Source organism: Panthera onca, chromosome A1, assembly GCF_046562875.1.
Source record: "Panthera onca isolate mPanOnc1 chromosome A1, mPanOnc1 haplotype 2, whole genome shotgun sequence".
NCBI lineage: Eukaryota > Metazoa > Chordata > Mammalia > Carnivora > Felidae > Panthera > Panthera onca.
This window is the reverse complement of record NC_138339.1, coordinates 158,537,340-158,675,158: the sequence shown is the minus strand read 5'-3', so window position 1 is coordinate 158,675,158 and position 137,819 is coordinate 158,537,340. Positions and strand designations below refer to the sequence as shown.

General features: G+C 56.6%; 5 protein-coding genes and 2 long non-coding RNA genes across 13 annotated transcripts in view; 4 read left to right on the top strand and 3 right to left on the bottom strand.

Moving 5' to 3' along the window:
- TFDP1 (transcription factor Dp-1) overlaps positions 1-15,249 on the top strand; it is a 40,261-nt gene extending 25,012 nt beyond the window's left edge. For all 5 annotated transcript variants that reach the window (XM_078452710.2, XM_078452704.2, XM_078452716.2 and 2 more), the window contains 9 exons: positions 2,615-2,721; positions 5,458-5,579; positions 6,754-6,919; positions 7,255-7,398; positions 7,956-8,024; positions 9,664-9,815; positions 10,507-10,673; positions 11,339-11,414; positions 14,134-15,249. In XM_078452710.2, the coding sequence (XP_078308836.1) occupies positions 2,615-2,721; positions 5,458-5,579; positions 6,754-6,919; positions 7,255-7,398; positions 7,956-8,024; positions 9,664-9,815; positions 10,507-10,673; positions 11,339-11,414; positions 14,134-14,281 (1,151 nt within the window). In that variant the 3' untranslated portion in view covers positions 14,282-15,249. The remainder of the gene's footprint in view (positions 1-2,614; positions 2,722-5,457; positions 5,580-6,753; positions 6,920-7,254; positions 7,399-7,955; positions 8,025-9,663; positions 9,816-10,506; positions 10,674-11,338; positions 11,415-14,133) is intronic.
- A 1,142-nt stretch (positions 15,250-16,391) lies between these two features.
- ATP4B (ATPase H+/K+ transporting subunit beta) lies at positions 16,392-22,589 on the bottom strand. The gene is made up of 7 exons (XM_060636617.3): positions 22,408-22,589; positions 21,587-21,715; positions 19,674-19,787; positions 19,363-19,562; positions 18,433-18,489; positions 17,105-17,203; positions 16,392-16,553 (listed from the first exon to the last, which is right to left on the bottom strand). Exons 1-7 carry the CDS (start codon positions 22,517-22,519, stop codon positions 16,392-16,394), a joined length of 873 nt encoding a protein of 290 aa, XP_060492600.2. The 5' UTR covers positions 22,520-22,589.
- Positions 22,590-30,102: 7,513 nt separating this feature from the next.
- GRK1 (G protein-coupled receptor kinase 1) lies at positions 30,103-46,573 on the top strand. 3 transcript variants are annotated; one of them, XR_009611245.3, is made up of 8 exons: positions 30,103-30,941; positions 32,240-32,367; positions 35,147-35,304; positions 36,017-36,100; positions 38,851-38,975; positions 40,865-41,066; positions 42,118-44,788; positions 44,875-46,573. XR_009611245.3 is itself a non-coding variant. In XM_060636609.3 (7 exons), the coding sequence occupies exons 1-7, from the start codon at positions 30,243-30,245 to the stop codon at positions 42,414-42,416; spliced, it is 1,695 nt and encodes a 564-aa protein (XP_060492592.2). In that variant the 5' UTR covers positions 30,103-30,242; the 3' UTR covers positions 42,417-46,573. The 3 variants fall into 3 exon arrangements, 1 of the variants encoding a protein (XP_060492592.2); XR_009611246.3 differs by having other exon boundaries at positions 42,118-45,112; positions 45,692-46,573; XM_060636609.3 differs by having other exon boundaries at positions 42,118-46,573.
- On the bottom strand, positions 32,385-40,853 carry LOC132681791 (uncharacterized). Its single transcript, XR_009611247.3, has 4 exons — positions 39,472-40,853; positions 37,520-37,580; positions 32,941-33,089; positions 32,385-32,866 (listed from the first exon to the last, which is right to left on the bottom strand). It is a non-coding gene; the product is annotated as an uncharacterized LOC132681791 (long non-coding RNA).
- A 9,970-nt stretch (positions 46,574-56,543) lies between the features above and the next one.
- On the top strand, positions 56,544-96,334 carry TMEM255B (transmembrane protein 255B). Its single transcript, XM_078452675.2, has 9 exons — positions 56,544-56,674; positions 61,125-61,261; positions 63,860-63,922; positions 76,125-76,214; positions 84,531-84,611; positions 86,867-86,952; positions 88,068-88,227; positions 90,839-90,982; positions 95,308-96,334. Exons 1-9 carry the CDS (start codon positions 56,629-56,631, stop codon positions 95,440-95,442), a joined length of 942 nt encoding a protein of 313 aa, XP_078308801.1. The 5' UTR covers positions 56,544-56,628; the 3' UTR covers positions 95,443-96,334.
- Positions 96,335-102,749: 6,415 nt separating this feature from the next.
- GAS6 (growth arrest specific 6) lies at positions 102,750-135,846 on the bottom strand. The gene is made up of 15 exons (XM_060636608.3): positions 135,543-135,846; positions 135,131-135,297; positions 124,458-124,482; positions 123,042-123,104; positions 117,240-117,362; positions 116,547-116,669; positions 113,582-113,704; positions 112,932-113,053; positions 112,422-112,540; positions 112,025-112,214; positions 110,173-110,337; positions 108,842-109,010; positions 106,024-106,196; positions 104,247-104,475; positions 102,750-103,215 (listed from the first exon to the last, which is right to left on the bottom strand). The coding sequence occupies exons 1-15, from the start codon at positions 135,619-135,621 to the stop codon at positions 103,061-103,063; spliced, it is 2,025 nt and encodes a 674-aa protein (XP_060492591.1). The 5' UTR covers positions 135,622-135,846; the 3' UTR covers positions 102,750-103,060.
- LOC132681789 (uncharacterized) lies at positions 106,160-107,586 on the top strand. Its single transcript, XR_013557800.2, has 2 exons — positions 106,160-106,246; positions 106,429-107,586. It is a non-coding gene; the product is annotated as an uncharacterized LOC132681789 (long non-coding RNA).
- Positions 135,847-137,819: the final 1,973 nt, after the last annotated feature.

Sequence of the window (137,819 nt, the reverse complement as noted above, 5' to 3'; positions counted from 1 at the left end):
GTAACGGAACAGCACAGGTTCAAGGAATCAACTAGACCTTTCTGTGGACAAGTCTCAGCGACAGTGTGAGCAAAGTTATGTGAGATGTAGATAATTTTCTGGGTTTCAAAGGCCCACATGAGCAATACTTCTGCTTTCTTGGATTTATGGATGTGCATGGAAAAGTACGAAAAATGGACAGAGCACACCCATTAAGCCCTGATGTTTGCAGGCAGGGCCAGGTGGGGGCGCAGCTGGGGCAGGTCTCTGGACTGGACGGTGAGCTTTGCTGTTTCAGCCTCTTGAGCAAATAGGATAAAAGGAAAGTAGTTAATTCTAGGTCATACTGGAGAAAGATTGTGTGGTAGTTCTTAGTGTTGAAAAGTGTCTCAGAGAACAGGGAGACCCTGGTGAGAACCAGAGGGGGCCTGGCCCCGATCCACTCTGCCTCTCAGCTCTGCCGTTGCCCTGGTGGGTGAGCACGTGGTTTTGTAGGTGGACGTTCCTGTGGTTCTGAGCGCTCAGTGTTGTCCTCTGTGGCCGCACCCGCAGCTCTGGCCCAGATGTGGCCGTGTTCTGACCTCGTTTATTTTACTTTATTTTAATATCTTAACAGCTGCTGGGGCTGCTGATGTTGACGGGGTCATTTGTAAAATAAAGGAAAAAAAAAACCCTAAGTTTTATCGTTTTATGAATCAATTCAGTATTCCTAAAAACCTATTAATAACCTGATAATCTCATGTGTGACTTTGAAATGACTAACACGTTTGTGTTTTAAATCTCTCTGTGCAAAACAGAATAACTTTATTTTTGTCTTTTAAACTGTCTTTTATATATCTAAAACAATCATTAAAAATTTGCTTTTGGGGGTGCCTGGGTGGCTCATTCGGTTGAGCGTCTGACTTCGGCTCAGTTCATGATCTCACGGCTTGTGAATTCGAGCCCCGTGTTGGGCTCTGTGCTGACAGTTCAGAGCCTGCTTTGGATCCTCTGTCCCCCCTACCTCTCTCTCTGCTCCTTCGCTGCTCATGCTCTGTCTCTCAAAAATAAACATTTAAAATAATGTTTGCTTTTGTTAAGATACAGGTCTCTGTGTTTAGAGAAAAATAAAACTTGAAGCAAACAAACATTTACAGAAAACAAATATCTGCTGATGTCAGTGAAAACGCTAACATTCAGTCAGTTGGTTTGATGGACGAATGTCTTGATGACTTAGGTTATCAAGAGAAATTATTCAGTATTTGTATGTGGCAGTAAGATTCATTGTGTATTGAAATCTGAAGTCTGTTCTTCTTTTTTTTTTAATGTTTATTTTTGAGAGCGAGCGAGTGAGCAAGCATGAGCTGGGTAGGGGCAGAGAGAGAGGGAGACAAAATCCAAAGCAGCTCCAGGCCCCAAGCTGTCAGTACAGAGCCCGACACGGGGCTCGAACCCACGGGCCGTGAGGTTATCACCTGGGCTAAGGTCAGACGCTGAACCGACTGAGCCCCCCGGGCGCTCCTGGAGTCTATTCTTTAAAGCGTGTGGACTGTTAAAAGGTTCAAAAATGAAACTTAGACCAGGCTGGATTGAAGACTGTGTCTTACTGTTATTTGGAGGCGGTCATGAGGCAGAGCCTGTGAAATGAAGGAACGCCATCCGAGTCTGCCTTGTGCGAGACCTGCCCTCGGTGGCCACAGGAGGCAGTTCTGCTTCAGGGGCCAGGGATGCGGGGCATGACCAGCGCAGAGCTCTCCTCTCCCCGTGTGGCAGGGACTGGGGTCTGGGCGGCTCTTCCCCCGGTAGGCTCAGGCCCTTGTCTGTAAGGACTGCGCTCACCCTGCCCTCAACCACCACCCCCCCGCCCCCGGCCCCGGGGTTCCTTTAGGGCCACTGCTTCCTGTTCGTGTTCTCTCTGCCTTCGATGCCAGCACCACAGGGCTTTATTTTTTACATTTTGAGTTTTTATATTTCTGCTTTATTTGATTTTTTTATTTAATATGTAAAATGAAATGTTTTACCATTTTTATTCTCTGTTGTGTCTTCAGCACCGAGGACAGAGCAGGCACACAGAACTCTTTGCAAACACCTGTTGAAGGAGGGGATTTGTCTCCTCATGTACCCTCCCCCTCCTTTGTGAGGAGACTGACTGTGTCTTCAGAGAGGCAGCAGCATCCTCATGGGGAATTTTTCTTCCTAGAAACAGACACTTGACTCTACTGCTCCAGGAAAAAGAATGTTAGATTTCTAAACTAGTTTTGCAAACATATAGTGAAATGCTGGAATATAGTGGCTTCTAATTTGAAGACTATAATTGTCGCAGAATTGTAGGCTTTCAGAGCTGCTCTCCCAGGCCCTCTAGTCCCCCTGGAACATTCTGTAGGTGAGCAGGCAGCCCCCTAGGGCTCAGGGCAGGTTGGTGATGTGCCTGGGGCTGAGCCCCATCCCAGGGACATGAGAGCACCCAGGAGGGCCTGGTGGTCACGTCCACACGGACAAGGGTTCAACTTAGTAGCAGGATCTGCAACTGACCCACAGATGGGAAATGATAAAAGTAGGGAAGGTAAGAATCTGATTGGAAGCGTCATCATCCTGAAGCTGTCCCCTGCAGCCTTAATCCAGAAGGGCCCTCACCTGTTACCTCCTTGTCTTGTAGGCGTGGTGTCCTTGGTCGCCGTCCACCCCTCTACGGTGAGCACGCTGGGGAAGCAGCTCCTGCCAAAAACGTTCGGACAGTCCAATGTCAACATTGCACAGCAAGTGGTAAGGGGCCCTGGGCTGGCGGGCTGGAGGGTTCTGGATGGAGATGCGCTCCCTCTCAAGTGCCCACAGCGCTGGGATGGCCACCTGCCTCACGCTTCAGGAGCATGTACCTGTGGAGTGTGTTGCTTTCCTGGCTCGGGCCCTGCGTCTGCCCCACAAGCTCAGAGGGTACATCACTCCCTTGCTTAGGAAATGAGGGTGGTGTCCTTGTGGAGCCTGCAGTGGTTTCAGGGCTCTGTGGGCCGTCAGGTGCCAGGACAGGTGTGTCCCTGCTCTGGGGACCATGCTGGGTGCCTCCCACGGATTGATCCCCTGTGGGACTCGGCCCTTGCTCACGGGGCTCTGGTCACACTGAAGCAGCCCCAACTCTGGGCGTGAGCAGCATGGAGAGCAGGATGTTCGCTGCCCTCCTGAGTGCCCGCTTCTGGGTGAGCGTCCCCTGCAGCTGAGGACGTGCCCTGTCACTTACCCTGTCAGTGAAGCGTGACTGCTTTTCTAGCAGAGTTGCTGTGGGTTTTTCAAAGCAATAGTATGTCGAAGTCCTAGACCATTTTTGGCTCATCACACCCTTTTAATAAATGTCTTTCTGATATAAGTTAAATATTCTACTCTATGTTTTATTCTGTAACTCATTTTATTTTTAGGTGTTAACGTATTCTAGCAGCTTCAGCTTGTGAAACCTTCTTAATTATAGGATCAGTTCTGCTTTCACGGCCAGGGTGCATAGTATGGAGGAGAGTTAACGAGGATTTTTCTAACGGTGCCTCACCCTTGGTCAGTCTGGGAGTTAAGTCCCAGTCTGGGTCAGGCTGTTTCCAGGTGGAGCTAATGATGGTAACTCCTCCTTGGCAGATCCAGCGCTAAGAGCTACAGCTCACACGCTGTAAGGCGTCCCTCAGCCTTCATCTGCCAGCGGGTTGATGGTGAAAGGGTTGGCACATTGTGACCCGAGAGCCCAGGCTTTGTCTTCATGTGATGTGAATGTGCTCAGGCTCTCGAGGAGCTCTGCCCTGGCCCCGCCTGAGGCAGTGCCCATGGGCACGGCTTCCGGGAGAGTGGATAAGACGAGCGGGGCAGAGCGAGGACAGTTTCCTTTTCCCCCAGTGAGGCCATGCTCACAGTGAGCAGCTCAGCGCGCCTGCTGTGTTCTCATTGTAGAATAGATGCACCGAGAGGTCCAGCTGAGGGAGGGGAAAGGGCGAGGGTGCCAGCTGCGGGGCCCAGGCCAGATGTCAGGAGCCCTCTTGTGACTCTCCTGCCTGTCCACGTGGGCGCTGGTGTCCTAAATCTGCTCTCCTGAGAGTGTACCCAACCAAGTCCTTGTAAAACGTGTCCAGTAATAGCCATGAGTGACGGGTGTCCGTGTTTCCCAAACTGTTGACCCTGAGCCATGGCTAAAGCACGTTCTCCACAGTGACCTAGGGCCCCGTGAACATACGCATTCATTTAACAGAAACAGAAGGTTCACAAGGCACATCTCCTGTCTGGGGATTTGTTCTGTCTTGTTCTCTTTTTTTTCAGAAAGCTTGCTATTTGATTTCATGGCTTTTGAACAAGGGTGGTCTCCAGTTTGGAAAGCACTGTGATGAAACTTTGATTATTGGAAATGAGAATTAAAATAGAAAGAAATTGAGTTGAGCATTTTTCTTTCTATGGTTGATAAGTCTTTAGCTCTGACAGGAGACCTGTCCCATGGCCACAGCACATTCATCCCGCTAAGAAGGGGTGCAGGAAGCATCCCCCTGGCCTGAACGGTGGGCCTGGTGAGTCCCTAAGGCTGCACCCGTCCCCACAAAGGGCTGCCCTGGCACCTGGTGCCCCAGCACCTGGTGCCTGACCTTGACTCGTTCGACAGTGTCCTCGTGTCGCTAAGCTCTTGGCTGTGCAGAAACTGGGAGGTACTGTTCTGACCGTTCTTGGTGTGGGTGGAGTCTCGTACAAGATCCTGGAAAATGGACATATTTACTGGGCTCTACGCAGCAATGACTGTGTCCCCCATGTGAATATTTGCGTATTAATGGATGGGGCCAAATTCTAAGTCCTTGTCAAAGACAAACCAGGCTTCCCCTTCCTTTGGTGCGGAGATGGCGTGGGGCGCTCAGACTCAGCCGCCCTGCGTGCAGGGTGGGTCACACTTGCTCCCAGTGCTAATTGCCTCCCTCCTCCCTGCCCTGCACTATTTGGGGTGCCGGGCCCCCACAAGCTGCCGCCGGGATGAGGCTCCCACATGTGGATGGGCTGGTGGGGCACTGCGAGCCCTGCCCTGTGACCCCTCTGTTCTGAGAGTTTTTCTATTTGCGTTTTGGCCTGACTTCCCGCCTGGAAGACAGAATTTCACCCTTGTCCATGTCATGAAAAGGATGGGGAAAGTAAACTAGGGCAAGCGGAATGGGGGGCGTTCCCTGAGGCTTGCGTGGCACGCCCCACTGTTAACCACGTCAACCACCATTAAGCACGGCCTCCTCGGGTGGGGCGTTTTCTGCTGCTCTTGTTGGACGGGGAGGACGCCTGAGGTGGCTGAGGGAAGCGACGGTTCAGAACCTGAGAACTGACACCTGAGATAATGGCGCCCGTGGCTACAGCATTAGCCGTTGGGTGTTGCTCACACACCGTGTTCTCCCCAATCTTCGTGGCTCGAGAGACTCAGCAGTGGCTGGAGATGATGGGGAGTAAGAATGGCAGGGTCACGTGTGGGAGATTTCTGATTGTGCTCTGAATTGTCTCTTTTGACTGTAGGTAATTGGTACGCCTCAGAGACCTGCAGCGCCCAACACTATCGTGGTAGGAAGCCCACACACCCCTAACACTCACTTTGTCTCACAGAACCAGCCTTCAGACCCCTCACCTTGGTCTGCCGGGTGAGCACATTGCCTAGACTTGTACCCCCAGCTCTCTGGGCCACGCGGGCCGGCCGCCACAGCCAAAGTCAGGGCACGCTTTTCCTCAAAAAGGAGAAGTCTGGCTGCAGGGGAGCGCCCCCACGGTTCGGGGGGGCCACACTGTAAAGGGTGGGGAGTCGCCCCTGCCCCACGGTTCGGGGGTCCACACTGTAAAGGGTGGGGAGTCGCCCCTGCCCCCATGGTTCGGGGGTCCACACTATAAAGGGTGGGAGTTGCCCCTGCTCCATGGTTTGGGGGGGGCCACACTGTAAAGGGTGGGGAGTCGCCCCTGCCCCCATGGTTCGGGGGTCCACACTGTAAAGGGTGGGGAGTCGCCCCTGCCCCCATGGTTCGGGGGGTGCTGCACTGTAAAGGGTGGGGAGCTCTTGGCAGAAGAAGAGGAGGAAGCTGGCTTCTCCACGCTGCAGTAACTTTGACGCTTTTTCCGTTGTCTGCACCGCAAAGTAGCGTCTAGGGAGCACGGATCTCAAAGCAGCCTCACCCGCTGCAACGCTGTAACTCGGCTGTTCCACGGGTGACACCCCATTGGATGGTCCCACCACACTGTCACTTTGACCCTTTCCTCCAGTAAAGGCAGCCAGTGAGAAAACGATTGTACTCGAAGGTCAGCTCTGTGACTTTCCTTAAAAACAAAGACTTTTGGAATTATGTCTGTATTGGTCCTAAAGCAAAAACCATCATTCCCTGAATCATCCATTGAGAAACTCAGAGCCACCCTTTCCTTGCTGTGGTGACTTAAGTTGAGATGCTGGGTTCCCCCCAGTCTGAAGTGCCCTCCAGCCTTCAGTGTCGGTGGCTGAAAGCTCACATCCTCCCCCAGAATTCTTAAATTTGCAGTGAAACGCCCACCATCCCTGTGTCAGTTGATGTGCTCTTAAGCAGCGGTGTCAGTGCGTCTGTGCACATCCGGCGTCCGCCCGTCCCGGGGGCCGACGCATGTGTGAGGCCTGGCCCTTAGAGGAGGGAGCCTCGGCCCCATCACCGTGCGCAGCAGTCTGCAGATGAGCCAGGTCCCTGGGTGTGTGCGTGGGGGCTCGGCCTCGCCCCGCTTGCCGGGCCTGTGGGTGAGCGTGTTGCTGCGACACGGATGCTGAGGGTGCTGAGGGCGCTGCCATTCCTCTGTGTTTTGAAGGAAGCGGCACCGGAAAGGGGAGAAGAACGGGAAGGGCCTGCGACACTTCTCCATGAAAGTCTGTGAGAAGGTGCAGAGGAAGGGGACCACGTCCTACAACGAGGTGGCTGATGAGCTGGTTGCCGAGTTCAGTGCCGCCGACAACCACATCCTACCGAATGAATCTGTGAGTGTGCGCTGCGTGGCGGGGAGGCCCGATGTCTCGGCGCCCGCTGGTGTTTTCTGAAGCAATTTGAGACACACACACACACACACGAGTCAGAGAACCACACTGAAGAGTGTTCCTGACCTACCTGGGGTGCGGTGCCCTCTCGCCCCAGATCCAGTCGTGCGCGGGCTCTGACTCTCCCTTCACATTCCGTGGGGACGCGAGGAGTGAGTGACTCACCACCGCTGGTGGGTTGCTGGGTACCATCTTGAGTGTGTCCGGGTCTGCTGTTGAGGTGTTTCCCTGGGAACTGTTCTGGATGGTCTGGAAAACTCCTGCTCTGCCCTCCCCAGGCTTATGACCAGAAGAACATAAGACGACGAGTCTATGACGCCTTAAATGTGTTGATGGCCATGAACATCATCTCTAAGGAGAAAAAGGAGATCAAATGGATTGGTCTGCCCACCAACTCGGCTCAGGAATGTCAGAATCTAGAGGTATGTGGCTGACCCGTTATTTTCCATGGTGCCCTGTAGGTGTACCCCAGAGCAGCGTGTTTGGTGCGGACGTTTGTGTGGGCGCCCCGTGGGTGCCCGCTTGGGGTCTGGTGCTGTGGGTGCCCCGTGGGTGCCCGCTCGGGGTCTGGTGTTGTGGGTGCCCCGGGGGTGCCCGCTCGGGGTGTGGTGCTGTGTGTGCCTTGCCTGGACCAGGGGTCCGCCTCTTCCCCGTGCCCCCCGCTTGCCCGCCAGATGTTGGTGTGTGGTCCATCCAGCTCGTCTGTGCTCTGTGGGCCCCAGCCCAGTCGAGGGCGGTGCACCCAGCGGAGGTAAATTCTGAGTCCTGGCTTGTGGGATTTGAGTTTTATATCAACCGTGTCCAGAAAACGAGAGAAGACAGAGAAGGGTGTGTTGTTCTGAGACTGAAGAAACGCCCCCGTGTCCCATCCCACGGGCCACGTCCCTTCTAGACTGTTTCCCCGCCAGGAGATTCCTGGCAGGCCTGTCCTGCGGGACACTGTCAGATGCGTTGTGACGGTGTGGTCTTTGTCTTGAAGGTGGAGCGGCAGAGGAGGCTGGAAAGGATAAAGCAGAAGCAGTCTCAGCTTCAGGAGCTCATCCTGCAGGTAACGGCCCTGCTCGCAGCAAGCGCCCCTGCGCCCACATAGTGTCCTGGCCAGCTCACGTGCAGGATGGAGGGCGGGAGGGCGCGTTCACACGGCTCACCAGTGTTGTCCTGAGTGCTGTGTGTCATGCACCTCGCTTAACGGACTCTGTCACAGGCGCACGAATAGGAGACGTAGTGCAAGCAGGGTCGTACTGCCCGCAGCCTCGGAGCGGGTCCTCAGTGGGTAAGAAGGGATCCGATCGTTCATGAAATCTCTGCTTTGAGAGTTTGAATGCACCCGCTGGGCTCCTGCACAGGCGTCGCAGACGTGAACTCTAGACGTGGGCCTTGTTCCCAGAGAGAGTGCGTGTGAGCAAACGTGTAGTGTGTGTGCTGGTTGTTACAGAGTCTAAGTGGCAGGAGGGATGCACTTTGGAGGGTAGCACGTGAGCCTTCCCTAGGACAGGTACGAAGCACGTTCTGGGGTGTGATGGCGAGTGTGGGTCGGAGGTCAGCACCCGTGGTCGGTGGGTGGCACCGTCCCCTGCTCCTGCAGAGATGTCCACAGGTAGGGCCCTCGTCCCTGTATGGTCCTGGAGATGTCTGTTCTGGGTTGGAAGGAGAAACGGAGCTTGCTGGAGGGGTGGCCAGTCCCTGGATTGAGGCTGTGGTGTTGGGACCGTCTGGCTGGGCCCTGGGAGCGGGTGGGGGGGGGGGAAGTCCAGTGCAGGGAGGTCAGCTGCCACAGAAGTGCTGGGTGGTCAGGAAAGGGAAGATAACTTAGTGATTTATTGAGGTGCCCTGTACCCCAAAGGCAGTGAGACCACAGGCCCTGTGGTCAGGTTGGAGGGTGTGGGGGAGCCCTGGGACCCTGGGGGGAAGTGTAGGGAGGTCTCAGGACAGACAGGCCCAGCAGCTGAGGTTGGGAGATCTCTGAACAGGGAAAAGTCCAGGAGGGGCCAGCAGGGAGGTTGGGATGCCTGCTGGCCCCGCACCTGCAGACCAGGCGGAGGCTGAACGTCTTGTCCCGCTGGGCGGTCTGGGTGTGGGGGCACCCTACCTGAGCCTCAGTGTCTCCTTCGCCCCAGAGGAGGTCTCCTGTGGTGGGAATGCTTTGCTGGGCAGGAAGGCGGGAAAGCAGCACCCCCCGCCCCCATCCTTCTGCTCGGTGAGCACCGAGGCACCAGGCCAGCTGGGGAGGGAGGGGCGCTTTCTGCCACAGCAGCGGGAGGGTCATCCTGAAGGTGCTGTCATTTTGGGGCTGAGCACCTGTGTCCCCAGAGAGCCCTGCCCCGGCGGTGTGCTGGCATTTGCTCCTCTGGGAGGTTCTGGGTGTGTGGCTGCATGTCTGCCTTCTGGGGTGGGGTGCATACAGGGGACAGGCCGGTCTTGGGGATGTTTCTGTCTTAGAGGTGTGAGCACCTGCATCCGTTCTCCTCGGGGTGTGTGCTTTTCTTCAGGGTGTGCTTTCTCTGCTGGGCCCTGATGCCCTCTCCGCCCCCCCCCCTCCCTGCCCACTGTCCTCTCTGACCTCTCAAAGGGCCGACCCCTGTTTCTGTGCTGTGCGGCCGGGGGTGGGGTCGTCGGGGACTCCTGTGGACAAGGCCTTAGATCGAGGCAGCTGGTGTGAGCGGCTGGCGGTGGCTCCTCTTTTGTAGCAAATTGCCTTCAAGAACCTGGTGCAGAGGAACCGCCAGGCAGAGCAGCAGGCCAGCCGGCCGCCCCCCCCAAACTCGGTCATCCACCTGCCTTTCATCATCGTCAACACCAGCAAGAAGACTGTCATCGACTGCAGCATTTCCAATGACAAGTAGGTAGTCCCCAGAGGGCCCTCCCACCCCCCCCCAGGTCCCAGCTGAGGCTCAGGTCGGAGTGGAGGATGCCACTCTCACAGTTAGGAAAGACAGAGTGCGTCTGCTTGCTCGTTTGTACAAGTACTGACTCTGATTATTAAGTACAGTCTTTTAGCATAATTAAGTTACAGACTCATTTCTCACGTCCCTGGTTATAAACATTTGTCTTTTAAAAGGAAAACAGGGGCCCCTGGGGGGCTTAGTAGGGTGAGCATCTGACTCTAGGTCTCGGCTCAGGTCATGATCTTGGGGTTCACGAGTTTGAGCCCCTGCATCAGGCTCTGCTGACAGCAGGGAGCCTGCTTGGAACTTTCTCTCCCTCTCTTTCTGCCCCTCCCCATTCACACTCACTCTCCCTCTCTCAAAATAAATGGATAAACGTTTAAAAAATACATAAAAGGGAAACAGATAAAGTCTGAGGTGTTGTTACTAGCACACCTGTTTAAACATCCAGAGAGCTTGTTCACTGGGGGGGGTGCTGCGGGCAGCGCAGGGTGGAGCCCGTGGGTTTGGCAGGACAGCAGATAAAAAGGGGCCCAAGTGAGGTTGGGGTGAGGGGCGTTCCCGCTGAGGGGACTGGAGCCACTCCTGCCCCTCCCTGTCTTGAAGATGGCAGGTGACTCCCTTTCTGGGGGTGACTGTCCCCAGGTTCGAGTACCTGTTCAACTTCGACAACACGTTTGAGATCCACGACGACGTTGAGGTGCTGAAGCGCATGGGAATGGCCTGCGGCCTGGAATCTGGCACCTGCTCTGCCCAGGACCTGAAGACAGCGAGGAGCCTGGTGCCCAAGGCACTGGAGCCCTACGTGACAGGTCAGTCATGTCCGCGAGCCACGGGGGCCCCACCCTAGCCTGGGACGTCTGGCGAGAGCCTGGGCGGGAGGGCTGGGGCTGTGGGGGTAGGGGGAGTGTGGCATGGGGAGGCCACAGCGGTGTGCTGTGGCTTTGCCGGTGTAGTTGACGCGATGAAGGTGCTAAGTGAGGGTTTCACCTTCTGGGTGCAAGTGGGGTGGGGCTGGAGGTCTCGCAGGCAGGACGGCCCCCCCGACCCCCAGAGGGCCGTCGGTGCCCCCTGCCAGGTGACCCAGCGTGGCCTCCTCCTGACTCAGGGGCGAGGAGCTGTGTGCCTGGTGAGCTGAGAGCTGGTCCTCTCACTGCCTTCCCTTCTGGGGACTTCTCTGCTGAGCACCAAGGCCGTGGCCACAGAGGGAAGGGGCTTTGTGGTGAGAGAGCTGTGGCGGGGGCTGTCCCCCAGAGGTGCTGGGCTGGATTGGACCCCCGGGCGCCTGCCACCCCCCAGGGCCCTGGACAAGTCCCTGGCACTGGCTACACTCTGGCACACCCACTCAAGCCGGCAGTCACGGTTGGTCCCTCTTGGGGAGGAAGGTGCTCGGGGGTCCGGCCGTCCGGCCCGTGGCCGCCTGGTTGCAGCGCGAGCCTCCACCTGTGACCTTTGCTGCGTTTTCTTCTCTTCTCAGAGATGGCTCAGGGATCGATCGGAGGGGTGTTCGTCACATCGGTGTCCACCTCCAATGGCACGAGGCTTTCTGCCAGGTGACCGCGGCTCTGGATGGGGTGGGACCCCACACGCAGGCCAGGCACAGCTCACAACACAACCCTGTTGTTGCCTCTTAACACACTTGGGGCCACAACGTGCACAGAATTTTGTTCCCTGCTCTCTTCAATTTGCCATTTACTGTAGTAGTTTTTGTGTATCACTAAAGGAGCTTTATTATTTAAACCATTGGGTGTTAGTCTTTGGTCCAGCCGTCCCACGGAACAGAATTATGTTGTTCCTGGGTATTTATCTTAGGTTTTTAAAGATTAATATAATTTTTTCTCTATTGACAAAACAGGGTTTTATTAACTTTCACGGTATATTAGGTTACACGTTACCCATATTACCTTCTGTCAGTCCTACATAATGATAAATGTTAAATTTTTTAAAATATAAGGTAGACAGGCAGTCTGTAGGTTCAACAAAGTGGGATGGATCTGATCTGATAAAGGACAGTGTAGCTTTCTGTGGCCATCACGCGACTCCTGGGTTCTGTGGCACCTGCACTGAAGTCTTTGGTGAGGTGTCTGGCCCCGGTCAGGGTTAGGTGGAGGTCAGCTCCCTCCCTCTGCCTGTGTGCCTGTGCATGCGTGCATGTGTGTGCGTGTGTGCAGTAGTCTGTGTGATGCTGATAACCAGTTATTGCAAGAGGCAGAATTTGGGTATTTTTTAGCTTTTCATGTTCATGAAATTGTTTTTACTGATTAAAGTTTCAGAGACGCACATCAGCTTTTACATGAGGGAAGCAAAGCCATTACCATTTCAGAAGAAAAACCAACTTAAACACCAGCCTGACGTTTACAAAAGCGCAGTAATTTGCTGGGCAGTTGGGTGGTTCCCACTTAGAAAAGAGGCTGCAGTTTGAAGCAGCCTTAGGGCTAAATTTTTGGCCTTTTCTGATGTTTGCGAGGCTGGGTTTCCCAGTTGTGGGGTTCCTTTGTCAAAGAGCATAATGATGAATGGTCCTCATCGCACCGTGCGAACAAATCCTAACTAGCGAGGGGCATGTCTGCTTGCGGGTTAGAGAAAAGCATCGCCGTGCCCCAGCTCTGGCCTGGGGCAGAGGTGGGGGCAGTGCCCTCAGGGCCCCATCCATGCTGGCCCGCCAGAGCCGTCCACGCTGGCCCACCAGAGCCGCCCTCGGCAGTCGTTCTGCGCCTAAAACGCGTGTCCTGCACAGCTCTGCCCCCACGTTCTGTGCTCTCAAAGCAGCTGCAGGCCTTCTAGGCTGGTGGTGGAGGGGTACCCGAGTCCTGCACGCTTGCAGGAGGTGACCGGCCAGAATCTGGGGGATCTCTGTGCAGCTCTGCGTTGCAGGCTGGAATCCCTTTAGTGTCTGATGTCTCTTAGGGTACTTTTCTTGTTGCTAGACCCAAATACCAAGGAATCACAGTGACTTTTGACAACAAGTGTCTGAACAGGTCACACGGGTGTGTGCACCTCTTAGTGGGTGTGGGCAGTCACCTTTCGGGGCCCCAGGACTGTGTCTGCTGCCTTGTGTCTGACCCACTCTGTGCCAGGGGCCGCCTGAACCCAGAGGTGTTTCCTCAGGACCCCAGTTTTTAAAATCTCTCTGTTCTAGGCCAGGGTCTTGCCTTGAGGCACTGGTGCCATTTGGGGCTAGATGACTGTCCTGCATGCTGCCCGGTGCCTTGTTGATGTGTTTGGTGGCACCCTTGGGCCCAGGTGCCAGTAGTCACCCCCCTCACACCCCATGTGACAGCCAGAGATGATTACGTGTCCCCTGCTGAGACTCTCAGGGCCCAGTGCCAACATAGATGGGTTCCAGACGCACGTCTGAGCAGCCCTGCTTCCCTCCAGCACCCAGCCCTGCGACTCCACCTCTCTGGGCCCCTGCTCCCTGCCCTGCCGACCCCACTGGCCTTCAGAAAGTGCCATTTCATGAAATGGTAGAATGTGTGGGGTCCTGGGGGCTGTTCCTGGAAGTTCAGGTTGCAGAGTGTGTGAGACTCATGTGTTACAGCTCTGCTCCCAGGGCTCCGCACGGTACAGGGCAGGGGGTGGTGGTGGTGGTGGTGGTGGAGTGTGGGCCTGGGGTGTCCTTTACACACGCACGCACACACAAGTGCATATATATACCATCGCAAGGCAGTACACATGCACGCATGCAACCACACGTGCACATGACTACACACGTGCATATACAACCACATATGTGTATACACGTGCACACAACCACATGCATGCATGCATACACACATGTGCATATACAACCACACACAACCACATACGTGCATACATGTGCACACACAACTATGCACCTGCATATACAACCACATACAGTCACACACGTGCATACATGTGCACACACATACATAGCCATGCACATAACACGTGCACACACAACTCGCTGGGCACCCCCGTGCGCTGCCATCTGGAATGCCTTGCTTTGGAGGGCTCCATGTCCTTTTTGGGGCCCCTTTTTCCTCACCTGTTGTCCCCTCTCTCCTGGAGATCCAGGAGGTCACAAGTACGAGGCCTGGAAGAAGGACCTGTGGTTTCCAGTTTGAGCCCGTCGGGGCTTGGTTTGTGATGTCATGACAGATATTGTGGCCCTGCCGGCGTTGCCTCGTGTGTGGTGATCTTTGTCTTGAGGAGGGGCTTGGGGTGAAGCGCCAGCTCGGCGGGAGCGGACGTGGGGGCGCCCCACTCGGGCTGCGTGCTGCTGACCGCCTTGTCTCCTCGTTCCCGCAGCGACCTGACCAATGGTGCGGATGGCGTGCTGGCCACGAGCTCCAGCGGGTCCCAGTACAGCGGCTCCCGGGTGGAGACCCCCGTGTCGTACGTCGGGGAGGACGAGGAGGAGGACGACGACTTCAATGAGAATGAGGAGGAGGACTGACACCCGCGGCCGGCCCTCACAGTCCGCGTCGGGAGAGACTGCTTTTGGTGTGGGCTGGGTTCCTCCTTGGCCCCTCCCGAGGAGACGCCAGAGCGGGCGAGGGCTGCGTTCCACGGGGGCTTGGGGCGCACTGGGGCGCCGGCCACGACGCAGGGCCTCTCTCCGCTGTCCAGGATCTTGTTTGCGTTGTCTGTCTGTAGCTCAGAGTTCACTTTGCCCCTTGGTTCTTGCTGAGTGTGCCTCCTCCCACAGCCCGCCGGCAGCCGCGGACGGTGCCGGCCGAGCCCTGCTCTTCAGCCTTGGGCCACGAATTGTATTAGGACTTTATTTTCCCTTAAATTATATTGACTGTGTGACTCCATCAAGTTTGTTCATTTTTTTTTTTTCCTCTATGTTGCAGCAAATTGCGAAGTTCTTTATTTGTTTTTGTTTTGTTTGGTAAAAGTTCACTGCCGTGCTGGTGCAGCTACGAAAACTGGAGGGCTTGGAGCGGCGTGTGGCTTGCGGTGAGGCCTGCCTGATTTCTCACAGGCAGCGTCTGCAGACTTTACTATATAGTTGTTTACACACCTACACGTCTGTCGTCTAAAGACGCAAACGGAAACAAACGTCGTATTTGTTTCGTGAGCATCTTCCTATAATCTACGATAAAGTTGACATTAAATATAGAGAATGTTCTAACAGTTTTTTAACTCAAAATTTGTCAATCATTTTTAATAGTTCTTTTTTTATAAAAAGAAACGGAATTTCAGGACAGGCAGTAGTCCCTTTTAAAATTTATTCACAAAGAACCATTAACCGCACAGTTGCTGTTAGCTGCCTGTTCTACAACAATAGTCTTTTTATTGAAACACAAATAAACTTTTCTGTAATATTTTATGGAATATAAAGAGACTTTAATTGTTTGACTTGTTTAACTCGGCACTGTTAGTTTTTATTAATAAAACGCGCATGGGCATTTTAAACCAGCTCCGTGTTCCTCTAATTCACGATTATTGTGCGGAAGCTGCAGCGTGTGTCTTCTCGCTGAGCGAGGACAGTCACCGGGCTGCACACAGAGCGCCCCTCACCCTCCTCCTGCGTCCTCAGAGCTGGGACAGGTTCTGGGCTGTTGAGTCTCAGAAAGAATAAGATCGTCAGAGAAGAAAGGACAGTTCACCATCTTAACTTGAACCAGCTGAGAAAACCCACCAGTGTTTTGAAGCCACAGGCCTTGCAAGGGAGCCCACAGTCCCGTGGGTGGATGTGGCCACCTGCCTGCTCTGGCCGGTCATGACTTCCCTCAACTGCCCTGAGGGCCAGGGGGCCACTGAGTTCTGGCGCCCTTTGCCTGCTGTGTGCGGGCGGGACCCCCAGACAACGTGTGGGGTGCTTGCTTGCATGGGAGTAAGACACCAGGCCGCATGCGATACTAGGGTGGGAGGCGGGGTTGCTCTGGGACAGGGGGCTTGTTTGGCCACAATGCTCCAGGTTTTTCTAGAGCAGCTGGCGGAGGCGGAGGTGTGCACCTTGGCAACCGCAGTGCCCTGACTTCCTCTGGGGTTTGCTATGCCCCACCCGCCACCTGATCGCCACCCGCTCGCCACCCCTCCTTACCAGCCAGAGCTCTGGCTCCTCAGCGTAGTCTGATTTCCCTGACTTGGGATTGAAACTTTAATAAGAGAGTTCTTAAAGAAAAAGTGACTTTTTTGTTATTTTTCCCCTTATCAGGAAAGACGTGACTATTGTATGTAGAGCAAAGTGTGACTTTAATGTGCTTTATTTGTACAGGGTAGGAATTGTGTCTTTAAAAGCAAGCCTTCCGATCGTCCGTCCTCGTGAGGCGTGTTTCTTGCTGACATGGGTCCCAGAAATTGCAGAGGTCAGGGAAGCTGAGGCACAGTAAGGAGAGAGAAGTTCGCTTGGGGCGAGTATCTGGGCATCGTTAGTGGGTAACCACTGCCTCGGGGTCACCGTGTTGGCCCAGCGTTTTGATCCTCACTACGAATTCTGTGTCAAGGAGCAGAGAAGACTTAGCGAGAAGCCGTCGACTCCAGTGCTAAGTGCTTACAGGTCACAGCCTGTGGCTCTGGGCTGGCTTCCAGTGCTTGGCGGCCGGGCGCCCTGCTCTCTACTGCTGGATTTTGAGCTTGAACTCCACCTTCCCCTCGTAGGGATCGTGGGGGTTGTCAAATGTTACATGATCGGCCAGGATCTTGCACACGATGAGGACCTCCGTGTTTCTGGGGACGTTGAGAAGTTTTACAGCGACCAGAGGGTTGCTGTAGTGGGGCTGGAACAATGTGGGAAGACGGGAGGAAGCGAGAGTTAGAAACTGTGGCAGACATCCGGGCGGGCTGCTCGGAGGCGGTGCCCGCCTGCCCTATCTGAGCATGGCTGCCCTCACACCCTCTGCTGTGTGCCAGAACTCACGGACAGAGGGGTCTCTCTCCATGTAGGAACGAGGAGAGTTGGTCTGGGGGGTGAGACAGCACCAGTGACAAAGTTGGCCTCAAATTGTGCTTGATGAAAATTAGTTTAAAAATAAAACAGGAAAAATTAAGAGACTTGGAGGAAGTGCTTCAAAATGGATATGTGGTGTCACAACAGGATTTGGGAAGTGCTCGGAAGGTTAGAAGAATTAGGCTTGATATTTATGTTTTGTGTGAGAGCCTTGTGCTTTCCGGTAGTTACAGGCGGTGGGTTTGGGAAGTGCCCAGGGAGCTGTGTGGTCAGGATGGGCTGAGGCAGCCTGGTTTGCGGTGCAGGTGAATGTTGATGGCTGTCCTCACACCGAGCACGTTGCTAACTTTGAGACGGTTCTGCGGCTGGTGGCAGGCCTACCTGTGCTTTGCTCCCGTAGTAAGGGAAGTAGTGGAGGCTGAAGGTGCCGTTGGGTGGGAAGTACTCCACCTGCAGGGGCTGGGCGTCCTTTTGCTGGTCCTGGGGGCAGAGAGGCCACCACCTGGGTGAGGCAGGAGCTGGGTACATGTGCGTGCAGCTTGTGTGTGTCCTGCCTGGTTGTCTGTGTGTGTGTGCACGCAAACAGTTCATGTGCAGTTACCAGAGACCAGATCTGGTCTTTAGGATCAGTACTGAGATCCCATCGGGCACATAACCTATTATTTTGCCAAACTAAGGTCACTTTGGTGACCTATCAGAGTGAAGAATGTGCTGGTCTGTCCGTATACGGCAGTGAAAGCCGTGAGGCTGGGTGGGCCGGTTTTGCCAAAACTGGCCAAAAGTTTGTGTGACATTCTGGGGTAAGCACTGCTTTCTCGTTTCTCGTCATTGTCAGAGTCTGCGAACTGCCTGGCGGGTGGCTGGATTTCGTCAGAACACAGATGGAGAACACTTTGGTGTCTGTTAAAGCTCAGGTTGGCCTACATGTGTGGTCGAGTGACTACAGGAGGGCCCAGAGCGAGCCAGGGACTTGCCCACAAGAGACAGGCCCTGGAGGTAGGCGCTGCCCTAAGGGAGCCTCCTGTCGCAGCCGCCAGGGAAACAAGCTTTAGAAAATGATGAACGGAAGCAGTCTGTTTTTTTGTGCTTGAAAACTGGTTTTGCAGCGGGGCGGGGGTGGGGGGGGCTCAGCCAGTTAAGCGTCTGACTCTTGATTTTGGCTCAGGTCGTGGTCTCATAGTTTGTGACATGGAACCCTGCTTCGGGCTCTGTGCTGACAGTGTGGAGCCTGCTTGGGATTCTCCCTCTCTCTCTGCCCCTCCCCTGTGTGCGTGCTCTCTCTCTCTCTCTTTCTCTCAAAATAGGTAAATGAAAAAATTTTTTAAAAGCTGGTTTTTAGAAAAACTGGAGTGAATTCATGCCAACTCTTAGGAGCCCGAACACGTATGCTGTTAAACATCCATGGCTGTTGGTCACCTGGCATACGTGTAAGTAAATAAGAGAAAAAAAATGTAAAAAGGTACCTCGGTTTTTTCTAAACTGCCACCAAATACTTTGAAGCGTGTTAGTAACGTACTGTTCCAGACGCTTCTGGAAGCAGAACAGTAACAATGATACACTGTTTTTCTTACTCGGTTTTTGTGCCCTTAATGAAGCTGCTCTAAGTGATGGTTTGTGACGGTTGGTGCGACTGTGGATCCGGACGGTTGGGCTGGCGGCTGAGAGGAGCTTGGGGAGAAGTGGCTCCACCGCCACGGCCGCGCACTCACCAGGAAGGCGCAGTCCACCCTGGGCGCCGTGCTGTTGCTGGGGAGGAACTTGACGATCTGGAAGGGAAGGGCGTCCTTGTAGCTCTCCCGCCGGCTGTGTGTGTGAGGGGCCTGTCTGGCCTGGGGCTCCGTTGTCACCGCCCGCAGAGCCACTCCCTGGTGCTCCTCGGGGCCCTGGAGCGGGCACGGCAGCTGCCCCCGCCGCCCGCAGCTCACCTGTGCTGCTCCCACGTCACGCTCTTTCAGCCTCCTGGGGTCTCGGCCTTCGGATGTACTTCCTTGTGCCTGGTGCCCAGGGCAGTACTGCCCTCCCCGCACGCCCTTCCCCTGCCAGGCGGTGACGAGACCCAGCAGGGACCCAGGAGCGTGTGTAGGGCACACACTCGTGGCCTCCCCGTCTCTTGGGAAGGGAGATAAATAGCGCTGGGCAGGTGTGGGGAGTCCCCAGACCGCACCTGTCGCCCAGTATGGAGCAGACACCCCTGGCCCTTCTGCCGTCATCAGCCTCTGGTGGGATGTCCCCATCCCCTACACCGAGGCTGCATGGGCTGTGCTCTCCTGCGGCTCTCGCACTGGCCTGTCCAGCCTCCCTCATGCCTGGCAGAGGGTCCCTGGCCCATATTGAAAACCTCTGCTCTGGATTGTGTCCGGGTGCCCTCCCAGCACCTGTATGTGGCCCGGCTGCTGTCGAGCTGTTGTGCACACGAGCTGGACTCTGCTGCCCAGTGTCGAGGTGCTGCTGCTGTGTGAGCTGTTTTCAGGTCGTATCGGGGGGAAGCTCAGGGCACGCTGAGCATAGGAACAGAGCGGGAGGGAAGAGCGGTGCGTGTCCCAGCCCCGCCACCGTGGACAGGGGCATGTGGGTCACGTGAGGGCCAGACCCCCGGCCTCCATGCCACGGCCGTCTCCACAGGCACCCTCAGGACTCACCCTGTTCATTTTAATCACAAAGCACGGCCTTCCTTCTGCGAAGCCGAAGTTGGGGTCCACCAGCCCTGAGCAATTTTGCAGCATGTCTGCTGTGAACTTGCAGGAGAACTTGGTGTGGTTGGGGGCCATGAACTTTTCCTGGAAGAAGTACTTCTCGGAGGTGCAGTTGATGCTGTCCTGCTGGGACTCTGGCGAGTAGCCTGTGGGGACACGTGCACTGGGGCTGGCTGGAGGGGGGCACAGCCCAGGCCCCTCCACGAAATTGTCTTGGAAGCGGGAAAAGCAGAGGCTGGAAGCTTGTTAAACTTCACCTGCCAGGAAGGTGTGGAGGGTGTGCACGAGGTCCACCCAGGTCCTGTTGTCGGAGACATTGTAGGAAATGTCCAGGCCCTTGTCCCCGTAGACATCTGGCCTCAAGGTCACCCCTGGGAAGAGAGCAGGATGCGTGTGACTCAGTTCCCCCCAAGGTGTTGGTTACACCCAGCCACGTGCTGCAGACTCCCACACACCGCTGTCTGGCCCGGCGGCCAAGCATGGGTTGCTGCGGTCCTCAGGGGCCCCCGTGTGAGGGGACAGTGTCTGTGTGTCCTCCGCAACAGTGGCTCCGCAGGGGCCCTGCCCGACTTGTCGGAACCATGCTAGGCGGAGTTGTATTTGAATACACATTTGAAAAATCTTCACTGGTTTTGATTAAAAGCAATTGACAACATGTTAATCGTACAAAAAGTCAGGATGCACACGTGTAGGGAGCGGCAGTGGTTGCCTGTGTGCGGGGGGCGTCCTCGCTTCTGTGAGCGTCAGATGCGCGACCCCGTGTGTGCCATAAATTGGATAAATGGGGTCCCACCACCCAGATTCCACTCTCCTCCTTCCGTGTCCTGATGCTGTCGTGTGTCGTCATCGAACTGTCCACAGATACCACGTGCTGTTTCCCTGTGTGAATGAAGCTGGCCCCTTTGACGTGGGGACTTTTTAGATACGTCAGCCGGTGTTCTGTCCTTTTGTGGATGCTGTGGGCGCAACGTCTGTGTGCAGATTCAGGTCAAACCCTGGCGAGGATCTGACCCAGGGGAGCGTGGGCACGCTGCACAGGGTCCTCTCTGCTGGCACTCTCAGCCTGTTCGTGCGTGTCAGTGGTGGCTGCTCCCCCCCACCCCCCGGGCTCCGGGCGAAGCACGTGTGTCACGCATCACACTCTGTTCTGCGGCCACCGTGAGCTTACCTGTTGCCTGGCTCTAAAAACGACGCCCAGTAGAGCACTGTGGTGTTGTGATGCCGGGTGAAGGGATTTCCCGAAGACCCCTGGGGTGGAGGGGCCTGCCTGGGGGAACACACGCCCCCCGGCTCTCACTGCTGGGTTTTCCTTTCCTCCCACAGGAAGCGGTGTGGCCGCTGGGCGTTTCTCGGGCTATTGCTTCCGTGGGAAGTGTAGGGACGCCACCCACGAGTGGTGAGAGTCTCCATAGTTGTGCCGGAAAGTGCGTTTTCCTCCTTCACTTCTTCCCCCTTCTCCCCCTGCCCTTTCTCGTTTGGTCTGTGCAGGCAGCTGGGCTAGGTCCAGAGGTGACTCCGGACACGGGGCTCGGCCTTTGTTCCAAGCGTCCTTCCCCACACGGGACGGCAGACCAGCTGCTCTTAGAGAACAGTGTGTTCTAAACCGAGCTCGTGTTTGTGGACGTGGTAACAGGAGAGGCCTCGGTGCAGACGTGCGTCCAGTGCAAGACAAAAGCCCTTTCCTCCCACCAAGCCCTCTCCTCTGGCTCCAGCCTCCCTGCTCGGTGCCTTCTCCCAGACGGGCCCTGTGCACCTTTGTCGGCATCTAAAGTGAGCGATGTGAACATGGTCCCTGTAACAAATCTGTTTTAACAATTAAAACAACAGCCAAAGTCTGACCATAACCTGGGGCCACTGTCCTCAAAAGAAGCTGAGGGGCTGTCCATGCCTGGGGGGCCCCTTTAGAGTCCTGGGGCCCAGGGTGGGGCAGGAGGGTGTCCCCTTTAGAGTCCCGGGGCCCTGGTGGGAGGGTGTCCCCCTTCCGAGCCCTGAGGCCCCAGCGGGGATGGGAGGGTGTCCCCCTCAGAGCCCTGGGCCGTGGCATGAGTGGCCCCTCCTGATTGCCTCTCTGGGCTTTGTTCCTGAGGGTCTGTGTTCTGAGCCCGGGGCTCCCAGACTGCATGTGGCCTGACGCACTGGGTCCTGGGGTCCAGGCATGAGCCCCCCTTACCTGGTGACTTTAGCTGGTCTTGGTAGTCAGGTGTGTACGGGTCGAGTGTGCACATGAGTGTGTAAATGCACAGAGCAAAGATTGCGGTCATCACCACGTAGAAGGCCACATAGTAGAGGCTGATCCATACTGCAGGGAGGGGGGTGTGCAGTGTAAAGCTGCAGGTTTAACCACCTCAGTGCGCAAGGCAGTGGTGTTCACAGTGCATTCACACACAGTGCTGTGCAACCATCACGTCTGTCAGGTTCTAGAACGTTCTCCTCACCCAAGAGGTGCTCCGTACCCCTTAACAGTCTAAAAATCATAAGTTTGGGGCGCTTGGGTGGCTCAGTCAGTTAAGCATCTGGCTTAGTTTCATCTCAGGTCATGATCTCACGGTTCGTGGGTTCGAACTGTGCGTCAGGCTCTGTGCTGGCAGCTCAGAGCCCAGAGCCTGTTTGGATTCTGTGTCTCCCTCTCTCTGCCCCTCCCCCGCTTGTGCTATGTCTCACTCTCAGAATAAATAAATAAACATGAAAAAAATTTTTTAAATAAAAAAATAAAAATCGTAAGTTTTAGGAGCATAGCTTTAAAAATGCTGTTCTCAAGTCTGTGGCTGAACCTTTGCGGCCAGCTCTCAGATGATCCCACTTTGTCAGGGGGGCGTTGGAGCCAAAATGGGCCTTGGGTTATCTGGTTGGAGACAGGCAGCCTCCTGGGTCCTGGGTGCCTGGACAGCACAGCGTCCCCGTCCCCGCGGGCACACCCCCCACCCCACCACGTCCCCATCCCCGCGGGCACACCCCCCACCCCACCACGTCCCCGTCCCCGCGGGCACACACCCCACCGCGACAGCGTCCGGCCCAGCATCTGCCCGGTGTCCGGGTTCCAGCAGTAGCGCTGAAACTCCTCCATCCGCTGGCTGCATGACTTCTTCTCCTGCAGCGCCGCCATCGCCCCTGCGGATCAGGGAGCTCCCCACACCTGGCCTGAGGGGAGAAAGGTGGCCTGTGGGTTTTATAGTCTCCTCCCCTGAAGGTCAAGTCTCCGGGGAAAGAACCAGGGCGGTGATCACGCCTTGCTATCCAAACACAGTGGCTATCAGATGCCTCCTCGCCTCGCCACCCCTCCTCTCCGGATGCCCTTGGCCAAGTCCTTGTCTGCTCTGGCCCCTGGCACCTTGTTGAAATGCAGATTCTGACCCAGCGGGGGCTCCTGGTGGACTGTGCCTGTGGCTTTAGGACCCCAGTGATGCCCGGGGCACGCGTGGGCTGACAGCATGTCGGAATCACCGGGCCATAGGTATGCCTGCCGCCTGTCCCAGGGCCGAGTTTCTGAATGAGCTGACCTGCCAAGGTGGCCTGACCGCCCAGAGGGCTGCAGGCCCCCTGACCACCCTGACACAGGACCAGAAGCAGGAGACCTTGGCGGTTTATGTAGCTGGGGCCGTGACATCTGCTCACCGGGGTACCTACCGCTGCCATGAGACAAATGTACCACAGAAGTCTTTTCACAAATATCCAAGTCAAAGCCTGATTAAAATAACAGGTATTGTACCCAAGGACCTAGGATTTCATTTGCTGTCCCCTCTAGGTTTTCCCTCTGAGGGGACATTTGTAGCCAAATTTGACGGTTTCATTTGGAAGAAGAATAATGAAAAGTGCTCTTTTCAGTTGTTCTGACTTATTTTCTTTAACATGATTTCATTTGTTAGCAAAATGAGCCCCCAGAGATTCAGATGGAGTAGCACCATTTTAGCTTGGACTCGTAATTTTTTAATGGACCAAATCTGTGTGTCTTTCGTACGCTGTTCTCATTCACAACTTGGGGATTTCAGGTCAGTAAGACACAGTGACGTTAGGTTGCTAATTGCCCACGGCCCATGGGCCTGGGACCCCAGCCGCCGGGGCCTGAAGACAGAGAAGCGACCATCCCCACAGAATAAATGCCACCCTCACCTGGGAAGTATAGACATGTCCTTGAAATGAGCAAGAAGTGAATCGTTTCCAGAAGTCGTTGAAAGAAACCATCCACATTTAGTCTCTGGAGTCCCAGATGTGAGAAAGTGTGGGCTGAACTGCACACACATGATCACAGTGCCCTCCGGATGTGTGCCTGCAGGGAGGAGAGGCAGGGGAGGGAGGCTCCCACACAGCATGCTCTGAGAACGTGCGACAGATGCCCCACAAAGAGCGGGCTCCAGACGATGTGGGGAGCCCAGACTTCTCCCCCACCTGGCAGAAAAGAGGTGGGGCCCACCCCCTTACGCTGCTGGGGTGGAATAAAAAAAAAAAGCCAGCTAAAACTGAAGGATTAAATGATAGGAAAATATCCAGGTTTCAACTGATAATCATGCATTTTAGTCAAGAACCAGGAAGATTTCAAAATGAATTAAAACAAGGCAATCAAAAGGTGCCAATATCAAAGTGATAAGGCTGTTGGAATCAGAGATTTTAAGGCAGTTGTGATAAAAATGCTTGAGGGAGGAATCATAAACTTGTGAAACAAAGAAAAAAATAGTCTCAACAAAAAGTTTAAGGAAAGAAACAGAAGATACAAAGAAGAACCAACGGAAATATTATAAAAAATACAATAATGAACATAAAAAGCTCAATGAATGGATTCAGCTGCATAAAGGAGGGGACAGAGGAAAGAAATCAGTGACATGGAAGAAAAAATAATAGAAATTACGTGATCTGAACAGTAGGAAAAAGATGTTCAGTGCCTCAGGGACCTGGGGACTAATGGAGATGTAACATCTGTGCGATCAGAGTTCTGGAAGGAGAGAAGAAAGAGGACCGGGCTGAAAACTCCCAAACACAGCAAAAGATATAAACCTGTGTGTTCACAAAGCCAAGTGAAATCCGAATAGGGTAACTCCCCAGATCCACAGTGCATCATGATTAAACTTCTGAAAATTGAAAACATACACACACAAAAATCAAGAAAGCAGCCAGAGAAAAAAACATTTGAATTACAGATTACTCTTCAGAAAGCAGAGTCAGAAGGAAGCTGCAAAATATATTTAGATGCTGAAAGAAGAGATCTGTTACCCAGATCCTGAACCCAGCACAAATAGCAGGGATGAAGGGACCCCAACATTCTCAAATGAAGGAAAAGGAAAGGAAGATAATTTTCCAGCAGTAGACTTATCCTAAAAGTATGGCTAAAGGAAGTTCTCGAAACAGAAAGACGGTGTTGAAAGAATATGGGAGCATTAGGAAGGATGAAATAACATGGTAAGCGAAACATGGGCAAATACTATAAGCTCTCCTTTTCTTCTTGAATTTCCTTTTCTCTTTTTTAATAATTTATTCATTTTGAGAGAGAGCATATGCATGCTTGAGTGGGAGAGGGGCAGAGAGAGAAGGAGAGAGAGAGTCCCAAGCAAGCCCCGCACTGTCGGCACAGAACCCAAAGCGGGGCTTGAACTCACAAACCGTGAAATCATGACCTGAGCTAAAACCAAGTGTCAGACACTTAACCATCTGAGTCCCTCTTCTTGAATTTTCTAAATTATGTTTGATGGTTGAAACAAAAACCATAACATTGCCTGATATTGTTCTAAATGTATGTAGATGAAATAATTAAGGTAATTATAAACAGGAAAGGATAAAGGGATGTGATATTTCTGCACTTCACTTGAACTGCTAAAGTGACAGCAATAGAATGTGATAAATTATGTACATATGATACCAACAGCAACCAATAAAAATATGCATAAAGAGATACACATAAAAATACTATAGATAAATCAAAATTGAATCCTAAAAATTTTTCAAAGTAACCCACAGGAAAAATGCCAGACCTCATCAACAATTACATTAAATGTAAATGCTATAAATACATCAGTCAAAAACAAAACAAAACAAAACAGAGACTGACAGAGTAGATTTAAAAACAGACCCATGGGGCGCCTGGGTGGCTCAGTCGGTTGAGTGGCCGACTTCAGCTCAGGTCATGATCTCGCGGTCCGTGAGTTCGAGCCCCGCGTCGGGCTCTGGGCTGATGGCTTGGAGCCTGGAGCCTGCTTCCGATTCTGTGTCTCCCTCTCTCTCTGCCCCTCCCCCGTTCATGCTCTGTCTCTCTCTGTCTCAAAAATAAATAAAACGTTAAAAAAAAAAAGAATGCTTTGTTTCTAAAAAAAAAAAAAAAAAAAAAAAAAAGACCCAAATATAGGCTGTCTACTAGAAGCTTATCTCAAATAGAATGATATAGGCAGGTTGAACACAAAAGGATGAAAAAAGATACATCATGCAAATAAATACTAATCAAATGAAGCAGGTGTGGTTATATTAATATCATATAACTTCAGAGCAGAGAAAATTCCAGGAGACATTACGTAATGATAAAGGGTCAATCATCAAGAAGATATAGCAATCCTAAATGTGTATGCGCCAAATAAGAGAGATGCAAAATGTGCAAAGCAAACTAATAAAACTGGCTTCAACAGTTCTCTCTCGATAATTGATAGAATAGCTAAATAGAAAATCAGCACGGATATAGAAGAATTCAACAATATTGTCAATTAACAGGACGCCATTGACATTTGTAGGCTAGCCCACCCAAGCACAACAGAATACACTTTCTTTTTAAGTGATCTTGGAACATATACCAGAATAGAGCATATCCTGAGCCATTAAACAAAGCTCCACAAATGTCCTCCAATCATGATACAATCAAACTAGAAACAAATAACACAAAGATAACAGGAGAATCCTCAAACATGTGAAAACTAAATCACATTTCAAAGAATTCCTAAGTCAAAAGGAAGTCTTGAGGGAAATTTAAAAAACATAGGACTGATGAAGACAAAAATAGAACATCAAAATTCATGGGATGCAACTAATGCAGTGTTAAAAGAAAAATTTAGGGGCTCCTGGGTGTCTCAGTCGGTTAAGCATCTGACTCTTGCTTTCAGCTCAGGTCATGATCTCGTGGTTTCATGGGTTTGAGCACCATGTTGAGCTCCATGCTGACAGCACAGAGCCTTCTGGAGAGTCTCTTCCTTTCTCTCTGCCCCTCCCCCACTCAAGCTGTCTCTGTCTCTCTCAAAAATAAATAAACTTAAAAAAAAAGAATTTATAGTTCCAAATGCATGTATCAGAAAAGAGAGAGAGTCTTAATAATCTCAGTTTCCACTTGGAAAATTTAGAAAAAGAGGCAGGGAAAGCAAGCAGAAGGAAGAAATAAAAGCTAAGATCAGAAATCGATGAAATTAAAAACAAAAGCAAAAGGGAAAATCAGTGAAAGAGCTGGTTCTTTGAAAAGTCAATAAAATTGACAAATCTATAGCAAGAGAATAGACATAAATAACCAAATTAAGGATAAAATGAGATATTACTACAGACCCTTCAGACATAAAGAGGAAATGCCACACACAACTTTATGCACGTAAACTCAACAACTTAGATGAAATTGGCCACTTCCTCAAAAAACACACCTTGTCCCATTTGAAATAGAGAATTTGAATCGCCCTATAACTATTAAGGAAACTGAATTTATAATGTAAGGTCTCCCAACAACAAAAAAACCCTTCAGGCCCTGATGGTTTCACTGGAGAATTCTACCAAACAGGTAATGAAGTAGCACAAATTGTGTACTGTATCATTTGGAAAATAGAAGGGGACTTCCCCACCTGATTTATGAGACCAGCATGCCCTTCACCGAAACCAAAGCCAGCGCAAGAAACACAAACAACTACAGACCAAATCCCTCACAAATATAGACACAAAATTCCTTAACCAAGTATTGATAAATTGAACCCAACAATGTATAAAAAGCATTAAACACCATGACCAAGGGGGATATATTCTAGAGATGCGGAGCTGGTTCAATATTAAAAAATCAATCCGTGTAAAGCCCCACATTAACAAGCCAAAGAAGAAAAATCCTGTGATCATACCAGCTGATGCAGAAAAAACACTTGACAAAATTCAACATTCATTTATGACTGTTGACTAGGAATAGACAGAAATTTCATTAAAAGCATTGACAGAATCTTTACAGCCAACATCCTCTCTAGCGGTGAAGGACTGGTGTCTACCCCAAGATCAATAATGAGGCATGGACTTCTGCGCTCACTTCTCTGTGTCAGCCTTGTGCTGGGCGGGCGTTCCAGCTAGTGGAATAAACAAGAAAAGAAAAGGCAACAGACTAGAAAGGAAGAAATGAAGGTCCTTATTTTCAGACAACAGGATTGTTATGTGTAGAAAATTCCAAAGACTCTGCAAAAAATCTAGAGTACATGAGTTCAGCAAGGCAAAGTCTACGAGGTTAACGCCCCCAAATCAACTGTGTTTCATTTACTAGCAACAAGCACATGGGTCCCAAACGACACTATGATTGACATTTGCTCAAAACAAACAGGAATATTTAGGTGTTAATCCAATACAACACGTACAGAACTTGTGTGCTCAAATATTCACTATGGTGAGGGAAGACAGGTTACAGATTACATTCATAGGTTGGAAGATTCAGCGTAGTAAAGATGTCAGTTCTCCCCAGATTGACATATAGGTTTAATTCCTATCAAGGTCCGAGCTAGATTTTTTTGTGTAGATACAGAGAAGACTACTGTAAGACTTCTATAGAAAGGCAAAGGAAGTGGAATATTTTCTTCCATGTTTTGAATACTTAGTTTTAAAAATTGTTTTTTGAAAAATATTTTGGAAAAAGAATAAAGTCGAGGCTCCATTTACTCAGTTCCAAGCCTATCATCTGTTCTGTGTCTCACGTACAGTGACGGAGAGGAGGGTGCCAGAGCAGAGCGGACCGCGCTGACGTGCCCACTGCACCCCCGAGCAGCTTAGAAGAGGCGCACAGTCGCAGCCCCACCCCCAGGCCGCTGAAGCGGAGTCTGTTTTGGCAAGGTCTCCAGGCGATTGGTGTGCCTGGCATGATTGGGAAGTGTGGTAGGCAGTGCGACCCCTGTCCTTTGAACCCTGCCGGGTAGGCAGGGAGGAGTTAAAGGCAGGGGACTCTGCTCATACACAAATCCTCACTTCTGCCTCCCCTGCCTTTCACCCACACCCCTCTCCCAAACATCCTCTTCTCCCCAGAGGAACAGGGGGTGGGCTGGGCAACCTGGCCCCTGGGCTCAGGCATTCCTGTTTCTGCAACCCCTCACTTCCTCCCCTCTTTAAACTATAACCAACCCCCATTGGTTCCTTTTCTTCCCCACACGTTTACTGAGTACCTGCTGTGTACTAGATAGACAAGGCCATGCCTTTGCAAATCTGACACTTCTGTTGGGCCTGGCATCCCCAGATGTGCCCCAGGTGTCTCCTAGATGTCCCTGTGTCCCCCAGGTGTGTCCTCCAGTTGTGTCCCAGATGTCCCCCAGGTGTGTGCCCCAGGTGTGTCCCCTAGGTGTGTACCAGCTGTGTTCCCCAGGTGTGTCCTCCAGATGTGTGCCCCAGGTGTGCCCAGGTGTGTGGGACACCTCCAGGTGTGTACCAGATGTCCCCTAGATGCCCCCCAGTTGTCCCCCAGTTGTGTCTCCCAGGTGTGTCCCCTAGGTGTGTCCCACATGTCCCCCAGGTGTGTGCCCAGATGTGTGCCCCAAGTGTGTCCCAGGTGTGTCCTCAAGGTATGTCTCAGATGTCCCCCACGTATGTGCCCCAGGGTCCCCTAGGTGTGTCCCCCTGGTGTGTGTCCCAGGTGTGTGGGACATCTCCAGGTGTGTCCTGATGCCCCCCAGATGTGTCCCCCAGGTGTGTCCTCCAGGTGTGTTCCAGACGTCCCCTAGGTATGTGGCCCAGGTGTGTCCCCCCAGGTATGTCTCTAGGTGTGTCCCAGATGTCCCCCAGGTATGTGCCCCAGGGTCCCCCAGGTGTGCTGCTGGCCTCTGCACCCCTCTCTCACTCCTGTTTCTGTGTGGGGCCTCAGCCCTGGGTGTAGCTGGGGTCTCCTGCTTCGGTCCTCACCTCACCTGAAGCTTCTACAGGCATTCTGCTTTGCTGGCACAGCCCAGGAGAGGGGAGGGAGCGGACGTGGAGCTGATCCCTGGGCAGGTGCCGGGGTTACCTTAGGTCTCAGAGCTGGCAGGTGACCTGGGGGCAGGCTTCTGTCCGTGTCAGGCCCGGTCCCCACACAGCCACAGTTGCCCTGCCAGCGGGGAACCATGGACACCCCAGGAGGCTGTTCTCCTGTGAGCTCTCACTGCCTTTTCTATGTGAATTTCTATGATCACCTGTTTTTCTTCCCACTTGCTTTTTTTTTTTGAGACAAAAATGAAATATAGTGGGAAAACCACCAGCCATCTTTACTAAATCAGGGTTTCTCCTGGGCCCCTCTGCCTTCTGTTTGGTCTCCTGTTGTCTAGAGAAAACAAACGTGTCCCCGCCTGCCTAGGCTGAGGGCAGCTTCAGCCAGATGCAACGGGGCCCGGGTTTGTCCTTTCTGTCGGGCCCTCAGGAGGAGGGAGCCCCGAGGACGGACCGTCTAATCCAACTAGAAGCCGCTTAGGGGATTGTCTTTTTCTGGCACCTGCTCTGTGACCCCGGGCTGGGATTTGGCCAGAGCTGCGTCAGCTGGGTCCCCTGGGCTCCTGGCACGGCCTCCAGTCACCCTTACACCTGCTGGGACTCCTGCCATCTGGGGAGGGCAGGGGGCACGGACCCAGGGCGGCAGGTCAGGCCCCTCGTGCCCGACGCGGTGGGAGGCCAGCGCCAGGATGGATTTCGGGTCCCTGGAGACGGTGGTGGCCAACTCAGCCTTCATCGCTGCCCGGGGCAGCTTTGATGGGAGCAGCGGCCCATCCTCTCGGGACAGGAAGTACCTGGCCAAGCTGAAGCTGCCCCCGCTGTCCAAGTGCCAGGGCCTCCGGGAGAGCCTGGACCTGGCGTTCCTGAGTGTGTGCTCAGAGCAGCCCATCGGCAAGCGGCTGTTCCAGCAGTTCCTGGGGGCCGACCAGAGGCATGCGCCGGCTCTGGAGCTCTGGAAGGACATCGAGGACTACGACACCGCTGACGATGACCTCCGGCCACAGAAGGCTCGCGCCATCCTGGCTGCGTACCTGGACCCCCAGGCCGAGCTCTTCTGCAGCTTCCTGGACGAGGGGACCGTGGCGCAGGCCCGGGAGGGGCCCGTGGCGGGCGGGGATGGGCTCTTCCGGCCCCTGCTGCAGGAGACCCTGGTGTACCTGAGCCAGGCACCCTTCCAGGAGTACCTGAACAGCCTGCACTTCCAGCGCTTCCTGCAGTGGAAGTGGCTGGAGGCCCAGCCCACCGGGGAGGACTGGTTTCTGGACTTCAGGGTCCTGGGGAAAGGCGGCTTCGGGGAGGTGTCTGCCTGCCAGATGAAGGCCACCGGCAAGTTGTATGCGTGTAAGAAGCTCAACAAAAAGAGACTCAAGAAAAGAAAGGGGTACCAGGTGGGCAGCCGGCCGCTCACATCGGGCAGGAGGGAGCGCCCCGAGACCCGCAGGGGGCCACCTGGGACCGCGTCCAGCCCCACATGGGATGCTGGGCCCTCCCTGTGAGCAGCCTTCTCGCCCCAAGCGGAGCACAGGCCCCCTCTGGCCCGGGCCTCGGCGTGGCCGCTCTGAGCCACCGGCCCCGGCTCTCTGCACACACACGCGAGTCGCCGTGGTCCCTCCTCAGAGGGGGGCTTTGTGTTGTTGGTGTGGACGGCACCGTGCATCCCGCTGGCCTTCTTGTTTTCACCAACACCATGAAATATAGGAGCTGGTGTTGGAGGGAGGCTGTTGACCCATTAATCTGGCTTTCTGGGGCTCTTCGGGCCCTGACTTGGGCCCTGACAGACAGAGCACATGGGGGGTCCAGCCAGAGCTGGCAGTTACTAGAATGTTTTCCTGGCTCAGGTGAGCCAACGTGCCGCTTGGGGTCTGCTGTTCCCAGCTCGGGTCAGACTCCCTGTAGGGAGGACAGGGAAAGCTGAGCTCATCTCCTGTTGCGCTTGGTTCCTGTCCTCTCCCGCTGCATAGAGCAGACACAGCTTTTTGGGGTAAACGGCAGCCACCAAGGGTGCCTGCGTTTCTTGCCAGCGCTCCCCACTTGGGGCTGCGGGAGCAAGCAGGCGTGGTCTCACCCGATGGTGTCTTCTGTCCCAAGTTCAGGGTCCTCACTGAACTTAACACTCGGCAGGACAAACCCAGAACCTGCCCACGCAGCGTGGGTGCAGAGGGGCCTCCTGAACCATCGAGGGTGCCTCCTTGGAAAAGGAACTCTGCTTTCTTTGCCCAAATGCAACTTTAAAAGACATTCTAAGTGCACATCGTGAGGTTTGAAAATGAAGATAGAAAATGAACAGACGAGGGTGGGTGCCCAGCCGTCTGCTGCCCCGGGGCCCGGCGAGGAGGGCAGGGTGGCAGGGGGCGAGCCGGTTGGACATAAGGAAGGACTGGAAGGAAAGCCTCGAACAGGCAGCCACAGACATGCCGGATCCTCACCTGGCGTTTTTAAGGCTGGCTGTCTGACTCCCGCCTCCTCCCGGAGGCTCCAGGAAGCCCGAGTCCTCTGGACTTTGTCTCTGGGGATGGGGCGAATGAGACACGTGTGTAGGTTACTTGTGGTTGCTTTGTGTTGCGCAAGCTGCTTCAAATGCGTTTGTAACTCTGTTTCTGTTTTCTGGCTTGTGGGGCTTGGGCTTCTATGGTGACATCACATTCCCGCTTAAACCTGGGTACTTATTCGAGATCTTGTTTTTCAGGGTGCTATGGTAGAGAAGAAGATTCTAGCAAAGGTACACAGCAGGTTTATAGTCTCGCTGGCATATGCATTTGAAACCAAAACCGACCTCTGTCTGGTGATAACTATCATGAATGGAGGCGACCTGAGGTAAGCAGGGGGCAGGCTTGGAGAAGGGGCCCTGGGGCCCTGGGGGCTGTCCCACCTGCACAGAATATGCTAACACCCGAGGAGAAGTCCTGCCCCCCATCAACATGCTCCTCTCTGGCCCCTGGTTGCCGACTCTCCAAGCGGTGAAACGCGGGGATGTGGGGAGGTGGCTCACGGCTCTCTAGTTGCCGGTGGACGTGGGGTTTGTGTGGCGGCGGGCGTGGGGCACAGGTGCCGTGGGTCAAGCACTAGTTGGGGGGACAGATGAACGGAGGGTGAGCGAGGGCCCTGCTCTTGGGGATGGCGGCAGAGCCGGAAACACGACGTGGCCGACTTCAGGAGCTGTGGCTTTGCTGTCAGCGTGTCTTGTGCCTGGACTTGCCAGAGGCCTGACAGCCTGGCTCTGGGCTCCCGTGGGAAGTCAGACCACTGGCCCTCGGCGGGGAAAGACCCAGATGCAAGTCGGGCAACCTGCCCGCTCTTGCCTCAGCATGCTGGTCTGTAAAATGGGGATGAAGAATAACACTAGTGTTCTCAGGGCCTTGTGGGGAGTAAGTTAATACTGTCACACACCTGCGGGAGAGTCACGTGGCACACAAACAGGGCCATCACTCTTGGTGTTGCCTGCAAACCCTCTGCCTTCATTCTTCCTGCTGGATTCGTCGCCACTGAAGCTCCGTCAGGTGTTTGCCGGCCGCATTTCCCAGGTGCGGATTCTGAGCCTTGAGTAAGGAACCCATGTGAGGCCACACGGAAGAGGAAGTACAGGCAACGTGACTGAAAGCACAGAGAAGGTCATGACATTGTGCTGTACTGCACTCTACTGTATGACATCACACTGTCCTAAGCTCGTTGCTCTACACGGGACTGGACTGGACACACCACACCGTCCTCTACTACACCACCCTACACCACGTTACACCACGCTGTCCTGTGCTACACTATACTACACTATGCTGTCCTGTGCTATGCCGTGGTACCCCGCACTATACCATACTGCCCTACGTTGTCCTGTGCTACACCCTACCACACTATGCCACACTGTGCTACTCTACACGGTACTATACGATGCCATACTACCCTATGCTATACTATGTTACAGCACAGCGTCCTCTACTTTGCTGTGCTGCTCTACTCTACTGTATTGCATCACACTACACTGCTGTGTACTGCACTACACCACACCGTGCCACACTATGTGACATTGTACCACGCTACACCATACCGCGCTACAGCACACTGCACCATACTACGGCACTATGCCGTACTAGACTGTGCTGCACTAGACTCCCATAACATAGCACGCTACGTGACACTGTACTGTACCGTACTAAACGACCCAACTCTACCCCAGGCTGAACCACACTAGACCAGACTATAGTATGTTACGCTACACCGTACTACACTGTCCTGTACTGCACGGTAGTGTGATACACGCCATACCATTCCATATGACACTGAACTACACTGCATGATATGATACTGTGCTACGCTATACTCGACTATATTATACCACAGTATATTAGACCACAACCTACTACGTGATATGATACGTCTCACTGTACTATACGATACTACACTATGCCACCCCATGCCATGATATGCCATACTACACCGCTCTATATTATACTATACTACATCGCACTACGCCATCCCGCACCGCACCACGCCATACTACGCTATACGACCGTGTCATTCTCTGCTACACTACCGTATACCACCCTGTGCCAAAACATGCCACGCCATACTATGCTACTCTGTATTACGCTACACTACACGACACCTTCTACACTATACCACACTACACTACACCATACTACACTGTGCGGCTCTCTACGCCACTATACTACTCTATGCTACACCATACCGTACTATACTGTGCCACACTGTGCTACACTGTACTACGCTGCATATTCCACAGCACACGACCACACCATACTGTATTACACCACACTACACAATACCACACCACGCCACACCATCCTACGTTACACTCCGTTACTCCGTTATGCTTGCTCAACTCTCCCACGCTGCATCCTACTACACGCGTCATGCTGTACCACGCTACGTTACACTACGTTGTTCTGTGCCGTGCTGTTCTGTACTATACTTCACTACACTACGTTATACTACTCTGTGCACTACACTATATTATGATACCAGTGCAATGTAAACGCCATTTATTTTGTTGTCCTGGCTTTCTCATGGTCTGGCTCACGTGAGGTTTCCTCTCTTGTTTTCTGAGTCTGCCTCTCCCTGGTTGCTATCTGGTATAAATAGTTTGTTTCCTTTTATCGGTAGGTCGTTAGGTCTTGCTTCTGCGCAGGATGTGATAGTGGAAAGATGGGGAGGAGGGAGCCAGGAAGGAGACCGTCCCGCGGGCCCACCAGGAACCTGCGTGCGTGGGCTTGGTGAGGTGGCTGCCACGCTTGCCGGGGCGCCGTATTGAGTCCTCAGGCCGCTCACACAGGCTTCCTTCACCGCCCTCTGCCCTTCCTCCCTTGGCTGGCACGGGTGAGATGGCTTTGGGGTCCATTTCCAGCTTTGCAGGCCAGTGTGGGGGAGGCAGGGACAGCCGTGCACTCTTCTGTCTACCCTTCCCCATGGCGGTGGCACTGCAGGCTCTTAGGGCTGGTGCCGAGGCCCCACAATGACCACTTTGCCGACACAAAACAGGATTTTGAGGCTCTCACTGTTTCCTGAGATCTTACTTCCTATGGAAACTGGGGGCACGTTGTTGTGCCGGAGAAGCATGGGCATCTGCGTGGTCTGCCCCCAGATACCACATCTACAACGTGAACGAGGAGAGCCCTGGCTTCCAGGAGCCGCGTGCCGTGTTCTACACAGCCCAGATTGTCAGCGGCCTGGAGCACCTACATCAGAGGGGCATCGTCTACCGAGACCTCAAGCCTGAGAACGTACTTCTGGATGATGACGGTGAGGTGGCCTCCCTCCCCTCCCGCCCTCCCCCTTCCCAGTATCTCCGTCCTGACTTCCCCTCCAGACCTCCCCTCGCCAGACTCTCCTCTGTGGCCCGACAGGTCATTGGTAGGGAGATGGGCTGGTTTTGATGAGGGTTATAACTTTAAACGGCACCAAAGGCATCTTAAAGTTTGTTGTTCATTTCACACATTTTGCACAATTGTCTCTAAAGTTTTTGATGGATTTAGTTGAAATTTGGTACATAATTAGGCACCAAGCATTACAGGGAGTTAACTCAGGAGTTAACTGTGGAACTCTTGGTGAAGGGTTAACATTTTGTTCCTGATCATAAATCCTCGGTCTGTCACTCGTTCTGCCTTTTATGGGATTGTCATCAGAAAGCGACATTGAGATCTAGGTTTCCTTCATGTCCCTTAGATACCCTCCCTTTGTGTCACCAAGTCATGCAAACGTGGGCATTCTCAAAATGGGGTTTGGGTGGATTGTGCCCCCACTCACAGCCGCAGATCTGCTGGGACCCCTGCAGTCTGGCCTTGGCGCCCTGGGGTGGGCCTGTGCTGCGAGTGTGTGCCCGTGGGCACACGTGTGCCCTTGTGTGTGTGTGCACATGTGGGCAGAGACTGCCCTTGGCTCCTGCAGGCTTGGGAACACCAGGCGCCTTTGTTCTGTGGAGCTGCGTGTGACCTCAGTCCATGTTTGCTTTCAGGTAATATCCGAATATCTGACCTTGGGCTGGCCGTGGAGCTGAAGGACGGGCAGACCAAGACCAAGGGCTATGCAGGAACCCCAGGTTAGCACCTGAGGGCAAGGGTGGGGGCTGAGGACCTAGGGGTTCGTGGGGGTCCCCATCTGTCATAGTGAATAGCAAAACCACGGGGCCTGGCCAGCAGGCACGCCCGGCAGCCGGAGAGCTGCACCCACCGCAGGGATGACCCATCCCGCCTGCTGGTCCGGACGTGTCACACCCTCTGAGATAGAAGCTTCTGCCTTCAGTGGCTTTCCGGACATCAGCGGAATGTGTTTGTCTGGAGGGGAGCCCGATCATGTTGGCTGGAACCCTGAGGGTCTGTGCTCATTGGATCACCGGCTGCACCCCCACCGAGGCAGGCAGCCTGGGAGAGCCCCGAGGGGTACCCAGCCCCCACCGCAGTGTGGCCAGGGCCTTCGCTGTCCAAGGGAGCCCTGGGTAGGGTGTGAAGCAGGCGGGGTGGCCTCAGGGGAGGGGGCTGCCCTCGTCCTGTGTGTGTGCGCGGCTGTGTATGTGCGCACGCACACGTGTGTCCGTGTTTGCTTGTGTATGAGTGTGTGTGCACTGTGTGCACATGTGTATGTGCGTGCAGTGCACAACACATTCTGCTGCTCCCCCACGTCCCCCAGCCCAGGCCTGCAGAGAACCCAGGAGACCCTGGGAACAGGGGAACAGGGGCGGGGCGGGCATAGCACAGCTGCCCAAGCTGCAGGGGGAGCTCAGTGCCGGCAAGCCAGGGGCACCTGAGGGTCAGCCCCCTGCCCCACCCTGTCCCGGAAGGTCCAGGGACCCTCAGCAGATCCTCTCCTGGGTTGATCTGGCTTTGGGGAGGAGCTGCCACGGTGGGTCTGTCCTCACCTGTGGCTTTGTTTAGGGAAGGTCCTATCTTGAGTTTTCCAGGTCCTTGGCCAGAGTCTATGAAGTTCCAGCCCTGAGTGTGAGTGTGTGAGTGGAAACACCCCACATATTTTGGGGTGATTCAAATCGTTAGGAGAAGGCTGTGGAGAATAAGGCACCGCAGGCTGGATTCCAAGTGGTCTGACTCCAGGCCCTGGTGGTATCCAGGCCCATGTGTGAGAGCCCCATCGGCCAGCAGAGGGCCCCGCAGGCTTTCCTGTGGCTGCGGCCCTTCTCTGAGCAGAGGGTCTCGTCTTCTGTGCCTTTGGGGGCAGGGGCAGGGTGTGACCCATAAAGAGGCCCAGCAGAGGTTACCGTGGAGCTTGGGGTGACGCCTGCTGGGTCCTCCCCAGCAGCCACTCTGCACCCTGGCTGCTATGGCCACAGTCAGCAGGCTGTGACCCCTGCGTGGAGGAGATGTGAGCGTGCCCTCCGACCCCATGGACGTGGGGCTGGGTCAACGTGGGGAAGAATTAGTAACTAGACAGTGGAGTGTTCACTCATTCATTTATTCATTTGCCCACTCACTCACTCATTCACTCACTCACTCACTCACTCACTCACCTGTGCATTCAGGTGACAAATGTTCACTGGTGCTTGCTCTTTCATGGATGCCATGTAGGTCCTGGGGATACAAAACGATGTGTCACCCAAGCCAAGTTTGGAAGCAGAGCAGAGGCACCACTGGGGTGTTTGCTCAGAAATTGATCCTCTCCCTGTGGCCTGGCTGGCCTTTCTCCTAGACCTTGTTTCAACCTAGAAGTTGTGGCCAGTGAAACACATCTTTCTTATAGCATTTGAGCAGTCTGGAGTCTTTTCAGTTCCTGAAAAGCAGGACCTACAAAGGGGTGAAGGGGTGTCAGGTCCCGGAGGGTCTGTGGGATTTGACTCCTGTAACCTGTCAGGAACAGGTGAATCTCTGGTCACATCAGCTTGCCCGCCTTGCTGAGCACACCACCTATTGGAACCTGGCCGTGAACATGGTATACTGAGGGCCTGGAGGGACAGGAAATCAACAGACACATTAGCTTTGCTTCCCTTGGAATGTCTGAAGCGGTCAGGAACAGAAGCCACCTGCACCTAGACCATAGCACCGACCCCTGGTCCCCGGGGAGTGGACCGTGGGTCCCAGAAACTGGCCTGTCCACCCTTCCCATGTGCTGGCTGGCTTCCGTACAGTGGCAGGTAGGGAGTGGAGGCCCAGAGCTTGCTTTCAGGGATGTGGACCTTCACAATGTGGGGCTCCCCCATGTGGCCCCAACTTCCCAAATGTGGCTGACCTGACATGGGAACAGGTGGGGCAGTGGTAGGCATCTGGATTTGGAACATCTGGGCCTCACTCTATCCTTTTGTGCCCTTTTCCAGAATCAACTGGTAGTGCCTATCTCTGACCACACACACCCACCACCCCACAGGTCACACTTGTACCTGAGTGGCAAGCGAGGACTGTTACTGTCTGTGTGCTGTGGTCTCAGGGACCACCTCTCTGTCTGTCTGCTGTGTTCAGGGACCATCACTCTGCTGTGGTCTCAGGGACAGAGGTCTGTCTGCTGCGGTTCTGAGGGACCATCACTCTGCCCATCTGCTGTGATGTGCCACAGGGAAGATGGGGCCTCACAGCTCACGTGATGTGGACGGCAGTGGTTCTCAAGCAGGGGCAGTTCTGCCGGGAGGGGACACTTGTCAGTGTCCAGAGAGTTTGGGTTGTGACACCTGGGGGCTCTAACTACTTACTGGCCATGGGCCGGGAGTGCTGTTGCACATGCAGCCCGGAAGGGAAGGTCTGCGTGTGAAGCCTGTGGTTGTGCACGTGGGTCATCGGTTCTGTGCCCACTGGGGCCGGGTGAGTGATTGCCACCACGTGCTGAGTCTGAGTCTGCGCTGTTGCCTGGCAGGTTTCATGGCCCCTGAGCTCTTGCAGGGTGAGGAGTACGACTTTTCTGTGGATTACTTTGCCCTGGGGGTCACACTGTACGAGATGATCGCGGCCAGAGGACCCTTCCGCGCCCGCGGGGAGAAGGTAGGAGGTCACTCTGTCATCCTGTGACGGCCCACTCGTGGGGGTCGTAGGAGCAGGTGTCCTGCAGCTGCCCCACGGTGACCCTGCTTGTGGCGGGGGGAGGTGCTGTTCAGATCTTGGGCACTAGGCTTCTCGTGGGCAGGGGAGGGGATGTGGTGGCCTTGTGTCATGGAGCTCCCCACACCAAGACGTGTCTCAGGACCAGCCGTGCCTGGGCCTCCCCAATCCCCCTCCCCACGAGCAGCGCTCAGCCCACCTGGGGCCAAGCTGGTCTAAAAGGGATGGGGGTGCGGCCTCGTCCCCCCCTGCCTTCCACGGCAGACCAGAGAGCTCACTGTTGCCCCCTCCAGCACTGCAACCTCTCTGAATAGAGGGCAGTGGGCCTCGCGTCTCTGTGCCCTGCCCCTGGCCCCCCACGCTCTCTCCTGCACCGTCCGCCCCAGAGTCTGCAGGGTGCTGTTACCCCAACACACCCAAACCACAAACACAGGCTCACCTCAGTGACACCCGGGGCCTAGCTCAGACCACCATGACACAACAGATGCCACAGTAAAGCAAGTCAAGTGAACTTTCTGGTTTCCCAGTGTGTGTCACATGTCCGCATGCTACAGGCGGCTGAGTGTTCAGTGGCTTTCCGTCCAAAACAGTCCACATGCCTTAGTTAACAAATACTTACAGCTAACTGGGAGCTCAGCAGGTTGTGATCACTGATCACCATAGCAAATAAAACAATAATGAAAATGTTTGAAATACTGTGAGAATCACCAAAATGTCACAGAGACGTGTAGGAGCGAATGCTGTTGGGGAAGTGGTGCCAGCAAGTCTGCCATTTGTAAACACTGCAGCGTCCCCCATAGATGGTATCTGGGGGCCTCGCCGCCTGCTCGAAACCCAGCCTCTTCTGGCAGGTGGGCCGCTGGGCATGTGGGGAGCCGGGGCTGAGGAGGCAGGGCGGGCAGGAGGCGTCTCCAGGGCCTGGTGGAAACAGCAGTATTTAGGCGGCCCCGTGCCTGCCTGGAGGTCACACCCTTCACTTTCTTCTGCCGGGGTCCCGAACGTGTCCGTCCCCAGGTCACCCTGGTCCTGAGACACCCAGTCTTCCAGGAACAGAGTCCTCTCACAGCTAACACAGCCGGCCGCTCTGTGGCTCTGCAAGGCCGCCCTGATTGCTACTAACTCGTTTTCTCTCCTGACTTGCAACCACGCAGAAGAGCCAGTGCTGTGGGATCTGCACAAAGCGGGGGCCCCAGCACAGAGCTCTCACTGACCCCACGGCCCTGACCAGAGGCCCTGTTTTCCGTGTGTGCGAGCCTGACGAGTCAGGCACAGAGTGTGCAGTGGGCCCACGGTGGTCCACTGTGTGTCCCACGGCCCGTGGCCAGCTGGGCGTCAGACCTGCGATGGCAAACGAAGAGTAAGCCTGTGTCTACACAGTGTTAGGAAGGCGGATCTAACGTGTGGTGAGAGTACACAGCCAGTGTTTGCCGAGCTGGAGGGGAAGACAGGCTGCAAAGGGCACAGGGCGTATCTGGGGTCATCGTAGGGCCCCCTGGTCACTGGGAATGAGGTCCTGTGGTGTGGAAACTATACTCCATAAAGCGGATTCAAACTCGCCCTCAGTTTCCACCCAGTCAGGAGGTCTCTGCCAGCTCTGTCTGCAAAGTTGGCTCCTTCCCTTCCCTTTCTCATTTTCACAGTGGGTAAGGAATGGTTATGTAGAGGCACCGCAGCATCAACCAGAGCACCCCAACCTTGACCAACACCGTTGGGGGTCCCGGGGACCACACATGCAGGGTCAGCCATTACCTTGGGCTGGCGTCTTCCTGGGCGGTATGCTGGCCTGCACGGGCTCCGCGGGCCTGACGTGACGTGGCGCATCCCCTGTGCAGGTAGAGAACAAGGAGCTCAGACAGAGGGTCCTCTCTGAGCCCGTCAAGTACTTGGACAAGTTCAGCCAGGCCAGCAAGGACTTCTGCGAGGCGCTGCTGGAGAAGGACCCTGAGAAGCGCCTGGGGTTCAGAGACGGGACCTGTGACGGGCTCCGCGCCAACCCCCTCTTTAAGGACATTAACTGGAGACAGCTGGAGGCCGGTACTGTCCTCTCGCCTTTGGATCTGGGGGGCCGCAGGGGGCAGGTCCGGCGGGAGGTCCTTGCTTGCTCTGCCTGTCCTGTTGGCACCTCCTGAGCTCTGCGGTGATGCCAGCAGAGATGCCCCGTGGCCTCCTGTCCCCAACTAACCCACCGTCCCCACTTCTCTGTCCACACAGAGGTTTCTCGGGCTGGTGTTGGGTGGGATGCTTGGGGTGTTGCCCACCTTTGAACTGAAGATCCACCCCTGTGCTTGTGGGTTTCCACACCCTGTACTTTCAAGGAGCCCCTGATCCAAGACAAGGCAGGATCCCTCAAGCCATCGTCTTGGGAGAACCTTGTTCCTTCAGTCAGTCTGTGTTGTCAGGTGTCCCTTGTGGGACACACGTGTAGGTGAGCGTGTGCAGATGCAGCCCCAGCCCCAAGCCTATGGTAGGGCGTGTGAGCCGTGACTCCCCACAGGAGCCCCAAGCGTCAGATGCCCAAAGGAGAGGAGTTGCTTTTGCAGGGAGGGGGCTCTATGGCTGGGAGGTGGTCCTGGTGTAGGGAAGATGGGAGCCAGGAGATCTGGGGCCTGGCGGGGGGGTTCCTCAGGCCACGCCACCGGTCTGGCAGGTGGCCCAGCCCGGGGCCCACACTGAAGGGAAGGGCGGGTGGTGCGGCCACGGGGGTCACGTGGCTAGTGTTGTATATTGGTGACTGAAGGACTTCGGCTCCCAAGCGGGCTGGGAGACAAGCCGGCTTTGGAAAGAAATCGAGATGCTCAGCCTGGCCGTGCTGGGTTCGAGGTGTTGCACCTGCAGACAAGGAAGCCCCCTGGGAGGCAGGTGTGAGGACACAGACCAGAGCAGGCTGTTCCTTCGCCATGGGCGCCCAGGAGGCGCATCCTGCCTGGACGCTAAGACCCTCACACCCGCCCAGCGTGCTGTGCGGCACCCGGACACCCGTCCTGAGCCTTCGGACACCCCTGGAAGGGCAGCCCTGCTCGCTGAGCACACGGCCGTTTCCTTCTGTTTTCGGCATTTCCCATCCCTGTTTTCTGTCTCCTCACAGGGATGCTGACACCCCCCTTCGTCCCAGACTCCAGGACAGTCTATGCCAAGAACATCCAGGACGTGGGCGCCTTCTCCACGGTCAAGGGCGTGGCCTTCGACAAAGCCGATGCCGAGTTCTTCCAGGAGTTCGCGACCGGCAACTGCCCCATTCCCTGGCAGGAGGAGATGATCGAGACGGGCGTGTTCGCAGAGCTGAACGTCTGGCGCTCTGACGGGCAGATGCCTGACGACATGAAGGGGGTTGCCGTGGAGGAGGCAGCCCCCGCGTCCAAGTCCGGGATGTGTCTGGTTTCCTAGGTGTGCAGGGGCAAGAAGGCCTCTGTGAGCCACCAGAGAAAGGCAAGGAGTGGCCAGATGTCCCGGCCCAGCTCAGGAGCCCAGCCCGTAAATAGTCTGCTTCTTCTGTCCCATTTCACTCAGAGACACAACCGTGGTTCTCAGATGGCACGTCCCACGATGCGTAACTCGAGGGCTCTTGCGGACGTCCCCGCCGGCAGCCGGGTCAGCCGTCCGGGCAAAGCATTGCTTGGCGTTTTGGTATATGTTTCCTGCACCTTAACTGCACCTTCCCAGGTGGGAGGCATTCTCCTTGTTGGCTCAGGAGTTGGCAGAGCATGGCCCGCAGGCTCACGGACACCAGTGGAGAGGCCTGGTGCCCCCCTTCATGCCCAGACTGTGCCCCCCGCCACCTGCCTGCTGCCAGGGCCTGAGATACCCACCACCTGCATGTTGGACATGCTGACATCTGCCAGGCGCTGGGGGCGCAGTCTCCCAGGGCTTGCGTCACCCAGGCTGTGGCCCAGTGTCCCAGAGGAGGGAGGACGGGGGCTCTGGGGATGAAGGCGACGGCAGCAGCCTCCCCCTCAGCTTCTCTGTGTCCTGAGAACATCTCCAGCCGATGGCATCTGGGTGTGCCGTTCTCCGGCCCAAGCAACAGCTTACCACCGGACTCTGCCTCCTGGCAAAGCCCTTTCCCGTGCTCCCGTCCTGGGCAAGCTTGGGGCCGGCTGGTCTTGCAACATGGGGTTTTCTGGCCGATGGCTAGGGCCAGACCCTGTCGGAATCCCCAGAGGCAACAGCACTGGAGTTTTGGGGTCCTAACCCTTACGAGCACAAGTATGCCCTCCTTCTGGCCTGTGGCCCCGAGTTCACTGTGTCCGTGTTTCCAGCTTCATCTTTAACCCCAAGAATCCCCACGTGCATTCTGCCTGGAAGAACACAGTCTTTGTAGTGGCCTCCAGATGATGTTCACTCCTGGGCTGGGATTTGGTGGCATTGGCCTTGGAACCTGAGACTGCCCAGGGGGCTCAGGTGGGGCCGAGCCCCTGGGGAGGAGCTGAGATTTAGGGCCTGAAGTTTCCAGAAGGGTCTGCTTTTCCTTAGGAAATAACTTCTGAGTCCCTGCAACTCATACACTGTGTCACATGCTGGTCCATGCAGAGAGCCACATGACGTGGCTGTGAGATGCCGGATTGCGTGTGGGGGTCACGTGGGAAGACTCCCCCTGGGAGTGTCAGAAGACACCACAGCATTTACCTGTCAAGTGGGGCTGACGTTGGGTCCTGCCAGGGGCTGCAAAAGAGGGAGTCCTACCTAGTTTTAGCACATGTCCTGGGGTCACTGCCTCCTTTCCCAGCTACCTCATGAGAGTCCACCCCGAGTATTGGGGTGCCCCCACCCTCAGACTGTCAACACCAAGTGTTCAGGGGCCCCCTTGCCCTCAGACTGTCATCCCTGAGTGTTTGGGGAACCCCTGCCCTCGGGCTGTCATCCTCAAGTGTTCGGGGAACCCCCACCCTCAGACTCTCAACGCTGTGTTGGGGCGCCCCCGCCCTTAGACTGTTAACACCGAGTGTTTGGGGCACCCCTGCCCTCGATCTGTCATCCTTGAGTGTTCAGGGAACCGCCACCTTCAGACTATCAACACCAAGTGTTTGGGGCACCCCCACCCTCAGACTATCAACACCAAGTATTCAGGGGTGCCCCTGCCCTCAGACTGTCAACACTGAGTAGTTGGGAGCATCTCTGCCCTCAGACTATCATCCTCGAGTGTTTGGGGAACCCCCACCCTCACGGGGTGCCCCCATCCTCAGACCATCAATCCCAAGTATATTGGGGCATCCCTGCCCTCAGACTGTCATCCTCGTGTTCAAGTAACTCCCACCCTCAGACTGTCAACCCTGTGTTGGGGTGCTCCTACCCTCAGACTGTCAACACTGAGTGCTGGGGGGATTGTTGCCTGCAGAAGTCCGTGTGCAGTCCTCTGCTCTCTGCCCTCAGGGGACCAGTGGGTCCTGCAGCCAACAGCTGTGGAGGGTTGCCACTCTGGCCCCCATGCCTGCCTGGCACAGGGCCGTGTCGTGTGTGGCCATGCAGAGGCCAGCCAGGTGGTGGAGAAAATCCGGCCTGTGCTTCAGAGGACCGTATGACATGAAGCCTCTGCCTTTAAAGCACCCTTGGACCAGAAAGATCCTTCTCTCCTGGCTGTGCGTGTGGCCCGCCAGAGGCAAAAACTGTTCTGGAAGGGCCTGGAGAGACGCCCAGCGCTTTCTGGTGTGTGACCTGGAGCATCTCTGCAGGCACCCAGGACCAGGGACATGGGGCTGTCGGCGGGCAAATCACCCTCACCCAGTCTTGCTTTGTTTTCCAGAAAGGTGCACGTGGACTAGGTAATGGCCATATGTGTCACTGCACTACCTTGTGGTGCAACAAGGACCTGTTTCTGGCTTTTATAAACCCATTTAATCTGTTCTAGGTTCTCATGGCCCTGAACAAAGAGTGATTCCAGCAGCTGTGTGGATGGAGGCCTGGCCTGAAGCCCCTTGGCGTCTGCCAGGGGGGCCCATTTGCCTGCGTCTGATGGCCAGATGGTCAGATAAAACACAGGACATCAGATGCATTTGAATTTCAGATGAACAGCAAATACTGTTTTTAGTGCGTGTCCCAAATTATCCAGTTTGTGATCTGGCGCCTGTTGCTGAAATGCTTCACGTGTAAGTAACTAACTCCTCTGAACCAGCAGGTCTGTCAGGCATAGTTGTGACTTCAGCGGTCTCCCCGTCATCGGAAGAGGTCTTTCCCAAGCCCATAAAACTCAAGCTGGCCTCAGTGCCCCTGCCCCCTGCTCCCCTACCTACAGGCGACCCTGCACACATTTGAACGGTGGTCTCAAGGTGCTAATTTAGGATGCCCAGTGCCTGTGGAAATTGCGACCTCCTGTGGGACATCCCTCCCCCAGCTCTCCTGGGGGTCCCGGCGGTGGCGGGCGGGGGAAGGGTCAGTGCCTGCCAGTGGTTTCTTCACAGTCTCGGGGGATCTCTGCTGTGGGTGGTCTTCCAGTCCCAGTCCCCCAACCTGGCACCCTCCCAGGGGGCTAGCTGTCCCCCACACGTGAGGCCCTCCCCCCAGCTCCAGCCTGGACCGCGGGGCTGGCCCTGACATGGGTCTTGGGGGCCGTCAGGGATCTAGTTAGCCTGCAGGCTTGTCTCTGGCTTGGGGGCTGCCCACACTAGGCCGATGAGGTTCCCCTGCAGAGATGCCTTCATTGCTGCCCCTCTTGTCCCACACCATAGCTGCCAAGGGGTCTTCAGACACCGGCCTGGACCCCTGCCACAGGGTGCCTGGCACTTGGGCATCTGTGACCCTGGCCACAGCCTGGTGAGACTCACTGTCATGGGGTGTGACATACATCGTGGTGAAGATGGCACCCACTGGGTTTTTCCCAAGGATGGAAGGAGGCCAGGCAGCAGAGGGGCCCTGGGGGTACTGGCATCAGAACGACTCAGCACGACCTTTCGTTTGTAAAAAAGAAAATGCAGTTTCTATTCAAGCAGAAAAAGACAAAAAGGGAAAACATAATGGATTCTGGATTATAATATGAACGCTGGTTATGTTCTTTTTTTTCAAAATCACCTATACAGACACCTCTGCAAACACACATATACACACACATATGCATGCACACACATACACGCACATATTCATGCACACCCACCTGTGCAGATACACATGTACACACATACACAAGCACATATCTATGCACACACACGTGCACATACATGCACACACAGCTGTGCAGATACATACATGCACATACACATATATGCATACACACATGCACGCACACACACATGCATATACACACCTGTGCAGATACACACGTACCCACGATATACACATGCACATACACAATTTACCTCCATTCTCACCTCTTTATGACTACCAGATTTAAAAATTGCTTGCAGGGTGCCTGGGTGGCTCAGTGGGTTAAGCGACCAACTTTGGCTCAGGTCATGATCTCAAGGTTCACGGGTGTGAGCCCTGCGTCGGGCTGTGTGCTGACAGTATGCAGTCTGCAGCCTGCTTCCGATTCTGTGTCTCCCTCTCTCTCTCCTCTCCCGCTCCCGCTCTGTCTCTTTCTCTCAAAAATAAATAAACGTTAAAAAATATTTAAAAAATAAAAATTGCTTGCAGTGTCTCTACTTGTCAGACTGAGAATTCCTGAGCACATGGACACACACCCCTCAACCTGGTCCCCTACCATTGTGATAGTGTGGTTTTACTCTGCTACTCAGTAGTTAGTTTTTATAGGTCTGGTTCCCCTCTCTCCCAAACCTGCACCACACACTTGTCTGAGACACCGCTTAAGTGAGTGGCATTGTGGCTGCCTTGGACAGAGGCCCCCTGGGCCGGCCCTGGGATTTAATGAGGGGGACTAGATGCTATGCGGGGCAGTGCTGACGGACACGGTGGCTGACAGAGACCGGGGCAGGACGTATTGCTGTGCATGGCGGGAACTGCATGTACTGAGTATCATACCAGGTGCTGCAGAGAAGCACGGCACTCTGTCTTTTTCCTGTTTGTGCTCTGCTCTCCACGGGTGGCCTGCGTGTGGCCCCAGGGACAGACCTGTCCCATGCCCCTCTCGTGCCCTGCTGTGCCCACATCTGTGTCAGGTGCTGGGAGACACCTGTCCCCCTGGGCTAGCAAACACTTCCTCCATGTCCTTGGATGACCTGGCAGTCGTTGTAAATTAGATTAAACCCTTTTCCTGCTCATCCTCTGTGAAGGGTCCTAGAAGCCCCTGGACGAACAGGGCTCAGGTTAGTAGGGAGGACACGGGGGCTGGTGGGGCTGTCTTGTGGGCTCTTGGCAGTGGGTCTGGCTGGTGTTCATTCCTGTAGGTCCCCAAGGCAACGGGGACCTTGATGGCTCACTCGTTCTTCCCAACCCTGCACAGGACAGTTCAGACTGGGACTGCGTGTCGCCCTGGGGGCCTGGGAGCGAAAGCCACCTTCCCAGTTCAGGAAGGCAGGAAGCCGACACGGGTTCCGGATGCGGTGTACTCCCGTCCTCCCCCCGCGCCACCTGTGAGGACGCTGGAATGCGTGCAGCACACGGGACGCACCGAGGAAGACTGGGGTGGGGAGGGGGACGTAGCTGGCTGGCCCCGGACTGCGGGTGACCCAGGCCGGCGCTGGAGGGGCCGCTGGCCGGCAAAGAGGAACGCGGCCCTGGGAGGAGGGCATGAAGGAGCCAGCCCGGTGACGCAAGGCCCATCCACAAGGGACGCCCACGGCCCGCGAAGCTGAGTGGGTCCTGACTGCCACCTGCCCTCGGCCGTGACCTGGCGCTGACTGTGGGCCTGAGCTTTCGCCTTCCGCCCCCCGGGTATGAGCCCCTCCCCATCCCCTCTCCTGATGAGGACAGAGGGAGGGAACCCGCCTGGAGCCGGCAGCACGCGGCTGGGACGCCATGGCCACCGTGGCCGCCATATGTCAGGAGGAGTTACGTACGAAATGTGTGTGCAGATGCGGCGCGAATTAGCGGAGGGCGGGGCGCGGGGCGAGGGCACTGAGCCAGCGTGGCGGGCAGGACATGCGGGGACGCGCCGTCTTGGTTGGCTCGTGGGAGAGCCCACGCGGGCCTGGGTGACGGCGGGACAGAGACGTGCTCACAGGACAGCAGGGGCTCTGGCCAACCCTCGCCCCCGCCCCCCGACCGGCTTCGTCTGCACGCGCTGCTGTGGCCCGCTGGCGCGCTCCCCGTGGTCCTCCTGGGCTCCGCTCCGTCCTCGCCCGCAGGCCGGGCCTCACCTGGAAACCTTCCGATGGGCAGGCCCGCTGCCAGCAGGCGATTCGCGGAGTGGACCTCAATTTGGAAACGTGAACTTCATCACTAATGTGAGCTGGGCTCGCAGGCACCACCCAGACCACGTAAAATGACGACAAAGAGGCTTCGAGTGTGTGGAAAGTAAACCCCACCTCCCCGGGTACCGTAGAAACGTGTTTCCAAGTTCAGCCCTCTGCCTCCAGGATGCACGGGTGAGGGCGACACGCAGGGCTGAATGGGAGTAGTGGGGGGCGCTGCAGCCTGGCGCTGGACCCACCCGGGCCTGGCCGGGGGCTCACGGTGCTGGTGCCCTGGTGCCCCCCTTGACTCCGGGGACGCCTGGGGGCGGCTGCCTTTCCCTGGAGCGTCACCACTTAATATTTAATAGGTGTCGTGGGCGCGGGAGCCTGCGAGGGGTGCATTCTCCACATCAGCAGGCCAGCATCCAGGCTGCACTTGGCAGGCGGTGTGGTGGAAATGGGAGACATCGGACAAGCCCGCGGCTGCCGAGTCCAAGGCCAGGAAGGGGCTCCTGCTCCAGGGAATCACGGTGGGCTTCATGCTTATGGGGGTGGGTGGTGCGTGAGCCCAGGGACCTGGAAACACAAGACATCTGGGACATGGCTGATTCTGCTTCGGCTCAATAGAGAGATCGTTTTTACAAGACCTTCTGGCAAAGCTGGACAGTGTTTTTAATTTAAAAAATTCATGTCTCCAAGACCGTTTCCTGGCCCACCCCACCTCGCTGGTGAGGACAGAGAGGCTGGGGCTGCCACCTGCCGTTTCTCCGGTTGCTTGTCTACATTATTTATTCCCCGAGCTTCATTTCAAGGTCATTTGGTTACAGGAGGGAGTCATGTTTTGCAGTTTGTACTCCACTCCCCTGAGAGCAAGAGCCTGGCTGCACCTGCCTGGGGGCCAGGAGGCCCATGGTTCCCCAACAAACAAAGGAAACAGACTCTGGATGACTAAGGTGGCTCCTGGCTACTTTTGCTTCTTCCAGTCCTGCTCTTGTCAGAGCTGGGAGCCCCCACGTCCCTGTCCCCAGAGCTGGCTGCCCCTGTCTGCTCAAATAAACTGGTTTTCCTGATGTGATTGGTCCCCCAGCAAGTCCTGCAGAGGATGGGGCTGGAGGGTGAGAGACAGGCAGGGGAGGAGTGCTGTGCCCAGCAGGTGCCTGACCTGGCAGGGAGCAGGTGCTGACCAGTGTTGGGAAGTCAAGTGTATGCAGTCTCCTTTAACACGTGTGTGCTGTGGGCCTGCCTGGAGTTGGACGCTGCTTGAACGAGGGAACACCTGTCTTGAGAGAATGTATTTCCTAGTAGAATGGACAGGTATCATGGTCATCCTTCCCGCCACTGCTTCACACACTGCTCTTGCCCAAAAGAATCAAACTTTTGGTTCTTAGAGCCTTTGGAAGGCCCTTCCCCGACTTTGCCGCCCTGGCTGCCCCCCGCCAACCCCGCTGCAGTGTGGGGCCTCCGGCTGGTGCACCAGACTCTTCTACTCCCTTCCTTGTTCAGTGGCTTCAGGGAGGGGGGCCTGTGGCAAGTGGGACAGTAGACATCCCTGTGTCTTTCCATCTCGGTTCCTCCAAAGCCTGAGCTGGAAACCTGAGAGGCAGTGAGACAAGGGGGTGCTGGGCCAGTGTAGGGAGGAGGTGGGCATCCGGGGCAGTTGTCAGCACTGATGGCCAGATGCACCCCTGCCCCACACTGTCCCCCACTTGCGTGTGTGTGCCTGTGTGTCCTATGTGCTGCGGGGGGCCCTCAGGCCCAGGGCTCCTGCTGGCTGGAATGATGGAGAAGAAGTGTCACACGGTCCAGAATTGTGGCAGCCGATGTCCTCCCGCCCTCCCATGGGCCAGAAGCCCTGATCTCAGTGTCCCTGGGCCCAGGGGTGCCCGTGGGGGGCGAGGCCGTGCTGGCTGTTGGGAGGCCTGGGTCTCCCTCCGGCTGGGCCCACCCGTGGGGACCCCTGTTAGTTCTGCATTAGTTAGTTAGTTAGTTAGTTCTGGATTCTAACTGCATGTTTACTTCTGTTTCTCACTTCTAGCTGCAGTATTCTTAAAGGGCCAGTCTGTGTGGCCTGTCCGTGGCCCAGCACATGTGTCTTGTGCACAGAGGAATTTAGTAAATATTCTCTGGCTGCTTTGTGAATGTAAGCTTAAATGCCTGCACTCAGGTAAATACGTGCTTTCCCACTTAGAAGATGTAACTGTGCTTTGAAATTGGGCTGACCTGGTTTATATCTTGTCTCTGCCGTTAGCCAAATACTTGACTTTGGAAAAATTATCTAAATTCTGGGGGCCTGTTTTTCATCTGTGAAATAAAATCGTACAAATTAAATAAGGCCACAGGGTGCAAAGCAGTGACCACGCTGTGGGAGGTGTGTGGTCAGTGCTCTGTCAGAGCCACATACCCCCCCCCCCCCCCCCCCCCCCCCCCGCCAACCAGTCCTAAGGGATGCATGCAGGGGCCATGGCACCTCTGGGCTAGGCGCTCTGGGGAGGCGTGTGTGTTTCTTGTGCTTCCTGAACCCGTGTCCGTATCGGGGAGGTCTGGGGACACTACAGCGTTGTCACCCTGAGCAGGGAGTTTGGTGTTGGGGAGAACAGCCTGCATCTGTCATAGCTGCTTTCCTACATGATCTTTCCCCTCACGTTAGTGATTTTATTAAGTTAGTTGCTTTATTTTTTTTATTATTTTTTAATTTTTTTTAACGTTTATTTATTATTGGGAGACAGACACAGAACATGAGCAGGGGAGGGGCAGAGAGAGGGGCGGACACAGAATCCGAAGCAGGCACCAGGGTCTGAGCTGTCAGCACAGAGCCCAACGCGGGGCTCCAACTCACAAACTTCGAGATCATGACCTGAGCGGAAGTCGGTTGCTCAACCAGCTGAGCCACCTGAGTGCCCCAAGTTAGTTGCTTTATAAAACACTGCAGGTGTCATAATTGTTAACATAACAATTTACCAAACCATAGTCAACTGGGGAGGTTTGCTGAGTGTGCTTTACAAAGGAGAGGAAATGCCAACCTGTTAATGCTGCTTGTCTGCAGCCCAGGGGGACAAATCGTTTATTCTTCTTCAGGGATGGGAAACCGACTGAGCACTTCCCTCACCCGGCAAAGGAGAGTCCGAGCTTAGGAACCAGAGTCCACAGCTGGGGCTGCCGTCCTGGCCAGGCTCACCTCTTCCCGCTTGGTCACAGAAGCTTCCAGTATGGAGCTAGTGCTGTTTAGCTGCTGGGCCTTTGCCCCCTGGACTTAGTACCCTCGCGTTCACCCTGAAGACACACAAGGTAGAGGAGGGGCAGGGGAGCATGGGGATGCCAGGAAGCCTGTGCCTCTGTCTCCAATTCAGCGGCAGCAGCTACGTTAACAGGAGTGAGTTTGTAAACCTGGACGTGCTGGCAACCATGTTCCCAATTTTTAAAAAATGTTTACTTATTTATTTGTTTTGAGAGCGGGGGAGAGGCAGAGAGAGACAGGGAGAGAGGATCCCAAGCAGGCTCCATGCCGTCAGCATAGAGCCCAAAGCAGGGCTCAAACCCACGAACCTCGAGATCATGGCCTGAGCTGAAACCACGAGGTGGATGTTCAGCTGACTGAGCCCCCTCCTCTCTCCCCACCCCCGAGCGCCCCCCTCCCCCGAGGTTCCCAGTTTTGACCCAGGTTCCCCTATTCCCATGTTAGCTCCCAAGTGTCAAGGGCAAAAGATACCATGGTTCTGGGGGTGGCGGGTGGCAGGATGGACGAACAGGAAGCCGTGCTGTGCGTCCAAAGGGTTTGGGGAACAAAGAAGACGCAGAAGATAGAAAGCTGCGAGCGGCCTTGGGGGCCCCTTCCCCGTGCCCTGGGGATCCCACCTTCCTTCTTTTGGGCTTGGCTTTCTGGCTTCCGGCTTTCACGGCAAACAGCTCACGAAGGCAGTCTCCGTCAAGACCCCCACGTCCAATGAAGTTCACATGTCTTGAACTATGGCTTCCAAAAACCTGGGACAATACGGTGCCTTTTCACACGTGTGATTTTGTGGCTTAGGGACTCCAGGCTGTGGAGCCAGTGTGGCTCTCCCATACACTGGATCACCGATGCCGGACCCACCTGTGCTGACTCAGGGCGCTTCCTGTGGTTTCTGCGGTTCACCTGCTGATCGGCACTCCAGGCTCTCAGGTTCTCTGACTGTTCCTCTGTTGCTCCCCTTTCACCATCACTGTCACCCGGTTATTGCTGTGTGACATCCCTGTCTTTGCCTTCTTGTGGGGCCGCCACCCCCCACCTTCTGCCTTGGGTCTTCCTCAGGGGCAAGGCCACATCCTAGGACTCAGAGCTCCTGGTGGGTGTGTGCATGTGTCTAAATTATCTTCTTAACGTCACTACTAATTTGTCCAGTCCCTTGATTATCTTCAGACAGGAAGAGGACAGATTTCCCCTTAATTGTCTTAGTGAGAGCTCAATTAAATTACATTTAAAAACTTCCCTGATCTGGGGTGCCGGGGTGGCTCAGTTTGGTTGAGCATAAGACTCTTGATTTCCACTCAGGTCATGATCCCAGTGTTGTGGGATCAAGGCCCCCAGCTGTGCTCTTTGCTGAGCATGGAGACTGCTTAAGATTCTCTCCAGGCCGCTGGGGTGGCTCAGTCGGTTGAGTGCCTGATTTTGGCTCATGTCATGATCTCCTGTTCTGTGGGTTTGAGCCCCACGCCAGGCTCTGTGCTGACAGCTCAGAGCCTGGAGCTTGCTTCAGATTTTGTGTCCCCCTCTCTCTCTGCCCCTCCCCCACTCATGCTCTGTCTCTCTGTGTCTCAGAAATAAATGAACATTAAAAAATAAACATTAAAAAAAACACAAACAAGGTGGTTCTAAAGCTAAAATTGAGGAGCACCTGGGTGGTTCAGTGGGTTAAACGTTGGACTTCGGCTCGGGTCATGATTTGTGGGTTCGAGCCCGGCGTCAGGCTCTGTGCTGAAAGCTCGGAGCCTGGAGCCTGCTTCGGATTCTGTGTCTCCCTCTCTCCCTGCCCTTCCCCTGCTCGCACTCTATGTTTCTGTCACATTAAAAACAAAAAATCAAAAACTTCCCGGATCCTAGACTGTCGCTCCCTGCAGAGGTGGGCTTGCTGCAGGCCCCTGGGTCAGGTCGAGGCAGGTAAACAATTGTCATTGGTGCAGTCAGCACAGGAGCTAATGCACCTGTCACACTGGGTGGTCACACTGGTGGACGCTTCCCGGTGGGGAGGGGTCTGAGGAATGAATTCTGACCCTCCCTGCAGTTACGCACGCAGCCTTTGGAAGAATTCTGCATCTGCTTGTGGTCACCCAGTTAGCCTCCTGGGACCTTGGTGTCTCCACCTGCAAAAGGGAGCAGCCCTGGGTTGTCCCAGGATGCCCTCAGTCCGCTGAGCGCTGGGGCGCCTTCCAGAGCCCTTCCTAGCCGTGCTCTTGCAGCCGTGAAAGAACTTCAAACACCTGCCCATTTCCAATCGGCATCCAAAGTTGCCTGTATAGACTCGTCAATCGGAAAAGGCCATCGTGTCTGGCAGCACACACACATCTTAAATATATTTTCAGCAAACTGTGGAGTGCGTTGCCCTGCAGGGTGGTGGGCACAGGCTTTGCTCCCGGCTCCGCTACTTCCCAGCTGTGTGGCCGCGTGCTGCTTGCCTCACCTCTCTAGGCCTCAGTTGCCTCACTTAAAACGGCAACCCCAGCAGCAGCTCACGCTTGCAGCCCCGGGGTGGGGGGCTCTCTTTCTGTGGGAGCACCGTGTGCCTCGTGGCCCCGGAAGCCGGGGAGCCCGCGCCTTTTGGTCCCACTTGAGGGCAGACCTTCCTCTGATTATCTTTCTATATTTCAGTAAATCACGCCATTAAAAATGGCTATTTTTTCTCGTCAATATTTACTGCAGAACGTTTAGCGAAGTCAGTAAAAGCGTGTTATCTCCTTTCACTCTCTGGTCTCTGAATTTCTTTATTTTTCTGGCAGCTCCCGTTTTCTCCCTCTGTGCCTCTGATGGCAATGTCGTGGTTCCCTCAACCTTTCCAGCCGTCCCTCACAACTGGGGTCTAGGGAGGCCATATTGTTTTCAAGTCTTTCAACCTTTTAAAGACATATGATTTTGCAAGTGGAGTCAGAGGTCTCTAGACGTGGTTCCCAAAGCCGTCTCTAGACGTGGTTTCCCACACGAGCGGGGACACTGCTCTGGAGCTGTTCTTGCTTACCACGTAAGCATTCACGTATCTGCACGTCCACGCTTCCTCCGGCTGGCACGTCTGTATGTACACGGACGCCATGGTGTTGCACGTCCACAGCATGAGGCTGCTATGGTCGTGGCTCGTTGCCTGCACTTACCCACCTGGCCCAAATTGCTGTCACGTCTCAGCGGATTCAGCCCCCTAAACCGGGCTCTTTGCTTCTACCTGCCATGCTGCATGGCACCCTGCGGTGGTATTTCTACACCTGGCTGGTGGCCCTCGTGTCACTCTGAGCAGAGCCTGGGGCCTGGCAACGCCTGAGACCCTCCATCTGGCCCGTAAGCCCTCTGGTGTCTTTGCCCACCCCCACCCCCTCCCCAGGCCCGTCCACTTCACCGTGGCCTCTGCACGGGTGTCAGAAATGCTGACTGCTTCCCAGCCTTCGTGTCTGGGTCTGGCCCTCACCTCCCACTCTGACCACGTAATCGCTGCTGGCTCCTGCCACTGCTTCTTCCCTGCTTGGTCTGTGTTCCCCTTTCCCAAAGTGGGTACTGCCTTCTACTCTACTCTGCATTTGCCTCCTTTCCCATATGTACCAGTCGGCATCTCTTCTCCAGGAGAATGCTAGCTCCCTCGGATCTTTGTCTACTGGCTCATCAGTGCTTCCCGAGTGCACAGATCATGTCTAGTATACAGTGGGTGCTCTGCAAATGTGTATTGAGAGGATCAGTGAATGAAAACCATTGTTTTTCAGGTTTAGACACACCGCATAAAGGCTTCCTACTCACCACAACCCCATGAGCCCTCATTGTCGCCCCACGGCCCTTGTACCGATCCATCCCAACCACCAGTGGGGTGCCACGTCTGCGTCAGAGCACGGCCCTGTCCTGGTGTAGGCGTTTAGGCTGTGCCCGTGGCTGTGCTGATGTACATGGGACATCGAGCCGCACACGTGTGCAGCGTCTCTCCATCACGGCGACGGCCCCTGTAGAATAGTGGCCTTCTTCACAGCTACCGCACTCCCACCGATTCGGAGTCACTGGTCGGGGTCGAGCTCAGGACCGCAGTAATTAAAACACGCCTTGAGAGGATTGGATCGGGCATCCTGGCTCCAGAAGCTGACTCTTGGGCAGGTCCTTTGGCAGGGAGCCTTGTTTGCCCTGTTGTAGGTACAAACCTGCTGTTTTCCTGCCTGTCGCTGTCCAAGGGGCCATGGTGCAAGTTAGTGCAGCAGCAGGGAACGAGGGTCCTTGCCCCACGTCCTGTCCATGTTACTCGGTGTTACTGCGAAGTTCCTGCCTGATGGTCAACAATTTGCCAACACTTTTCATGGGAGTGAAAAGACACACGGTTGTTTGTTTTTTTAATTTTTTTTAATGTTTATTTAGTTTTGAGAGAGAAAGAGACAGAGACAGAGCATGAGCAGGGGAGGGGCAGAGAGAGAGGGAGACACAGAATCTGAAGCAGGCTCCAGGCTCTGAGCCATCAGCACAGAGCCCGACTCGGGGCTCGAACTCACAGACCGTGAGATCATGACCTGAGCTGAAGTCGGATGCTCAACCGACTGAGCCACCCAGGTGCCCCGACACGTGGTTGTTTTTGATGACCTTCTAATTCCCGGGGAGGCTGGGTGCCTCTCACGCCTGCTGGGACCATTTGAAAATGGCATGAATGGTCTTCACAAGACTGTTTCCTCACCGCCATGTGAAGCACTGGGTCCTGGGACCCCTTCCTCCAGCAGCTCCCATCTGACCTGGAGATTTCACTCACTCTGCAGCAGTGTGATGCAGGCCAAGGTGAATGGGTGGGGGCGTGACAGGAGCCTGCAGCGCCTATGCGTTTGTTCATTCATTCATTCATTCCAGAGCTCACCCCTGGACAAGAGCAGAAGCGGGTCCCTGCTGCCCCCAGGAGCCCTGTTGGGGCAGGTGGGCCAACAGGGCCTCCCTGCATCCCTCCCCTCTGCAGCCTGTGACCTGCGGGCACCGACCAGAAATCCAGGGGGACTTTCCAGTGGGTCTGCCTCAGGCCCTCAGCAACACCCCCCCCCCCCCAACACACACATGCAGGACCAGTGGGAGGAGGGGGGAGGGAGGGAGCGCAGGTGGGAAGGAGGCGGTCTGAGCACAGAGAAGGGGCGGTGCTCCTGGACACTGATCCTCACTGATCCACGGCCAGACAGAGCCAGTGCTCTCCCCCGAGATGCAGCCACCGGTGCCCGGGCCCCTGGCCCTGCTGGACAACACAGGTGAGGAGGTACGGGCATGCAGGCAGGTCGTGGGGTGGGGTGGGAGTTGGGAGGGTAAAGGCCAGGTCCACAGCTCCTTCCAGCAACCCTGGGGCTTCACCTTTGGGACCTTGTCCTGACACGGATTCTCTCCTGGCCAGGCTCTGCCCTTTCTCCCTGCTTGCCTGTCTCAGCTTCTGGGTCTCCCCTGTCTGTTCCCACATCTGTTACCACAGACAGCAGGCTCCTACTTCCCAGCTGACACCCACACTGCCCTCAGCCTCCCCTGCCCTCGTTCAGCCTGCACACATTTCTAGAACTTGTTTCAACAACCGGTGGCTTCTTCTCATGGTTTGGTGCAGCTCTGTTCCAATCCCCTACATCCTCTGGCCCACGAGTCCTGGAACCCCGGGTTCTTTGATTGGCCGGACCAAGCCCAGATGCATCTGGACAGGCCCCAGGCCTGGAAGGATGCTGGTGTGTTTTCCTGAGGGGGGAGGGGAAGGTTTGGAAGGAAAAGAAAGGAGGACTCCCTGAGACGCTGGGGGCGGGGGGGACACCAGCCACCTCCTGCTGTTTCCCCGCCATGGGTGATCCCGTCCTCCCCACGGGTGATCCCATCCCCCCCCCCCCCCACACACACACCCAGTGGCTTCTGCTGCCTCCAGCATCTTTGGAAAGTCTTACTAAAAACCAGATGAGTTAGTGGTGTTTGAGTTTTGAATAATAGCCAAGGAATCTGGCTTCTTGAAAGAACAGCCCTGCACCTCCGTCTCCAAGGTACAGTGCTCTGTGGCAGACTGATTCCCATGTGTTTCGTCCTCCAGACAGGTTACTCACTAGTGATGGTAATGATGCCTGTTCTTAACTAACTGTCATCATGTATTACACTAACGGGACGCAATGGTCTAACTAGCTATCATCACATATTACGCTAATGGGACGTGATGGTTTAAAACAGTTTGGACTTAGTTGGTTCTTCTGATGAGAAATCATAAACTAAGAAAGTAATACCAGGAGTTGGTCTCTTACTTAAAAATTCTAAACCTTAGTGTGGCCGGGGTGGCCTCATAGGTATTTCCTAGTTCATGTTTCTGCAGTCAGCACCCTGGTGTGTGTCAGATGCCAAAGCAGACAGTGGGAAGCTGATGGCTGAGTCACGCCATTCTGCCTGGGTCTAGTTACAGGGGCATCTCTTTGCCTCTGTGACCGGGTGTCCCAACGTGAGGAAGTGAGCACATTCTTCTCCCTGGGACACCAAGGCCCTGCTGGCAGGGAGGCGGTGACGGGGGGGCTTCCAAGCTCTCCCCCCACCCCCGACACCATCTTGGTGACGGGAACTGCAGCCCATCCAGTCTAGACGTGGCCAGACTGCCACAGGAGTCGTGGTTCGGGAGAGGGCTGGGGCTGGGGTGCAGGGCAAGGGAGGGCCTACGTGGCTCAGATGCTCTAGGAGGGATGGACACACAGGCAGGGAAAGACGTGAGCACCACGCAAAGATGGCTGGTGGCCTTCCCCTCAAGCTGGAGAGCCGGCTTAGAGCCGGGACTGTGCTACTGTTCCCTCCGCCCTGGCTGATGGATTCACTCCGCTCACCTCAGTGGGGAGTGGGGGGGCTTTCCCCGAGGTCCTTGCGCTGGGGCCACATGGCCCTTAGGAGGCGTCTAACGCAGGTGTTGCCATCATCTCCACTTTGCAGATCGGGAAGCTGAGGTTGGTGGCTCCAGATGTGCCTGTCTGAGCCAGGCATGGGCTCCAGCGGCAGACGGGCCAGACAGCCCCCACCCCACGGGCTTCTCCTCTGGGCAGCTCGAGACCACACAGCCGGTCCGGGAGGCTGCCTGGGTGTGGCAGACTGGACAGATGTTTGTCTTGAGGGTGCGCCATTTGTAACCACACATACTAACGGCCCTGCTGATGGGTAGGAGGATCCGGGGGTGGTCCACGGGGCGCTGGGGGCTTCCTGTAGTGCACAACCCTTTCGTCTCTGAAACCTGATCTAACAATGTGTTGTAGGGTAATTGTAAAGATGTCCTGCCTTCTTCTTGAGTTTATTTCTCATTCCCTGGTTTTTATGCCATCTCCTGTATTTATAAGGAGCATTTAAGGTCAGGATTCTGCCTCTCTGGAGTCCAGACACCACAGCTGGCCAGAGCCACGCTTTCTGGCACCCTGCACGAGTGGGGCCGCTGTCCTCGGCCTCCCGTTAACTGTCCCCGCAATGCCGTGGGGTGACAGCATCTCGAGGGCCTGAGCCTTGGAGGGAAAGCCGGACTCGGGAGACCATGACGGAATGGGCCTCAGGGGGATGACCACCATCCCGAAGGAGACGTGTTTAGCTTTTTGCTCCGCTGTCATCAGCGTGTCCGAGTGTCACTAGCGGATCTGACGATGTTCCTGCAGGCAGGTGCCACTGGTGCCACTGAGGGGTTAAGGGACAAGGCCCCGGGGGTTGTTGTGCTGTGGTGGGAACAGGTGTTGAGACATCTGGCTGGTGGTCTTGGGCATAAGATATGCGATGCCTCCAGTTAGGAAAAACGGCACAAGAGAAGCGCGTTGCCTGAGCTTGCACAGTGAGTTTGTCTGTGTAGTTCATGTCTGAGCACGTGACCACCTGGTCATTACTTGACTGGCCGTTGAGCGTTGCTGGCAGGGCCACAGAATTGTAAATTCAGGCACCTTCCAGAGCACACACGCAAACTCCTGCATGCAGCTGGCCCCCCACTGAGCACACACAGTGTTGACAGAAGAACTTCAGTGCAGGCAAAGACCTGTATTCCTTGCATCCTGATTTGGTTCTGAATCACAGGGCTCAAGATCGCTAAGCTTCCAGAAAGCAAAAGCCTGGGGCACCTGGGTGGCTCAGTGGGCTAAGTGTATGACTCTTGATCTCAGCTCAGGTCACGATCCCAGGGTGGTGGGCTCGAGCTCTGCATGGGGCTCTGTGCAGATGGTGAGGAGCCTACTTGGGATTCTCTCTCTCTCTCTCTCTCTCTCTGTCCCCTCTCCCCCATCTCTCTTTCTCTCTAAAAAAATTAAAATTAAAAAAAACCATTATAAAACAAAACACAAGCCAACAGCCTGGTTGGGCTCGGAGTGGAGTCTTGCCTTGACCTTTCCTGGCAAACTGTCTCCGTGGTGTGGCTGCTGCTGGTGGGGCACGGGGCAGGGGGGTGATTGCTGTAAACGGGGCTTCCCTGCCTCCCCGAGACACACCACAAAGAAGAAAGTTAGGGCAACGAGAAACCCAGAATTCGAGACTTGAGGGAGGGCCAGGCAATGGCAAGTTCTCCTTTCTGGCTGCCTTCTTGAGTTCTGTGCCACCTGGAATTAGGTTTGCCTACAAACCCCGGGACATCCCAAGTAGCAGCCATATTCCAGGGACTTTATCTTGCTGCTCAAGTTCCGAGGCAACAACCAGGGCCATCTTCCTGCTCTGCCATTCTGCAAGTGCTGCCTCTGTGCACAAGGTTCCCTCATGGCCCAAAATGGCTGCCTGGGGCTCTGCCTTTCTGCTCATATTCCAGGCAGTGGGAAGGATGACTGGGAGAAAAGCAAGGGGCAGGCTCCTTTAAGAGATGTCTGCTGGGCCTATGGAGCATCCTTTGCTTGGACGGACGGACGGACGGACGGACGGACAGATGGACGATTATTTGGCAAGAATGTAACCGTACAGCTGGAGCAGAGGCTGTAGGATGCGCCCTTCACACTTCCGCATCCCGTAACGGTCTGTTAACAAAGGCAAGGGGATGGGTGTCCGGGTGGGCAGTGGCAGCCTCCGATGCGCTTCTGAGTCTTTTCTGCCCCCCGTTCATGTAGCCATTCACGGGTTTGACACTGAGCAGGGTCCTGGGGGTGGATGGTGGGTGGGGACTGCTTGGGTGGCGCTGCACGGAGCAGAGCGGCCTCTGAGTGCAAGGTCCCCCCTGCAGTCTGGAGCAGGGCAGGCGTGTGGGGTTCGAGGACGAGGGAGGGTCTGCACACAGTGGGCGCTCAGTAAGTGGCTGAGCATGACCTCTGCTGTGTGGGCTGCCAGGATGAAGGCTTCGGAGGGCACTGGTTTGGGGATGAGGCCTGGTGGCATGGACCCTTGAGCACCTAGCCTGCAGGCACGGTGTCAGGTGGCAGGGAGCAGGGAAATCACACCCCACCTGCCCGCATGAGGTTCATTGTCTGGGGTTCTGGGACCTGGGCACTAAATGCTGGAGTGAGGGTCACTGGTTGCAGTGGGGGCTGCAGAGCAGGGGAGGCGGATGTCAAGGAGTGGGTGGGTTGGCAGGTGACGAGGGAGACCCCGAGTCCCCACCCAGTGAAACAGGGCAACTGGGAAGAGGGGGTGGCCTGTGCGGGTGGTCTGGGGTCCTCGGAGCCTGTGGCCCGAGAGCAGCATGGCGAGGAGGGTGCTGTTGGCTGGGCCCCACTCTGAGCCCATCCCCTTGCTAACGGTTCCTGTTTGTCCTCCTTCCAGAAGGGTTTGCCAGAAGAAAGACCTCACTTTGGTTTGTGGGGTCGCTGCTGGTGGCGTCCGTCTGTATCCTGACCATCGGCCTCGCGGCCACCACCAGGACAGAGAACGTGACCGTGGGGGGCTACTACCCAGGGGTCATTGTGAGTGCGGCCACCCCCGGGGGTGTGCGGGAGGGCTGCGCCATGTCGGGGCTTGTGGCCGGCAGAGTCTGTCCCCAGAGGCACCCGTGTCCCCTCCCGGGCCCTGTGTGGGTGGTGGTTGCTGATCAACTGGTCTTGACGGGGGCCTGGAGCAGGGGTGGGAGGGGGTGCAGAGACCAGCCCTGACGGCCGGATTCCAGCCCCGAGACAGCGCTCTGACCACAGCTTTAATTGAGTCCTGCAAAGACCCCCCTGCGGAGGGTAGTATTCCTCACTCCATCTTGTGGGGGCGGCAGCAGAGGGCGTCACCAACCACTAACTTCATATTTCGGGCAGTAATGCCACGCGGCAAATTGGGGACAGCCTAATCAGATCTGGCAAGAAGGGCCACCCAGATTCAGAATTACCAGGGAGATTTTTTTGAACTATGAATTCACATCCACTGTTGTTAGCAGTAGAATTTGCTCCAAGGGCATACACTGGACAGGAGTCTGGAAGGGGCCTTTATCAGCTTTGAGGCCCTTAAAATGCACCAGAACCCAGAGCTGCTGTGTCAAAAATGCTAAATCAAGGTTTTCTTTTTTAATGAAGATCTTTTAATCACATTACTGTCACTAAAAGTATCAAGATTAGTAATAACATTAGTTATTAGATAATAACATTCTAATAACATTAGTTATTAGAGTAACATTAGTCCGACGTTTTTAGCAAGGATGGAAAGGTTTTGACATTAAATATTTAAAAATATTTCACATACATTGTTCACTTTATCTCTATTAAAATTTTTTTTTCAAGTTTCTTTCTTTCTTTCTTTTTTTTTTTTTAATTTTTTTAACCTTTATTTATTTTTGAGACAGAGAGAGACAGAGCATGAATGGGGGAGGGTCAGAGAGAGGGAGACACAGAGTCTGAAACAGGCTCCAGGCTCTGAGCTGGCAGCACAGAGCCCGATGCAGGGCTCGAACTCACGGACTGTGAGATCATGTCCTGAGCCGAAGTCAGACGCTTAACTGACTGAGCCACCCAGGCGCCCCTCAAGTTTATTTATTTCTTTTAAGAGAGATAGAGGGAAAGAGAGCTCAGGGGAGGGGCAGAGACAGAGGGAGAGAAAACCCCAAGCAGGCTCTGTGGTGTCAGCACAGAGCCCGACATGGTGCTCGATCCCACGACCCTGGGGTCATGACCTGAGACGAGATCAAGAGTCGGATGCTTGACCGACTGAGCCACCCAGGCGCTCCCACTTCATCTTTATATTAATACTTTATTTTTATTTTTTGTCTATGTTTTATAAGCCTATATTATCTACTTGTGTGTTGTTTATGAGTAAACACATAGGGTCTGTGCAGAAAAAGTTTTATCAGTAAAATGTTAAGAGCTGCCAATATGTTGGGGCCCTACTTTTCTGCCGGGTGTTGTGGGGGGACCCCTGGAAATGGGGCCAGGGCTGTGAGGACCCACCCCCCAAGGTCAAGCCTCTGGCAGAGCCAGGTTCCCGGGCAGTGGCCAGTTCTGAAAGTGAGCTACGGAGACCAGATGAAATCCACCTGAAGACGATGTGGGTAAAGGTCCCTTCCTAGGAGACCCCGCGTCCCACGTGGGCATGACAGCAGCAGTTCTCAGGATGAAGCCACGGCTGGAGGCACATCTTGGAAAGAGCATGCCAGTTGGCGAAACTTAATGGAAACACCTTAATACATTATGTTGGCCTGGAATTCTGATGCTTTTGAGCGGTGGAGCTGGACGTGAAGAAAACGTTCACCTTTCCTCCTTGAGAATTCTTCAGTTACAGGTGGAAACTTCCTCTGTGCACATGTGTCCGTCTCCACAGGCACTGTTCACCATTACAGATACAGGCTTCTGTAGCCGTAAGGCGGTCAGACTTTCAGGGCATTAAATTTGACACCGTGGACTTGAGCGCCCACGGAGGTGCCTCCCAAACTCCGGGGCAGGCGGGGCCCCTACCCAGCTGCTCACCTCCGTTGTCCCTTGTCCGACATCGCTCAAGCTGAGGGAACCACACTCAGTGGAGGGTCCAGCCTGGCCCTGGGTCCCTGGTTTTGAGGTGAGGAGGCCGGGAGCTGAGGCTCTCTCCAGGATAGGGAGACGCCCCTCAGCATCCTCCTCCTGCTGGAGCCTCCTTCCCTCCTTTTACCTCCTCCCCTCTCATGATTACCTGTCTGCCGGCTCACCTATGGGCGCCTGGTCCCCACACCTTCCCTGAGGAGCCAGCCTCTGACTTGGACTGCTGCCAGGCCTGGGGGAAAGCAGGTGGGCCCCTCACCCTCTGGGTAACCGTGAGGAGCTGTCCCTCAGGCCAGAGGTGAGGAGCCTGTGCTGCCCTATTCTGTGATCAAGAGTTAAATTGTTTGAACAGGTTGCATTTCAGTGGCTTGTATTCCCACCACTGGCTTTGGTGGAGCCCGAGACGCCACCCAGACGGGCACGAGCCTGTGGGCCGCTAGGTGGTGAAGGTGGTTGGGGAGGGGTGACTTTGCCCCTTTGGTAAGATGTTTTCGAGGGGGCGGCCTCCGATTTGCTGATCCCTGCGAGCTCTAAGCCTCCGTGTGCTAACCGGGCACCTTCTCCGTTTCCCTCTAGCTGGGCTTTGGAGCTTTCTTGGGGATTATCGGCATCAACCTGGTGGAGAACCGGAGGCAGATGGTAAGAATGTACGTAGTTTCTTTCAAACGTGGGCAGTAAGAGTGTGTTATGTTATGGCTACAGCTAGTATTCCTGGGGAAGCCCCCGGCCCCAATCCAGCAACCGAGGATCCGGGCCCAGGTTCCCCAGGCTGTGCACTGTACAACTCTGGCCTCAGGGCTTATGGGCGTCCTTCACAGTCTAAGTGACAGTTGCTTCTAGGATTGTAGGGTGAACCCTACAGTCTCACATGGTGGTCCTGGCAGCTGAAGTTGAGGCACAGAAAGAAGAGTTTGGGGTATGGGGTGGGTTGGGGATTAGCAAATTAAAGGATGATGTATAGGCTCCCACAGGCCAAGGAGAGGGGGGAGATGCAAAGGCCAGAGGAGCCAAACTCACTCAGACTTGACAGAGAGGAAGTCCAGACCTTGCCCGGCCCCCACGCTCGTCCCCCATGTCTGGTCCCTGGTGGACCCCTGTCCCCCACGTCCTGGAGTAGACTACCGCCAGCCTTGATCGGTTTTGTGAACGTGGTGTTTTTAATCAATGCTTTCTATTTGGGATCTGTTTGCTTTGGGGACACAGCTCCAAGAGTAAGCAGTTAATTTTGCCAGTTCACTGTGGGCTGGTGTTGAATTGTGACAGCAGTTCAGGGGGGCTTGGGGCCACATGGCCGGTTCCCACTCACCTCTAACGCCTGCCTGCATTGGCTTCATCTTACTTATTCCCAAATCTGCGGTCACCTGCCCTGGGGTCCACTGTGTGAGGGGCTGCAGTACATGACCCCATGTGCCCCCCATTCCCTGGCTGAGAGGGAAGGCCTGTGGCTTGGCTGTGGTGGCCGCTGTCATAACTGCGCGATGAGAAAGTGGCCCCTGGTGCAGAAGGAGCTTGGCCAAGTGAGGGTGGTCCTGGGATGGGGCCGGGGAGGAAGCATGACAAAGAGGTTTGGATTCTGGCAGCAAGAAGTGTTTTACCCTGAGTCTGGGGGAGAGGAAGGGTGGGTTGCCACCCTGGGCCACTGGCTAAGAAGAGGGGGACAGAGGGACCCCACGCTCCTGCCAGGTCCCCAGGCGGTGCGTGACCCCACCGTCCTTGCCTGGCTGGTGCTGGTGTAGGGGGATCTGGGGGATCAGCCCTCTGGGTCCTTGAAGCCCTGGCCTCTGGGTGGATCTCCTGCAGGAGGGAGGCGTCCAGAATCCAGAAGGAGCCCTGGAGGTGGCGCCCTTGAAGATTCTTGCCAAGGTCTTTCTGTGCCCCCGCTGGGGCCATGGTTAGGAGTCTGCAGCGGGAAAAGCGATTTGCTCCCAAGCTTTAACACATTCAAGTGTTGCTGTCCCCAGGAGAGGTCAGGGATTTAGGGCTGCCAGGAGCGGTCAAGCACAAGGCTCGTTCTCTTCAGCAAACACTGCTTTTGAATAGAGAGGGCCTCCTGGTGGGGGTGGGGAGAAGCTGGAACCCCGCTGTCAGGGGTGTTACCAGGTCCTGGGCCTTGGTCCGGTTTCCCTCCCACCGCCTCTGGTGTCTCCGCCCCGCCCCTGCCTCCGTGCCACGCCCCCTCCGGCCCCTCCCCTGCCCGCTGGACCCCTCCCTGCCTGCTCTCCGGCCCCGCCCCTGCCTCTGTGCCCCCCCTGCGGACCCGCCCCTGCCTCTGTGACCCCTCCCTGCCTGATCGCCTGTCCTGCTGAGGTCTCTGTCAGTGCTCCTGCTTGGCTCTGCAGGCTGAGAGCCTCCTGACCTGCTTTTCCACGCAGTTTCCCCAAGGCTCAGAGCTGGCTGTGAAGCCGGAGGCCAGGCGGCTGCCACGTGGGTGGTGAGGACCCAGTTTGGTCCAGGGACGCCTGTTTCTTTACCTTTTAAAAAGAGCTTTATTGAGACATAACTCACCCCTTTAACGTGTAAAATGCAGTGGCTTTAGCATATAACGGGTGTGTGCAACCACCACCACAGCCAATTTGAGGACATTTCGTCCTTTCAACCAGAAACCACCCGCTGGCGCCTGTGTCCAGCCCTGGGCGACCACTAACCTGCTTTTGGTCTGGACTGTGTGCACGGCCTGGCCCACATCTGTCACTCAGCATAGTGCTTTCCAGGTTCATCCCCGTGGCTGCCTGTGTCAGGACCGCGGTGCTTTATGGCTAAGTCATGTTCCAGTGAATGGATGGGGTACATTCTGTGTCTGTTTGTCAGTGCTGGTCCCTGGGGAGGCCGCCGCCTTGGGCTTCGAGGCGAGTGTGAACGTGGGGCATGGTGCTAGCAGTGGAGTTGCTGTCATGGGGCCACCGTCTTACATGCCCGCCAGCGCATTCGGGGTCTCCAGTGTCCCCAGCCCTTCCCAGCCCTCCTGGTGGGAACATCGTGGTATCTCACTGTGGTATTTCCTCCGTGACTAGTGACTTTGGGCTTCTTTCCATGACCTTCTTGGCTTTCTCTACATCTGTTTTTAGACAAACGTCTATTCAGGTCCCTTGCAGATGTTTAAACTGGGTGACTTGTGTTCCTCTCCTTCAGGGGTCAGACCCTTTATGGCCAGAGGCCAGTCCTTTGTCAGGTATGTGATTTGCCAATATTGTCTCCCTTGAGCACAGAAGCTTGCAGTTTCAAGGAAGCCCCAGGTGTGTATTTTCTCTCTCGTCGCCTGTGCTCTTGGTCTAAGTGTCCCACGCCAGTTCCAAGATTGTGAAGATTTACCCCCTGTGTTTTCTGAGTTTCGTCACTTACGTTTAAGTCTTTGGTCCATTCTGAGTCAGTGTTTGCATATGTTGTGAGAAGGGGTCCACATTCTATCTTTTTGCCGGTGGCTGCTCCGTTGTCCTGGCACCAATCGCTCCGAATGGTCTTGGTGGCCTTGTCAGCCACAGTGCTTTTCCTCCATGGGCCAGTGTTCGTGTTGATGTGTGCTGTCTCGGTCACTGGTGCTTTGTAGTGAGTTTTGAAACCAGAACTCAAGTCCTCCTACTTTGTTCCTCTTTTCCAGGACTGTTCTGGTTATTCTCTGTCTTTGCAATTTCACGCGAGTGTTAGAATCAGCTTGCCAGTTTCTGCGGAGAGGTCAGCTGGATTCTGCTTAACCTGTACATCAGCTTAGGGAGTGTATCTGGCTGAGAGATGTTAAGTATCCTCACCCATGAACTTGAGATGTTTTCCTAGTTTTTTAGATCTTCTTACGTTGTCCTCAACAATGTTTTGTTAAGTGTCTTAAGTTTCGTGCTCCCTTTGTTAAGTTTATTCCTAAGTGTTTTATTCTTTTTGAGGGTATTAGGAATAGATTTTTTCCCGTAACTTCATTTTTGGATTGTCCATTAAATGGGTGTAAAAATACAATAAGTTTTTCTATGCTGATCTTGTATCCTGTAGCTCTGTGGAACTCATTCATTTGTTTTAATTGTTTCAAGTGGATCCCTTAGGGCTCTCCATCCGTAAGATCATGTCGCCTGCAGACAGACATAGTTTTGTTTCTTCCTGTCCAGTCTGGATGCTGGAGGTCTGTTTCGGAGGCTTTAGTAAGAGAGCAGTGTGGGGCCCATCTTACCTGCAAGCCTCTGTGTGCCTGGCAAGATGGGGCCCCGGCTTCCCAGACCAGAGCCTGCGGACGGGAGTCGTCTGTGACCCTGTGCAGCCCCATTTCCCCTGGTGAGGAGGGGCTCTTCCGGACTAACTTTGTAGGGTGAGCGCACCGCACTCTAACGTTTGACTTCATGTTGATGGAGACTGAGACCTGTGTCCACCACTAGGGTGGTGTGATCTTGGGAAACTTACTTGACCTTTCTGGGCCTCAGTTTCCCCATTTCCAGGGCTGCCGGGAACACCTGTGTGAGGAGGTTCAGTACAGTGTTGGCCCGGAGAAGGTGTCTGGGGGCGGAGGGGTGGTGCCAATGTCACTCACTGTTCCTGAGCCCCCCGGGTGCGGTTGCTTCGAAAGGAGTCTGTAAATAGCAAGCTGAGAAAATGTCAGCGAAAGAGAGAATACATTTCACGTGCATCCACATATGTAAGAATGCTTTCTTCTTTCTTGATTTCTTTTTGTTTTTTTACGATAAGAAATTTAGGGGCACCTGGGTGGCTCAGTCAGTTTAGCATCTGACCCCTTGATTTCGGCTCAGGTCATGATCTCATGGTTCGTGTGTTCAAGACCCATGTCAGGCTCTGTGCTGACAGCTCAAAGCCTGGAGCCTGCTTCCAATTCTGTGTCTCCCTCTCTCTGCCCCTCCCCTGCTGGCACTCTCTCTCTTTCTCAGTAATAAATAAACATTAAAAAAATTAAACAGGGGCACCTGGGTGGCTCAGTCGGTTAAGCGTCCGACTTCGGCTCAGGTCATGGTCTCACGGTCCGTGAGTTCGAGCCCCACGTCGGGCTCTGGGCTGATGGCTCAGAGCCTGGAGCCTGCTTCAGATTCTGTGTCTCCCTCTCTCTCTGCCCCTCCCCCGTTCATGCTCTGTCTCTCTGTCTCAAAAAAATGAATATACGTTAAAAAATTAAAAAAAAAATTAAACATATACAAAAGTAGGCCCTAGAGCCCAATGAATCTCATGGCCAGTTATCTCTCACCTATTTCTTCCCTTCCTGTATTATTTTGGAACAAACACCAGATAGTGCCATTTCATCTGTAAATGGTTTGTTCAACTCGAGGGGTAGGATCCAATTGTTACAGTGGCTGCACCATTACCTTCGCCCATCACCACGTTGGCTTCCTGTGATGTCCAAAAAATGCCCCAGAGTGAGTCAGCTTTTCCTATTTTCCCACTGATGGTGAGTTGCTGGCTTCTCCTCACCCAGACGGACGCACAGATCATCAAGTTCAATATCAGCCCAGCCATCCACACAGCCCCAGAGGCGGGGGGGGGGGGGGGGGGGGGGCTGAGAGCGGTGTGCAAACTGTCCACCTGCCTCCATGTGTGTGCACACGGACACACAGACACACACAGAGACAGAAGGACACACAGAGACACACACAGACACAAATATAGACACACATAGACATGCAGATACACAGACACACATGCAGACACATATACAGACGTACAGAGACACACACAGACACACATAGACACACACAGAGACACACATATAGACACACACAGACACACAGACAGACACATACAGACATGCAAACACACAGACAGAGATGAGACCGTGCAACCCTGGAACGTGGTGTAAAAACATCAGCTGAACTAATGGAACCACCAGGAACCCGCAGGTGCCTGGTCCATAGGGAGCCTGTCGTCCTGTGCTGTGTGATGGGGTCCCGGCTGGGTCCTCCCTCCTCTCCTGCTTTGCTTCTGCTGCGGGTCTGGACATTGGGGGCCCTGACGGGGTGTGTCCAGCCTCTCACCTCGTCACACAGAAGCTGAGGTGGCCTGTGCCCCCCAGACCAGCCTGGGAGGGGCGGGGGAGAAGGGACCCTAGGCCTCCAGGCACAGTACTCCGAGGTCCTGGACTGGGGACCTGGAGGTCATCGGGAGGAAACCTGCCGATGTCCACAACAAATGCCTGAGAAGCAGGTGGAGGGTGTGGGCCTGCTGGACCCCACGTCCCCTCTGCAGGTCTCACTAGTGACTGGTGTCCTGGAGGCTGCCTGACCTTGGATGCCCTCGCTCCGCCACAGGAGCCTGGACACAGACATAGGGAGCCACGTGCGGGGCATTTGAGGGCGAGCCCTCTTTGCAGCGTCTTACAGGCTGCCGGCAACACTTTGGGGACAGGAGTTCATGGCTTCTTCACCCTTCTCCTCTCAAGCTTCTGGGGCCATGCCTGTGGGGTCTAAAGGACTAGGGGCTCTGGATGACACCCTCCCCCAGGATGAAGACACCATGGCCTACACCCTCCAGAAGTCTGGTTGATTTCGGGAGAAAGGTGGTGGAAGAAGTGAGTGAAGAAGCCACGGGAATGACCACCCTCCCTGCCATCTGGTTGACTGTGGCTTTGGAATAGGAAAACCGTTCTGGGTTTTAAGCACCCAAGGTTGGAGGCCCACAAGAGTTAGTAGCTGCCACGCAGGAAGCGGACTCAGCAGCTCCAGTCACATAAAAACTGGTTGGTGGGTGGCCCTGTCCTCTTATCGCTCCACCAGGGCCACCAGTCACACCCTGCCCTGTAGCTTGCTGACACGGGAGCCGTGAGGGCTGTCTGGCTGCTGAGGCCGGCCTCCGTCCATGGCCTTGTGACTGGTACAAACCCTCCTGTTCCTTTCTGCCCAGGAATCCGGGCAGCGGGGGCTGGGGCAGTCCCCAGGCCAGCAGGCTGGGTGTGAGGCACGGCGTGGTTCGTGGCACTACCCGGAGACGTCACACTGGGGCCGCGTGCACCGCGTGCCGGGACAGGGTGTGCTGCTCCGAAGGGAGTGGTCCTGCAGCCCGACTCCTGGTGGCGTGGGGAGCCAGCTAGTGTGTGAAAGCACTGTGCCCTGCCCTCATCCTCTGTGACTTTCGCTCACTGGTCCTGGGAGCCGACAGCTAGTGACCACTGATTACACGGGGAGGATTCTCACAGGACCAGGTGCGCCTGGGTCTCAGTTTCCACAGATTTCGGTGCTCATGGAGGGGCTCCGTCTGAAACCACCGCCTGGAACTTATGTTTCAGTTGCCACGAGTCCACACAACGTCTGGTTGGAATATCTGAGCTGCTTTCGGGACAGGCCCCCGTGTCTCTGTGTTTAGATAGGGCCCTGGGGCCTTTCTGATGGGATGCCACACCCTGGGCTGTCTAAGCTGCGCTCTCCAGAGAATGACATTCTCCTGCAGCACTTTCAGCATGTGCTAGAGACACTGGTGCACGCTGGCCTGTGTCGTAGGAAAATGAAGTTACTGATTCTGCGTCAAAGTAATCTGACTGCCCCCAGCATGACCGCCTGGGACCGTCGCTATTGCTTCTGGGGCACCGCCTCTCCCGAGCTTCCCGTGCCCTGTGTGTGTGTTGCTATGTGTCCATTTCTCCCCCAGAAACATTCAGTGCACACGCCCTCTGCACGGTGCTGCTAGGCACGCGGTGGGGAGTCCTGATCTCCTGCCACGGATGCACAGGGAGCACTGCCCAGGGTGCATGGGAGGAGCCGTGGGGAGGATGGAGAGTGGCAGTCAGGCAGGGAGGCCCGGAAGGATCTGTCCTGAGGCTGGGATGGGGAGGTTGGGGCGCTTGTGGGTGAGGGCCAGAATGCCAGCTCGCCAAGCAGACATGCCCCCTGTGGCGGCTGTGATCCCCGGGGCTCTCCCTGCAGCTGCAGGACAGGGAGTCCCCTAGATGATCAACTTTGTTGGTGCACAAAAGCTCACAGTACCTTCTTATAATCCTTTAATTTCTGTAAATTTGGTAATACTGTTCCCAAACTTATTTCTGATTTTAGTCACTTGCTTTTTCCTCTTGTTTTCTTAGTTTAGCTAAACATTTGTCAACTTTATTGATGTTTTCAAAGAACATTGATTGTCTTTCTTTTCCCCCCGTGTCTTTTTTCTCTGTGTTAACCATTATAATTTCCTTTCTTTTGCTGGCTTCAGGCTTCGTTTGCTCTCCTTTTTCTAGTTCTTTAGGGCGGAAGGCAGCTGATCTGAGAGCCGTCTTCTTTTTCAGTGTGCGTGTTTACCACTGTGAGTTCCCGGAGAGCCTCAACCGCACTGGAGTGGGGCCCCGGTGTGCTTTCATTTCATCCTGTTCACCCCAAACTGGTGTGCAGTCCCCCTGGTGACTTCTTCTTTGACCTATCGGTTGTTTAAGGGTATGATGTTCAGTTTCCACATATTTGGACTTTCCATCCATGATTAATTTCTACCCCATCCACGTGGTTGGGGGAGGAAGGTATGGACAGCAGGAGTATGGATGGAGGACACATGAAGTCCGGCCTGGGGTCATGGGGGAGGCAGGGTGGTCTGCATGGTGACATGCACTGGGGCCTGCGGTGTCTCCAGCAAGAGGACCCCAGTCAGGACTGGAGGCAGACAGTACAAAGGGGCTGAGGGACACCTGGACGATGGATGTGGGAACAAAGAATACCTGGGGATGAGGAACACTTGGGGACAAGGGACACAGGGAGGATGGACGTGGGGACAAGGGACCCGTGGTGAGGGATAGTCTAAGAGTCCTGACTCCCTGCTTGGGGTGTTGGGACTGCCTCAGGGCTCCCTGGTGAAGGCCTGGTGACATTCTCTTTGGCAGACGGCGTCCCTGCCAGCCGCATACATGTGACACTCCTGGGCATCAGACTGCGCCCCTCCACCTGCACTGGGGGCCATCTTCCACCTGGCCCTTGTCATTAATGCCCCCTCCACCAGCGCAGACGTCTCTCCCAGACCGTGGGCCCAATGGCTCTGCCTCTCCCATGTCCCCTGGATGCCACCATCAGACCAGCCCCTTGCCCTGCACTGGGCCCCACCCTGGTCATCACCTGCCTGGGTCGCTGTCACCAGGAGCTAACTGTCCCCTTTCTACCTGCCCCAGTTCAGCCCCCACAGCCAGAGGGCTCTCACGCCCCAGGGTAGGCCTTCTCAGATCCTCCGGGCGAGACCCCGATCCCTTGCTCCCTTGGCGGCCCTGACTCACTGGGTCTGTCTTATCCTTGGATAAGAGGCCTGCCCACCTGGTGACAACCTTCCCGCCTGGTGACAAGCTCACACCCACTGTTTTCCCGATTTCCATGTTATCAACATGACCTTATCTACTGGTATTTGGTTTTTAATCTGCCTTCCCTGTTGCGATGTAAACTCAGAGCCCCGTGGAGATGTGAAGGTGACCTTCCCCCTTCCCAGGAGAAGGGCCCTGCAGGGCAGTGAGACCTGTTCCCTTCTGTCCCTGAGGGAGTAACAGCTTCCATGCAAAGTCTGTCTGTGTGGTGGCCTCACACAGTGTGGAGAGTGATGTGGCTTGTGTCCCCTCAAGGCGTGATGAGTTCTGCCTCCTTGTCCTTACTGGCACCTGACAGACCAGACAGACCCACAGGGCATCCCTAAGAGAGCTCTTCTGTCTCTGTTCTGGAACACTTCCTACTTCCAGCCCAAACGTTGGAGGAGAGAACATCCAACATCTTTCCCACCATGATCTCCTGGACCTGGGGGCTGACGCACTAGAGGATCTCAGGCAGTGCCACCCCCTGATCTCGCTGACTTAATCCTGTGTGTGGTCACACTAGCACTTGACTTACCGCGTGTGTGTGATCACGCTAGCACTGAATTTTAACTTTCAGGAGCAGTGGGCAGAAAGACAAGGTCAGTTGAAAGGTGATGAGGATATTCAAATGGTGGGGACAGCTTGTACAAGACCAAACAATGTTTTGTAAGTCTGGATGATTGAGGACAGTCAGGCAATGTCAGAGGATACTACACATCCTGTGCTTCTGCGAAGTTCTGGGTGAAATCAGGTGGGGTGTCAGGGAGGCCTCTCAGCTCTCCAGGACTCTGGCCAGGCCACCGCTGGCTCAGAGCTGGTCGCATGGCCAGGAGGGGGAGTGTGATGTTCTCTGAAGGGCCATCAAGTTGGTGCATGGTAAGCTTGCTGGGACAGCAGTCCCCACAACACTTTGCTTGCACATGCACAGTGAGAGAAGTAGCAGGGCCACTTCTGGAAGCTTCTCAGACAATGGGCAAGTGCTTGGTGGATGCCCTGGGCCAGCACCAGAGCTAGAGTGTGGGTGCACAGGGCAGGCAGACACCCACTCCCAACCACATACCCTGCCGGGCTCTAGGAGAGTCCCCTGTGGGGACAGCCAAGGCTGCCTGGGATCCCAGAGTGCCATGGGCCAACAGGGCTCGGTGTCCAGGACAAAGCAGGAGCCCAGGAGGCATTTGCTGGTGGAGCGGCTCTCCCTGCTTTTGGACTTGTCAGAGTCTGACCCCTTCCTGAGTTCACCGGCCACTCAGGAGGTCTGGCAGGCAGGTAGGAGGCTGCATCCTGGGATTGCAGTGTGGCTAGACCTCCCTGCAGCTGACAGTAATGTCACAGATGTCAGGACCGGGAGGATGTGTGCTAAGTGACTCTGGGTTCTAAGGTGATCCTGTTCATCTTTGAGTCTGTTTTCCATTGGCCTCCTGGCTGGGGATTCTGCGCAAGGAAAATTGGACGCAGCAAGCGGCAGGGACGGACTCCCGGCTGATGCAGCCTTGGGGTTCAGGCCATTAGGAGGGACCCAAGCTGGGCAAGGGCCAGGATGTCCCTCTGGGGGCGGCAGGACGGTCAAAGCTTGAAGACTCAGCAGCCAAATTAGATGCAAGCTTTTCATTTTTTTTGGAAAGTGAGGTGCTGGGAAATTTGAAAGCTGCCATCTGAATCGTTTATATATGTTTTAATGCATTTTTCCACAACAGCAGTACAAATGCAGGACAGTTCCGTCAGTACAGTTTCTGCAAATGATGTTCACGTGACTTTACACACCCATCCTTTTACTTGTGCAGTGGTTTCCCCGAGGAAGTGACCAGTGTCTTCTCCTTCCCCAGCAGAATGAAGGAAGTGCTTTTTTCTTTGGCTACCTTTGCGGTGGGCGTGGCAGGTGGGCAGCCCCTGCCTGGTCTCACACCATCCCCCGCCCCCCAGAACTTGGCTTATTTTTCCAGGGCCTTCCAGTGCCCTCAGGGTAAGGCGAGTCCTCCCTGTCTATGCCCCAGGGTGCTGGGTTGACGCCTGGTACCATGGAGGGGGGGTGGTTAGTTCTCAGCGCGGGGGAGGCACCGTGGTCTGGTTGTTGCTGAGTCAACGGCCAAGCTGTTGTGCAGAACAGTGGTGTTAACACTGCAGCTTCTGTGGGGTAATAGTTCTTTGTTGTGCAGATGAGCAGGCAGGGCTTTCTGCACACCTCCCCTCGGGGCCTCAAATTCTCTGTCAGTTCATCACAAAATGTCACAAGTGTCAGACCGTGGGGAACAGCCAAGGACCTCTGTTGGTTTTGTCACGTCTACCGGCCACACCAGAGAGGCAGGCTGCGAGGACGCATGGCAAGAATGAGTCGGAGCCAACACCTCTGACTCCAGGTGGGGAAATTGAGGACCAGACAGTCACCAGTTCAGAGACCCCCAAAGGACTTAGGCACAGCCCCAATTTGCAACATCAGGGGACCGTTTCCACCGGGCGCTGGTAGGGCTGGCAGCTGAGAGCGGGCCCGATTCCCTGCTCCTTGGAATAGCAGCTGTGGGGGGTGGGGCCCGGCACCCTGCCACACTGTCCCCTGGAGTGTCAAGCCAGCTCCCTGCGCCTTGTTGAACAAAATAACTCAGGTTAACAAGGACAGAGGGGGAGCTGGTTGTGTGGAGCCGTGGCCAGTGAGCCTGACTGCGCTGCCCAGAAGCAGCTCAGATGCGTGGGAGGAAGCACCCTGAGTAACTTGGGGGACAGTCTGGGGCCTGTTTCCAAGGCTGGAGACCCAGAGGACTGTTCACAAACACTGGGCACTGCTTACAGTTTGCCAGTCACAAGGGGTGGGTGGTTCCAAGTTGCTTTATGCAGAGTCCTGGACCCGGGAAATAAATACGCTGCCGTGGGTCATGTGGGCGGGGTTCTTGCGGCTGGAAAGGAGTTGCAGGTGACAAGGCTGTTGCAGTGGTTTGGATGGTGACAATACTTGGGGAATCTCAGGGGAACGACATGTGGGAATTCTTTGTACTATGTTTGCTACCTGTTATGGGAAGTTTAAAATTATTTCACAAAGATAGTTTAAAATATGTAGAGAAAGTGGCCGACAATGGAAAGAAAGGTTTCTTCAGCTAAGAGAGACGTGGCTGGAAACAGCAGTGAGCCTGTGGTAGCCAGCAGATGGCTGACACTTAGAAAATGAAAAGGAGGCATCACTTGGGTATAAGGAGGTGCTAGGCCTTTGGAGTGAAAACTGGCAAAGCCTCGTTATGGACGAGGTGGCGTTTCTCAGACCATAAGGCGCGCAGACCTGAATGTGTCCTGTCTGAATGTGAGGGGTCTGTCCCGCAGAGACGCCCACCCAGAAAACCAGATTCAACACGGATCCTATTTAGGGTCGTTGTGGCAGAATTTGTAATAGCAAAAAGCTGCAGACGGTCTGATATTCTGATTATTCATGAGGGGGTGTGCGGAGGACCCGGGGGCCCGTCTCCCACCACAGCGTGGAAGAACCAGCAAGAACACAGCCCGCGGGCTGGGCTGAGTCATGGGGCGGTGGGAGTGGCGGTGGGAGTGGCGGTGGGCCCGGGGCGGCGGGGTGGGACTCGGGCAGCTGGCATCTGGAGGACTGTATCGGGAGCGTGTAACGCCCACTCGCTTCTCTGCCCTCTGCCCCAGCTGGTCGCGGCCATCGTGTTCATCAGCTTCGGCGTGGTGGCGGCCTTCTGTTGCGCCATCGTGGACGGCGTGTTTGCTGCTCGGCACATAGTGAGTGTCCCTTCCTCCATTTTGTTCTCCGTCACTGTCGGGGTTTGAAAATATCTACAGAAGCAAAATTTCATGTTGCAGAACTCAGCTCACTGACCTTCCGGGTCCTCCCTCCCCGGGTCTGCCAACCACTCTCTCTGCCTTGTTGGCTTTTCCTCATTCTCTGCAAAACTGACCCAGCACATGCACACACACACATAGGCAAACACACGTGTGCACATGCACACTCATGTGCATGCATACACACTGATGGTCACACACACAGGCACACATGTGCACACGGACACACACACACATGCACACACTCATGGACACACACATGTGCATACACACTCACACACTGATGGTCACACGCATGCACTCACATACGTACACATGCACACGGATGCATGCACACTCGTGGGCACACGTGCACACACTCAGGTGCGTGCACATACTCATAGGTACACACACAGTGCCCTCACACACTCGTGTGCAGTAGTTCAAGTATGTGTCTTGAGGGGTGATGTTGGCATTTTCTCACTGGCACTGTAGCTGTGAGACCCTTATGCTTGTTTCATCTCCGTGTGGACGCCTGAGTGGGTGAGTCCTTCATAGGGACTGAGGGCCCAAGTGTGAGAGTCCTTGGCAGTGGCTGAGGACAGAGCCACACCAGGCGCATGCCCTGGGACCTGGGAACTCTGGCTTGTTCTACTTGGAGGAAGCAGGTTTCGAGTGAGGGAGAGAGCCAGGCCACGGAACGAGGAGCATAGAAATAAATACTCGAGTATGCTGAAGTCAGTCAAGGCGGCCAAGGCAAATGTGGAATCCGTTGTCCAATTACGTAGGACATTTTCCTAACCAGTTTGTATGTTTAGAAAAGCTTTGTTACAATGTCGGGAAATGGCTCTTGTTTCAAACTGGGCAGGTGGAAGTGAGATTTTTCCGCCAACCTGGGGGCCCAGCAGAGATAGCGTTATACCCTCAGCCGAAGCCTGACCTGTCCTTCGCCTGCGTTTCTTTCTGAACACCTGTCACGGGCAGCTGCCTTTGACCTTGGACTCTGGACTCAGGAGGTGGTGGGTTGGTGCTGCATTGACCTCTGCAGGGCAAGCCGTCCACCTTCCTGGCACCCTGTCCTGCTAAAGGACTCTGAACAGCTGGTTGTTCCCCCAGAACGCCTGACACATTTATGGCCTGAGGGCAATGGGCTGGGAGCAGACACACTTCACGTTCCTTCTGCCTGGCTGCCTTGAGGTTGCCAGTAAGCCCCCCACTCGGTGAGCCCCATGACGGTGCTGTCACCGAGTGCCGTGTCCCCATAAATTCTCATGTCGAGACCTGGCTTCCAGGGGGATGGTGTTTGGGGTGCAGCTTTGAGAGGTCACAAGGTGGAGCGTTTGTACAGGGGCCTGTAATGCTCCCCGGCCCCTCCTCCTCATGGGTGAGCGCACGCTGTCCCTGAACCCGGAGGGGGCCCCCACACACACTGGATCTGGCAGCCCCTCCTGACCGTGGACTTCCAGGCTCTGTGCTGTGAGAAGCAAATTGTTTATTGTTTACCCCCTCCCCTCCCTGCCAGTTTATAGTATTTTATTGTAGCAGCTCGCGTGGACGAACAAAAATTGGTCCAAGAGTGGCGTGCTGCCAGGGGGCTCCCCAGGGCAGAACAAAGCCCCTGGTGGGGTGGTGGGGGGGGGCAGCCCCTCTTGGGCCTCTGTGGAGCGTGGCTTGTGCCTCTGCCGTCAGATGCAGGCGCAGGAAGAGTGAGACAGAGAGCATCACGGCGGATCTGCCCAGGAGAGCTCTGGCCTGCACAGGTGGCCAGGCATCTGTGGGTCCTGAGTGGCCCCGGGCCGTGAGGACCCGCTGGTGCCTGGAAGGGGCACAGGCTGGAGCCTGACCAGAGCCCCATGGTCGTCCCCGCCCCGGGTGTTCACCAGTATTTGTTAGGTCTTTACATTTATAGCACTTTTTAGGGGTCTCTGTATGTGTACTTTGTCCCAGACTTCTGCTTCTTGTTTTTTATTTCTGGAAAGATCACTTGAACTGTGAGTCCCTGACCAGTATTTGCCATGGTTCTGGTGCGCTGCTTGGTTAGCACAGAAAGCGTATCCTCCGATCCAAACCCAGTATTCCTTTCAGAGCCTGTTGCCGATGTCAGCAGGTCGTGCTGGACGGGAGACCTGGCCTTCTGCAACGCCCTCCAGCCATCAGCACCCACCGAGGGCTCCCCAAGCCAGAATGCAGGGATGGGTGGACAGAAAGCCTCTTGGGGCTCAAAACAGGCCTGCCAGGGGGTGATCATCTCAAGGCCTTCTCAGGAGGAAACCCCACGTGTGCCCTCAGAATGCAGCTCTGTGGAGAGTGCCCCGGAGACAGATGCCCATCTGCTCAGTGACGAGCCAGTCAGTTTAGAAATGTCTAGCAGACAGTGCTTCTCAACATGGGCTCCACCCTGGGGCGGACTGAGGAGTGAGTGGTGTCTGTCTGGGCCTGGCCACACTTTTGTGCTGGTCTCTCTGTTCCAGGTGTTTCCTGGGTAATGAGGCCCGTTCACCCAGTGGCATCTGGTACAAAGAGTTAATCGCAGTTTTCTCCTGGCACGTCGGTGGGCTCAGGTCTTCAGTAGGCCCAGACAGGGGGCGATATGTCTGATGCTGTGGAGAATGGCGTCCCTCATGGGGCAGAGGGCAGAGTGTGCCAGGGAAGGGTCACCAGGCTTCCGCCGGGGGCTTCGTGCAGAGCCCAGGTGGTTGTGAGGGCGCCCTCCCCAGCAGGGCCCAGCTCTCCGCTCCACAGGCCTTGGCGGGTCAGTGTGCCACTCTGCCCACTAAGCCAGGTGCTGCTGGCCTAGAGGCCTCAGGAGTGTGTGTAGAAGCGTCCCGAGTGTAAATATGCCCCTTGTCAAAGTTCTTTCCCTTCTAAAAATGCACAATTAACATCTCCTGAGAAGAAGATGTGATGATCCCATTGTGGTGTGAGTGTCCCTCTGCTTCCAGGAAGGACAGGGAACCCTGAGAGGCAACCACCCCATCCTATGAGCCAGCATGCTGGCAGACGGAGGCTGGCACTCGGCCCCCTTGGCCATAGGCCCAAGTCACCAACACAACAGAAAGTAGAGCCTCACGGCAGCAGGATGTGTGACCGTGGCAAGGACCCCAGTCGCGGCCTGAACTGTGACACAGAAGTGGCTGTCCCCATCCCTGCCCTACACGCAATCTTCAAGCACGTCCTTACGGAACAACAAGACCCAGAGGCAGATGCTTAATAATAAAGGCAAATAAAGTGGAAATTTAGGAGCTGGGGGACCCTCTGGCCTGCCTGAGTCCTGCCTGCCATGCGGGATCTGCCTCCATCCTGAGGAACAGGGCTCCCCATGGCCTTGACCTGGATGGCAGGGAGCACGTTTCTGCCTGAGGCCCAACACGGGGACACTCTCTGTGCTTGTTCTGTGCGATGGGACATCCATTTCCAGCAGTGAGGACCCATCTCCCGAGGAGCAGCTCAGCTCAGCCTTCCTGCCGTCAGAAGAGGCAGCATCGACTCAGGAAGGTGGAAAGGATCTTGTGCCCGAGGTTGGCCCTAGGGGGCTCCAGGTGCCTGGGCCCCCTCCAGCGCACTGCACCCCCATGGCCCGAGCCTCTGCCGAGAGGGCCCATCGGCCGCGGAGCCGGTGGAAGTCAGGCCAGCTTCCTACTTGTGAGGGGGGTGCTCCTCTCCCAGGGAGTGGATGAGGATGAATAGAGTCATGGGTCCTGGTAGGGCCACGTGAAGGAAGGACCACCCTTTCCTGGGCAGACTGCGTTCCTTCCATTGAAACAAGGTGTGGACATTTCGGAAACCACAGGCAGAGTCTGGCCGGAGGGTTTCACGTGACCAGTCTTTTTTTTCCCTCTGTTTTTCCCTCTATTAAAAACAAAGCCAGTAAAAGCTGGGTTTTACTGAGAAGGGTTACGGGGTGTTTGAAGATGGGTGTCTTCCCTCGGCTCCAGTCCCTGCCTGGCTGCTGACCCGGGGGAGAGTGGGGCCAGGGGAGCGTGGTGAGGGTGGCTGGACACACCTTTTTTCGTCCAGAAAGGAGCCCAGGCAGTGTGACCGATGGCTCTGGGTCCCCAGCTCCCTGCGGGGCAGAACGGGCTGGGGAGGGGGGCAGGGGTCCAGACTCAGTACCCTCACCTCTGCCCTCAGAAGGCAAAGCACTCAGCATTCTCTGTCCTCAGTGCGTCCTGCATACATTTTAAGGTTTCTTAGTTTTTTTTTTTTTAAACTGCCGCACCTGGTGTTAATCCTGGGCTATCCTACGTGTGCCTTACAGAACTCTGTTCTTTCCACTTTTCTGCAAGTTTGAAATTATTTCCAAACAAAAGGTTTCAAAAACACCAGGACCAGGTGCACGTCCTCATTGTCCCGGTCCGGTGTGGCTGTCCCAGCCTCTGCAGAGCTCGGGCTCCACCACACGCTGAGGGGTCGCTGAGCCCCCCCACCACATGACGTGAGGGCCTCCTCCCTACAGCCTCCCTCGCACACTCCTGCTCATTTATTCCTTAGCTCGGTTTCCTGCCTTCCTCTGGCTGCACACGGCCAGCGTCTGAGTGCCGGCCAGTCCCCCTCACGGGGCATGTGCACTGGGGAAGACGTGAACAAGGGTACGAAGGAGCTGAGTTTCCAGGTTGAAAATGTCCAGCCTGACTCTGCAGGGTGGAGAGTGATTGTCTAACAGGCTAACAGGTGAAAAAACCAATTCACCAAAGGCTCTTTCCTACCCGCTTTTTTTTTTTTTTTTTTTTGAGAGAGAGAGGGCATGTGCATTGGTGGGGGAAGGGCAGAGAGACAGAATCCTAAGCAGGCTCCACACCAAGCCTGGTTTGGGGCTCGAACCCACGACCGTGGGATCGTGGACTGAGCTGAAATCAAGACGGAGCCCCCCAGGTGCCCCTCTTGCCTAGAAACTTGTAACCGGCTTCCAGCACTTCTCAAAATTATGATTTTGAGATGCCAACACTGGGGGACAAAATGTGGGGAAAACGTGACCAGGATGACAGGATGCGGTGCCGGGTGTGGTGCAGAGGCCCAGCGGCACTAGGCCTGCAGGACTCACGTGGTCACTGTGGCTCCTCCGCGTGGCACACGTCTGGTCTGACACACACGTATGAACAGTGACCGTGTGACTGGACCTTGGGGACTGGTGTCACCACCGGGTCGGACCCAGCCTCACCTCGGTCCACGTCTGGCTCATGTTCTCTGTTGCAGGCTCTTTCCCTGTGCACTCGCTCTTGCTCCTAAGCTGAGCCCCGAGGGCTTGGGGGTGGGAGATGGCTTCTGGAACCCCGGTTTCCGAGTGAAAATTCCAGCCCTGCCGTGTGCATGGGAGTCTCCTGGCCTCGCCTCCCACTCGGCACTCATTGGAGAGAAAGTCCCTTCAAAACCACTTGCTTCCCAAGGGGGGCTCTCTGTGCAGCTGCGGGCGTGAGCAGAGAAGGCATGTCTTCCCTCAGCCTCTTTCTCAGACGCGTGGGACTTCTGGAAGGTCGCCCCTGGCAGGACATCTGTCAGCTGTCAGCCCACCTGTTTCCACCCAGAGGGGCCTCCGGCAGGTCTTCTGGGCTGCTGGACTCGTGGCTCTGGTCCACCACGGGGGCCACGGCAGATAATGGGGTCAAGACGGACTTCTCTCTAGCACAGCCACTTTGCGGTTGCCCCAGAGTGTTTAGTTTAGTGCTGGTTTGGGACACCTGCAGGGACTGGACACACTGCGCTGATGGTAGGGGGCGTGGTGTCCTTCTCCTCCTGCTGGCCCCGGTGCCTCTGTTCACAGCTGCTCACCAAAGTCCTGCCCTGCCAGGAGTGCTAGAGGTTGGGGTGGCGCATTAGATCTGTGGCCATGTGGCCTCTGCCATGGCTACTGAGTTCAGCTGCTACAGCACAGAAGCAGCCACAGATGATATGCAGACAAATGTGCATGGCTGTGTGCCAATAAAACTTTATTTACAAAATCAGGTGGTGGGCCAGTCATGGCCTGAAGGCCACCGTGTCCCCTTACAGGAGACACACGGGGTTTTAACTGAACTTTAGTGACTTAGAGTCTCATGTTAGTATGTAGAGGATCTTAACACTAATTTACGTAGAATGGTCAAGAAATAAAAACCGTGTCATAGTGGTCTTTTTTGGTTTTTAAAGTTTACTCATTTGAGAGAGAGAGAGAGAGAGAGAGAGAGAGGATCCCAAGCAGATTCCACACTGTCAGCACAGAGCCCGATGTGGGGCTCAAACTCATGAACTGTGAGATTATGACCTGAGCTGAAATCAAGAGTCAGCTGCTCAACTGACAGCCACCCCGGTGCCTCTCAGTGGTCTTCCTGAACACCCACTGCCCCTTTTCCTGGGCCAGAATGACGCTGACTATGGCCTCTGGCCCCAGAGAAACGCTATTTCCAGTGTGATCGTAAATTCGGAGAAGTCTATGTGGCAGGTGGAACTAAAATGGTTGCAGTTGTATTTAATTTGAACTATTAAGAATTTTTTCACCCTGATTGGACACTGAAGGTCAGACAGAAAATGAAACCAGCCACTGGTGCTTCTGTGTCAGCAAGAGGATTTGCGGCCAACTCCGAGTCTCACACCAGCTCTCCGTGTCTGACTTAATGAGGTGCGGAGCCAGGAGCTGCCGCGGCCTGGGAGTCTGTGCCCCCGGAGCCCTTGTGCGTGGCAGCCTCAGTAGGCGGCCTTCAGGAGGTGATCAGGACCAGGTGAGGCCCCCCTTGTGGGATTCCTGTCTGCAGAGAGAGACCAGAGCCCACGGTCTGCCCGGTGAGGACACGGTGGGAAGAGGCTGCCACCACGAGGGCTGTCAGAACAAATGCCTGCTGTTCAAGCCTCTGCGACTTGCTACTGGGCCCAGCCGACCGAACCAAGAGCAACGGTGGGATGTCTCCCAGGCCGGCGGCCAGGCCTCGAGGGGGCTGGACTGGGACCTGGACAGGGTGGCCCATGTGTCTGACCCTTCCAGACTCAGAAAGGGTGTTTCCCTGTGGTTGTCGGCGGGAGGAAGGGCACTGGTCTAGCAGAGCCGGCAGGATGCCACTGTCACTCGGTGCTGCTGGTGGTGAGAGTCAATGGGACACTGAGCCAAAGCTGCTGGAACGAGGCCCTGTTGGCATGACCTCCCAAAAGGTGGGGCCGAGCGGAATCGGCAGGTGCCTGGGGGTGAGGGGGGCTCAGGGGTTGCAGGCCCGTCACCGCTGCTCACCGCGGGACCTCAGGGCACCAGCCCCTCTACCCTGCCCCCTGCACAGCCCCATCGTCCGCCCGGCACCCATCTGCCGTGCTCTGTGTCCGTCTCCCTTGGGCCGCTCAGCGCGTCCAAATGGGCCTGGTGTGCGGGCCCCGTCCTCATCTGTTGCCTGCATTGCGGTCCCTGGTGGTTTCTACGCTCATCTTGGGTCAGAGATGGGAGTGCACTGGGAAGTAAGAGCGGGTGTGAGGCCCTAACTGTGCACCTCACCAGTCGCACAGGCTCCCGGGCCTCACCAGTCTCTGCCACAGCGGGTACAGGTGCCTTGTCACCTGGAGGGTATGTCTCCTCCAGCGGTCAGCTGGGGATGGGGCCTGTGTCTAACCCTGGTACCATCAGAGTCTGGCTCTGCATCTCCTCTGTGAATGCTGGGCACAGGCTTGTGGTTGGAAAATTGAACAGGGCCATAGGTGGGTGTGTATGCAGTGGTTGGTGGATGGAGGGAAGGACAGAGGGACAGAGAGAAGAAGCGGGGGGGGGGGGCGGGAGGGCAGGGAGGAGGAAGGGTGGGGTGGAGGCGGGCAGGGAGAAGGAGGGAAGAGTGGAGGGAGTGCGGGGAGAAGGGGGTGGGGTGGTGGCAGGAATGGTTGAATGGATGGTCAGGTCAAGGACTGGGTGGGTGAGTGAATTAACAAGAATCCTTTTTTCTCCCTTCCTAGTAGAAAACAAATGTTTTGTTTTAGAGAAAGAGGCAGGCACCAAGGGGTGTCCTTGTTCAGGGCAGAGGACTGCACCTCAAAATGTCCGGCAGCCGCCTCCTCTCGGCTGCCCATGCGATGCTGGTGGCGGGGGGGAGGGGGACGTGTCAGCCCAGCCTTCCTGGCAGGTGTGTGCCCCCCGAGGCATCTGCTCTGGTGTCCTGGACACAGTGGCCCAGCTGCCCTGGAAGGAGCCGTGGCATCTCCCACTCTGTGGCCCCCGCCTGGCAGACTCCAGTGGCTTCCTTAGGCTCAGAGCCTGGGGCAGATGGGTCTGAAATAGCCAACGGCCACCCCTGGCCCAGGGATGAACCTCCTCTATCGCTTGTGTGTCTTTGTGTCTAGGAGCCCAGGCCGTTGGCTGCGGGAAGATGCCAGTTTTTCTCCAGTGAGGTGGGTTATGTGCCTGACGCCTACCAGACAGAGGTATGTAGGGCGGGGGTCCGTGAGCTTTCGCTGCGCTAATCCATGTCCCCCAGGCATTCTGTGCCCCAGGCCGGGGTCTGGATGCACAGCCTCCTGACTGCCAGCTCTCTGTGAGCACCCGCGCTCTGTTCCAGCCAGCGCTGGCATTTCATGCATCGCACCCCTGGGGGGTTGCAGCTGTTGGCCATCCCGTGCAGGACGCACAGCAAGCTAGCAGCCCTGTCTGGGTGGGTGTGGCACTGTTAACAGCTGCAAAGCACAGTTGGGTCAGCTGCATTTACCTTGGCTGAGAGGCTGGTCCCTGGGCCACTCCCCATGCACGAGACGCCAGGAACAAGAGTGCAGGATGGACGGCATGCCCTCCCTCTCAGGCCAGCCCCGGCAGCCCTCTTGCCCCAGCTCTGCATGAATGCATCAGCTGCACTGAGCACGGCCTCCCAAACTGTGCAAATGTCCAGGAGGAGCTGAGAGCCTGGATCACACACCTGGACAGGCCCCCACGTGGCTTGTGCAGGTTCCTCGACCTCAGGGCCTGGAGGGTCCCTGCTGCCCCTCCAAGGGGGCGGCATTTTTCTCCAAAGGCTGACCCCAGCCCTCCTGGCCTTTTGCCTGGCGGGGGGAGCCCGGGGACTCGTCCTGTCCGAGGGCATCATGGGGCTCTCCAGGCCCTACCCGTGCACCCCACCTATCCACAGACACTTCAGCTGGCTGCCCTTCCTTCCTGCTCCCCTCTACTCCTGGCGTCAGGGAGAAGCAGGACCCCTTCCTGAATCCCATCAGTCAGGCTTCTGAGGACAGGCCCACGTGTCCGGGGCTTGCCCCTTGCTCCCGACCCTCTGTCTCTTAGAACCAGCCCAGGGGCTTGAGCAAATCCTGACTCTGGGTCCCGCCTCAGTTTGTTGATTCAGTAGACACAGGATTTGCAAAGCTCCCTGAGGACTCAGGGACCCACGCTGCCCGCACCGCTCTAAACCAGGGCCGGCAGCTTGCCCCATAAAGGGTCAGTAATATTTCAGGGTTTATAGGCCAAGTGGTCTCTGTCCCAGCTACTTGACCCTGTCTCTCTGGTGTGACAGTGGCCACGGGCAAGGTGTTGTCAGAGGAGCGTGGCTATATGGAGCTTCGCCTGCAAAGCAGGCAGTGGGCCAGGCTGGGCTGGAGACCCTTGCTGGCTGACCAGTTCTAACCCCCATCCCATGTGGTTGCACACTTCTTGGGAGGGGACGCTTAGGGTCAGGCCTCTTGACCTCCAGATCTCCGGCCTGTGGCGCTGACCTTCCCATCAGGCACGTGCAGCCCTCCCTCCTCCCCATCAGCCTCCAGCCCTGCCCCTCCCAGGGCCCTTTGTCATTTCCAGTGAGCCTCCCTCCTGCCCTTGCTTGCACACACCAGAGCGTCCCATGGCCTGCAGCCACAGGACCCTGAAAGGAAGTCCACGAGTCCAGTGGTTCTGGAGGTGCGGCCAAAGAGGGGCCGGGGCGCCAGGGACGGTCCGAGGGCTTCTGGGGTGGGGCCCTGCTCCCTCACCTGTCCTGGGCCAGCTGAATCCTTGATGAGAGTCTGGCCCACCAGCCCTCAGCACACCATCCTCCCTCAGAAGCGTCTCCTCCCCAGATGGCACCGTCTTCCTTCTGAAGGGGGGTGGTCTCCACCCTGGTTACCTCCCACATGTGGGCGGCATGGCTGTGTCACGTGTTGACAGTCCTGGGGGAGGGAGGAAGGCACATGGTTTTGCCTAATTTTGCTCTTTTAACATCAAGTCTCCCAACCACTTGCCGTGTCTTTGCAGCAGGTGCCCAAGGGGAGGCCTCCACGTGGCTTACACAGGGCTGGCGTGGCAAGGTCGGGCTGCTGGGAGCTTGTGGCCCTATGTGTGGTCACCTGGAGGTGTCCCCACCTGTCCCACCTGTTCCCACCTGGAGACGTTCCCACCTGTCCCCACCTGGAGCCGTCCTACCTGTTCCCACCTGGAGGTGTCCCCACCTGTAGGCACAGAGCCTAGAGCCCTCTCCCTCTCCTTGTCCACCAGATGTTGGCTGCCTGGACTCCCTGGTGGCCAAGCCTGGTCCTCTGACCCTCCAGCAGGGGAAGGTCCTGCCACCCGCAAGCATGTGGAGGGTCAGGAAATCTGGCTCAGGAGGAGGAGCTCCTGACTGACCCAGGCGCAGTGGCCAGGCCCTGGCCCCGGGGGAGGCAGCCCTGCCCACTCCAGGTCAAGGAAGGACAGGCACCTGACAATGTCTCTCTGCTGGCAGGTCACCTGTCACTCCTTTAACGGCCAGTGCCCGCTGAAGGTGAAAAGCAGCACCTGTTACTGCTGTGACCTCTACAATTGTCAGAGGTGAGGGCTGGGGCCCAACTGGGCAGCAAGCAGTCCCTCTCCTGGCCCCTGCCCCACGCCTGTGTGAGGGAGGGGTTCTCATCTCACAGATGGGAAACTGAGGCTGCATGGGGGGGGAGGGACAGGGAGGGACACGGCCTCCTGCCCCATGGTTGCAGCTCTGCCTCGAGCCTGTGCATCTGGACGCCCAAGTTCCTCAGTGCTTCCTCCCTGCTTGGCTGGGGCAGGCAGCTGGGGTGGGCTGCAGAAGGTCCCCCTTCTCTTCATCTGCGGGCAGCAGAGGACACTCTTCTGTGATGTAGACTGTGAGAGCCTCCCCAGGACAGGCCCTGGGTTCTTGGCGCTCAGGCTTGCCCACACGGAGCCGCCGGTGTCCATCCTTAAGGGTCAGGCTTCCTACTAAGGCCCTGGGCACCGGTTTTGTGTTAATAGCTTGAACACCTACATTAAAACCAGCAGGCTTTCACGTATGCTTCTTGGGGATGCCTCTCTTGAATTGCTGAAAACTCCGGGGCTTTAAGCTACAACCTCCTTCCCCCAAAGATGGTTCCCTCCCATTTCCAAGCAAGAGTGGCTAAAGCAGCACGTGTGTGGGTCACCGTCTCCACGCAGTCCTGAGGGCCCGGCTGCAGGCCCTCGGCCACAGCACCGTGGTCCAGCTACGCACAGATGGCCTCAGTCCCGTGTGGGGAGGGCCAGGATGAATCCCCTGTGGGCTCACCTTCCTGTGCTCCCTGCCAAGGCAGCCGGGTACAGAGAGCTCCGTGTCAGGCCTGCTCGCTCTGAGGGTGCCCTTCTGCCTGCGCTTGGGTTTGGGGAGTGGACTTGGGTGGTCCTTCCTGCTCTTTGGGGGCCTTCCTGCTCTTTTGGGGGCCAGGCCTGCTCTTGGGAGGCCTGGGCTCTTTTCCTGGAGGGATGTCCAGATGCCCTGGGGAACAGCTTTCTCACCATGAACTCAGGGTGCAGCTGGGCTGGTTCATGAGGGGCGGTGTCCCCCAACCCGTCCCCCGCAGCACCAACAGAGCTGCGGGGTTTTATGGCCAAAGACTACAGCCTGTCCGGGAGCAACTCGCAGGCTGTGGCACTGGCTGTGACCTGTTCCCCTCCACCTGCAGCGCTGAACCTTCTCCCACCTACTACGAGTTCGTGGGCGTGAGCAGCTGTCAGGATGTGCTTCACCTGTACCGGCTACTCTGGGCCTCAGCGGTGCTGAACGTCCTGGGTGTGTTCCTGGGTATCCTCACGGCAGCTGTCCTGGGGGCCTTCAAGGACATGGTGAGTAGGGCCCCCTGGTGCTGGCCCTATGGACAGGTCGGGGCTCTGGGGCCTGTGTCCTCTGAGGTGGGCAAGGCGGGCCTCCTTATCGTCACTAACAAAGGAGGAAACGGAGGCTCATGGAAACTGCCAGCCGTCTGTTAGGGCGACAGCAAGCCTTCACTGGTTGCTTCCAGAAGCAGCTACTCTAGGACATGTGCTGCCATCTAGGCAGCCTCTAGGGCGTGTGGGGACATGCCATTGGACAGCTGTAGGGGTGGGCACTAGGGCGGGCGGGGGCGGGGGCATGCTGTCCGGGAGCTGTAGGGCCGGGTGCTCCCGGTAGGGATGCGGACGTGTGATGGGAGAGCTTTAGGGGTGGGCGCTCTGGCAGGGGTGGGGAGCCTCCCCGCAGGAAGCAGCTTACACGTGGGGCTGGGCTGTGCAGGACCCTTGTCCCCTCTTCTCCCTGAGACTGCTTGTTCCAAACTAGAATTCCTGCACTGCTCGGCTGACCCCTCCTGGGGCGGGTCGTCCTTGGCTGTGGAGGCACGCCATGGGGTCGCCCCCACCTCAGGTCACGGACTCCAGAGAACACCCAACACCCATGTGAGTTGGGAAAGGGTTCCGTGCCTTCCATGCTGGCAGGAACTGGTCTGCACAGGGTCATGGATGTTTCTGCGGAAGCCCACTGCATCCCAGTGTAGCCGGTTCAAAGTGTTCAGTCTTGCCAGTTTCTGGCTAAAGAGGGCTAGATCGTAGACGGGAGGCGGGGTGTGTCCGCTTAGACCTTTGTCATTCCCGAAAACCTGGTGAAAGTTAATGGGCCGCCCCAGGAAGGACGTCAGCCCCGTGGGTTTTCTGGAAGGGACTGGAGTTCATCAGAGTCTACAATAAAGCTGCTGGAGTGTTTTGTCAAGAATAAAATGATGCCTCGAAGGGCCACCAGTCACAATGGGCCACAGAGCTGTGTCTACACTCCACTCTGGACAGTTCTGTCATGCACACCCACAGCTCTGGGGCATTGAATGAAAGAGGGAAGGTGATTCCTTAGAGGTTTACACCTACTGAGTAGTCTTATACGTCTAGTGGATTTTATAGCTTAGAAATCATCTTGAGGAATGCAGGAGCTTCATGAGCAGCCCAAGTGGCAAGTCCTCACACACGGCCGGCCCCGGGCAAGAGGGTGGACCCGCTGAGGCCAGATTGGCAGGCACAGGAGAGAGAGTAAGGCCAGGCTGGGCCCCCAGCGTCCCCCGCAGAGGGCTGCCCATGCCGACCCCAACCTGCCCACCCTCCCGAATCCCGAAATGGCACAAGCACAGAGTAAGATCCAGTGAGCCCCTCTCCAGCCCACGGCGTCATCTGCGCCCCTTACCCTGTGACCAGCCCTGTGGGCCCAAGCCCCCAGGCCACCAGGGGCAGCTGTTCCTCCTACCAGATGTCCCCCAACCCCTGCACACCAGGCCTTGGTCCCGGGATGCTCTGCGCACACCCCCTCCCCCCAGCACACCAAAACTCCATCCCGTGATGCTCTGCGCTGCGCCCCCCCCCCCCCCCCAAACCAGGCCTGGGTCCTGTGATGCTCTGTGCGCCCCTCGGCATGCACAGCTCCGGTCTGCCCCGACAGCCCTTAGCTCAACCCAGCACACACAGTAGGCACACAGTAGGGTTTGTTCATGGACGTGGCAGCAGAGCAGTCAGGCCCGCGAACCTAGCCCTGAGTTTTCCGTCTTCCTTCGGCACCCTTATTCGCCCTTCAGAGTGTGCAGAGGCGGCCTGGGCGGGCGGGGCTGGGAGGTGGCAGGTGCCAGACCTTGGAGCTCCACCTCCGGGGGCCTGCAGGTGCGGGTGGACCTGGGTGCCCTCTCTGCTTCCACTGCTCCCTCCCCTCTGCTCGTGCCCTGCACCCCCACTGCTCAGGACCTGCCTCTGCTCCCCATCAGTGGGGGTGGTGAGTTTCCAGATATGCTGTTGGCTCCCGAGGCCCCTTCCTGAAGCATGGGGCCTGCCCGTGGTGTCAGATGGGAATCCAGGTCTGTCCTGGTGGGAGGGATGCACCTCAGGTCCGGGACCCCTTGAGCCTCCCTCTGGGGAGGGGTCTCTCCCACGGCCCCCCGCCTTGGGGCCACAGGTGGATGGCCCAAGTCCTGTTTTCCTCTGGAGAGTTGGAGCCATCTGGGTGAGCTAACAAGAGCAGGGCCCTGAGGGGCTGGGACGCTCTGGTGTTATTTGCACATCTCTGGAAATCCCCACGACCATGCGGTCTAACCCTGTGCTGTGCTGCCTGGGGAGCACATGTGGGGGGTCAGCCCTCTGTCGCCGCAGCTGGGCGGAGACTCCCGGGACACGAGGCCCCTGGAGAGGAGAAGCCAGCATTTTCCTTGCCTTTTCAAATAGAAACCAAAGAGATCCTGGCCTCATCTGGCATCTTGGTGGGTCCCTGGGACAAATAGAAAGGAAAAATAAGCCCTACTTTTAGGTGTTTAGTTTTGATCTGAGGGCATGGTCTCTCACTTGCAGGTGTCAGATGGGGATGGTTTGTGGATGGGGCTCTGCAGGCTTGAAGCCAGGGGCGCCCGCCTTCCGGAGGGCTGCTGACACGTCTCCGTTCTCTCCATTCTTTCGGCAGGTCCCTCTGTCCCAGCTGGCCTATGGCCTCTCCGCTGCACCCCAGATCCTCTGCAACCCTGCCCAGCAGGTCCTGGCCTACACAGGCTTCTGCCCACCATCTGCACCCCTCCCCACCTGCTCATCCTACCCTCTGCCTCTGCAGGTAGGCTCAGTATCTCCTGGAGGAAGCCTGTGTGCTCACATTGTGGGCAGTGGTCATCCAGGACAGCTGTGGTCAGATGAGACATGAATGGGGGCTCAGGTTGAGGGAAGATGGGGGCCCACAGCCTTCCCTGCCCCCAGTTTAGTAACAGGGTGGCGAAGCCAGCCTGGACTGGTGAGAGGGCTGGGAACGATGTGAGGGGGGCATGGTGGACAACTCCAACTGTCCTCGCCCTTCCTGACGTTTTGAGCTCCTTTGCTCCTTGTGGCCCTGGTGACCCAGCCTTTAGTGTTGCCCGGGCTGTGAGCCTTTTCTGAGCCAGGCCCGGGTCCTGCAGAAGTTCCCACCACGTCCTAGCCAGCCGCGGGGGCCTGTGAGTACTTATTTAGGGGGAGCCGTAAGCCTTGCCCCCAGCCACACCTCACCCCCAGAAGTGGCCACCTCATAGGGCAAACCCAGAAGGACACGCGGGCCTTGGGGCTGAGTGGTGGGGGCGAGCCCTTGTCCCTGGATGGGTGCTCCCCTGGGGCTCCAGTCGTGGCTTTGTTGGGGAGCCCACGTGCCTGCCAGCTGGCCGCCCTGGGGCACAGAGGCCTCACCAGTCTGCCAGCATGAGCAGGTGGGCGTGGGTGCGGGGGGCTCTCTGGAGCCCAGGACGTGGGGTGCATCACGCAGAGGAAGGGCCGTCTGGGGGCAAACTGAGTGGTGTTCGGGCCTCCTGGTCCAGCAGGGCGGGCCCCTGTTCCACGTGCCTTGACCATGAGGCTGGTGGCTGTGCTCTCTGGGAGTGGGTGTATGTAGCCTTCGAATCCCGAAGGGGACCCGACCCAGCAGTACCCCCAAAGCCCAGCCCCCTCTGGTCTCTGCAGGGACATGCCATGTGGCACCCCCTCCCTCCCAGGAAGCATCGGCCGGGTCCTGAGTGACGCCAGGCCCTGGTCCTATGGGGACACTAGGGTGCTCGCTGCTGCGTCCATGTGAGGCCCTCCTCGAGGGGTCCAGAGCATCTTCTCCACATCTGTGACACAGGGAGGGATGAGATCAGGGCTCAGGAAACGACAGTGTTTGCCCACAACCCTATAGCGCTCACCCCCAAGGACAGGCACCACCCTGAGGCACCAGACACCACCTTCCCAGATGCCCAGGTGGCCATGCATGGCAGCATTATCTTCCCAGGAGTATCGCCCACATCTGCCCTTGGGTATCCCCTCTGGTCCCCGCCATGGTAAGGACCACGTGGCCTTGGCTGTGGTCTGTGTCCTAAAGGCTCTGCTCTGGCTCCCCATCCCCTTAGTCTGCCAAACCCAGAGCGTGAGACCCACAGCTGTAGGGAAGCTGGACCCGTGGGCGCTGGGCCCCTTTGGTGACCAACCACAGTGCTGTGTCACCCACCCGAGTGTAGGCAGGACTGGCCCAGGTGTGGCTCATCTGCTCCAGGGAGGGGAGGCGTGGCCTTGAGCTGTGGTGCGTGCTGTAGGGTGGGAGGCAGTCCTGCCAGGGCCCTGGCCCGTGTCCGACGTCTCCCACAAGCTTGGCCCCGGGTGCACCCCAAATGCCAGGCCTGACTTGCCCTGGGGGCCTGCCGGTCTTTGGGGCAGGCAGCTGTGGGGGGCCCTTGCCGAGTCTGTGTCCTGACCTCAGGCCCCGGGGCGGGTGTCCTGCTCTTACAGGTTACGGTGCGTCTCCTCAGCAGACGTGCTCCTTGTGGGAGCTGGGCATGGCGGGGGCCTTCCACGTGTGGCAGTGGCCTTCCACGTGTCGGCTTTATTCCTGTGCCACATTCCACCCCCAGTCACCTTCAGGGCCTCTGGCTTGTCACGAACACAGATGCTCTCTCTTTGCCCCGGGGGGCCTGGGTCCCCCCCTGCCTCTCCAGCCTCCGTCTGCAGCGTGTGCGGGGGCGTAATTACATACGTGCCCACGCCGAGATCTGGGGAGATGACCGGTCAGGGGCCTCCAGGTGTCCCCCGGGGAGAGAAGCAGAGCCAAAGCGGTCTCGTGACCAATGGAGAGGGAAACGGGGTGCTCCAAGTGCCGTCATTGGCAGCAAAGTACACCCCACGCAGTAGCAGGGAGCAGACGGTGGTCAGGACCAGCGGTAGTCAGGGCTGTTTGGAGCCATTCGTCAAAAGGAAGACCTTAAAGGGACCCCACTTCCCTGCTCCCCAGGTTGCCTGGCCAGGACATGCAGGACGGCTCATCTGCTTCCCTGATGGGGCTGCCTGTGTGGACAGAGCTGTCCCAGTGGGGCCCTGTCTGCCAGTGGTCTTCCTCAGGGCTCACAGAAATTTCCTTGGTGATCTGTGGTGGTTTAGTTTGTGGTTCACGGTGGTTTAGTCTGTGGTCTGTGTTTACTCCGTTGGTGGTGGTTTTCTCTGTGGTCTGTGGTGCTTTAGTCTGTGGTTCATGATGGTTTAGTCTGTGGCCTGTGGTCCTTTTGTCTGTGGTCTGTGGTGCTTTATTCTGTCCTCTGTGGTGGTTTATTCCATGGTCTGTGGTGGTTTAGTCTGTGGTTCATGATGGTTTAGTCCGTGGTGGTTTAGTATGTGCTCTGTGGTGGTTTATTTCATGGTCTATGGTGGTTTAGTCTGTGGTCTATGGTGGTTTAGTCTGTGGTTCATGATGGTTTAGTCTGTGGTCTGTGGTGGTTTAGTCTGTGGTCTGTGGTGGTTTTGTCTGTGCTCTGAGGTGGTTTATTCTGTAGTCTATGGTGGTTTAGTCTGTGGCCTGTGATGGGTTAGTTTGTGGCTCGTGGTGATTTACTCTGTGGTCTCTGAGCTGCTCATTTCCAGTGGAGGGCAAGTGGATATAGGCATGGGAGAGACTGGGAGCTACCAGCAGAACACAGGGAATGTTCTCTAGAAGTTTGCTTTGTCCCCCCACAGTCAGAAGGGAGAAACAGGGGTGGGCAGGTCCCCGACCATTGGATTCTGAAGCCCATGCTGTCGACTCTGAGCAGGGTGGTATTCCTGGGTTCAGCTATGGCCTGTGAGGGCATTCTTCTTCCAGAATCCTGAGATCCCAGGGCCCCTGGGGAAGGGGAGCCACAGTCCAGGAGGCTGGCCTCTCAAGAGCCCCCGGCACTGGTGGGTGGGGAGTAGAGGGGCCGCAGCAGGGCCAGGAGATCAGGGCTCTTACACACCCTGGGTATTTCATAGAGGGGACTTCTAGCTTTATTTATTTACATATTGGTTTTAAGTAGACACTCATTTTCTTTTGTTTTTAAGGTTTATTTATTTATTTTGAGAAAGAGAGAGAAAGTGAGAGGGGCAGATAGAGAGGGAAAGAGAGCGAATCTCAAGCAGGCTCCACTCTGTCACATGGAGCCCAGTGCGGGGCTGGAACTCACAAACTGTGAGATAATGACTTGAGCCAAAACCAAGAGTCGGACACTTAACCTCCTGAGCACCCCCCCAGGTGCCCCTTAAGAAGGCATTTCTAACCATTAGAATTCAAGGGGGAAAATTTAAGAGTTTTGTTGGTAGGTGGAGAAAAACTGGAAATTTTATTGATTTAAAATATGCGCCATACCCAACATTTTTGTTCTCAGAATGACTTTTACTTGAGTCTGTGTGTTAGTGGGGGTTCCTCAGGGAAACAGAACGGATAGGATTGTGTGCATATACAGATGATACAGATATTGATACACAGAAAGAGGCAGAGAGACAGAGACAGACAGAGACTGAGAGACAGACACAGGCAGAGAGACAGATCCCTGAACGTCCAGGCCAGGACAGATGTAGGCTGCAGACCAGGGGAAAACAGATCTTGCACGTCTGGTCAGTCTGGAGGCAGAGCCCCTCTTCCCAGGGAATTCAGTCTTTCCCTCTTATGAGGGAAATTCAGCCTTCAACCGATTGGACTGATGTAAATGCCAATCACATCTGGAAATACCTTCGTAACAACATCCAGACTGGTGTTTGAGCATCTGTGCACGAAGGCCTGACCAAGTGGACACCTGAAATTAACCATTGGGCTATGATGAAAATGTTGATGTCTTATTTTTTCCTTTAAATACGAAGTGGTGGGGAGCCCAGAGCGCTGCCCACCACCCCCCCCCCCGCCCCCCTCCCCAGATGCTCTAGGCAGCATCTTCCTTGGACGGTGCGTGGCCAGGAGCTAGGAATTTGGAAGATGGGCACCCCTGTAGGCGGCTGCAGGCGCAGAGTGTGTGCCCGGGAGGCCCCTGTGGTCCGATCAGGGGGCCTGCGTAAGGCGGATGGCCCTGGGTGTGGAAGGACCCCAGGCCCCAGGAAGGCTCTGTGTAGACTGTGTGTGGGGCTGGCCCCTCCGCCGACTGAGGACGCCTTTCTGTTCTGTTACAGCGCTGTGGCCATCTCCCAGCCTCGACTCCCAGGGACCCTCCTCTGTCTGAGGATTTGCAGCCTCCCAACGACCCCCCTCTCTGTGCTCCAGCCCACTTCCTTCCAGGAGAGAAGCCTCCCCCCTACACTCCCTGACACACAGGGGGTAGATTGAAAAATAGGTTTTTGGTTAAAAAAGCAGCCGCTACAAACCCTGCTTCTGTGGCCAACCTCCTAGAGACGTCAGGGGAACGTTCCAGAAGTCCACACCCTCTCTCCCCTCCTGGGCGAATCCATGGGCAGAGAGGCCAGGACCAGTGGTGGGGACGGAACCCCAGGTGACTGAGACCCCCCCAGGCTGCACCTCTGCTCGGCCACCCAGCCCAGAGTGTAAGCCGGACACTAGACAGATCCAGCGTGTCTACCTGGAGCCCCCTTGGTCTGGTCCTCTGTCATCGCTCGCTAAAAAGCTGCTTCCTCACTGTCCTCTTAATGAGTTAGTTATTATTTTGCAAAGGGAATACGGCTCAGCATACCCTGTGTGAGGATCATGTTTCAAGGACATGTGTTGTATGTTCACATGTTTATATGGTGTCCTCAAGAAGTGCATGGTCTCCATGCTCAGAGCTGTGTTCTCTCGGCATTTACTTGCTGGGGATAAAAAGATGCTTTGGCTCAAATTCCAGCACTGCTTGTAAAGTGTGTGTTCGCTGAGGTCTGTGCACGCTCCGTGTCCAAACCCGCCGTCCCACCTGCAGAAAGGCTTGCTATCCCAGGCCAACTGTTTCCTACCCAAGGCATCCGGACTTCCGGCTGCCGCATGTGCGGTCCCCCTTGCCTGCAGGGCAGATGCCTCTAACTCCAGCCTCTGTGTTCCGAGTGACCCCTGGGGTGCGCAGCTCCTGAGGCCCTTCCACAGAACCTGGAGTGAGCTCTGACTTACGGACCAGCACTAGTGACCCAGGCACCTGGTGCTGCTGGTGGGCACACCCCTGGGAAATGACCAAATCCTGGTTGAGTGACAGGCCCGAGTCCTAAAGTACAGTCCTGGGTCACTGGGGAAAAGAGATAAGTCAGTGGGGGGGGGGGGGTGTGGGAGGGGTGACAGGAGGGGGGGGGAGGGCGAGGGGGAGGGAAGAAAGGAAAAAAGAAGAGGATGGTAAGGAGCCGCGGTCTCCGGCCCCCCCTGCTGGCTGCGAACGCAATTCGAACAGACCTTATCCTCAGCCTGGTGCAGAAACGCCTCATCCTGTTGTCTGAGGACACGGAAAGCTTTCTCTGCGGAAGGTGCCACCCGCGTGGCGTGCGGGCGACACGGTGGGCCAGGCCACGGAGCTGGCTGGTTGGCTTGGTTAGAACGGCAGTTTGCTCGAAGCCGACTTTGGCTACTGTGAAGTGAGGCTCCTGCGCCCTGACCGGGTGGTGGCCCCACACAGCCCTGTGCAGACTTCCTCCTGGAGGGGGGAGGCGGTGCCCACCCTCGGGGTTTGCACCCCGGAAACAACAGCTTTGTCCTTCAAAGGAAGTCCTGCTTATTAGTGGCAGGCAGGAAACAGGGCCGCGTCCTGGCCCGCAGGCAGCCTGCGCTGGGGGATCTGAGGAGCAGACACAGAGCAGGGGCCCGGGCACCAAGGCCTGAACCCCAGGCCTCTGTCTGCGGCTGCTGCATCTGGGGCCCCCCTCATCTGCCTGGAGTTTAGGAGCCAGCACGGTCTGGCCAAGTCAGGGGGCCTTGGCAGTCTGAGGGGTCGGACCCACTTGGTGAATTCTCTGCCGTGTGGGTGCCTGCACGGGGAAGAGAGGCTGGCCCCCAGCCCTGCCCCCACTCCCCCCCAGCACCCGCTGGGCCTGGGGCTCCTGCCTCATCAGGACCTGCCCTGCTCGGAGGTCGCAGAGCCACTGGGCGGCCCATGTGGCCGCAGGCCGGTGTCGACTGGAGCCAGGCCGCCAGCTCCAGACGGCGTCCAGGCGCCACGAGACACAGGGACAGCATGCGACCTCTGCGCTCGACCCGGTTAGAGCCACGTGGCTGTGTCACTGGTTCCCAATATTGTTGATGCCAGCATCACCCAAACAGCTTCTATCTGCCCTGTGAGCCCTAAACTGATAAAATCTATCAACTCCGGGGCCAGCGGTCTGGCTCTTGCCCACAGGAATGTCTTCATCCTGGGCCCTGGCCACAAAGAATGTGAACAATTCAACTCCCAGCCTGGTGGTGGCTTCAGGCTGCCCCTCAGTCCCCAGGACAGCGCCTCACCCCTGCACGCTGGATGTGTCCCCACCTAACCCCCCCTAGTCATCAGGGTATCTCCTCACCCCTGCACGCTGAATGTATCCCCACGTGACACCCCTCCCCCCACCAGTCCCCAGGACACCTCCTCAACCCTGCACATGCCTGCTGGTGCCTGGCCTGCGGTGCGTTCTGGGTACCATCCCCTGAGAGAACCCACCTCTGCCAAAGTCTTTCCCTTTACATGGACAGACCCTGGCCAGTCTCTGCCTGAGTGTAGATGCTTCGTGGGACCTGGCCTGGCAGCTCTGATGGGGTGGGTGTTGCTGGGGCCTCTCCCTCAGCCCCTCCCTCTACTGAGCTACCACACTTTCTCAAACACTGACTGCTGTTGGCACTCAGCAGACCCCAGCTGGAAGCTGGGTACAGGGCTCCCTGTTGGTGTGATGGAAACGTTCCGGAACCAGATGGTAGTGATGGCTGCACAGTCTTGTTAATGTATAAAACCCACTGACGTGTACATTGTTTAAGGGGCAGTATTATGGCATGTGACTTGTATTTCAGTGAAAAGGGGGCAGAAAATACGGTATCAACCCACGCGAAGCATACAGAGCAGAGCCAGGAGTGTGGCACGTGCCTGGTTCACAAGAACAAAACTCTCATCACCGTGAAGAATGACTCTTGGCTGAGCGGATGCCCTCCGAGCTGCAGGGGAAATGCTCGGCCGAGCTGCCATCTGCCCTACAGAAAGAGGAAAAGGTCTAGGAGCAGAGGCCTCGTTCAAGTCGTGGCTTCCCAGGTGCCCATGTTACATGTGCAGGTGTGTCCTCTTCCCGTGTCCTACCTAAAGCCATTGAATTATGGAATTTAATATACACGAAAGAATGCTTAAAACAAACGTATAAGGCGGTGCTGCTGACACAGAAGGGATGATGAGACGGGCCAGGAGTTCAGGCGCCCCGGAGCCCAGTCGCTCCCTCCTCTGCCCCAGTGCGGGATTTTGTGTGGACATGTTTCCAACTCCTTTGGGTCAATGCCAAGGAGCGTGACTGCTGGACCAGGTGCTAAGAGCGTGTTTGGCTTTGTGAGAAGCCCCTGGACAGTCTGGCGAGGCGGCCGCACCGTTCCGCACTCCCAGCAACACAGAGCAGGGCTCCTCAGGGCGCTGTGTGTGCAGCGGGGTCCTCGGGGTCCTCGTGGGTGTGCGGCAGGGTCTCCCGGTCGTGTCCGTGTGCCGTCCCTGTCCCCGGACGGCGAGGAACGCTTCTCATGTGCTCAGCTGTCAGCTGCATGCCTTTCAGGGTGAGTGTCTGTTAGGGTCTTTGACCCATTTTTTAACGAGTTGTTTTATTGTTGAGTTTTGAGAGTTCTTTGTATATTCTGGATCTCAGTCCCTTACCAGATGTGTCTTTTGCAAATACCTTCTTCCCAACTATGCTTGTCTCCTCCTTCTTCTGATGCTGTCTTCTTCAGAAGTCTTTGCTCTGTTAGAGCCCAGCTTGTCCATTGTCTTTCACGGATGGTGCCTTTGGTGCTGTGTCTACGAAGTCATCGCCGTGCCCAGGCCACCCAGGCTGTCTCCTGTGCCCCCATCCGGGGCGCTATACTTTTGCCTTTTCCGTGTAGGTATGTGATCCACTCTGAGTTGTGAAGGTGTAAGGTCTGTGTCTGGATTCATTTCTCGGCACGTGGACGTCCAGACGCTCCCGTGCCATTTGTGGAGGGGACTGTCTATATGTCTATATGGGTTCCTTTGCTCCTTTGTCAAAGACCAGTGACTGTGCTGATGTGGGTCTGTCCATGGGCTCTCTGTTCGCTCCGCTGACCTGTCTGTTCTTTCGGCAGACCCAGCCTGTACTGACCACTGCAGCTTTGCACAGGTTTTGAAGTCAGATAGCCTTGGCCTTCTAACTTGCTTCTTCAAGTTCTTGATTTTTAGTGTAGCTGAAGTTTTACATCTTTTCCTGTTATTGGATCATTTTGTGTTTTATTTAAGAAATAGTTCTCTACTTCAGGTCATGGTAATACTCTTCTGTCACAAGGCTCAGACCAGTCTGTGTAAATGGCCACAGAGTAAACATTGCTGGTTTAGGGGGCCAGGAGGTGTGTGGCAACCACTTGGAAGTGCCATTGGGGAGCAAAAGCAGGTGTAGACATGTGGCTGTGTTCCAGTGAGCTTTATTAACACAGAGAGAGGGATGGACCACACTGGGCCCACAGGCTGTAGTTTCACATTTCTAAGTGCTTTATAAATTACTTTTAGATTTAAATATATTCTCTACCTTGTGTTATGTGAGATGGAGGTAAAAATTTCCTTTATCTTTAATGCAGTGGTTTCAACAGGGATGATTTTGCACTGGGGGACATGTGGCAGTGTCTGGGAGGGTTTTGATGGTCATGAGTGCTGTGGCCAGGCCAGGGGGTGCAGCCAGCTCCCAGACGGCAGGGATGCCACTAAATGACCCAGAATAGCCCTGCTCGTAAATAAGACTCCCAATCAATAGTATCCTAAACACACAGAACAAAAAACAAAATTATTGTGGCTCTTCTCATTAAAAGCAAAAAAGCACCTTAGACCATAAATGTGTAGACAGCATAATCCATTCCTCACTCTATCTCCATGGTGCAAAATCAAGTGTGTCCTACCCTCCTCCATGAGGCAGATTCAGGCTCATCCAGCCCCACATCCACGGCCCACAGTCAGGGTCCCCCCAGCCCCACGTCCACGGCCCACAGTCAGGGTCCTCCAGCCCCGCGTCCACGGACCACAGTCAGGGTCCTCCCAGCCCCACATCCACAGCCCACAGTCGGGATCCCCCCAGCCCCGCGTCCGCGGCCCACTGTTGGGGTCCCCCCAGCCCCGCGTCCGCGGCCCACTGTCGGGGTCCCCGCAGCCCCGCGTCCGCGGCCCACAGTCGGGGTCCCCCCAACCCCGTGTCCGTGGCGCACAGTCAGAAGGATGGAGCTCCGTATGCTGCAGACCCCTCAGCAGCTGGCCCGCCTGGACTGGGCAGAGGTGAGGACACCAGTCTGCCGGCACAGCTGGGGAATGCACCCTGCCCTCAGCTCCGTGCTGCTACCTATGGGCTTGTTCTCGGCAGCAGGGGTCCTGCTGGTGTAGTCTCAGGAAACACGTTTGTGCCCATGTCTCCCTGGACAGAAGAGGACTCCGTGGTGGTCAGAATCCCCCTGAGCCATGGCCTCGGTTGTGTGTGTGCTCTCAGCTCTGGCTGCCCTGGTCTTCTCAAGAGATTGGGGCTGGCTCGGGAAGCATTCCACAGGAACATTCCAGAGCTGCCTCCACGGTGAGGGAAGCCAGACAGCACCAGGGGAACGGTGTAGCAACAAGCCAATCCGGCCCCAAAGCTGCTTTGGGCTCCCGGGGCCTCATGAGACCAGCTGGTGGGCAGTACAGGGCTCTCCTGGGGGCGACAGGCAGAACTCGTTTTCCACACTGAGAGTTGCTGGTGCTGGGGTCGTCTGGCTTGCAGGGGTGGTGGTGAGGGGGCCTTCCTGCCTGTTGAGCAGGCAGTGTCCAAGCCTTGGTTGTCCTGGTCAATGCCAAACCCCCAGGAACTGAACTCTCACCCCCCAGATGGACAGTGTCTCCAAGTCCTGGCCTGACCAGCTCAGCCCCACCCGACCACCTGCCCGTTCCAGAGCCCGCGGATGGGCTTGGGGTCCCCATATGGTGCAAGCTGGCATGCCTGTCCACCCTGGTCACAGACCACAGAGCAGCCCGTGGACACGTGGCCTTCAAGGTCACGGTTCCCCCCCATCCCTTGTTTCCCGTGTGGAAACCTAACTGAAGAGTCTCAGACTAGTTTTTTCAAGTCCTGAGTCAACAGAACTTGTGCCCCGATGCTGCCACTCAGGAAAACAACAGAAAGGACGCAGCCGGGAGGGCAGTGGTGGTTGGGCCAGGGGGTCCCAGGGACACAGTGAATGTGCTGGGACTAGTGGCCACCCTACGTGGCCAGGCCTGCCTGCCAGAGCCTGTGGGCCTTGCCGCATCCTTGCCCTGGACCTACAGCCTTCTGCAGTTACCTCGAAGGTGAGCTTGGTCCGGGGAGGGGTCCCTGCGGGCAGGTGTCTGTGATGGCCATCAGCTCCCTCACTGAGTCCTGGAGAGCTCTCCAAGGGCAGGCCAGCTGTGGGTGCACAGGGATACTCCCCCCGCCCTCACCAGGGTGCAGTGGGGGGTCACCCGGCTTGCCGATCCAGCAGGGGCTTCTGGCACAGTGCTCAAGGCCATAATGTTTTCTAGAAATCTGGAAAGAGGCCTCTCTGCTTCCAGTGGTGCACGGCTCACTTTGCCTCTCGTGTGAGGATCACTGAACCCTGCTTCCTCCGACTTCTCTTGCTTCTCTCTGGGTCAGGTGGTGACTTAGACTCATTCGGCACAAGAGACCGTTCGGTGCTCGGCTGATAGAGCTTTCAGGGATCACTCTGTCCTGGGGAATGACAGGCTGGGGGACCCTCGGCTGCCATCTGCAGGGCAACATGTAAAAGGAAACCCAGAACCTGCCCCGCAGCCCAGAACATTCTCTGGTGTTTGGTGTTCGAAGAAAAAAAATCTCAGTCTTGAAGAGACTGTCATTGAGCGCGACGCCCAGCGGACACTGAAAACGTCCCTGGCACATTCTGCATGAACACCACATGGCCACCGGCCACGGGGCGGGCGCCCTCCGGTGACCATGGCGTTGGGCAGACAGACAAGCTGTAGCCCTAACCTTGGCGCTGCTCTCCGCACCCCCACCCCCTGCCAGGCCTTGGTGACCTTGGTGCGTGCTGGCAGCTCTGGGGCCCCAAGTGTGTTTTCCAGGGGGGGGGTCTTCCTGGGCTCAGTGGGCTACGGGTCATTGCCTCCACTCCATCTCCTGGTGCCGATTCCAGCAGCCCCACCGCAGAGCAGGGACCTCCCGGAATAGAGAAAACAGGGATTCCCTTTACATACAGAGAAAGAAGGAGGCTCAGAGGTGAGTGGGTTTGTCTGGGGGAAAAGCAGCAGGTGCTGGCCAGTCTTGATGCTGGAGGAGTGGCCAGGGCCCCCTGCCTCTGCCTGGGTTGCATCCACGGCACAGAGAACAAGGTGGCAGCTCCCAGAGCCAGGGGCGGTTGAGGGGTGGCGGAGAGGGCACCTGGGGCAGAGGCTGGCACTCGGGACCCTGTGCCGCTGATGCCGGCTGCCAGGCACTAATGGGCAAAGACTGGAGATGGCAGCACAGTTAGAAATGGTTCTGTAGATGTTTTATTTTTCCATGTTTTCAGGCCAGAAAGAAGCATTTGGTAATAAAAATAACAGAATTATTTTCCTGGGTCTGCTCCGGTGAGCGCCAGCCTCCTGCCTCCGGCCTCCCTCTAGGAGGCTTTGGGGGTTGGGGCTGCGGCTTCGGGTCACTAATACTAGTCCCCTCAACTATTTACACATATGTTACAAGGCAAAGAACAGTCTCGGAGAAAGCGGCCTGCAGGGGTGTGGGGTCCGGAGAGGCTGACGTGGGCAGGTGGGTGGGGTCACTGCGGCCTTCTCTTCCTGCTGCTCTAGGGGCTGGCCTGCTCGACGGGGGGGCAGGAGTGTGATGTGATGTCACTGTGCTTGTAGGCGGCCTCGTCCAGGTCCAGCGTCTGCTGGTTGACCTCCAGGGTCATGCAGCCGCGGTAGAAGGCTGTGACTGGCGCTGAGGTCACAGGCACGTCTGGGCCAGTGGGGAAAGAACAAACAGCATCTTAGCAGGCGAGCCACCCGTCCATCTGGAGCCTGGGTGGCCCACCCACCACATCCCCCACCTCGTTGCTGCTCCCAGGCACCCCTGGGCCCCTCTCCATCCTGGCCTTTTGTCCTCAAGGGCACAGATTCCTTTCTGTCCAAAACAGCACCAGCTCGGCCAATGTCCACAGGCACCACTGAACACCCGGCCAGGTCCCCAGGAAGTGCACATGAACAGTCACATCAGTAAATCAGTGTTATCTCCTTCTTGGCCCAAATGAGTCACTCAGGCTGCGGGGTTCCCAGTCCATCATCTTCAAGAGCTTGTTTGTTAAAACTAAATGGAGTGTGTGTTTGGCAGCCAAGGCAGGAATCGTGCGTTCTGCACAAAGGAGAACCTACACTGGGCTGTGCGGGGGCGCACGTCAGCCTTTCAACCACCTTTCTACCACTTTGCCCCGATCACTTGGCTCACGGCCACGGGCAGTCATGTTCTGCCTGGTCAGGAACGGGTTCCCAGTGTGCAGGAGGTGGCCGTATGCCAGCACTTCCTGGGGCACGGAGGACTCTGTCCCCAGAAGCTGCATGTTAGGACAAGGAGGCGGGTTGGTGGGGGCCTTGGCCAGAGCCTCTGTCTGATGCATGCTCAGGTGGGCGCTCTTGGAGGACACAGGTGCATCATGTTCAGGCTGACACCCGTCCCCACTAAGCATGGTCTCAGACTCAACCCCTGAACTGCCCAGCTGGTGCTGATAAACACAGAGCCATCACAATGCCCGTCAAGAGGTGCACCTGCAGTTTTCTCTTCCTCTAAAACAAAAGTTCTTTCTGGACAGAAATGCCCTGGCCCAGTCTAGAGCCAGCACATTGAGGACGGTGAGACAGCTGGTGTTCCCCCCACTCACCAAGCGCCCCTCCTTCCCCAAGTGCCCCTCCCCCCAGCACCCCTCCCTCCCAGAGCACCCCTTCCCCCCGCCCCCCCAGTGCCCCTTCCCAGGTGTGCAGCCCCAGGAGCCCTACCTGGAAGTCCGCCAACAAAGGTGAGCACAGAGCCCTGCAGGTGCCTCTCGAGCACAGCCAGGCTCTCCTGCAGCCCTGCGGCGCTCACTTCGCTCTGGCCCTTGGTGCCGTCCACCTCCAGGGTGGCCTCACCCTTCTGCACAGAGACGGCCACTCGGTGCTCCTGGCCGTCACAGACCTTGATCTCCATCAGGGCCAGGGTGACTCCCTCCACAGCCAGGACGACCAGCTGTGGGGAGACATGCACCTGAGCAGGCCGGCCTCCTGCCCCGTCTCCCATCACTCGAGCCCTGGGGCGGGCGGGTGGGGGCGGGGGGGAGGCAGTGTCCCTGCAGCCTGCACTCTGTGGCCCACTGGTGCGGGAGTCAGTTTCCATGTGTGTAAGATGGGGGCGGGGGGGGGGGGCGCCACACCCTCCAGTCATCCAAGTGGGGGTGCCGCCAGTGCGGCCATGATCTGGAAGTGGGACGTGGCCACTTCCTCGACGTGAAACTGCCACATAGGCCACAACGCAGTGGTGGGAGATGCGGGGCAGTAAGTGCAAGCATCCCAGAAGGCAGCTGGCCCTATGCATATGGGGATGCTCTCACCAGACAGAACAGCCTCCAACAGCTGGGAACAGAAACATGCTCCCACAGCAGGGAACAGAAACACACACTCCAGTAACGGGGAACAGAAACACACTTGGAACGGACATGCTCCAAAAGCAGGGAACAGAAACACACCCGGAACAGACAGGCTCTGAAAGCAGGGAACAGAAACACACACTCTGGTAACGTGGAACAGAAACACACTCTGACAGCAAGGAACAGAAACACACTTGGAACAGCCACGTTCCAAAATCAGGGAACAGAAACATGCTCTGAAAGCAGGGAACAGAAACACGCTCTGTAATCAGGGAACAGAAACACGCTCTGACAGCAGGGAACAGAAACACATTTGGAACAGACACACTCCGGAAGCGGGGAACAGTAACACACTCTGGAAAACAGGGAACAGAAACATACTTGGAACAGACACGCTCCGAAAGCAGGGAACAGAAACATGCTGTGACAGCACAGTTTGGCCTGATGTCTCTCATTCTGCACCCCGGACAGTGAGCACTATTGTGTGGGAGCGCCAAGCTGTTTGCAGGCAGGCTGGGGAAGGAGGTCTGGTGTGTGGACTGGTGTTCAGTGGTGGTGGGTCTGGATGTGGTCCTGCTACTGCCTGGTCCTGGGAGCCTAGGGCTGGACCACCTGGGGGGCAGGCTGCCTCGGTGTGCATGCACCCTCCTGGTCAGCCGGGTCCTCATGCTTTGGATAGAGGCAAGAGCATAAAAGCTCCTTCCACAGCCTCTTCGCTGTTCCCTGGGGAAACAGTGGGTCCCACATGGCAAGAGTCAGCGTGGCTGGGTGTGAAGGGTTGGCTGAACCCGGGGCTTGGCCTGCATCCCCCAGAGTTCTGGGCTGGGCCTGCACATCTGAGCTGGCAAGGGAAACTGGAAGCCTGAGTTTGTTAGTGAAGTGGTCACAAGTGTGAGTGACTGATGTACATCGTCCTAAACGGCCAAGTCGGCCGAGTGTCTGGTGGGACGTGGCCCTGCCACACAAGTGCTCCCGGGCCGCGGCCCACACGGCTCTGACCACAGGTTGTGTCAGGTGACCTCGGGTCAACAGCGTCCCTGGCCGTGTGGCTGTTGGACTCGCAAGGGCCGCGTGACGCCAGGGCAGGGCTTCCCGAGGCAGGAGCGGGGGACCCGCCCAGGAGGGGAGGCCTGGGCAGCAGCGAGTGGTACCTGCTTCTTGAGCTTCTTGGTGGAGTGGTAGTCGACCAGGGCCACGGAGAGGGCGACCACGCGGTCACCGCCCACCAGCGCGAGCAGCACCCCTGTGTCAGTGGCGGGGCGGATCCAAGCCACGACCTCTATTTCCCAGGCTGCCTCGGTGCCAACGGCCGCGGACGTCCGAGCTGCGGTGAGGGCGGCACATCAGAAGGCGATCCGGGTGGGGCAGGACGCGGTGAGTGGGGGTGGCCGTGGAGGGTAGGCGGGGTGACCGCGAGAGGGCCGTCCCCATGGGGGGCTTCTGACCCGAGCTCTGGGCGCCTGAGGAGTGGCGCCTGCCCCTCCCTGCCTGCTTTCCCCCCCAGGACGGGCCAGAGCCTTGCCCGCAACCCCACCGCGCCCGCCTGTGTCCCTCAGGCAGTTTGACAAGGTCGGAGGTGCTTGGAAGACGCTGCACCGAGCGCCATCCCCACAGACCACACAGTTTCGCGTGAGGCGAAGCGTTGCTGCCATTCTACCGCCTCAGCCGAGCGGCTCCTCACTTAGGCACCTTATGTATACATGGCCTACGTGATGTCGTACGTGTGCTAAGTGTGTGGTGCAGAAACGATGCACGGGGGCCTGAGGCAAGGCATGTCGAATGTCCCCACGTGTCCTGCGTGGACAGTTCCAGAAGACATATTTTGGTAGAAAGGGCTGGACTGTGGTTGTGTGAGGACAAATATCACGCCACATTTCCTCCCTACACTTGAATCATCTGACGACCAGAAGCCCCTTTGCTCCGTGGTTGTAAGCGCCTTTGTCTCAGAAGATCTTCCAAGTCCTGACGAAGGAGCCGGTTCGGGCCTCTGGTGCTGCAGCAGGGGCCATATCCGTTGGAGCGTGGGCGCCCTGACCACAGGCCGGCTGGCACCACGGTGAACCACAACCTGGGCTCCTGGCTGCTTCCACTGGACTACAAGCACTGCAAATCATCTGTGCGTCCCCCGACCCTAAGTGGGGCTCGTTACAGTCCGTTCCTGATAATCATTCACTGAATCCAATGGGCGCAGAACTGGAAAAAGCAGCCAAAAAACAAAAACAAAAACCAGTGATCTTCTCCATGGCCAAGTTTCACCTTTATTCTTGATGGAAGAGAGGAGTGTTTCCTGGCCCTGAGTTTTCCCCGAGACGGGACCGGCGCACCGTGGGGGCGGAATCTTTCAAGGCACTGGAGCCACGGCTGTGCTGAGAAGCCTCGGCGAAGAGGGTCTCCCCCTGAACTGCTGCTTGGTGCAGAGTCTGTGACTCTCAGGGAGGCTTCTCTGTTCTAAGATGCGACTGTCCGAGGTTATGAGAGACGCATCGAGTTCTAAGTGCCATCTGGCCTTTGCTGTCATAGAACTGACTGCCCCAAACCAGTCCACGTGGACAGTGCACAGACCATGGTATGCACAGGTCTGTGTTACAACAGAAAATGTCTGTGATACTCAGAAGAAAAGTAATGAAATGTTTTGTGATACCAGATTTTACCCTGAACATTATAATGATGTTCTACATCTTCCTGTTTAACAATGAGACCAAAGGAATAACGTGTATGTTGTTACCGGCTGGTTCTTTCCTCAGGAACACCTAGCACTTTCGACAATGAAAGAAAAGATACAGGTGGGGGGTGACCCAAGGTCCTGAGAGGACAGCCTGCCTCACTGAGGGTAGAGGAGTGGGCCCCCATGGCCTCCCAGTGGGAGGGGTCATGTGGTCTGTGGTGGGGGTGGCAGACGGGAGCCTAACATAACCAGCTCGCCATCTGGGGAGAGAGGGTCTGCAGGTGGCCCGTGGAGACAGGGAGGACAGAGCCAGACCCCAGGAAGGAGCCAGGGTGCACTGCGGGGGGGGGCACCTGGACTGCAGTGTCGGCTGGGAGCAGGGAGGCACCTGTGAGGCCACCAGACACACAGGCTGTGGACGTGGGGTGGGTGGGGGGCACCTGGGCCTGTGAACCCGCCAACAGGGTCCACACAGTCGTGTGCATGTGCATTTTCCTGGGCCTGGGACCTGGCTCTCCTGATTCTCCAGGCACAGTGACAATAATTTAGGGCTCCAGGTCGCATGTGCTCAGGAAACAAGGTTAATTTTAAACCTAAGTAAGAGAGAGGAGGGAAAATCCCTTGGTCCCAGGGTCAAACAGAACCACTCAGCAGTCACCACTGACCCGCGCTGTTCATGCTGGCACCCTGAGCTCTTTTCCCACTAGCTGGCGATCGAGGACGCACATGATTTAGAACTTCAGTCCCAGGTAAAGTCTGTTTCTGAGACTGTTCCTCTGTCAGCATGAGCGGGTTGTTCGTTGCGTTGTGGCCCTCCAAGGTGGCTGTGCCGCTCTTCTCTCCTTTAACACTAGAGCTCTCCAGGGGCCCTGAGACGGCCCCTGCGACTCCAGGGTGCTGCCCCTCAGGGTCCCCAGGACGGCCCCTGTGACCTCGGGGTGCTGCCCCTCGGGGTCCCTGGATGGTCCCTGTGACTGGGGTGCTGCCCCTCATCCGCTCCTCAGGACGCTCTGACTGCAGAGTCAGCCATGTTCCCCACAGCCGGTGTGGACACACCTACACTCATCTCGTCCAAGAACCGTCTGTAGGCATCCTCTCAGATCCTTCATGTCCTCCTGCCTGCCCGGCCCCAGCTGCCCTGGTACCAGCACGGCCGCGGTCTTCTCCCATCTGTCCCGTCCTCCTCACTGGCTGATGTGAGACCCAGAGCGGGAGCAGCCACCCGCGAGGTGGCTTCCTGCCTCATGTGTTTCTCACTGCCTGTTGTCTGGAGGCCCAGCCCCAGCCCGGGAGCCCACACTTACTGTAATCGAGGCTGTAGAAGGCAAAGCCAGTCCCGGGGTAGAAGGACCCTCTCTCCGTCACGGAGAAACACTGCATCTTGGAGTTTGCTTTCACCGTTTCTTGGATGGTGGTGTCCTCGCCACTCAGCCAGTTCCAGCTCCTCATACAGCCATCTAGACGGGGGTTTATCTGGGGAGACAGAGAAATCCACGTGGCTTCCTGGGACCACAGAGACTCCCAGATACCATGACTAGGGGCCATGTGGTCAGAGCGTGGGATGCCCTCTGGGCTCAGGCATGTGGAAATCTGCCAAAAGATGAACAAGTCCTACTTGTAAAGATGACTTATTTCCCTAAAGGGCTCCACACTGGACACGATGACTCCTTGCAGGAGGCCCAGCACTCACGGTGGGTCCTCCTGCCGTGCGTCGTGCACGGACGCCCACCTTCTGTGGTCGCACGCTCACTCCCAGAGCAGAGCACTGGCCACCCCCGGGAGGACATGGGACAAGGTGATGTGAGCAGTGGTACCTGGTACCTATGGAACTGAGTCCAGGGGCTGGGAGTGCCAATTCCAGTGCACCAGGCACGTGCTACATGCTTTGGAGCAAATCGGTAGTCATCCCTGCCTGTATCTGCAAAATGAGGAGGCGTAAGCAACTGTGGGACCCCCTGGAATGGAGACTGGCACCCCCTACCGGGATTCTGGCCACTGATATCCACCCACTGGGTGACGGGGAGATATCTACCGACCAGGGTGTGGGCTGTGATGCAGGAAGGGTGAGGTCGGGCAGAGCTTCGAGGTGGACTAGTAGTGACTCTCCCCTGTGGAAGTCCCAGCAGGACTAACAACCCAAATGTTCTTGGAAATTGTCAAAAGAGTTGACTGTGTTTTTTAATTAGAAAAAAGTTTTTTTTTAATGTTCATTTTTGAGAGAGAGAGACAGCGCACAAGCAGGGGAGGGGCAGAGAAAGGGAGACACAGAATCCGAAGCAGGCTCCAGGCTCTGAGCTGTCAGCACAGAGCCCAATGCAGGGCTCAAACCCACGAACCGTGAGATCTGAGCCGAAGTCGGACGCTTAACCAACTGAGGCACCCAAGGCGCCCCTTGAGTGTTCTTTTTGCTCAAAAATAATTTCATTGTGTCTCATTTTTCATGCAAAATAGGCATTTTTATCATCACTTTAGATGAAAATTAAAGCTACTTTCACAGGGAGAGGCAGTGCACGCATGCTTGCTGACTTCTGGGAAGCCACCGCCTAAGCCTGGGAAGCACTAAACACAGCAGCTCGCAGGCTCGCCTGTCCTGATGGGTCCTGCGCTCTGACTCCAGACTGATGATGGTACTTACTGGCTGGACCAGGTCCTTCTCCTTGAAGGGAATGCCTCCCACGGTCAGGTTCAGATGATACAGTCCTCTGTCCAGCTGAAACAGGTCCCCAGCCACTGCGATCTTCATCACGGCATCCTTGTTCACCTTGATGACCAGATTCCGGTCCAGCTCCTCCACAGAGATCTGAAGGAAACCAGGGCCGGAGAGGCCGGGTATACCTTCACCCGGGACCCCCGGCCCCAGGGCTCACCCGCACACCTCCCTGTCCCCGTGTGCCAACACAACCTCCCTCCAGCTGGGGTGAGGCTCCAGTTCCCAAAAGGCCCCCGGCACTGGCTTCTCTCTTCGCTCCTCCTCCTCCAAGTGAAGCCCCTCGAGCCGCGTCCCTTGCCCCATCCTGGCACCTCTATAAGCCCTGCCGGGAGCTGCTTCCTGGGAGCAGGAACCCCGCCTGACATCACTGTTTTGGTGCCTCACTTCTCCCACCTGCAGGGGCCCCATCAAAGGCAGGGGGCACGTTTCTAACTCCCAGCAGGTAACTAAGTGTCTGGCACGGACCGGATGCTGTGCGTGAATTCACATGGACTCCAGAAGTTTGCATCTTTCCTCCTTTCCAAGCAGGAGAATGTAGAAACCTCTCTCTACACTCTGTGTTCTCCTAACCCTCCAGAGGTCCATCAGTTTCCTTTTTGGTTAAAACGGGAAACTTGTCGGTACTTGGGTCAAGTGTGGTCAGGAGGACACGGTGTCCATGAGGGGGCTGCAGGGGCAAAAGCAGGTCAGGAGGGGCGGCTGCAGGGGCTGCCAATGAGCCGACCCCGCTGACCCCACCCTGAGCGGCCAGTTCATGCACCGGGTGGGGGCAACTGTGCCAGTCACCCGTCACAGGCCCTGCGTGCCCCAGCTTTCTCACCTGGGTGCCGCCCACCCCCCTGGACCCCACACGCCCCACGACCACAGGGGCCAGGCTGCCCGTTTGGAGCACGTGCCTCCCTGGGCCCTGAAGGAGGCCGAGTCCCTCTGGCTCCACGGTCTTATCTGGGCTTTGCTGTTGGCACCCCTCCCACAGCTCCGGAGACCCTTGTGCTGAGAGCTTGGGAAAGAAGGAAGGTAGCCTTACTTAACAGGGTGGACGCCTTAGCAGATGTCCCCAGTGTTTTTATTCAGAAAGTCCTATTTTAACATAGCTTTTAAAGGGCAAAAGGATGCTCTTCTCTCCCAGGTGCTTACTAAGAGCCCACTTCCAACCAGGGCCCTCCAAACTTCAGGAAGGGTCCTGTGTGTCAGGCTGCTGTGCAGGGGGTGCAGGCAGGGCAGTGGTGGGACACCTGCCTCTGGGGCTCTGGGTGCTCAGGGCACTCTCCAGAGGGAGGCACCCGTATGTGAGTGCTCCTGGGTCTGGGCGGGAAGGGCGCAGGTCCTGGGATGCTGCGGACACTTGAGCAGGAGCCGTGCCTAGATTTCGGCCCTGGACCCCCAGCTTCAGCGCCACGGACATCCTGAGCTGGACAGTTTTCTGAGGTGGGGTGTCCTGTGCACTGCAGGGTGACCGGCAGCCCCTGGCCCCACCAGGAGCTGCTGTGATGGACAGAATGGTCTCGGGGACACAGCCAGGTGTCCCAGGAGGAATGGCCCATCGAGTGTGAACTTCCCAGGGGCCGGGGCCCATGCCACTATGTGTAGTGTTCACCAACTGTCGGGTGCCTAAGCACACGAGCAAACCCCAGGCCCTCCCCAGGAGTCCCTATGCTGGCCAGGCCGTTCCCCAGGAGTCCCATACGCCGGCTGGGCCGGGGGCACGAGCAAACCCCAGGCCCTCCCCAGGAGTCCCTACGCCGCCCGGGCCAGGGGCGGGGGTGGCCACGCTCACCGTCTGCCATATGCCATGGTTGATGATAGGCCCGCTGCTGGTGACTCGGCCGACACCACCGTAGCGGAGCTGCAGTTCCAGCCGGCCAGCCCGCAGGCCCAGCACGATCCAGGCGCTGTCTTGATGACCTCCAGCAAAGAACAGGACCCCTTCGGGGTCAAAGGTCCTGAAGTCGAATTCAGCAAGCAGCCTGAGGGCCAGCATGAGAATCATCAGGTGACACACAGGCCCCATAGGACCCAGACCAACACGGGCAGGCAGGCACCCCGGGACTCCTTCCCCAGCGCCAGAAGCAGGCCCCGCAGTGGTGGGTGTCCATGCTGACCCAAAGCCTGGACTTGGCAGCAGGCTGCCGTGGATGTGCCAGGACCGCGGGGGGCTGCGAGCTGCCTCCCACCTGGTGGGCTGCAGCCTTTTGAAGCGCAGTCTGATCACGGGGGTCCCGCTGAACATGCGGCCCAGGTACAAGGACTTCACGCTTTTGGCCACATTGAAAGGCACGCAGGGCAAAATGTCCTGTGGAACGGGGGCGAGGAGTGTCAGGTGGGGCCCACCTGGTTCCACCCCTCCCGGCCACACGGGGCCTGTCAGGGTCGCAGGTCGAGTCCCCCTCAGCCATTCTGCCACCCAGATGCATAAGCAGGAGGCAGATGGGCCCCCCAAATGTTGGAGCGGGATGAGCGGGTGTGGGCGCACCCCCAGTCTGGGGGCTCTGGCTACACGCACACTGGGCAGGGCCTGCTTTGGGTGCAGGCTGCCTGCTGGGCCGCGGGTAGGGAGCCGCCCTGGGGGTGTCACCCACAGGACAGACACGCCCCCCCATCCCGCATCGCCACTGCCCTGGGTCACCAGCCCTCCTCCCTGAGAACGGTCTTCCCGAAGGGGGCGGCCGCCCCGAGGACACTACCTCGCAGGTGTTCATGTCCGGGGACAGCTTGAGGCCCCCACGCCCGTCACAGTGGCAGGTGTAGCCCCCTGGGGAGTTGACACAGGCCTGCTCACAGCGCCCCTCAGCACACTCGTCCACATCTGTGGCCACAAGGGAGATGGGCAAGCCTCACCTGTCTGGTCACACGTGCGGTGTGCTCTCTACGGGCTCCACAGCACGTGACTCAGGAGGCACCCACACCCCGCTGCGCCCACAGTGCTTCCCGGCAGGTCCAAGGAGCCGCTGGAATAAGCCAGCCGGTCAGCCACAAAGCACGTCCTCGTCTGAAGGGTCAACTGCCATTGGCAGGCACCCCCGGGGCACGAAGGATGTGAGCGGCTGCACGTCCCCAGCTGTCCCCAGACACAGTAGCTGGAACTGAGGGCCACACATAAGCCCATCTGCTATGGCGGCACAGGGCATACGGTCTGGGGCAGGTCAGAAGGTGCCGAGCTGCACTCAGAGGCAGCACGAATGCATGTGTGTATTGTATGCGCACGTGTGCACACACGGCACGCACACTTATGTGCACACGAGCACACGTACTCACAGGTGGGTGCGGTGTGCTGTGTGTGCACGCCTGCACGTGTGTGTGCGCCTGGTGCCGGTGGGCGGCTGGGAAGAGGTACCTTGACAGGCTTTCTCCTGGGAACTGAACGCGTAGCCCTCATCACAGAGGCAGGCGTAGGAGCCCGGCAGGTTGCTGCAGCGCGCCTCCCCGCAGGCCCTGCCATCTGCACACTCGTCCACGTCTGCAAGAAAACCAGCATGCTGGACTGGGGGGTTTCTGACTACCATGGGGAGGTGCTGTGGTGGGAGCACCGCGTGTCGGGGGCGCAGCCCCCGGGGCAGACTAGGCCCACGCCCCCTCCGCCCAGCCACCGACTCTGCAGCCCCAGGCCCAGGCACTGGGGCCATGGGGGGCAGTTCCAATCGGTGTCCTGGACACTGGACAGGGCTCTGAGCACTGGAGCACAGGAGCAAAACCCCAGGGGCCTTCCGAACGGAGGGTACCCTGCGTCCCTGGAGCAACTCCCCCCCAATGCCCCCGGGATGCCACCTGCATCTCCCAACTCGGCCTCCACTCACACCCTGGGTCTCTCCACCGGAATTCAAACACCACAGTAATGACAAGGTATCAAGGCTCTTCCTGAGGTTCCGTCCATCCTGCCCCTCCAGCAAACGACCAGCACGAAACTTCTGCAGTTAAAAACCCATTTCCTCCAGAGTCAGAAGGAACAGGTGGCTCGTGTCATTGCTACTTCAAACACCACGGGTCCTCACACAGCAACATGACACGTGTGTCTCCAAGCCCCACGCCATTCACGACTCCTCACAAGGGCAGCTAAACGCAGGCTTGCAGGTGCAGAATGAGGAAAATGTCGCTCACCGACCCCAAGAACGAGCCAGCAACCGCACACGTCCCCCGAGAGCGTGTGAAACCGCCAGGTTGCACCCGATCCGTTTCCAGCTGTGTGGACGCTTCTGAGCCTGGACTTCATTTCAGGAGCCAGGCAGGGCCAACCCCACGTCCAGAACCTTAGGAACCTGGCTTCCCCTAGTACGTGGGGCGTGCCAGCTGCACCAGGGAGGACACTGTGCTCCCTGCTCTGCACTCACACTCGGCTGCAGGGCCCTGGGCCGCTCCGCACACAGGATGCCTCGTTGGCACAGGCTCTCTCTGAACACGGCCCATGAGGCCCTACCATGGTACCAAGGAAACCACAGGGACCCCCCACAGCCTCTGCAGCCTCTGTTGCTCTACAGAAGCTCATGACCTGGGCTTCAAGGTGTGCAGAGTCCCTGCGGGGCCTGTGACAGTGGAGGGGCTGGGGCGGGAGGGCCCGAGAGCCCGCGGCAGCATCAGGGAAGGGCTCCCCTGTCCTGGCCCTGTGCCCGCACACCAGGCCAGGAAGCCTCCCCATGGGAAACAGTGGACAAAGCTCCGGACCCCACGCGTCCATGTGGCCCCTTGCCACCTTGCTTTCTTCTCCCACAGTGCCCATTGGCCACAGCCACAGAGCCTCTGGCAGTACTGTGGGCCAGGCTGGGGGCCCAGACAGCTGAGCTCCAGCCTCTGGGCCCCTCCTCCCTACACCTCACATCCTGCCAACACTCTGCCCATTGGAGATGCCACTGTCGGGCAGTTGGTCACAGAGCACGGTGACTGGGAGCCAAAGCAGGTGAACAGTGTGCAGCATTGGCACGGGGGGGCAGAGAGCCTAGGCCCAACCATACTGTGTGCACTGCGGCCAAGAGGTCCTTGGGCCCAAAACAGGCTCTTATCACCCTCCCCCTGCGGGGGCCCCCGGCCCACCTCCCAGCCATGCAGGCTGGGGACCCCTCCTTGCAGCCAAGGACAGATGATGGAGAGGCCTGGGCCCCATTCCCTATGCTGCTGGGGGGCCCTTGAAGTGGGGTGCAGCGACCCCACCCCCTCCTTCCCAGTATCTCAGGTTCTGACTGAGAAGAACAAGATGGAAAGTCCAGGCTCCACAGTGATAAGACTCCCCATTCCCCACAGCCTCCCTTGCCTGCATCTGGGGGTCCCAAGGTCCCCAAAGAAATAGTTGATGGCCAAGAGAAAGGGGGGTACGTGAGGACCAGACCCGGCAGGCACACCCCAAAACCTGGCAGCAGAGGTGGGGCGCCTGCCATCATGCTGATCATTACTCAGTCATGCTGAGGACAGCACCTCGCAGCCCGCTGACCCAGCAGGTGCAGAGTCCCGTCCCACTGCCCTACACGCTGTTCTGGGGGGAAAGGCAAGGATGCAGGGAATCTCTGGGACCCCTAGAGTCCTCACACATCATAGACTTGGTGAGCGGGTGGGAGGGAGATTCTGGTCACTCAGGGACTTCTGAGGAGGCTAATGCAGGATGTCCCCCATGGCACACGGCACATTTCCTGGGGGCGTCCAAACAGACCATCTGCCCGCGGCCCTGAGAACCCTGCCCCTCGGCCCCAGCAGGTAGAGGTGCACAGGCCACGGAGGGGCCCTTGCTCCGGAGGCTGCTTCCCCCTCAGTACCTCCATCTTGTTCCGGGGCAAGCCAGCAGCACTCAAGAAACGTCCCAGATTCCCAGGGACATGCCAGTGACAGACGTCAGCAGGTCTGAGTTGGAGGGTGGGGTGGGGGTGGGCGGAGAGCTGCCTCTGTGAAGTGGGGTGCCCCTGTTGTGCAGTAGGCTGGCCACAGCTTGCAGGATGCTGGGCCGCAGGGGGCCCGAGACGGAAGGGACGAGAGTTGCCTTCTGCTTGAGCCTTTGCCAGAGGGAAGCAAGCCGGGTGGGTGTGGACAGGGGCCCGCCCCTGGGTCAGAGGGAGTGGCTGAGAGCCTGGTGACTCATCCCGGGTCGGATGCTGGGGCAGCTCCCATGGCCGCTGACATGCCCGGGCATGTGCTCTGCGGAGGCCCCTCCCCCTCCTCCCGCCTTTGCAGGGACCCACAGCCTCTCAAGAGGTGACCGCCAGCCTCAGCAATCTGGCCATCTTGCCGACTCTGGCAATTTGGCGACTCTGGCAATTTGGCAGCTGCACAGACTGACGGGGAGGGCACGGGGAGGGCTTGGGGAGGCTCGGCCCGGGCGTTACCTTGGCAGGTCCTGCTGTCCACCGTGAGCGTGTAGCCACTGTAGCAGGCGCAGTGGAAGCTGCCGGGCTTGTTGAGGCATATTTGGTTGCAGCCCCCATTCTGCTGGCTGCACTCGTTGACATCTGGGCACAGAGCAAAGAGAGGCTGGGGAGCATGCAGAGGTGACGCACAAGCACCTGCACGCCTGTCCCCACAGGAGACCCCGCTGTGCCGAGGGCGGTGCCCGTCTACCACGAGTGCACACTGGAGGAGGGCAGGGCCCTGGGGTGGCTTGGAGCAGCAGTGAAGGGGCCCCCGAAGTCATCAGGTCTTGGGGTGTTTTTCCTGCGGCTTCTTTGCTGACCCCCCAAAACTGCAGACAGGGAGGTTGGACAAGGCCCCACCCAGGGTCCCCAGGGGTAGCCCTACGGTGGCTTTTCTTCCAGTCCTGCCTGAGCCAGGCCACTGCCAGCACCCGATAGCTTCTCAAAGGTTGGACAGTGCCCTGTCCTTGGAGGCGAAAGCAGTGCCTCTCCATGTTCTTGGGGGATGTGAGGAGCCAAGGGGCCCCTCCTCTCCTTCCTCCTCTGAGCCGGAGGGAGGTGGGCCAGCCACGAGGGGCCGGGTACCCCGACAGTCTGGGGCTCCTGCCTCCTCTGGAACAGGCCCTGCACATCCCCCGGGTGGGCTGGGGGCACAGGGAGGGGCCTCACCTCTGTCACAGAGCCGCCCGCCCCAGCCAGCTCTGCACTGGCAATAGAAGTTGCCCATGAGGTCTTGGCAGACTTGGGTCCCCTCCTTGTTGCAGGGGTTTGGGGAGCACTGGTCAGGCAAGTCTATGTTGAGAAAAAAGAGAAAACATTCAGCTGGGAGGGAACGGCCGGGGGGCAGGCCCACCGAGGCAGGCCCAGACTAGAGGCATGGACCCCAGCTCCGGGCAGGAGAACAGTCATGGAGCAGGTGGGCCAGGCCCTCGTCTGTTCCAGGGAGATCTGGGTCAGCTTGGAGGGAGTGTCCACCTGCCCGCTGGGCCAAGGGCAGCAGAGGAGGACAGGGTGGGCCTGGCTGGGCTCCTTGTGCTCTGGCCTCCCGGGGAGCAGGCCCACAGACCCCTGGCTGACCTTAAGGGTCACATGAGGAACCCCCATCCCGGCCGACATCTCTACCGTCCCTGGCCAGGCATCCCATCCACTCAAACCCCAGCATGCTCCCCACAGGGCTTGGCGGCCACAGGAGCACCCCCACACCACCTGGCCGGATGTGGGACTGCCCAGGCCCAGGCTGCCTTGGCTCTCCCAGAGAGGGGTACTGGCCGGCCCCTGCTCAGGGGGCAGTCTGCCGGCCAAGACTGGCAATTGCCACCTGCTTTACAGGCTAGTTGAAACAGTCACAGGGGGTGGCTTCCAAGGACTTGGCATGTGAGCAACTTCTCACAGGCTGCTGAAGCCCAGCTCCAAGGTGCCATAGCTGCAGGGCCCACCCACGAGCAGCCTGGCTCACCTGGGTGCAGGTGCTGTGTGGGAGGGACTGGCCAGGGGTCTCCAGGGGATCTCAGCACTGGGGCCCAGGCTGACCTCTGCCGCTCTCACTGTGCCCATGCTCAGCAGGCCCAGGAGATTTCCAGCCCCGCAGCCCTTGTGTGGGTCAGCTCTTGTCTTGGTTCCTTGACATACCTTGGCCAGCTTTCCCCTCCCCTCTTCCAGCATGGACACCTGCCCCTTTCAGCCTGGGGACAGCACTGGGCCTGTGGCTGAGGTCCAAACCCAGGGCCAGGGCTGGTAGATGGGGCGGGAGATGCCCCGAGTGCCTGCAGCAAACTCGCTGTCCCTCAGGCAGGTATCCTTCAGCGGTGTGGACAAAACCTTGCTGCTCTGGACCGCTTCCCTGTGGCCCTGGGGACTGTGGGCTCCAGGCTGGCCAGCTGACAGCCATCCCCAGGCCCGCAGGGGAGAGCAGGTCACTGTGTCACCCTTCCCAGGGCCATGCACCCCACAACTCTCTGATCAGGTCAATCACTTCTCTTGTATTTACATGTATATACATATTTTTAACATTTATTTGTGTTGGAAAGACAGCACGAGCAGGGGAGGGGCAGAGAGAGGGAGACACAGAATCCGAAGCAGGCTCCAGGCTCCAAGCTGTCAGCACAGAGCCCGATGTCGGGCTTGAACCTGCAAACCGTGAGATCATGACCTGAGATGAAGTCGGACATTTAACCGACTGAGCCACCCAGGTGCCCCACTTCTCATTATTTATGGAGAGAGTAGCCCACACAACATGGCGGCTGGGCAGGTGGAGAGGCTCGTCAGACTCCCGGGTTTTCCAGCCTCTTCTCTGCACGAACCAACAGGGCCCCCAAGAGCCGAGAGCTCAGGTGTCTGTCCTGCTAGGAGACTGACTAGATGGGCACAGGCCACTGTTTATCACCTCTTCCTTAAAATGACTGACATTTCCAGCCCAACGCCAGGTTTGGGGACAGCATTTCTGCCCCAGGCCTTGCTTGTGGTCACCAGCAATGAATTCCTAGTAGAGCCCTTCTCCGCCTCACCAGCCTGGGGCTCAAGTGACCCCCAGCCCATCTGGGCCTCCCGTCAGCCCTCATTGGCAGGACTCCAGACTCCGCCAAGCTGCGTCCCTTTGTCTCATGCAGGTCTGTGACCTTGTCACCAGGGCCCCACTTCTTGGGGAATCTGCATAATTGTGTGCAAATAACTGGGGCCTGAGTCTGGCATTGGGCTCCTCCTGTGGCCCTGCCACACTCACTGGCAAGTGTTGACTGGACACAGCATCCCCAAATGCTTTGTGACACTTGCACAGTTGTTTTTGGCAGGGAAGGTAAATGCCTTCTCCCCGTAAGCAAGCAAGAATCGGGTCCAGGAATGAGGAAACGGGGCCTGGGAACGGTGTGTCCCACAGCCACCAGGAGCTGGCAGGTCAGCCCTGCAGACCCCACGCTGCCCGTGGGGAGGGGCAGGAGGGCTGGGGAGGGCAAGGCCCAACACCAGCCCCAGAGGTGGCAGATAGGGCAGGAGGGTTGTGTGCCGTGTGTCAGGGCCTGGCCTGCCTGCTCACAGCACAAGCCCAGAGGGGCCCCCAAAGGCAGAAGGGTGTCTCCACTTGACGCATTTGGTTCAAGATTCAGTTATTTCAGAAGTGCGCATTTGACACGTGGAACTGCCTGAAATGGCTAAAGCTCCTTGAATAAAAACGCCTCAGGGCCCCACAGTCCAGGGTGGAGACAGACTTCTCCAGGGGACACCGCAGCAGGGCTCCCACAGGACACCCACAACAGCGGCCCCAGGACCCAAGGAAGGGGGAGGGGTGGTCCTGAGCATTTGACACCGGGCAGGGGCCCAGCGAACTCCTGTGGGATCGAGGGCGTGCACGTGAGAGCACGGGTGAGGATAAGCCTCTGCAGGCACCCAGGGCACCCGCTTCCCTGTGGCCGGGCCTCCAGCGAGAAGGAGCCTTGAGAACAAGGGGTTCCCCTTGCCCCCACGCGGCCCTGCTGCTCTGAGCAGCCGTGTGATCCCTCGACAGGAGGCCTTTCTCTCCATCTCGGAATGAAGGTAAAGATGAGTTATAAGCTGGATGACACACTCAGTGCAGGGCCCACTGTGGCCAAAGGGAAGGGGCCCTTCGGACACGGTGGGCAGAAGGTGGAGACATCGGCAGGAAGAAAGCCCCAGGCCCGGAGCGCAGCAGGGCTGGACATGGGCACCTGGGCAAACCGAGATGTGGGCTCTTGGGGGACATTGCTTCGATTCTGACAATAATGGACAGTCAAGCACTCAGCTCTGCTGCCTCACGGCCACCAAATGAGACAGCTGTCGGGAAGGAACCATGAAAACAGCCTAAAGTTGCCCAAACTGTGCTGCGGGTGGAGAGGCCTGCAGGAGCCACTCCGGGGGCGCAGGGGGTGGGGGTGGGGGTGCGGGCAGGACGTGTGTCCTTCCCGAGTGACAGGCCTTGGGTCCTTGTCCCCAGCTGTCTTCACGCACACCCCAATAAGGACGCACTGTATTTGCAGGGTGCCCCAGACTTCGGAAAATTTAGAGGCACAGACGGTGTGCAGTCGGGCACCCACGGAGGACGACACATTTGACCATAGCGCACAGTCCAGAGAGACTGGGCATGGGGGGGCGTAGCGCCGCCACTGCATGAGATCTGACCCTGGTGCCAGCTCAGGAAGCCCCCCTTCCTTCCTCACCCCAGCCGCCACCAGAGCCCAGAGCCTCAAGCCCATTCAGAACACATCTTTGCTATTCAAACAATTCCGGTCCCTCTAAAGCCACAAAATCTCTCACGTGGCACAACATGGCCCAGGACTCAATGACTTTAAATAAATGCTGTTGGAACAAGGGTGCAGCTCTCTGGAAACAATGATCTTCGCGCTGTGTCAGGAAGCATGGATAACTAGGTAACTTTTTATGATTTCCAGAAAAGGGAGCCTGAACCCAGGAATTAAATACTTATGGGGGTGCCGGGGGGCTCGGCCTAAAACCCAGGAATTAAACATCTACGGGGACGTACAGTGGCTCAGTGGGTTAAGCGTCTGACTTCAGCTCAGGTCATGATCTTGCGGTTTGTGGGTTTGAGCCCCGTGTCGGGCTCTGTCCTGACAGCTCGGAGCCTGGAACCTGCTTCTGATTCTGTGTCTCCCTCTCTCTCTGCCCCTCCCCCATTCATGCTCAGTCTCTCTCAAAAATAAAAATAAACATTAAAAAAATAAAGCAATCTCATCAATTTGGAGACATAATTTAAAAGAAAAAATTGGTTTAGCAAATTAACAACAATAAAAAAATTGCTAAAAACAAAAAGCCAACATGACATGAAACTAAAACTGCAATGACCACGCCCCTTGGAGAGGCCAAGGTCATGGGCTGACCCCTGGGAGGCCGAGGTCACGAGCTGACCCCTGGGAGGCTGAGATCATGGGCTGACCCTAGGGAGGCCGAGGTCACAGGTTGCCCTCAGGGAGGCCGAGGTCACGGGTTGACCCCAGGGAGGCCGAGGTCACAGGCTGACCCCCGGGAGGCTGAGGTCACGGTCTGACCCCTAGGAGGCCGAGGTCATGAGCTGACCCCAGGGGGCTGAGGGAGGGAGCCTGCTCCAGGTTGCCCATGATGCATGGGCATGGATTTTGGCCACCCTGAGTTAACAGGCACTTGTACCCAAAATGACAGAGGCCAGTCTGCTCTGCACCTGCTATTGTGCCGCTGCCCTGGGGTCAGAGGGGAGCAGGGGCCACACGGCCTCACCACCCTTCCCTCGCCTTCCTGAGTTAAATCAATCATTTCTTCTGCTCCTCTGAACCAGGGCTTGGGCCCGTTACCCAGGCCAGGTGAGTGGGGTGAGGCCCTTGGCCAGCACACAGACAGGTGGGTGGCTGGACACAGCAGCACCACAAGCCAGGCCAGCCAGTCCATGAGCAGCTCTGGGTCTTCCCCTCCTGGGATCCCCGGGGGTGGCAGGCCTGGCCTCAGGTGCAGGGGCTGCGCGCCCAGAGCCCAACTGCCTAGCACGTGCGGTGAACACACAGACACCTGGGCTTAGGGTCGACCAGCCAGCTCGCCGTGAGGAGCTCAGACCTGAGCCGGGCCCAGAGTCAGTCCCAGCTGAGGTGGCTACAGCGTTCCTCGCCAGCGAAAAGTCAGTGTTACTGAGTGATCACTTACATGATGTTAATAAGAATACAAAAGATGCATGATAAGCAGAGGGAAAATTGTGCGAACAGCTAACACATAAAGCTCAGCTTGACTCGGTGAGAAAAACATAAACACAAAGACTGGGAGTCACCCTTCATCGTTTATACTGGGTGAAACAAAAAAGTTAAAAAAAAAATGCACCAGCTTGGCAGAGATAAGTGGGTGGGCCTCCTGCTCGCGCTCGCTTGCTCCTGGCGTAATTCAGGCCCGAAATGAGAAATGACACTGGGCTTGGTGCTGTAGGTCCCGCCCTGGGATTCTGTCCTGCAGACACCGTCAGATGCATGTGAGATTTTGTTTGTACTTGTCAAAAACCGGAGGTAGCCTAGAAGTCCCCAGTTCACAGTTAATGCTACCTACCCGAGCCGGTGTTGCCGTGAACGTGCGTGTGTGCCGAGCTGCACTCAGGGCAGAGAGAGGTCGGCACGCCCGTGTGGTAAGTTGGCATTTGTGCAAAACAAGAGACTGTGCGTATGTGTTTACGGGCCCCAGAATATTCTCAGATCTGGTAACCCGGGCCTCTGGAGCCTCACCGGTTGACCAGGAGGCACAGCCGGGGGCGAAGTCCTTGCTCCTCACACCCAGGAAAGGCTTAGATTTTATACCGCATGCACTGCTTGCTTATTTAGAGAAACGAACCTCACTTGCTGCAAAGGGCAAGTTCAGTGGAAAAGGAGCAGAGCTCAGGCCGGGGCTGCAGCTCCTTAAGGTAACGGGGCTAGTCAAGGTCCCTGGAAAACCACAGCAGAGCCTGAAGTTACCCAAACCCGCGGGGCTTTGAGGGGAACAGCAGGGAGGCGGACTTACTCTGAACGCAGGCGGCGAAAGCTGGGCTCTTGCTGTGCGGAGGCCCATGCCTACTGACGCAGTCTGTAAGACAGATGGAAAGCAGGTCAGTCATTCTTGTCACAGGTGACAGACGACAGGACAGACCTCAGATCTCGTGAGTCGTCTCTGAGCCACCTCTGGAAGAGGAGATTATTCACATTCCCTAGGTGCTCCAGCTTTTGTTATTAGAGATTTTAACGCTGGCAAGAAAAGGCCTCCCACAAAAAGGCAGAACTGCGTCCAAAGGTCTGTCTGCGGACTCTCTGGTGGCATGAAGGACCAGGAACAGTCACTGGGTTTTCTGGCCACAGTCAGAGAGGTGAACCTCATTTCAAGTTGGTCTCCAACAGAACCCCCGTTGGACCCTGAATGTGGAAGTCATGATTTGAGTGCCCTCCTCCCCGAGCCATCTGACAGGCTGGTTCACACGGGAGCTGGAGGAGGAACTCATGCAGAACGGGTGTTGAGCCACTCCCGGACCTTCAGTAGGTCCCTGGCGCTTGGTCATGCCCAGGAGGACCGGGGCCCAGGCGACCTGGAGGCGGCTCCCGGGACAGCTGGTCACCCTCTGCCCCTGGAAACAAATCCCAGACACCTAGGAGCGAGGCCTGCGGAGGCCAACAGGGAGCCTGGGAGTGGGCAGGTCCCCGGCTCTTCAGGGCCCACTATGGCACAGACCCAGAGAATACCGCTAAGAGGACATAAGGCCAACAGGAAATTCACCAAACTTAAGAAGGAACAGACCCTGGTGTAGGTCTGTCTCATAATGATGTACATCTTAGAAAAATCTTAGAACAGCATCAATTAAAGGAGTAGTTCAGGGAAAGTCCAGAGCCTCTTTCTGACGGTCCCTGGTCACTTGGCTGTCACGCGTCTTACTTTCTCTCCCAAGTACACTCGGGAGCTTTCTGGGGGCCACGCTGTCCGGTGACACACCTGCTGGGCAGCCAGGAGCACCTGCCTGTCCGTTCCTCTTGTTCAAATTAAACAAAAACATCTCTTACTGGGCTCAGTTCTGTTAAAAAACACGGCAAATACCAACCACCATAGTCCATGGAGCAAAAGCTCTTCGGCATCTTCAGTAACTTCAGGAGTTCAGACACCCCGAGACCAACAGGTCTGAGACTCACTAAATCAGCCACATTCCCAAATAGCAAACTAGCGGAGTCAGAACAGAGAAGCAGTTTGCAAATAACGGCACTAGATCGCGGTTGACGCGGATCGTGCTGCTGTGAAAGGCACAGGTGCTGTGACCACGTGCTCCAAGAGTCCCAAGCTCACCGTGTGAGTAAAGCAACCTCCCCAGGAGCACCTGTGGGACGGGCTGGCCCAGCTGACAGGTGACATGTCCACCTCTGTTCCTCTACAACTACAGAAGCAGCAATGCAAACTTACCTAAGTATCTTGGGTAAAAATAGTCCTGCGGGAAAAGAAAAAGAAGGGGCGACAGTTTACTGGCATGGCCTGCACTCCCCACACAGTGCCCGCAGCAGCTGGCAGAGGGCCTCGCCTTCCTCCCCAGTGGGCACAGACAGGCACCTGGGGGGGGCAGGTGCGTGAGGAAGGTGGGGAACTCTCCACAGCTGGCTCAGTGACAGCAGGGCAGAACCACCCAGAAAGCCACTTTCCACCTCAAGGACCATGGCGTGAGGAAGAAGAGGGAGGGTGCGGCCCAGGTCGCTGTCTCGGCCGCTGCAGAATGATGTCCGCCTGGACCTTCTGTAAGCGGCAACGGGGATGTCATTTAAGGGACCCAGTGTCTCACAGGAGGCGGAGGGCCAGGAGGAAGACTGTCTGGACCCTCGCTGACACCGGGCTCCTCCCAGAAGCATGCAGACCCCGTGGGGCCATCCACACGCAGGCGCTGACTTGCACCGACTGTGTTTGTACAAGGAACTGGTGCTGGGCGAGGTGTGGAGGGTGCAAGGGAAGCAAAGGTCCTTTCCGTCCGTGACCGTGAACTAAGAGCTCTGCACCATACCAGCTGTCTGCCAAATACTAGGACCACTTGCCCTGTCTTGGCCAGCAGCAGAGAGCAGCTGGAACTGTCCCCAGGGTCCTTGGCCCCACCCATCCACCATCATCTCTCACTGAGGGTCAGTCACAGCGTGGCTTGGCCCTAGATGCTCCCCTGGACGGGACCAGGTCACTACACAGCAGCACCCACTGAGGAGGGGTGCCCGCTACAGGTGCTGTGATTGTATGTCTTTCCATCTGACCCTCACACCCACTCCAAGGTCTTTTCAATTAACCCCGTCATCAGAGAGGAGGAAACCGAGGCTCACGATGGGTCGTGGTGTTCAACCAAGGTTAGGAAGCCAGGTCGGGCTCCCGACAGCACACTGGGATCCAAAACCACGCTGAAAGGAGCTGGTGTGTCATCTGCAGTGACGGGCCCCCACAGTTAGCTGGCCTCACGCCATGGTCTGGCACCTCACCTGTCCCCTTCCCTCGCTGTTTACAACACTTTGCTAAGACACCCATCAGAAAGTCATGTTCTGATAAAGACGTGGCTTAGACTCTTAACTCCTTTAAAAGAAAAGTAATGGTCAGAGCAAGTTTGTATTTCAGCTTGTATCATGGTTGTGAAGGTGACATTCAGGCAGGTGTGACAGAGGCCAGGTCTGGCAGGCAGAGCCACACAGCCAGGGCGGGGACACCCCTCCCCACCAGCATCCAGAGGGCCCTGACGGCCTGGTTTCACTTCTCCGTGCTGCTTTCAGTCATGGACTGGCCACTCCCGGACAGGAAAGGCAAGCGAGGCCAGGCACACTCAGACGAAGCCCCCAGAGCTGAGGGCAAGCAGGCAGGGACATCTGCCGGGTTTAGAGGGAGAGCAAAGGCCACAGACTTTGTCACAAAGGGAGGGGCTCTGGCTCTGAAAGAAAAGACTTAGGATGCACGATGTGTCCACTCACAAAACCAAGAATTAGACTACGAAGGAACTAAAGACACTGAGGATCTGTGAGCAGAGTTCCCAGTTGTCATAGACGTGTCACCTGCCACAGGAAAGCTATTCTGTATGGTCATAAATGTGGCACCTGCCACAAGAAAGCTGTTCTGTATGGTCATAAACGTGGCACTGCCACAGGAAAGCTGTTCTATATGTTATCCAGAAAGCTGTATTATATTTTTCAAAGCCCTGACTATTACTAGCTATGTGTCATGTGTTTTAACAGCGATTGTATTGTTCTAGAAGAGCCTCACTGACCGAAAAGCCATGTGCCCTTCCCTTAAGTTAATCACACCCATGGGAATGTGGTTTCCAAAACCATTGGGCCATAAGCTGGTGACAATTTATCTTAATTTGTGTGCTTGATTTATTTGGGGTGAGAGGGGTGCTCATTTGGCTGGAAATCTAGGACAGAGATGATTAACCCCGAGTAACAGCAAAGCTAAGGCAGATGCACCTAAAACCACTATGCACTCTCCCAAGAGAAAGAGACATTTCTAATTGTCCTTCAACGTTCTGACCAAAGAGGAAGACCTATCGAAATCTCAGTGAATGAAGGGCACTGGACACAGAACAGAGAGCTGGCCCCACCTGCACCACAAATTGGCCACACATAAACTGTGGCCTGAGGCTCAGGAGCTGGGCTGACTCCCATGAGCATCACCCCTCCCCCCCGCCCCAGGGATCCACGGAGCAGAAGCCACAGTTCACATGGCCAGATTCAGAACCAGGGATCGGTTGCCTACAAACTTACCCTTTCTTTTTGACCACACAAGGAGGTGTGTGAGGGCTTGGCTGGGGTCAGGAGCAGGGAATGGGCAGACCAGCCAGCAGGAGGCCAGGGCCACCCAGGTTGGAAATGAAGCCGTCTATCACTTGGCAATCATTTTTCTCAGGAGTTTGCTTCTGCTTTACTTAAACAGCTAAAGACACAAAGAAATGAGCAAAACTGCAGGCCACTAAACTGTGAGCTGAAGATCCCAGAGGGGAAGGTATATGCCTGATACCTGGCCTGGTGCTGACTATCCCTCAGAAGGCCCTCAGGAGCCATTGCTAAATGGGTGAATGAATGATAGATGAATGGATAGATGAATGGAAGAATGAGTAAATGGATGGGTGGTTGGATGGGTGGATGGCTGGCTGGATGACGGATGGATGGATCAAAGGAAGAATGCATGGATGGCTGGGTGTATGAATGAATGAACAGGCAAATGTAGAGTCCTACAATTTTCACTGAGTTGTTGATTTTATTTATAACAAAGCTAAGCACACTGGGAGAAATACCTAAATCGGTGCTCTCAGCTTGTGTCTTCCAAAACTCAGAAATATCAGTACTACATTTCCTCAAGCTTACAAACTGCCAATGCATTTTTGAACTTAGATCCTTAGATGAACTGCCATTTGCCAACCTTTTCTTCCGCCATTCATTCCAAGGACCCTACTCTCTGAGGAGGCGATGAGACATGGTGCATGTGTGATTCAACAACTGAGTCGTCACTCCTACTAGTAGGGACTGCCCGTGAGTGAAGTGGCCCCGTGTGGAGCTCACACCCCACCTACGGGGAGCACCTGGTTCTGGGAGGCTCAGTGTGCTGGTCTTGGCCAAGAGCCCACTGGCCACACATCCTCACGTAAACGGAGTTGGGTGCTCCAACAAACCCGGCCTTCTCTGGGACGCATTCTCCCATGCTCCTGTTCCCTGCAGGCTTGTAAACACAGGAACCTGTGCCCAAAGCACCTTCAAGGCCTGAACCCAACGACAGGCTCGGTCCACTTGCGTCTAACGTGAGGCCTAGCAGTTTGCTCTGAAACCACAGGACGGTGTTTTCGTGAGACGGTCTCTTCCATGTCTGCTCCTTAATCGTGCCGTCACCCATCTGGCCCCTTCGCTAAGAAGGGGAGCACCAGAAAGGACAGCAAATAGGTGGCTGGTGAAATCCTCGACAAGTCCCATCTGCAGACAGAACCTCCCACCTGCCTCTGCCCCGTGCTGACCACCGGAACCCTGGTCTGCCACACGGGGTCTGTGCCTCCAGAGTCTCCCATGTGGCAACGTCAAGAGCATCAGGGGGTTGCCCACCCTCCCCGTGGGGTAAGGTTGCGTGTGGGCTGTCCACCTGCCACTCGCCCCTCCCCTACCGCGGGACAGTCAGTTCTGGAGTTGGAACTCCAGAAGCTGTGACCACGACGAGCTCCTTGCCTGGCAGCCTGCCCAGCCTGCTGAAATGCCCTCCAAGCACCCAGCCTGTGCACCTCTTCCCTGGGGCCTTCTGAGACTTGGTGGGGTTCTTAGTGGTCTCTCTATAAACTTGATGCTCTGAGAGCAAACCTGCCTTCCAAAAATGGTCAAAAACCACACAAGCCTAGTGGGTTAAAATGCACATTATTAAGACAGAAACATCACCTGGGCTCACAGTGTGAACTGAGCACAGTTGCCCTCTTGTAGCTCATGAACAGGACCACATGCAGCTGGGAAGGTTCTAGAATTTGGGAACTGACACCTTGTACATGCCTTCATGTCCAAACTACTTTAACTCTTCGAGCTCCTCCCAGGCCGGCGCAGTCCCTGCAGGGGCGGGGTGAACCAGGGGGACCCAGACAGCTTCCGGTCCTGATGCCGTGGCTCACCTTCAGGGCAGTTGCCTTCTTCCTGCCCTCTGACGCATATGCAGGTTAATGGGAGGCTCACTGCCAGGAGGGCCGAGACACCAGCGTGTTAATGGACCTGGAAACTGCTTTGCAAACACATCAGCATCAGCAGTGCGTAAGTCTTTTTGGCGTGGAGTACCCAGCACTTTGATCTAGTTCACACGACATAATAGGCACACATCGCAGCATAACAAACGGTCGTTACTTTTCAAACAGGAAATTAAGAATTTCTTACTTCCTTTAATAAATAACTGCCCGAAATTTTGTTTCCAAAACTCTTTATGCTATTTGACAAAGTGGGCCGAGACTCAAGCGTCACAATAACTGCTTATTTACGTGATACAAATACAAGGTGTCTTCCTGAGAAGCGGTCCACAACACTGACTAATCCTTTGACCTTAATGTTGTCTTGCTAGCAAACTTGACTTCTAAGGGAAATACTGTCCAAGTCACATCAACTTGAATCGTCATTACGGAGGCTTCTGCTTTGCGGTAGCTGGAGGAAGTCACAACAACGGTCTCACAGTTTTTACGACGGCTCCCGGAGAGATTCGCAGCTATCCGCAGCTATCGACGGGCAAGCTTTGGCCCCTCAGCCTGCAGGGACCCTGACAGGTTCTCAGTCCCCCAGGCCAGCATCACTCAGTCTGTGCATGTTTTTCTAAGTGTGGTTCACACAAAATCCCTCTGTCGTCTTCCCAAGTTCATCTCCTCTAAGATTCTCCAAACCAGGGGTCTGTTTAAGCACTCCATGAGACCAAAGGAAACACGGACACCCCCTACCTACCCCTGCCAGGCCCACAGGGCTTCCAGGTCAGTCCTGCAAGGAGGGGGGCAGGCCCCAGAAACACCCTCAAGGCCACAGCGCTCCCCTACTTCCTGAGATGCTAATGTGCACGTGTGTTGTTAAAAATTCCTGTGGGGACAACACGCAGGTGCACAGATAAAAGCTGGGGACTGCAGCTCTGCGGATCTGTGCAGTGGGATTCCTGCAGCGGCACGCACCCCCACGCCCCCAGAACCAGCCCCTGGCGCCCAGGACATACCAGCGAGATAAGCACAGGGTCCCGGGGAGTGGTGAGAGCCAGCTGGAAAGCTGGGTTCTCTGGGCCCTTTTCATAACTAGCTTTAGGATGAATCAGTGCCCATGTGTGCGTCACCATGTAGCAGGCTGTGTAGACACTTCTCGCCTCGGAAGGTCAATCACTTCAGAGTTAACATGCTGACCTTGGATGCTGGGGCCTGAGTTTCCATCTGTGTCCTCCCAGTGAAGAGTGAACTTGGGCAAGTCCCCACGTAGATTCCTGGGCCTCAGTTCACAAGCATCTGGAATAAGGGCCACCACGTCCTATGACCCTGTGACAAACACTACTGCAAAGTTCTTGTCTGTTTCTTGCTTAGGGAAAGGAATTTTAAGTGCATTTTGATGCCCCTTCAGACATGCTACATCATGGCGTGCACGTGAGGTGCAGGTGAGGTGTTCCACGCGTATTGGCACGGGGTAAGCCTGGGGTGTGCGTGGGACAACCCAGAACCTGCATCTGAGGGATGCAGCCGCAGCAATCATTCGGGGCGGGGCCAAGGTGACTCTTCCATCACAAATGGCTGGTCTGCTACGCGACAGGGCAGGTGGGAAGCACCCTCTCCTACTCCCGGCCCCTGGCAACTGCCAACAGCAATCTGCCAACAGGATCTTCCGTTTCAATCTGAAGCATCGCACTATAGAGACATGTGTCCAAACCAGTCACCCAGGCAGCTGCACCTGCAGCCGCGTCATGCCAGTCCTGGCGGACGCCCCAGCACAGCCTCAGTGGCCCCCGGGTGGAAGCAGAGGCCCGCCCCCAGGGGCTGGCTGATTCCAGCTGTGTGATTTTCATGGAGAGCAGTGTTTCAAGAAAAGCCCTGCGCAAACCAGGTCTATGTGGCAGGTTTGGGGGATAGATGTGGAAAACTGTGTATTACCATGGGCACTGATACCAGAAAGAAACAATTCTCAAATCTGACAAAAGAAGTCTGAGGAAACAAGTATGATAGTATGGGGTTCAAACTATCTCATTTGAACAACACATCTGTCATTGTGCGATCACTGGGAGCAGGCCGGATATTGTTCCAGAACTTCAAGTCCTCTTGAAAAGTTATTATAAAACTTCCAATGAACTGCACCCCATCAAGGTCCAAGTTCACAAGAACACAGCTCACAGTGGGGCCCCCGGACCAGCACTGCAGAGGCACAGAGCATTCCCGACATCAGACACTAACCCCTGAGCCTCAACAGATGCTGCATCACAGAAACAGCCCCCAGTGCCAACCCACCGACCCCAGGGAAGAGGGGCATTGAGTGTGAAGACAGTGGGTCACCTGTCAGCATGACTGGAACAAAGGGATGACCCGGGAAGTGTCTGGAAAATCCTGGCCCCAGCTACCTGGAATCTCAAGAAACAGGCCATAAGCATCAGAGTCTTAGAAGGCTGTTTTGCTTCTACAGCGTTTTCCAAAACGTCTTTAATTGGCTTTCGGCAGATGTTGGGCCCACTGGCAAGGACCAAATGTCATCCACTGGGCCTGGTCTGTAGAGGCTGAACAGCACAGCTGAAGTGCCTGCAGACGCCCAGGAGAGAACCCAGCACGGGGCAGCCAAGTAGGGCCGGTCCTGCCTCAGCGGCACCCCCGCCCCAGGCCTTTCAGCTCAGCAGCAGCCACCTCAAGACAAAACAGAACCAGCCCCACAATGGCGAATCCAGCCCGTGACCAGCTTCCCTGCGGCCCCTAGGGGCGAAAGCCCAAGAAGGAGAGGGTCCAGGAGGGGAGGCAACGGTCCGCAGGAGCTGCTTCCCTTGAGAACCCCAAGAAAGGAGACGGGCAGTGTGTGCGTGGGGCAGTGTATGCAGGCCACCTACAAGGCAGCAGTGGGGTGGTGGTGGGGGCAGGTGGGCAGCCGGTGGCTGTCCTGGAGGTCACAGCCGGTATGTCACCTCCCCAGCCAGGGCACCCACATTGCAGAGGCAAGTCATGGCAGGGGTTGGGGGGACTGGTGACCATGTGCCCTCTTCCTCCCTCCCACCTCCTGCTGGAGTCTTTGTGAGACCCTTTAGGCCTTAGGCTGGAAGGTAAGACTTTCATCTCTGTAGGGGTACCTGTCCCCAAGCTGTCCTGAAAGAAACAGGGATCTCAGGAAGACAGTGTCCTTGGAGGCCAGCAGCAGTGCAGGGTTTTGAAGCTGACTGTACCCCTAAAACCCTCCACCAGCACCACCGGGCTCCCCCACATCCAAGAGACATGGAGGAGGTGGGAGGGGGAGACATGGAGAGAGACGGGCAAGGGGGACACGTGTGAGCTCAAGCACTGGCCGGCGGTCATGCACCTGTGATGTGAAGCCCTCCAGGTGCGCTGCTGGCCATGCTGCGAATACTGTCTGCCCTCAAATTTAACGAAGTGCTGGGTCAAGGCCAGGGCCTGGAGTTTCTTTCCTAGCACCAGGTTGTGGCTGCCAAGAGCGGGTTCCCAAGAGGGGAGGGCTCCCAGGAGCTGGGAGGCAGGTAGGGTGGGGCTGGCTAAGTTTTTTGTCCAGAACCCTTTCCGGAAGCGAAGGCTGATTACTGAGACGGCCTCTGGCGTCTGGAACCCGCCAGCCTTAAAGGATTTATGTAGAAGGCGACTCTGCTGGGCTGGCCTGTGGTGAGCTTAGGAGAATCCCAGCATAGAAGGGGTCTTGTGAACGGGAAGCGATACTGAGGACAAGCAAGGAGAGGGCGAGCCAGCGGGGAGCGTAGCATGTGAGAGGAAACAGATAGGGAGGGAATCAACTGTCCCTGAGCCCTGCAGAGGAACGTTAGCCCTGGCAACAATGGGGAGCCTGGGACACTCCCCAGGGGACTGAGGCGTGAGGGGGAGGACTTTCTGCTCCCAGGAGGGAAGCAGGAGGGTGACCAGGATGTCAGGAAGCCCCCCACCCCAGGCCCCCTTCCTTTCCAGCACAGGTGTGTGATAAGACTGGAATCAGGAAGGAACCATTGTGCTAGCAGCTACCTGCTGTGAAGGTCACTTCCCTTCCCAAGAGAAAGACAGCCTAGTCAGGAACAATCCGGGTCAGGCAGGAACAGCCCACCCAGCTAGCAGTCAGCACTCCAGCACAAGCCTCCAAACACCAGAAAGTACATCTGCAGCCCAGAGCTGGCCCTCCAGGTGCTCAAGCCTGCCCAACCTGGGGGGCAGGGCCCAGCTCCCGCACGCCCTCCCTGGGGCTCACTCACTAGTGCGCCCCCAGAGCCACAGGATTAGAACCGGAGGGCAGTGGTGCCCTCTCTGCCAGAAGGACAGAGCAGGACCAGGTGGATGTGTATGCCTGCCACTGAGCCCGACCCTGAGGACAGGGTGGCCCCTTCCAGAGTGCCCCCATGGTGGTAAGGGTGACTCCTAACCCTAGCCTGGCTCCTCCCAGCATGCCACAAGCCAACGGCCAAACAGTCTTCACTACGGTCTACACAAGATGCAAGGTACAGGTTCAGGTGAAGGGCTTGCAACCCAGCTGACCTTGAGGGATGACCCCGAAGTAGCTGGTGTAACCTGGGAAACTGGCAAATGAAGAGAAGGATGTAGTTACTATTGCCGGCAGGGACTGGCGAGGAGGACAGGATCCTGGAAAACCACGGACTGCTTTCCTATGAAAGAAGTTCACAAGTCTCTGCTGTAGGGACGAGGACCCCTGGAGGCTGGGGCGGCCATGACCTCCCTTGCAGGAATGCACCCAGAGAGCACTGGCTGAATTAAAATCATGGGTCCTGAGCAAACACACTTTTCCTTCTCTTGCCTTTGTGTCAGACGTTTATAAATAAAGTTACGATTAAAACATAAAAGCAATTAAAATCATTGAGGGGATTAATGCTCTGGGAAGAAGGATACTGTGGCTAACACACAGTGTGTCCAGGCAGCAAGGAAAAGCCAGGTCAGGCCCTGTCGTTCTGGGCAAGCACAGCCGGGAGTGGCCATGGGGGTGGACAGTAGCTTCGCTGCCTCAACTCTTCTCACCTATGAGCCCCCTCCCAGGGTCTCTGTACAAGGTCTGGGGGCTGGGGAGCCCCGCTGCACCTGTCACACAGTCCTGCAACCGGGCAGGGACCTGCTGGCCAGGCACATGGCCCTGTTGCTAGGCCTTCAGAAATCCTCTGCAGGGGATGACTCATTGGGCCACCAGGCTCGTCATTAAAGAAACCGGAAAACAGGCCAGAAAAGACCAGCAGTGCTGCCCTTACAGAAAGATTGAACCGGTGCTGCTATTGACGTGGAAAGCAACGGCCCTGGAGAAAACAACCTTCTCAGAGCCCACCCCACGGCAGCAACTCGCACAAGAACTGCTGGGGGCTGGCCATCTCCTCAAAACTCGCTTCACAACGGCCTGGAAAGGGTTGTCAGGTCAAATGATGAGAAATACCAGGGAAGACAAAGCCTCTGTGGGCCCCACAGAGCTATCCATTTATTGCACACAGTGTTTATTTTATCCCAGAATTCTTTAGAAGAAACATTCCGGTAGAACCAAAAATGTCTGTGAAGTCACCCTGACCTCATGGTATAAAGCCCATCCGATTTGCACACTGGCACTCTCCAAGGGCATCTGCCCCAGGGCCGATACACACGCAGGGTCCCGTGGGTCCCCTCCCGGGGAGGGCAGAGCTCCTGCACAGATGCTGAGTCCACACGGGCTGTTCTCTACTGTTGGCTGCCTGCCGCCCCACACCCCCCAAGGACGTTATTAATAGAGTCACGTCCTGAGCCAGCACAGCCAGGCTCCCAAAGTCACTAGCTGCTTGTAAAGAGCACCTTGCTGAAGGAGGCCTCCACAGGGCACCCTGGCGGGGGGGCCCCCCGACCCCAGCCCTCCTGCCCACCCCTCCCACAGATGTCCTGGTCCTATTTCCGTTTTGGCTTTCGGGACCTGCTGTGGCAAGCGATCCCAGAGGCCACATCTTTCATTTCCTCTTTCAGGCACACAGTCCATACCCCTTGGTGAGGATCTAGGGGCTGCGGGCAGCCCACCCCTCACTTCCGGTCCATCTAAGGGGGGAGGCAGGAAGCCCTTTAGGCTTTTACCCACTGTATTCCTCTTACATCTTAAACACTGAGGAGGTGTTGCCTATTGCACATTTCCCTGAAGGCGGCTGCCTTCAGAGGCCTGCTGACCAAGGTAATGGGGTCTCAAGAGGACCCATTCACGCACCTGCTTACAGCTGCGGGAGCACCTGGGGTCACCAGGAGAAAGGGGGCCCAAAAGGTGTGCAGGAGGCTTGAGGGTGGGACCCAGGGCTCCCCGCCCCCCGCTCCAGCACTCCTGACTGGGAGACCTGACTGCAGCCCCGGCACCCCTAACACCAAGGCTGTCTGCGCAGCGGGGAAGGGGCGTCCCCGTGAGGCTCCCCAGCAGCGCGTACGGAGGATGTTCCCAGACCCCAGCAGCGGGACTGCGCGCGCTCACCGTCTCGGGGTCGTTCTCGAACACCTCCCGGGCCTCCTCCTGGCTGCACAGCTCCTCAATGCATTCCCTCTCCAGGTGGCCCTGCTTGGCCTCCTCGAAGACCTGGTAGGCGCGTCGCTGCCGGGGCCGCAGGAACTGCGCCGCCTCTCGCGCCCGCAGCATCACAGCTGCCCGGACGCGGGCGGGAGGACGACGCCGGGAGAGAGCGGGGACGGAACGGGGACACGCCGTCAACCCCGCCCCGCACGCGCCGTCCTCTCGGCCGCCAGCCCCCCGGGGACGCGGCTGCGGCGTGCGGGGCCCGGGGGCGCGGGGAGCAGGCGCCCGGGGCGGGGGGAGAGTGGGGGCGCGGGGAGCAGGCGCCCGCGGGGGGACTCTGGGGAGGGGCACGGGGGTCCGGCCCGGTACTCACTGTGCGCGGACTCGGAGGCCAGCAGGAGCACAAGCAGCGCGGTGCCCAGGGCGGCGGCGAGCGCGGGCGGCGGCGGCATGGCGGGGCCGGGCCGGGGCGAGCGCGGGGCGAGGGCCGGGGACGGCGACCGGGCCGGGAGCGCGCGCTCTCAGAGCGCCCGGGAGGCCGTGGCGAGCCGCGGGCGCCGCGGGGCGGTGGCTCCGCTCATCCCGTGCAGGCGGCTGTGAAGGTCACATCCCGGCGGCGGCGGCGGCGGCGGCAGCGGCAGCGGCACCTCGGCGCTCGCGGCCGGGGCCGGGGCGGGGCGCGCGGGCAGGACCCGGCTCGGGGCCGCGCGGGGGCGGGGCGCGTGTGTTCCCAGCACCCACCCCCCCCCCCCCGCTCCCCCGCCGGCTCCCAGCACCACCCCCCGCGCCTTCCAGCACCCCCACCCCACCCCACCCCGCCCAGCCAGCTCCCAGCACCCGCCCACCCAACCCACGCCGGCTCCCAGCACCCCCCCTCCCCAGCCCCGCAGAGATCAAAGACCCCGGGGAGACCCGTCACCCCACCCGGACGACGTGGCCACTTAGAGCGGCGGGTGCGTCCAGGAGAAGGAGATTCAAGTCGATGACCGAGCCTGACCCCGGTCGCGGGTAAAAGGAAGCAGCAAACAGCCAGGTGCCAGGTGACCAGGTGCCGCCTGACCGCTCACCACACTGAACCCTCGTCCCGCCCCACCACCGCCACCCGCACCCCAAATCTACCGCACCCTTTTTGGATTCCCCATTCCCGAGCACATTTTCTCAAGACTTAAAACCCCCGAAAGAAAGGATAAACTGAGGCCAGACCAAATCCCAGCGAGGTCCAGGGAGCGAGAGGAGATTATTTCCTTTTGTAACCTCTGTCTTCCATAATGATGAATGACATTGAGGTTTCCCAGTAAATACTCAGGCTGAAAGCAACATTGTGCTTCTTCTGGGAGACCAAGACTTTCTGTCTCTCTCTCCGGAGTATTTCGCAAATTCAGGGGCCAAAAACACACAAACAAACAAAACCAAAACGAAGCGGAGGGCTCCCCCGGGGGACTGAAGCAGCAGCGAGGCTGGCAGGGGCCTGGACACAGCCCCCCCAACCCCCACCCCGCATGGTGGGTCACTGTGGTCGTCGTGCTGCGGGCTCTAGGCCCGAGTCCTGACCTCAGATTCCCCTGGCCTGCTGTAGTGGGAGAATGAAGCGTTGATGCTGGTCGATTCCCTGAGGTCGTGGTTTGAAGGTGGGGTTAATGAGCATTAACACGTTAAAGTCGGGGGAATGAACACTGGTGAGAAAGCTCTTCAAAGGGAATGCACAATTTAATAGGTAAGTCCTCTGCACCTGTGATCTGCAGTTGAGCTGCTCTCCCACCTCAGCCAGCAACGGATGAAAGCAGCCTGGATGCCTTGGGCTTGGAAAGAGCATTTACTACATTAATTTTCCTGCTTGTTGTTCTTAAGGAGAACCTGTTTCAAGAACCTGGGTGGGGCAGTAAATTCTTCAGTGTGTATTTACACAGATCCTTAATTAATTAATCGTGCGTCTCTTATTTCCTAGGATTCTGAACCAGGTGGCCCGTGGATGTATTTCAGGAAGTATGCAAACTCCTACACATTGTTTGCAGTGGCTTTCTTCTTTCCTATTTCTGTGTGTTTGGCCAAGAGAGTTTATAGAGTTCGTGGGACTCTCAGAGTTGGATCCCAGTAAGAGTGAGTGTCATGGCCTCTTCATGTCCCTCTGGGAGGGTCCATGCTGAGTATGGGCTCAGTGCTTCAGGTGACCAGGCGTTAGCATGATCCCAACTAGAAGGAGGCTTTCAGGCCCCCTGACCTGTCAGCCTGGACCTCAAGCCCCTCGCTGCTTTTCCCCGTTTATCCTTTCTGCTGACTTGGTATCACAATAACCCCAACAGCACCCATTATGAAGAGACTTGCTTTAATAAAATGCATTCACACACACTTGCTCACCTGAATAACTGTAGAATACAGGAAGCAAATATAGGGAGCGAGGGAGGGTGTCTGACCCAAGCTAACCCCAAGACCAATGCAGAAACTTTGCTTTAAGGCAGAGAAAGAAAATGGATAAGCAACAATTTGGATAATGCGTTCTGAAATTGGGGAGAGTCGTCAGGCACTGTGTTATACACCTCGAAGTAACCACGATGAAGTAGCTCATTTTTACAAGGGGCAGGTTAGACCTAGTGCCGTGGACACCTCGTATGGACTGTCAGCCATGCTGTGGTCAGGGGCTCGTCTTGCCAAG

Excerpts from the sequence above, each read along its gene's own strand:
- TMEM255B (XM_078452675.2), top strand. The coding sequence starts at position 56,629 with ATGCAGCCACCGGTGCCCGGGCCCCTGGCCCTGCTGGACAACACAG. Across the intron at positions 63,923-76,124 it reads TGGAGAACCGGAGGCAGATG|CTGGTCGCGGCCATCGTGTT; the intron begins GTAAGAATGTAC and ends CCTCTGCCCCAG. Across the intron at positions 86,953-88,067 it reads GACCTCTACAATTGTCAGAG|CGCTGAACCTTCTCCCACCT; the intron begins GTGAGGGCTGGG and ends CTCCACCTGCAG.
- GRK1 (XM_060636609.3), top strand. The coding sequence starts at position 30,243 with ATGGATTTCGGGTCCCTGGAGACGGTGGTGGCCAACTCAGCCTTCATC. Across the intron at positions 32,368-35,146 it reads ATGAATGGAGGCGACCTGAG|ATACCACATCTACAACGTGA; the intron begins GTAAGCAGGGGG and ends GTCTGCCCCCAG. Across the intron at positions 36,101-38,850 it reads GGGCTATGCAGGAACCCCAG|GTTTCATGGCCCCTGAGCTC; the intron begins GTTAGCACCTGA and ends GTTGCCTGGCAG.
- GAS6 (XM_060636608.3), bottom strand. The coding sequence starts at position 135,621 with ATGCCGCCGCCGCCCGCGCTCGCCGCCGCCCTGGGCACCGCGCTGCTT. Across the intron at positions 123,105-124,457 it reads TTTTTACCCAAGATACTTAG|ACTGCGTCAGTAGGCATGGG; the intron begins GTAAGTTTGCAT and ends TCTGTCTTACAG. Across the intron at positions 104,476-106,023 it reads CCAAGAAGCTCAAGAAGCAG|CTGGTCGTCCTGGCTGTGGA; the intron begins GTACCACTCGCT and ends GTCTCCCCACAG.
- ATP4B (XM_060636617.3), bottom strand. The coding sequence starts at position 22,519 with ATGGCGGCGCTGCAGGAGAAGAAGTCATGCAGCCAGCGGATGGAGGAG. Across the intron at positions 18,490-19,362 it reads TTGTGATTAAAATGAACAGG|ATCGTCAAGTTCCTCCCCAG; the intron begins GTGAGTCCTGAG and ends CTTCCCTTCCAG. Across the intron at positions 16,554-17,104 it reads ACTACGGGAGCAAAGCACAG|CCCCACTACAGCAACCCTCT; the intron begins GTAGGCCTGCCA and ends ACATTGTTCCAG.